Genomic DNA, 120,552 nt, shown 5'->3' with positions numbered 1-120,552 from the left:
CCGGCACCGGCTCCTCCGAGTCCCACTGCTGCACGCGGCACCTGCGGCACGGCACCGTCACACACCGGCATCGGGACCGGCACCGGGACCGGCACCGGGACCGGGACCCGCACCAGCATCGGGACCGGCACCGGCACACACCGGCACCGGCACCGGCACCGGGACCGGCACCGGGACCGGGACCCGCACCAGCATCGGGACCGGCACCGGCACACACCGGCACCGGGACCGTCACACACCGGCACCGGCACTGACACCAGGACCGACTGGCACCGGGACCCGCACCGGTACCGGTACTGGTACCGGCACCGGGAGCGGCACCGGGCGGCACCGGCACCGTCACCGAGAGCCGCCGGCCGTGCCGCCGCAGCGGGACCGGCCGCGCCCCGCGCTCACCCGCTGGCCTGGGACAGCACCCGCAGCCCCTCGGCCGGGATCCGCCGCGTCACGAACACCGACATGGCCATGGCCGCTGCCACCGCGCCCGCCGCCGCCACCGCCGGGACGGCCCCGAGCCGCCGGAGCAGCGCGGGCACACCGGAACAGCCGCCAACAGCCCGGCACACCGGAACCGCCCCGCACACCGGAACCGCCCCGCACACCGGAACCGCCCGCCCGCCGCGCCGGGGCCGCTCCGCCCCGGGCCCGCCTCCCGCGGGGCCGCTCCGTGCGTGCGGCCGCCCGTAGGGGCAGGGGCGGTGTGTCCGTGCACGGGCTGGTGTGGCCGTCCGCGGGCGTGGGGACATCCCTGCCGGGGACATGGGGACATCCCTGCACAGGAAAAGGAGGCTCGGGGGGCCCTTGTGGCTCTGCACAGCTCCTGACAGGAAGGGACAGCCGGGGGGTCGGGCTGTGCTCCAGGGAACAGGGACAGGAGCAGAGGGAACGGCTCAGGCTGGGCCAGGGCAGGCTCAGGGTGGGCACAGCAGGAGTTCCCCCATGGAAAGGGGGCTCAGGAACTGCCCTGGCACTGCCCAGGGGGGTTTGGAGTGCCCAGCCCTGCAGGTGTCCCCTGGAGGTGGCACTGAGAGCTCTGGGCTGGGCACAGGCTGGGGGTCCGTGCTGTCAGAGTTCTTGTGCAGCCTGATGGATCCGTGGTGCTGGGACACCCAGGTGCACGCACACACACCTGTGCCCACGCTCTCACTCACCAGTGCCCACCTGCACATACAGGTGTGGGCATTCTCACACACACACACACAGATCCTCGGGAGCTCCTTTGGCCTGAATTCCCCCCACAGGCTCTGGTGGCAGCTCTGGGGCATCCCGCAGGGGTCACCTGCCCCCTCTCGCTGGGCTGTGAGACTCTGCTCGTTAATTAACCCAGATTTAAACTGCCTGGAGAGCTGATTCCAGCACGCTGTGTGACTGCAGGGCAGGGCAGCCCGCAGTGGATATTTTCACCCCCGACGAGGGGGAGAGATCGATGCACCTGACTCCATCTTATCAGAAGGCTAATTAATTACTTCATTATACTTTATTATTCTATACTATATTACACTGTGTTACATTGCATTTAAACTGAATCTGCCAAGCACTCAACTCAACTGCTCTGAACCTTGTGACTGTCCCCTGACAGTCCCAACACACACACACACACACACACAGAGCCCTGGCCCTGAGAGCCAAGGAGCCAAACCCCATCCCTGGGGGAACAATCTCCACATTGCATTCTGCTGGGGCACAGCACAGGCACAGCACGTGAGACCAGAACGGTGTTTGCTTTCTCTGAGGGTCAGGGAATGTGACACCCAGAAATGTTCCTGGGCAGAGCTGTGCCTTGCTTTTCCCTGTGAGCAGAGATGTGGCGGTCACAGGAGCCCCAGGGCGCGGTGATTCAGCAGCTGGCAGAGCTGTGCTGTCCCTTGGAACCAGCAGAGGCAGAGAGGGAAACACGACACATTTGTGGGCAGAGGGAACCTGCAGTTTGAGGAACGTGGCTCCATGTGGGATTCCTCCTGCTGCTCCAGGTGGGATTTCCCTTACCATGATGTACCAGCAGCACGCTCTCAGATTATGCCGGCAGAATTGGTTTTATTTTTTAATAATTGCTTGAAAGTTTGTTTTATGCTGCTGAGCTGGGTATCATTCGAGCTGACACCTTATCTGCCCCCTGATCAGCCGGATTAGTGAGGGGAGTACCTGCTCTCCAGGGTGACAGCTCCAGGCTCACCCTGCTGGGCTTTTCCAGTTCCCCCGTGGAGTCACCCCAGACCCCTCAGCAGCCTCCAAGCTCTGGGCCAGTGGCACCAGAGAGACAGAGACCCCGCAGAGGGCTCATTTACAAAACAGAGGGCACAACTGTGGCCTCAATCTGGTTTCATCCCTTACAAGCACCTGTAAATGGTCTCCTTCACCATGGTGTGGAGTCCCCCAGCCCTCCCTGGTCCCTGGGGAAGGGAGGTTGTGGTGCTGCACTGCATCCCTCAGGGTCATCCTGGCTCTGGAAAACCATCCTTGTTTCCCATTTTGGGGGTTTCTGGGCAAACCCCACACACATGTGTAAATGCCAAATTCTGTTTGCAGTTTGTGGCTTGTTGCAGGCAGACCTGACTGTCCCAGCTCTGGGAAACTGAAAACCTTTCAAAGAGGGCTGGAAGAGGGAGAGGAATGGGTGGTGGGACACTGCCACACCTCTCTGCCACCCAGGTGTGGCTGCCACTCCTCCCCACTCCCCTGCGTCCCTCCTGCTGCCAGGTGGGAAGGACTCGGGCAGAGCTGGGAGTGCCACCCCCTCTGGTACTGCTGGGGTTTGACTGATGTCAGCCTGGGACAGAAGGAACCACCAGTGTCCCTGTCTGGAGGGAAACCCCAGCCACTCCAGGCACAGAGGGCAGCTCTCCAGAGGATTCAGGAGCCTCCACAGGTGTGGCAGCCCCTTGCAAAAAGCCAGAGAATGGCTGGGTGTCCGCCCATCCCATCCCATCCCATCCCATCCCATCCCATCCCATCCCATCCCATCCCATCCCATCCCATCCCATCCCATCCCATCCCATCCCATCCCATCCCGTCCCGTCCCGTCCCGTCCCGTCCCGTCCCGTCCCGTCCTGTCCCAGTCTGTGGGAACCCACAGAACCAGAGGGGTTTGGGGAAGCTGCAGAAGGCAGCAGAGCTGAGACTGGAGCTGAGCAGCAGCCGTGAGATTGCTCAGCAGAAAAGTCATGGGAGAAGTGGAAAAGGACAAAGAGAGCAATGGTCTGTGTGTCAGTGCTTGTCTGGAATGACTCCCCAGGCTGTAGGAAAGTCTGTCCAGTGAGATATCAGGGAGTTCTAAGTTCATAAAGGAGCTCTGAGCCTGTGTCTGAGGCTCACAAGCAGGTGAGATAATTTGAAATAAGGCAGCACTGTTTGAGCAGAGGTACCTGTGCCTGCAGGGGTGGGATGGAACCACTGCCAGTGCAGAATATATCCTGTGCAGATACAAGCACTGTCAGTGTGCTTCTGCTGGGTGGGATTGGCCAGAAAACTTCCAAAGGGAGCTGGAACACTGAGTTCTGTGCCTGCTGCCTGGGCTGTGAGCTGCTGGCACCTTCCCATTGCCACAGCCACGGAATGAGAGTGGGGCTGGAAAATCCAGCAGCTCAAGGCACCTTCCCGGCAGGGCTGTCCTGTTGGGGATTTGGGCATGGACCCCTGTTGGTGACACCAGTCCCTGTGCTGCCCCCTGTCCCACCCCCTCTGGGCTCTGAGAGGGGCTGTGGCTCCCTGGGTGTGCAGGGATGGAGTTTGGCTCCCTGGGGATTCCTGCAGATGGGACAGGAGGAGCCCTGGGGGAGCGCTGGTGATGGGGCCAGTTCAGCAGGGCGGGTGCCCAGTCTGTCCAGAGCCTGTTTGCTGGGACACCCCTGGTGAATGGACAGCTCCTGCTCCAGAGCAGGCAGGCCAGGGCAGGGGTGTGCCAGGGCAGGGGTGTGCCAGGGCAGGGGTGTGCCAGGGCAGGTGTCCCGTGTGTGCCCCGTGTGCCAGCAGGGCCGTGCCCTCCTGGGTGTGCCCTCCCCCAGCAGCTGGGGGGGTGGGTGGGTGTCCCCCCAGGCCCTCCAGCCATCCCCCAGGCCCCGGGCTGGTTGTGCTGCTGCTCCTGCAGCACCTTTCCCAGCCCAAATGCAGGTGTCTGTGTCCCTCCTGCCCACCTGCTGCCAGGTGGGGCTCCTGCTGCTGGGAGAGGCCTGGCAGAGCTCTGGCTGGGCAGGGGTGTCACCCTGGGGTTATTCCTGACAAAAGCAGCAGTCTTGGGCTGGAAGGGGCTGCTCTGAGCTGAGCCTGGCAGCACATCCCAGCAGCATGGGGCATTCCCCAGCCTGGCAGTGCCTCACCCTCCTGTCCTGGCCCAGCCCCATTCCCTGGCAGACTTTCCCTCCTTGTCCCTGAGGCTGCAGAGCCCCGGGGCCAGCGGGTCCCACTCGTGCCACAGAGCTGCCACTGGCAGGGCTGGGGGAGTCCTGCCACCCCACCAGTCCCACCACACACCACAGACTGCGTGGGGTTTGCTGGGTCCCCAGGACGTAGGGAGGAAATGAGGACTCTGACTCCATGTTCTTAGAAGGCTAATTTATTATTCTATTCTATTCTATTCTATTCTATTCTATTCTATTCTATTCTATTCTATTCTATTCTATTCTATTCTATTCTATTCTATTCTATTCTATTCTATTCATTGCTGTACTAAAACTACAGTAAAGAATAGAGAGAGCCTACATCAGAAGGCTTTACAAGAATGATAATGAAAACTCGTGGCTCCTTCCAGAGCTGTGACACAGCTGATGGTGATTGGTCATTAGGTAAAAACAATTCACAAGCTGGATAAACAATCTCCACTCCAAAGCAGCAAAACACAGGAGAAGCAAATCAATTATTTTCTTTTTTCTCTGAGGCTTCTCAGCTTTGCAGGTGAAGAATCCTGGGCAAGGGGACTTTTCCAGAAAATATGGCAGTGACAAAAGTGGGCAGGGGGACGCAGAGCAGCCGGGGGAGCACGCTGCCCACCTGGGCCCCAAAGCCCGGGAGCCTGGCTCTTCCCACCCTGTCCCAGCTGCAGCTTCCTGCTGGCCCTGCTGTGCCCACAGCCCCACTGTCCCCGTGTCCCCGTGTTTCTGCTGTCCCTGTGTCCCTGCTGTCCCTGTGTCCCCACTGTCCCCGTGTCCCTGCTGTCCCCACTGTCCCCACTGTCCCCACTGTCCCCACTGTCCCCGTGTCCCTGCTGTCCCTGTGTCTCTGCTGTCCCCACTGTCCCCACTGTCCCCACTGTCCCTGTGTCCCCACTGTCCCCACTGTCCCCACTGTCCCCACTGTCCCCGTGTCCCCGTGTCTCTGCTGTCCCCACTGTCCCCGTGTCCCTGTGTCCCCACTGTCCCCGTGTCCCTGTGTCTCTGCTGTCCCCACTGTCCCCACTGTCCCCGTGTCCCCGTGTGCCTCGCTGCCCCCGCAGGCTCTGCAGTGCTCAGGGTGCCATCAGCAGGTGACATTCCCCTTTCCCTCGGGGCCAGGAGTGTGCTCGGGCTGTCATTCTGCTGCTACCAGGCTGCATTTGAACATCTCCAGGTGTCCTGCAGACAGGCAGAGCCCGCTGCTCCCTCTGGGGATTTCAGCCACTCTGGTTTCTGCAGCCCTCCCCCAGGCACAGCTGGGAGCAGCTGAAATGGGGCTGCTCTAGGAGGGAAATTTAATTCTGTCCTACAAGAGGCCCTTGGAGGAAGGCTCAGAGCCCTGCCTGGGGTGAATTCACAGCGGCCACGTCGCCCTCGGTGCCCACAGCCTGTGGGGTGGGAGCCTGTCCAGGACCTCTGCTGAATCCTGAAATGGGAATGAGCCCACAGCCTGTGCCTGCAGGGTGACAGCTTTCCAGCTGCCCCAACACAGCTTCCTCCTGGAATGCTCCCAGGGAAGCACCTGGGCCAGGGGAGAGGGACAGGCGCAGCAAAGGAGAGCAGGGTGAGGATAAGGCTGAGTATTTAGAGAAATGCAGGAGAAAGGCAGGCAGATGGCATGAATATTAGTGCATGAAAATGACGAGCACTCTGAGAATTTCCCAGTGTACTTCTGACTGGTTTGGGCTCGCTTTTATAATTAATTTATGGAAAGCACTTAAATTGGGAATAAACACAATCTCACAAATCCCTGCTAATCTCTGCCTGTATTTCTGAAATGATACCCTGAAGGTATAGTTCCTCACAATGATTAAACTGCTTTTCTTTTAAGAATTAAAAGGACCTTTTCCACATGGCCATGTGCTGTGTGAGCACCAGGCCCAGGCTCTGACCTGCTCTGGGTGCAGTGCACTGGTGCAGGTGCCAGGGTCGGGCATTTCCCCACTGCTCTGCTGCGTGCCAAATCTGCCAGTATTTTCATTTTGGATTCATGTATTTTAATGCAAAATATGACCTGGTGTGTTGTCAGCCTACGACTCAGAGGCACTCAGCTATTAGCATAAACTGGGAAAGCTCCTTGAAAATGAAAAGAAATGTATTTAATTAAGTGTCTGCTGTTCCCTGCTGGTGGGAGCCGGGCTCCCTCCGTGGCTGGGGAGTGGGGAGGGTGCTCGGGGCTCAGCACGAGGGGTTTGGGTCTCTGGGTGCAGCAGCAGTGAGGAGCAGCTCTGCACAGCTGGGCAAGCCTGGGGAGATCCAGGCTGCCCTGCTGGGCTCTGGCCCTGCTGGCTGTGCCCTGTGCCCGGGCAGGAGGGAGGGCAGTGACACTGGGACTGGGTCCCAGGTGCTCTGGGGAGGGTCCAGGAGTGACAGCATCGAGGTGTGGGAAGCAATCAAAGATCTTATTACATATTAAACAAAGATATTATTATTATTTGATTATTTATTATATTCCTGTGGTTCAGCGTGCAAATGCAGGCAGGAACCCCCCAGGGCACAGGCTGTCCCTGTGGCTTGGCCTGGCAGCTCAGTGATGCACAGAAGGAGCACTGTCCCTGTCCCCTGCAGAGCCCCTCCGTGTCACAGCTCATGGAAGGAAGGAGCTGTGGGGCAGGGCAGCCCCTCCACCCGCACAGCTGGGCACGGGGGAGCTGGGGGTGCCAGCTGGCAGCAAGGACCTGGCACAGGGACACGTGGGCGCTGCAGAGGAGGCTGAAGGGCACAGCCGTGGTGCCCCCCAAGGCCTGGGGCTGGGACCTCCCACTGCCTGGCATGGCCAGCAGCCTGGCCAGGAGGGCACCACGTGGCAGGGGCCACCCCTGCCAACTCCCTGTGGCAGCACTGGGCAGAGTCCTTGTGGCACTGCCACCCCTGGCACTGCTTTTGGCACTGCTCCTGGCACTAGTCCTGTGGCACTGCTGCCCTGGCACTGCTCTCCTGGCACTGCCACCCCTGGCACTGCTCTCCACTGCAATCCCTGCACATCCCTCAGGAGCAGCTCCAGCTCTCCGGAGACAGTATAGAACCTGGGGTTGGTTTTTACAAATTCTGTCTAATATATATATAAAATATAATATAATACAATACAATATATATAACATATGTAAGATCTATTCTGTAGAGTTATTTATTGCTCTCCTGCTGCAGTAATTTGTTCCATCACAACCTTCCCAGGGCTCTGCATGCTTATTTTTTGGCTTAGCATTTCCCTCCTACACACAGGAGTGATAGGTTCTAACAGTTTTTTTGTTCTTTAGGGAAAAAGAGGGAGAGTGTGAAAGACTGAATGCTATCTTTGTTTTCAAAATAATGCTGCAGTAATTAAAATGCTTGGAAAGTTGTTCTGTTCCCAGAAGAAATAAATAGTTTTGACTGTCTTGCCCCATTAATTGCACGTGACTTAAGTAGGTGTATTTTATAACATGCGTGTTCACTCACCTGCTTGCTCAGAAAGTCAAATGCATGTTTGAATATGCATTACAGCCTTTAATGCACAGTAATTACTGGGTACATCACTGCAGGCTGTTCCTGAGCCGCCCCTTCGTGGGGAGCAGGCTGCTGTGGTGGCTGCAGGCTGCTTGGTTGTTGGAATGCTGGGGGACACGAGACAGATCAGGGACTCTGGACCTGGTTAACATCAGAGATTTGATACCAGGACACCTTGGCAAAAGCAAATGGAACTTTGAAAATTAGACCTAGACTGCAAGAAGGTTCAATCAGACAGGGTCACTGGAAGGAGAGAATCCCATCAAACTCTGCCAGCAGGAGATGTTGTTGTGTGCATAAGTTTGTGTCTGTGGTTGTAACCCAGTCACTGCAGGGCACATTGCTGGTCTCCCTGAAATGGGATACAAGTGTTTGTCCCCCACAATAAAATCGGATTCTGATCTCCGAGTCAGTGTCCCCGTCTCTCCATGGCCAGCACCTGGTGCCAGCTCTGGGCCTGGGAGCAGCCCTGCCCTGCTCCAGCGACCCTGTGCCCAGCTGGGAAGGGCCCAGCAGCTCCTCCAGCTCCCCTCTCCCAGCAGGTCCCCGTTCCAGCTGCCCAGGGTCAGGCGGGCTCCAGGCTCTGCCACCAAGGGCTCAGCTCCTGCCACCTCCGCCAGGCTCTGCGCTCTCGGGCTCTTCAGGAGACACCCAGGAATCATTGTCTCAGCCGTAACAGCTGAAGCCTGCCCAGCTGAGGGGAGCAGAGCACCAGGGTTTGGGGCAGAGCCATGAGGGTGTGGGGCAGGACGGGCCAGGCCATTGCTCTGGGGACTGTCACCTCCTAGGGTCACCTGGTTCTGCCTTTGGGCTGTGGCACATGACACTGAGGGACCAACAGGGAGAGAGGAACCAACTTTGCCAGGTCTCTTGATAACTGAGGGACATCCAGAGTGTCCGAAAGCTCACCAGCCATGGTCAGAACACCCAGTGAATCTGATCTCCCTGATCTCCCTGATCCCCCTGATCCCCCTCCCCTGCCGTGTGGAAAACAGCCAGCAGCTCCCACCAGCTGAACTGGGGCTGGGTTAAAGATGAAATAACGACCAGGCACAGGGCTGATGTTTCTCTGGTGTATCCCTTCCTCCTGCTGCTGCTCCCAGCTGCTTCTGGAGCCTCACCTGAACGGAGAGCACTCACCTGGGATGTGCAGGCCAGCACCCCACAGCTGCAGATGGGAGATCTTCCCATGTGCCCACGCCTGTGAGGCTGGAGCAGCCCCCAGGACGGCCCCTGTCGGGATCCCCTGCCCTTGAGAGGGGCGCTGAGCTCCCCACAGGAGCAGCCCACAGCACACAGCTCTGGTGCAGCTCAGGTGGGGCAAACCCAGGGCAGGGCTGGGAAAGGGGACAGGGATCCACATCGCCTGCCTGGTCCCAAAGCAGAGGAGGCACAGCCCCACGTATGCATCCTCATCCTCCCAGCAGAGCCACATCTCTGCGGCTGCCTCCCTCAGGCGGCTCTGGGGGTGGCAGGGAGGGGCGGGGAGCTGTCCCCAGCCCGCTGTCCCTCGGCAGGGCCGGGCTCTGCCCTGTCCCCAGGAGCCACGGCTGGTGGCCGTGCTGCCAGCGACGGGTCCGGCTGAGCTGCTGAGGAACAATGTGCTCCTACTGTATGGTACCAGATTGTACATCAAAACTATTATTTCCAACATCTCTGGCTTAATTGTAAAACTATAATACAAATGACATTGGGGGTTTGCTGGAGTTAAATTTTAATAGCAAGCCAGCGCCCTTTTAATGACATTTTATACATTTAAATTGGGCATGATCCCTTTGGGAACAGTAATTTTATTCATGGAGATTATGTCTAATTTGAATATAAAAACACCACTAAAAAGATATTGGATTTGCTATTTTTCTCTTGCAGGAGCTCCGGAGTCCAGTCTTCCCAACTGGCTGTGCTGTGGCGGGTCGAAAACTCCGGGAAGTGCAGGATGAGACCCACGCGGACCCTGCCGGCCCCACTGCTGGCCCGGGCTGGCTCCCCGGGCACGGCTGCGGGGGCGAGGGGCGGCCGGCGGGGCAGCCCCGGGGCGGGCCGTGCTGGAGGAGCCCAGGGCTCTGCTGCAGCCCGCACTGCTCCTGCTGCAGCTGCAGCCTGCAAGGGGACAGCTGCCTCTCGCACTGCTCCTCTCTCTTGTGCTGGAGCTGGCAGAGGCTCCCAGTTCCAGCGCCAGACCGCCGTGGGTCCCGGCAGATGGGCAGGGGGTGCTGTCCCCCCTGGGGGCACAGGAGGGTCTGGCTGGCCGGGATGTGCAGCGGCAGTCACGGACTGAGGGCTGGCAGCACAGGCTGCGGGCACTGCCGCCAGCCCACGCTCACCCTGCCTGGGCACGGGGACCCTCCGCGGCCGGCGGCGCTTTGGCACGGCCCGCACGGGCTCGGCACCGAGCGGCCGGGCCGGGGGATGCCCGCGGGCACCGGGGGCTCCTGCAGCGGCCGGGTCCCCGCCAGCAGGATGCGGAGCAGAGGGGCCACCCTGCCGTGTCTCCCGGGCGGGGGCTGGCAGGAGAGGGGCCAGTGCCCGCTGCTCCCGTGCCCGTGCCCGTGCGGGACTGCGGGGCACGGGGACCGGGCGGGACTGCGGGGCCGTGCGGGACTGCAGGGCGCGGGGACCGGGCGGGACTGCGGGGCACGGGGACCGGGCGGGCTGAGCCCCCGCACCGGAGCGGCTCCTTACCCCGGCAGCGCCTCCCGGCTCCCCAGGGCCCCCTCCCCGGCGGAGAGCAGGACCCGCGGGGAGCGGGGCCGCAGCCGGCCCGGCGGGGCCGCCCTGGCCGCCGGCGGAGCCCCGCACCCGCGGCGATAACGGCGCTGCCGGGCCCCGCACGGAGCGGCAGCCTCATCTCCGAGACCGGATAAACTGTTTGGCCTTTGGACAAGATTATTTCTGTTCAGAACACGATTGTTATCACTTAATTGAAAATAATTATCCAATGCAAATTGGCTCCAAGTTGGCAGCTGAGTTGAGGAGATGGCGCATTTCCAAGCTGTCCTGAGGAGAGCCGGGTGCGGTGGGAGGGCGAGAGGCTGGGACCGTCCGCAGGGCTGAAGGGGGAGGACACTCCGGGGGCAATGTCCCCTTTGCGACACCCGCACCCTCCAGGAAAACAGCCGGGGCCGTCCTGCCCAGGGCGTCCATCAGCCGGGGCGCTCTGGTTTGCCCTCCGCAGCAGGGGACGGCAGGTGCTGGAGCTGCCCCAGAGCCCTCGGCTCGGCCGTGAAGTGCCCGCCAGCCCCTGCCCCGCCGGGCTCCGTCTGCACCCCGCACCTCGGCACACGGAGGGCGCGGGGCTGCTGCTGCTGGCGGCCGGGAGAGCGGCAGCCTGTCCACACCAGGGGACAGCGGGGGCCATGGAGGGGCTGGGGACACCTCTGCAGAGCCCAGCAGGAACAGCCCCTGCAGCTCTGACCCAGCCAGGCACCAAAGCCCCACCTGGGCTTGCCCCTCTTGCTCTGGACTCGCCCTGGCCACGTGCAATCAGCCCATGGCTCCAAAGGTTACCTGTGCCTGTGTGTTCTGGCCCGTGGAGAGAGGAGAACACGTGTCCCTGCAGCCTCCCCCACCCCAAAGCCCCTGGTGCCTGCCGAGCCCTCCTCTCCTGGCCGAGGGCAGCCCTGCCAGCAGGCTGCGCGGCGTGGGCAGCCCCAGCTCCTCCTGCCTGGCTGCGGCCACTCTGCCCTGCCTCTGCTCCCTCTTCCTTGTTTCCTTTCTGAATGGATTTGGATTAGACAGGACCTTCCCAAAGGCACACAATGCCCCTGCCAGTGCACAAATACACCAGAGAATACCAGCTTTCCACAACAGTATTTCTGTGATTTGACCAGACTGGCACAAGGTTAATAAAAAAAAAAAAAAAACAAACAAACCAATGTTTAAATGCAGTTTCATCAGAAGTGCAAAATGCTGCTGCAAGAATTTCTGCCAGGACTTTTCAAACGTTTCAAAGCACAATTAGACACAGTCAAATATTGCCCTGGTTAAAGACTATTAGTTTTCCTTACATTTGTCATGAATTAATTTTTTCCGGCTGTATCAACAGTGTTTCCTTTATAAATACAACTGGCTCCTTTACATTGAAAAATTAAATTTGCTCTGATAATGAACTGAGGCACTAATAATCATTTTGCAATGGAAAAAAAGTGCAATTACTGGCTGCTGTGCCCCGTGGTGCCATCATGGGCTGCCACTGACCCTCTCTGCCTTTGTCCCCCCCATGCCACCTGGAAGGTGCCGCGCGGCAGTGCCCACCCTTGCTGGCAGCCCCCAGGTCAGGGCCCACCTGCTGGGGGGATGAGCCCAGGTTTGCTCAGGTACACGAGGGGTGGAACAAGGTCTGCAGGGGCTGAGCCAGCCTGGCACCGTGGGCTGCTGGTGCTGGCTGGGGCCTGGCCCTGGACACCTGTGGTTAACAGCGGTGCCTGCAGACTGAACAGCAGCAGCTGGACAGAGAGACTGATGTTTTGAGACAGACTTTGGGGAAAGGAGCACTTCCAGGAAGAGCCAGACCTGAGCTATGTCACAAAGACACATCCGGCTCCCCCCCCTCCCCAGGTGTGCCATGGACACAGACACCTCAAATCACAGCACTCCTTCTTTCCTCAACCTCTCTGTGTAGTGGCTGCAACAAATGATGGACCCAATACTCCCTTCTCCCCTCTTCACTCCTGGGACACCTGCCCCCATTACCCAACAAGACTCTGACCTCCTGATCCTCCCATCTTGTCTCCTCTGCAGGGCTGGGTCTGAGCTGCAGCCCTTTATTTATTCACGCAATGTAGGTTTCCTCTTGCTGCCTCACCAGTGCACATCAGCTGTGACCTCGAGACACCGTCCTCTCCTGGGATGAGCATGTTTTCCAGTCCCAGGCATCTCTGGAGTAAGGACTGACAGTTCTCTGAAGGAGGGGGGCGAGCAGGCGGGAGCAGTGACAGGCTGAGGAGCACTCTGGTTTAATGGAATAAAGCCGAGCTCCATGGCAGCAGCTCAGTCTGCCAGTTGCCAGGCCCGGTGCAGGACTCCAGCACAGCACTGTCCTTTCACAGCACCTGACGTGCTGATATTGATGATGCTGGGAAATCCACCCCTTTTTGCCATTTTCCTTGTCCTCTCCTCCTCACTGAATGTAAACAATCTCCTGCTGCTTTATTCTCGTGCTGAACTCTCTGAGATCCATCAGCTGCCCACAGAAGCCTTACAGGGCGTGCTGGGTGGCACTGGCTGCTGCTGACAGCTGGGGCTGGACACAGCCTGCTTTGCTCCACGTGGCCAGCCAGAGCCACAGGCACCACTTTACGTCACACCTGATTCACCCAGGTGCTTTCCAGCAACAAGCCAGCCTTGTCCCTGTCCTTCTCTCCTCGCTGGTGGCACTATCCAGCCCTGCCAGTTCTCCCGAGTGCCCTGCTGGGTGCAGATTTCTGCAAAGCCTGACACTGGTCAGTCCTGGAGCTGACGTCGTTCCCTGCCAGGACCCAGACTCCCCCCTGGTCCACGCCCCAGGCTGCATGTGCCACTGCAGGACGTTGTTGCTTTTCCCACAGTGCCAACGCTGCTGCCTGCCAGCTGGATCCTGGCCTGGGGCCTGCAGGATGCTCCCTCACCCAGATGCCCTCTGCTTCCAGAGTGCTGCTTCCCTTTTTTCCCCTCCCATCTCCTGAAGATGATGCTTCCCCCGCCTTTTGCTCACTGTCCTGTGATCACAAGCAGCAGCAGGCATCTCCCAGAGCACAGCTCTGCGGGGCTGGCTGCCTGCAGGACTGCAGAGGCAGTTCCAGCTCCAGGCCACTGCAGGTGCTGACAGAGGTGTGCTGGCAGGCAGGAGCCTCAGGAGCTGGCAGCCGTGGGTCTCTCTGAGCTCTGTGGGAGTCCCTGTGCCTCAGCTCCCTGCCCTCACCCTCCCAAGGCAGGCAGGCTGTGCCCAGCAGTGCCCAGCAGCCTTTGAACAGCAGCAAAGGTAAAATGCTCCTGCCTGAGCCCCCTGAGCAGCAGGGAAAGGCCAGGGCTCCCCCTGCTCTGGCTCCTGCCACGCTGGCAGGCACCTGGTGCTCGGGGTGGGGCAGTCCGGATGAACTCTGACCCGCTGCAGGCACCGCTCTGAGGTGCAGGAAATGCACCCAGCTCCAGAGGAGCCAGCTGGCCAGATGAGCAAAGCAACCACCAGGAACAACCCTCCTCCCTGTCTGCCAGGTTTGTGCTGGTTTGGCTACAGGCTCAAAGTGACTATTGCTCAGAACACAGAATTCAAAACTGAAAAGGGATGCACAACACAGCATCTGGGAAAGAGCTGTTTCCATGTTATAAACAAGTCTTTTCAGGGGTGGAATTAACTTAGTATTTTTTCAATAAGGCTAAAACTGATTTTCTTTTCAGTATCATCAGGAATTTTTCAATCAAGCAATAAATGAAGTTAAGCAAAACCTAATTTTTGTTGCCAAGGACGTGCTGAAGCAAAGCTAGACATCAGATTTGCAAATACTATGCAGGTGTATATCCCAAATACCTTTGAAACAGGATGACACGGTCTCCTGAACACCTGTGTTCCCACTGTTGAGTTTGCTAAACAAAATCTGGTGAATTTAGGGAGTACTGGCATGGGATAACACTGCCATAATGAGACTCCTCATTTTTTTCTTGGGTCCCATGTCCCTTTCCAGATACCCTTGCAGGGTGTACAGTCTCTGATTTACAGGACTGCTGCAGGAGGAGAGGAGCTGCACCTCAGTGACACTGTGCTGTCACCCTCAGCTGCTCACTGGGGACTGGTTCAGCACAGAGCACACAGCAGCAGGGCACAGATAATTTCCTTTTCACAACATTGGAGTATGAATGCAGTTTTTACTTTACTCTTGCCAGTGGTGATGCAGTTTCAGCTCATGAAAGAGAACATGATACCGTTAACAATTATGTTTGGAATGAAAGGAAATGAGGAACAAACCCATTCTCTTCATATTTCTCATGTAAAGTTTTATTTGTGTTAGTCCTTTGATAAAGCATTCTACTCTTACAAACCTTAAAACAACATGCTGAATTCCAGTGTACAAAAATAACTGTCTTTAAAAAAAATTAAATTTTAGCACAGTGTGACTGGAACCAAGTATGTTCTTCATACTCCACTCCTTTTTTCCTCCAGCACATTACAAGGAACAAGGACAGATTTAGGGGGAGATGTAAACTGTTCCAGGCCCAGCTGCTCATCCCTGTTCTGCTGACCAGCTGGTTAGCACAGGATGGATCCCCAAAAGCTGAGCCCTGAGGGTAAGGGATGGATGGCACTGCTCTGGAGAGGGAGGTGGGGAGGTGGGGGGCTGCTGCATGCCAGAGCATCAAGCAGAGTCTTGGCTGTCCCTTCCAGGGGGAGGGAAGTGCCCAATGCCCTCCTGCTCTCTGAAGGGGACAGGTGGCTGAGGGGATGTGCTTTATACCCACATTCCTGCTTTCCACCCTGTCCACCCCTGACCCAAATCCCCCTGGCACTGGCCCCAAAGGTGCTGTGCTCCAAGAGCACAGCCACACTTCCCTGCTGAACAAACCAACCCTGCCAAGCCCCACACCCCCCAGCAAAGACAATAAACATACAGCATATTCTAGACCACCCCTGGCAGGAGCTCTGGGTGCTGCTGGCCGTGGGGTGGCTGACAGAGATGGAGTGGTCCCCTCTGCTGTGGAGATGGACAGGGTGGGTGGTGGTGCCCAGCATGCTGGGTCAGGGACAGACTCCAGTTCATGTGCTAAGAGAGGGACAGGAGTAAAGAGAAGGCAGAGCCAGAGCAGGGAATGCCAGTGCTACCTGCCATCACCAGGATTTCTGTTTGGACTTCTTCTTCCGCTGCTTTATAAGGAATAGATTGTCCCTGCTGTCAGGACTGGCAATTTTCTGCTTTTTCCATTTCTTCTTCCTCTTGGCACCTTCTGGAGGCTGGTGCAGGCTCAGGGCCTTGCTGGCTGGGGGTGCCTGGAGCAGGGCCTTGCGGCGTGCCCTGCTGCCCTTGCAGCCCTGCAGCTTGTTCCCCCGAGGGAAGTCCTCGGGGTCGCCGTGGATCCCAGCACCCCTCCTCTGCTTCTCCTCCTGGCCTTTCTTTGCCCGCTTCACCCTCATCTTCTTCTGCTGCTCTCTGTTCCTGCTGTGCTTCCCCTGCTGTTCTTTCCAAAGTTGGCTCTTTTTCTTGTGGCTGGGCACCTCGAGCTGTTCCTCCTGCAGCGGTGTTTCAGACTGTTCTGGCAGAAGGCCAGCTTCCTGCAGGTCTGGAAAGCAGAGCGGATTATTTCAATACCTAAAAACCCTAGAACTGGGCACCTGAGCCATCACGCCTCTCCTCTGTTATGTATGAAGTTAGACAACAATTTATCTCTGGCAGATTTCTTCACTGTGTGTTATTCCTGTCATCAGGCTAGAATCTTCACAAATCGTGATTTAATCCCCTTCCTTCTATTTCATGGCATTTTTAATGTCAGCAGATTTTTCAGAATTAAAACATCTGACAATGCTCCCTGAGTGACTTTGACACAGTCAATTTCCATGATAGACACGGATGAGTAAAGTCACAAATCTTTTACTACCACCAGGCTACCTGTTCAAATCCACACAGCTTTTCCCAACACATGAAAGTAATCCCACAATGTTTCTAAAAAGCACAAACAGAGGACTGGAAGGTGGGAGGGATCTCCCAAACCACTCTGTACCTGCCACCTTTCTTTTTAACCTGTTGGCTCTCCTCTTGATGTCGCACTCATCATCGTAGTAGTAGACAAAGGGAGAAGTGGGGAACATGTTCCCCTGCATCCTCTTCTCCGAGCACTCCTGCAAAACACATTCCAGGTCACTAGAGCTGCCTGAGTGGGGACTTCCTGGAGTGAAACGGGCCAGGTCCTGCAGGTCCTGGTCTGTCCTTGTGACATTTTCATGACCAGCTTGTAATCCCTCCTGCACACACTGGTGCTGTCTGAGCACAGAGGGAATTACCCGCAGTTAGCACACACCTGTAACACCCACACAACAGACCATGGTCTGTCAGAGGACCAGGGGCACACGGGTACACACCAGGTGAGTTGCTGACAGAGCTGCTGGGCACAGGGACACGGCAGTCCTGCTGCCAGGCTGGGCACACCCCCAGCCCCTCAGAGGCAGGCAGTCCCTGGCAGGGCAGCCCTGGCACCTGGGCTCCTTGGGATGAGGCTCCCTGCAGAGGGGGGCAGCCCAAAGGGGAGAGGGGAGCAGCCATGGGGAGCCACAGCCTGCCAACAGCCAGGGTGGGTGTCACCGTGTCACTGTCACTGTGTGCCACTCCCTCACAGGGACAAACCACAGGCAAATCCTGCAGCAGGCTGCTGGGAACACATCAGAGCGCAGGGAACAGGAAGAGGAAAAAGAAGAGCAGGAGAGCCCTGAACAGACAGCTGAGGCGAGGAAGGGGCTGACTCTGGCACCATGTGCATGCCAGCCTATTTCCCAAATACCTGAACAGGAATGTAAGTTTTTTCACTGCTGTGCACACAGTTTTATTTATCCACGTCTTGAGACAGGCTAACAGGAGCACTTGCTACGATTCTGCCTTTTATCTGGTACCATGATATTGACAGGTGCTTTATTCTCCTTTATCCTCCTTGCAAATTGCCTGTTACCTGCTGTGCTTTGCTTCATCATCTTTCTCTTCTTAGATACTGCTGAGATCATAGAAATCCCACAATGGCTTGGCTTGGTAGGGACCTTAAAGATCATCCCATCCCACCCCTGCCATGGCAGGGACACCTTCCACTGCCCCAGGTGCTCCAAGCCCTGTCCAGCCTGGCCTTGGGCACTGCCAGGGGCAGCCACAGCTGCTCGGGGCACCTGTGCCAGGGCCTGCACACCCTCACAGGGAACAATTCCTTCCTGACAGCTAATCTAACTCTGCTCTCTGTCACTTTGAAGCCATTCTAGGGGCACCTGGGCCTCACCAATCTCCAGGAGCTTTCACTCACCTGATGTCTGCACCATGGGCCCAGCAGCTTTCCTGCATGTGCTGCTGCTGCCACTCAGTGCCACCCTGGCAGCCCCTGTCCCTGCCTGCTCCTCTGTCCCTTCCAGAGGCACAGCAGATCACAGGTGCAGTTTCGATGTATTTTGCATTTCTCAGCTTCTTTTGGGCATTTGTTTGGCTGAAATATAGGAGGAATCAGTTTTCCTGCCAGTGTTTTGCCTGTTTCTGGGAATGGTGTGCACATCTGGTCTCTCAGTCTCCTCGTGTTGCTATTGGCTTATCCCCTTTCATTCAGTCCTTGCTCAGGCTGGTCCTGCTCCTTTCTTATCTTAACTTTCTTATCTTCCTTAACTTTGAGAGACAGAAAATGTTCATAAATTGCTTTCCTCCCTTTCTGATTTTGTACAGTTTCTACCAGTTTCAATCTAAGTATTTACTATCAGCTCCTCAGATATAATTTCTAATTCTTTTTACATCAGCCTTAATAATGACTTAAAAAATTGATTTACAGCATCTCTAATAACTACTCATTACTTTTACAGCAGCCTTACTTGTATCCATGTGTGTCTGTCTTCCTCCAGTGCCATTTTTTGGACAGTTTAATAAAAGTAAACTAAACTAAAGGCCCAAGCTTTTGACAAAACGTACTGGATAGTTGAATGGGCTGACACACAAGAGCAGGCAGAAGGGAAGAGAGGAATTTGCTGGCAATTTGCTGTTTCTAAGCCACAGGAAAAAATAAGCTAAACCCATCCAATGCATGATTAACGTTCATTTTGCTCCTGCATTTATTCCATACAAGAAAAAAACTGCTATTATTTGGTCTATGTTGGTAATTGCAGATACAGAGCTGAACTTGCGATGATAGGCACTGAAAAAGGTGATAAATATCACCAAAACACCCTGGAAGGTGCAGCCACATCTCCTGGTTTTACTGAAGCCACTTAAGGCTCATGATGTCTCCTTTACCAGGGAGCACCTTACAGAAGAACAATGCCAAACTTAGGTCAGAATTTGACCTAAACCAGGTAGCCACAACTAAGGATCAACACAAGCAGGCAGAAATGGAAGATTCCCAAAACAGCACTCAAATAGTTGGGCTGAGTGTGGTGAAAAACCTGAAATGATGTTGAATGTGGGAAAAAAAGAAAGGGGGGAAAAAAAGCTGTATCCAGCAACTGTTTTCCAATGAATATTCTCTCTGCCGGGCACTCTCAAATCAATGAACCTCCCAAGGAGAAATAGCAACTGTTACCTCCCTCCCTATCAATAAATTAGATGGGTGGGATCCCTTTACACACAGGCCTCCACCGAGGTGTGGACACACTCCTCCTGTGTCACACACACCAGTGTGGCTTTCCAGCTCTTCCCTCCAGCCCCACAGAGACAGTGTGTGTTACAGATGGATAATGAGATGATTGGCTCTCGCAATTGAAAGGTAACTGTTGTGTGAATATTAAGAAAAGCTTTAGTGATGTATATTATGTTATTGCAGTTTAGATGCCCTCTGTTCTCCCCACAGTTTTTTTTCCCCCCTGTACTGTTGCCATCAGACAGCCTGGGCTGTCCAGGACAGGTACAAAGAAGCTGCACAGGTGTGCCTTACCTGGGGCAGCTGGGAATGGCAAAGCTTGGGGGTGCTCAGGGGGTGGGCATGGCAACACCTGACCTGCATTCCAGTTACAAGGAAGCAGTTGGCACCGATAAATGGCAAAGAAGAGCTGCCTGACAGACCTTGGGAGGGGCCAGGGCTGGCTGATGCAGCCCCAGGGGTATCAAAGCCTGAGCACCCATCTTGCAGACGAACCAGTCCTGGTGTGCACACGAGCAGCTCCCAGCACTGCAGCTCTTTCCTCATGTACTCCTTTGCTGTGTTTTTGTCCAGGTTTAATAATGCTGTTTAACGTTTCAGAGTGAGCAGCTGTGTCTCACAGGTGGCAGGGATGGATCTGCAGCCCGGGGGTGCAGCCCAGACTTACGTATCCGAGGTGTCCCTTGCGGGAGCAGTTGTAGCAGTAGAGGGACACCGCGCGCTCCGAGGGCGAGCCGGCCGCCTTGATGGGTCCTGGCTTGGTCTGAGGATGGAAATGGCCAACAGTTATGTCTGGCAGTACACTGAATGCTGAAATAAAAGTAAATGAAAATTACATAAATATTATTTTATTAAGCCTAGATCAATACGCTCCTGCTTGCTGTTGGAACGTTAAGTTTGAAAAAGCAGCAACAGGCTGGCACTACTGTAATTTTGTAGAGCGAGGTTCAGCCTGAGCATCACAAATGAGGTGGGAAGAGGCATCGCTGGCATCTTGTCCACCAGGCCGTGTTATTTCGGCTCTGAATGCAAACTGCTGATTTATCTGTCCCCTCCTCCTTGTGCCAGCCCCTCGTCTCACAGGGGCTGTCAGATACACAGTGCTGGGGAGGCACAATGCCATGGCCACAGAGGGAATGGGACACCAGTCCCATACCAGCACGTCATGATGCCACAGCCCATGGCACGGGCAGGCAGCAGGACTAACAAGGGGTGCAGGAATCCTGGCCCAAAAGCTGTGGGACTTGGGAGCCGCCTTATTGAACTCTGTGTGTTTCCTTCTCTTTGGGGCTAAAGGAGCATGGAAAAGTGGTCCTGATTTCACAGAAAATTGTAGTATTTGGCAAAGCTCATTGCAGGAATGGCTTCTTTCTTTAAATGTGTGTTGCCATGCTCTTCTGCTGTGGGAGCCACTGTGCTCTCAGCCAGAGCCTCCAGAAGAATGACAGCAGTGTTTGTAAAATAGGCAGGAACAAGAGGAACCTTCCAGTGCTGTTCTTTGTGAATCTGATCACACTTGCAGTGTCACCGTATTGTGAACTCCCCAGCCCTGGGTTTAAATGTGTGTTTCAGAGTCATGTTCCTTAGCTCCCACCCACGCACCAGGAGGGGCCTGAAGGAAGACTAAGAAGAGTGACACATCCAACAGTGATTTATGACAAAAGGTGGGGAAACAGGGAAAGGGAAAAACGACCACCTATAAAGCAATCTGTGTATTTCTTATCCATGTCTCACAGCAAGAGCTCTCCAGCTAACAGCAGTGTGTAAGTGACACACTAAGCTGGCTCAGTTTTTCAGGTATTCTTTTTTCATAAGTATGTAGAAGAGACAAGGAAATAAAAAAACAACAAACCAAAATGCAAGCCCTTGTGTAGTCCCCTTGGGGAAAAATCTGTCTGGTGTGTTTAGTGGATCAATCACCATTATTGTGGTCAGATTTCAGCATGTCGAGTGTCCCCAGAAATCCCCTCTGCCTTGCACAGGGCTCCTGAAGAGCAGCAGTGACCCTGTGAAGACACCTTCCTTTGCCCTCCCAGCGAGCAGAGCCTTGCCTGCATCTCATTTGTCTCCAAGGGTGATGCCCCTGGAGAGCACACGGGGACCCTGCTGGAGAGCTCTGCCAGCGGAATGTGAGCGCGGCCCCGAGCAGGACGGCGTGGCTCTGCTCTGCCTCCTGCCACCTGGGCAGCATGGGCAGCACGAGACCTTCTGAGAACCAGCCAGCACACTGCTCGGGGGCTGCCAAGTGCAGGATGGTGGCAGCATGTAGGTACAAATCCCAGGAATTATTTCAGACACACCATCCTTCACATTCCAAGATGTTGTGTGCCGAAATCAAAGAGCCTGACACTTCCACCCACAGAATGACATCCTCCAATGAAAGGAATTATGGTTTTGGCCATCATTACTGTTCTAAAGCCGAAAATTTTTCATTTCTGGGTGCAAAATTTGCACTCAGGTCTCAACACTTTACAGGAAAGATAAGCTCCTTGAGGAGCAGCTCTGCAGTGGTCTTGAGCTCCTGTGGGCCCCCACACCAAAGCCTGGGCACGAGCAGACGTGGGGGGTTCCTCCAGCATGGGGTCCTTTGGGCTTACACACATCCTCCCCCCATCCTCCCCTCCCAGGGCAGCTTCCCTGCCCCTCGTGCTTTTATTTACTTAACGCCAAAGGTTACATCTAAGGAAAAAATAAACTGAGCACTTGCAGGTCAGATTACAACTCTACATAACTTTACTCTTCTCCCACGCCAACCAAAAAGGAAACCTGCATGTTATAAACCCTCTGTTTTCTTATTATTAAAGACTTAAAAAAAGCATCTAAGGATTCAGCCATATGGGTACCAAATAAACTATTCATCAACACAGCTTCTTTATGTTATAGGGGTTTTTTTTGGTTAAAAACATTTAAATAATCTATATTTGTAGGGTGATATCTTGGAGATTACTTTACTATCAATATATAGAAGTAATAACCTGGTAGATAGCATTACCTATGAAAGGTCCATCCCATCTGCTATTCTTGCTGAAAGCTTTTCATGCACCAGTAAACTCAGTAAATATCAGAAGATAAAGCATAAGCCTACCACGCCATGGATTTACTCCTAATGTCTCCTCAAAGTGCAGCCTGATGCAACGATTACAAATGATTTTTCTTCTAATGTCATTTTACATAACCCTTTTTTCTGCATGAGTAGTTAGTGCAGAATGAATGAATGAATGCCATTAAAACAGTTAATCATTATCTGGGACAGTGGCCTTCCTCCCTTCTGAACCAGGAATCTCCATGACAAAGGCCAAGAGATCAAAATGCCAGGGCTGCCTCTCTGGCCTATTTCTGACAGTAATTTTTTATGCAAATGGCCCTGCTGGGCAGCTCCCTCGGTGACCTTGAGCTCCCCTTATCTGCACTGACTTTGATCCGACCAGGGCTCCCTTTTACAAAGCTCACTGCTACTTAGGAACTGCAATCTGGCTAAATCTCACTAATTAAGGAAAATCGTCTGACCTCTATTTTTGCGTGTTTCCCTGCTCTCACTGCATTGCTGGTGGGGGGGACGAGAGGCCAGACCCCCTTGTGCAACCCCGAGTGCCCCTGCTGGGCCAAGGCACCTCTGCAGGCTGTGCCAGAACCAGCGCGGGACAGTGTGATGTGTGCTGTGACATGGGCTGTGACATGGGCTGTGACATGGGCTGTGACATGTGGTGTGACATGGGCTGCGACACGCAGCACGTGCAGAGTGTGACGTGTGCTGTGTCCAGGCTGTCACACGTGGTGTGACACGCAGTGTGTGTGCGATGGCAGCCTGGCCCCACCTGTGCAGGGTGAGCTCTTGCACACGCTGGACCCCAAACCTGCCACGAGGAAAGCCTTCCACCCTACTCCTGCACCAGTGGAGCCCACTCTGACAAACAAATCAGTGCAGATGAGCTCCCAGGGCCATGGAACCGGCTGGACAGAACCAAGGTCACTGCCCATGACTCCACCAGCTACCCCCCGCTGGATGAAGCCTTGCTCTGAGCTGTTCTTCGCTGTTGGTTACATCCAACTTCAGTTTGGACACCTCTGAGAATGGGAGGCAATAATTTTACTCTTTCCAGCACTTTGTCCACCACGGTGAAGCGCTAGCGTTGCAAACCGCCAAAGCTTGTGTTTGCAACTCAACAAGGCCAACGTGGCCTGACTCTGGGAGTAAAACCCGTTATCAGCAAGGCTTCACCACTTCCTTGAGCCACTGCAAGACAGCCATTGAGTGAACCATCACATGCTGTGGCCGCAGGCTGGAGCTGGGCAGAGAAAAGGTCACAGCAGCTCCATCATGGGAAAACATACATTTACTTTCCCCTACAAATTATCATAATCTGCTGGCGTGCCAGCTGAAACAATGGCAGGTTAGCATCATTCCCTTATATTCCAAATTGCCAATATAAGGTATCATGTAATATTGTAATTATACCCGGGGTTTTTGTTGTTGTTATTTTCTTTAACCGTGTCATGCACCCAGTAGACTTGCATTCCATTGGGTAATTCCTTAATTAGGCAGATTTTTGAAACAAGTATTATGTACACAACAGACCGGAACGTCTCCTTTGGAGTCTTCCCAGTCTATCAGGTGATTGCATCATTAAGCCACACATGCTACGTAGTAAAAATCCTTATGAAAATTCATGAAAGAAACACACTGAGCTTGGTGCATGCTAATAAACAAGAAACATACAAATTTAGTATTTTGACTTTTAATCCCCCTAAACTCCAAACAATTACAAATTAAATAATTTCTTCACTGAATTTTATTTCTTTTTTTCAGCTATCTAATAAAACCTTTCTCTTCCCACACGAGTTGTGGAGGTCCAACCTGAGCATCGTCCCACAAATTACACTTTACTAAATGACATTTGGACATCACCAAAACACAGTGAAATAGCCAAGAAAAATGTGATCTCACTTATCTTTTAGGGCTTTTTTTTCTTTTCTTCTTCTTTTTTTTTTTCTTTTGTTAAGCCATGATACACATTAAATTACAAGTTAATTAATCAAATTTTAATTTTTGATTGTACAGTCTGGGAAACCACAACCTTTCCCAGACGAAGAAATTTAACTCGCTCGGTCCACAGTACGAGCACTGTGAAGTGATCTCTTTCTACAGAAATAAGACATTTCTACAATGCATTTTAAAGAGATGCAAATAGCATCTACAATTGACTGTGTGAAAACGCTAAAGGAAGAGACAAAACGTACAGTATTATATATTTAAAATAAATGAATGCAATCTTTTAATACTCTCACAAGCAGAAGAGAAAACCCTAAAATATTAATTCAAAAAGTCTTCTCTAAGAAACGGACAAAAACCCTTCTAGTTCACAGAGAAAATGAATGTATGCAAGATAGTGAGGATAACAACAATACAATCCCTGAATGCCTCAAAATCTTCATGGTTTAAAAGGCATCCCAATTTTCTCCAAAGGTGGTGGCATCTCTCTAGCCGTCCATGGCTAATTTTACAGGGAATGCAAAACGTTATTTAAAAACGATGGCGCATTAAACTCTAACTGTTCCTGATGTGGCTCTCGAACTACAAACCTATCTCCCCTTCTATTTTAATTTTAAAGTAAGTTAGCAAACACTTTCGTTCCTAATCCCTGGGGACTATCTGTATGGTGACACAAACGCACAAATTTATGACAGTAACATAAATGCTCCTCCGAAGTAATGTGCAACATTAAGTGAAATCGTTTCCTGGAAAGATATTATAGGTATCTAGATTTTATTTGCCATCTTAAACATATCTGGGTCTTTATGACCTTATTTTTAAAATGTATTTCCTTTTTACATTTCCTGGTGCAAATGGACTGCATAAATAAGCAATGTGCTATGAGGCTTCAGACTAGCCGATAAACCCTTTCAATTTTCATGCCAGCTTCTTCTTTTGTAATTCAAATCTGGCTGAAAACTGGCAGCTCTGAAAACTGAAACAAGCACTGCCACAAATACCTTGTAATGCTATCGACCTTGTCTGCCCATGCAGTGAGAAAGGGGGATGCATATGTGTCTGCAGTCATCCAGATAACACAACTCATTTTTTTGGGGGGATAACAGAAGCTGGACCCGAACCGCGCACCCAAAGCAGTCATTACCAGGCAGGCTGGAGAATAAGTCTCTTCAAAATACACAGCGCATTTAAAAACCATATACAGGGCTCAGCCACTGCTTTCATTACCAATTTTAATTTAGCTCCTTCAGTTTGCTAGCCAGATAAACTCTTTAGTGCTGTTTTTTAATCTATTTGCCACATTTTATGTTTAAGATTATAGTAATATGGGACAGGAGAAGGAATCACTTTTGGAGGAAATAAAGAAATAGATCCGCTTATCGGCGCCCATCAGAAAGTTCATTAATCAGCCGGGCTTTGTGCCCCCTAAATTGAAAGGTTAAATAATCCTCTCAGGAATATTTCTCGGTACCGCCGCCAATTGTCCGGAGAGAAGCTGCCATTCACCGTGCTCCAGATCGGTGACAGGGTATTTTACCACCGTTTGGGCCCCAAACAATGACGGACAAATGGCCTGGCTCACAAAGAAACCTTTTAGTACACGGATGGAGAAAGGACCACAAGCTTTGAAGTGGGGTGGGGGAGGTGGGGAGAGACTGTGCGGAGAAGGAGGAGGAGGAGGAGAAGGAAAAGGAGGTGCAGGAGGAAGAGGAGGAGAAGGAGGAGGAGGAGACTCATGCACTGGGACATGTACATTTTATTTGAGTGTTTGTTAGGGGATTGGCCAAATGTTTATATACATCGCTATATATCTGTGTATCTGCCCGGGCACGGCACCGGCTGCCCCCACGCTAAGCATATGCATAGTTACACATACATTTATACATTAATCTGAAAACAAACATTTGCAAAGCCGGTAAAATCAGAAGATGAACAGAACTAAAGCACAGTTATATTTATTAGCTAATGCACGGGGGAGCCTGACAAACCCGAAGGTTTTAATTTTTACTGTCATTCTGGATGAGTTACAGCTTCCTTTCTCTGACTTTAATCTTTATGTTATCTACTGATCGTCCCTCACCACTGCACCCAAAAGGAGGAAGTACCACGTCTGAATAAGTTTCTGAGGGGAGCACTCCTAATAGGTATTTCTTGATAAATAGACTCTTTATAAATATTTTTTTGGAAGTGGTTTCTAATCACAGCTAAAAGGGAAGTAAACATGGGAAAGCTTTAAGTTCTACTGAAGAATATGAGATGCCAAGTGAGCAGTCATCAGTTTGCTAGAAGTGAGTTTTGGGGTACATTTGAAATAGATTATAACTGAACTTCTTCCCTTTAAACTCCCCAGCAGCTGGGCTTCAGCATGCAGCATCCTTTACTAACAACAAGCACTTTCACAGACGCACTTTCCTTACATTACCAACATGCCAACTGCACGTGTTAAGGTTTATCCATTTTCTCATAATTTTTTCATCTGCTCTCCATTAAAGAGCATCATATATATTCAGGAGCAGCAGTTATTTACACCTAGATTCATAACGAGTGACATGCATCCCAAATATGTCCTTGTGGAAATGTGTGGCAGCTTGTATACAACCACTGACAAACAAAAGCTTCTCCATCTCCTTTTTGCACACCTGTTTTTAAAAATTGTTTTCAATTCCATGCAGTTTTTACTTTAATGTGACTTGGGACTTCCTGAATAGCATACAGCTTCTAAAAATGGATCAGAGCATATCAGGTTTCTGCACTCTCACACCACGCAAATATGCTGCTGACCAAAACAGTTTCCTCCAGACCAACTTTTGAGTATCTCAGTGCTATCGGTTTTCCTCTCTTTCCTTCCTGAGGCCACCCTCAGAAAATCAGAATGAATATAACCAGCTCTCATCTGGCATGAAAACAGACAGAAACTGGGTATCTCATTCAAATCCAGGGCAATTAATGTTAAAGGAGGAGATATTTCAGGGTTATAGCACAGTCCACAGAAACCCTCCAGTGATTGTACTCCTGCACAGGTGCTCATCACCCTATTTTTAAGTGCCAAAAGAAGTTACAAAAATTCATTAGAATCAGAATTAACTGCATAGTCAAGAAACAACACAAAAATACTTTCTGTTGGCTACAAGGTGAGCAGAGACTACAGGTGAAGAAACTGCAAGTTTGAGGGCAGCAAAAAAGAAAAAAGGGGAAAAAAAAAAAGACAAGCCACTTTTGGACACAGGTGTAAGAAAAACTGGACCTGGCAGTGACTGTCCTTCCCTTGCGAATTCCTCACCTGCTGTGGTGTAAAACCAGCCCAGCTGCCCACCCCAGGCGGGGCAGCACTGCCCTGTGGAGACACCAGGAGCAGGGAAAGGGCCCTGTCAGCCGGACACAGGCTGGAGTGCCGTTCCTCCAGGGGGGCTGCCCCTGCAGCCCACTGCAGAGTCGCTCTCACGGCCCTTGGGGTACGTCTGTCAGACGGTAATTTAACCCAATTCCACATTAAAAAATGAGTCAAAACCAAAGGCCCAGCTTCACTCCCCTGTAGCCAAAAATTCCGTGGGATGCCTCCTTCTGTGGCCCTGGGTGGGTGGCACAGCGTGTGTGCACACGCAGTGCCCCTCACGCACACTTCTGAGGCTGCTTTGCCACTGCCTGCTCGTAGCTCTGTGCTCCTCACCACTCTGTGCGGGCCCTCGGCTCCTTTAATTCCCTTTATACTTGGTTCTTCAAGACTTGAAATCAAAATCAGGATAATTCTGTCACGGGGATAGAAACTTTTCTATACACATGACAGGACCTAACAAGATGTATTAATATCATTGACATGATAGACCCTCTTGGAATTAAATCAGTGAATATTTTTAGGGAACCCTAATCCGTAGATTATTAACATGATCCAGCATAACTTGAGGAAGTTACTGTCTAACCAGCACGAGCTCTGGGCTGCTGCAACACACGAATCACCAGCAAGATGAACCACGCAGTGCAAACAGATTTGCTGACTTTTTATACTGTTTCCACTTTGCAATACGAAAATGCACAAAAATCCATTTTATGCGTATTATGTGCAACTGATTTTTTTCACATTTTAAAACGTCTGTTAAATTTGCAGATGATTTTTGGCTTCCTACAGAATTTTGAGACTGCTTCAAAGGTCTAATAAAACTTAAGAAAGACACCTTCATATCAAGTTTGGAGAAATTCTGGAGAAATTCTCAGGATGTAAGAACTTTAATATGAATATTCATGCATAGCACTGACAGCAGAAGGAAGGCACAGAATTTTTTTTTCCTCAAATATTTTTAAAACTCATTGGAAACCTCATTTTAGCTTGAAAATTCTATCTTCCTCATTTAGAGAGTTAATAGTTGAAATAATAAAAATAATGTAAATGCTTCTGTAAGTTTGCCTTTTCAGATGAAAGGAAAGAGGTGAAATTTTTAAACTGAATTTGTAAGCATTAAAGAAAAAAATAATCTTAATCCTTTCCCTTAAGAGAGCTGAGGTTGAGTATATGAAGGAGAAATATTTCAGCAGCAAACCCTCCCTGCTTATTCTCTTTGATTAATTACCCACTCACCCAGCAGCTTTGGTGCATCACAAAAATAACCCAAACCTCTCTGGTTCTGGGTGTGCAGGGCTGGAGGGACACACGCCCCCAAATGTGGTGGACTGCAGAAAGAACGCCCGAGGCATGCGGGAGTGAGCTACCCAGAGATTTACAACAGTAAAACACATGAATGTCCATCCTCTGCCCCTCTCCAGTTCCCTTTCACAGGGAAAGACGCTGCTTTGGCAGCAAACAGGGCCCCTGACACCACCTCAAACCCGTGACGGAGCTGGGGCTCTCTGAGCAGTGCTGCTCTCCAAGACAAGCACCACAGCAACATCATCTGGAACCCCAAAATCACAGACATGGTCAGCCAGCCCAGCCCTCCATTCCACTCTCTCCCCATCTCCAGAACTGCTTCCAGAGATATACAGAAATACAATTTTTGGTCAAGATGTAATCTCTCTTTAACCCTCAATTTTAAAGCACCTTTTATTTTGTTTTCTGGGGAGCAGGTGCAGAAGAGCATGAGACAGATAAAAATCAGAGAAGCAGGACACTTCCTACCATGGTTACTACATGATGAAGGTGAGTGGCAGGTGGTACCCATGCTGCTGGAAGGTTCTGCATCCCACCCAAAACATCCTTGCAGAAAATTCATACAGGGTTACTAAACTAACTTCTTTTCCCCATCAATCTAAATACATCTTTCAAATAAAAATTGGGAAAGAACTTTTAGCTAGCCTTTGTACTGAAAAGCTATAGCATGTGCTTTGAATTCATAAACCTAACAGTTATTTCAGGACCTGAAACTGTCTTTGTTTTCTGAAAAAAAAAAAAAAAAAAAAAAAAAAAAGCTTCCAGACAGAATATCTTTTGTGAAATGTGATTGCTTTGCAATAGAAAAATATTTGGGGTTTAGGTTTCTGATAGCCTCAAAAAATATCTGAAACTTGAAAGAGAGTGGCAACACAGCAAAACCAAATCAGCAGGGCAAAATAAGCTGTAAAATCGCTTTGCCCAGCACACCGATCTCCTCTGACCTGCTGGCTTTCTCCAGGAGAGCTGTGCAGGGCTGGCAGCATGTCAGCAGCACCCCTGACACTGAAAACCACTTGCAAGACGGGTCAGGTTTGGACAAGGGAGAGTTTAAAACCAAAACACCTGCCTGTTGCTGGCCAAGCTCTGCCCCAGCTCCTCCTCTGGCTATCAGAGCAAGCAGCCTCTCAAAGGGCAGGAAATCTTCATGAACCCAAGCACTTCCCAAGCAGGTATGTGGACACCGTCATGCTCCAGGTGTTCATGTGCCCCGAAACCCACAAGAGCCAGAGTCATCTTTACCCTAAATCCATAACTTGGGAATTTTGAGCTGCCTTCCCTGTAAAAGATCCTGCTGAATGGATACTGAAGCAATGGCACGAGGCCCCACTCCGAGATTCCAAAATATGGGAAAAACATTGCCTATTTCACAAATGGCCTTTTTTTTTTTTTTCCCTAGAGCTGCTAGAAATAGCCTTGACACACCTGGAAAGAAACTGGCCAGGTGATGAAGCATTCCAGAGGAGCACTGACCCCACGGCCTGTGGCTTTGTGTCACGGCCAGTGGAGCCAGCCCTGCGGCCATGTCACAGACACAGCTGCAAGGAAACCAGGGATTAACCTCCTCCCCAGAATGCTCCTAAACCCATCCCTTCCCTCAGCGCTCAACACCTAAAAAAATCTCTGGAAACCAAATGTCCCCTCTCTCTCTCTCTCTCAGGCTTAAATATTTTTTGCCAGGGTTATATTATTTTTTATTTTTCCTTTCTGGAAGTCACAGTGTAACCAGAGAGAAATTGACTTCCAGACATATAGCTTATATTTTCACTTCAGAAAAAAGGTAGCAGGCCACGAGGAATTTTAATCATGCACACAAAGAAACCTGAGCGCAACATTTAAACACAAAAGACGCACGTCCCTTCGTGTCCTTCGTACACGGTGCCAAATCAGCCAGTTCCTGGTTCACCTTCCTTCATGTAAGAGGATTAAAAGTAAGATTAACAAACTGTCAAAAAGTGTGTTAAATGGTAGCTTCTGCTAATTAAAGATTCAGCTGTCTGTAAAGCTCTGCTGGTGGCCATCTTGCTGTGTGAGGTTTCACACAGACCAGGCTGGTGAAGGCAGGGCACAGGGGACGGAGCCAGCGCGGCTGGCTGGAGCGGCACCAGGGCAGGAGGGCATCTTTAAAAATGAAACAAAACACTCCCTCCCAGTGACATTTATGTTTTAACACACACATCAGCCGCAACAAACAGCTCAGGGAAAACAAAAAACTTGCTCTGCCCATTTTAGGGACAGAATTTCTTTACTCAGTTGTTATTTACTGAAGAAGACTCTAACACTTGCACAGTTCATTCCTGTTTGACTGTGGTGCCCTGATCCTGGTGCTGGGCCGAACCGGCCACATCCCTTCCTGCATGGCACGAACCACTCTGACCATAAGATGTGGTGAGATCTGGAGCCGGCCCATTTCCATCTGACACCAAAACACGCCGAGCACCGCGCCCGTGGCTGGCTGCCCCAGCGGCGCTGCCACGCGCACCCTGGGGCCTCACGGCACAAGTGCAACCTCACACCCAGGGCAAAATATGGTCTCTGGGCACTGAAAAGAAATGAATTTCCTCTTTTTCTCCAGTGATGTCACCTGCTGGGTGGATGCTACCACTAGCAGCAGCTTCAGCAGGCCGCTGAGGCCACAAAGGCCCCGCAGGCCGTGGGACGCGGGTGAGGCCGCGGCCGCTGGGCAGCGCGGGCAGCCCGGCCCACGGCGCTCCCCGGCCGGCCAGCACGGAGCCCCGGGCTGCCCACAGCAGCAGCAGCAGCAGCAGCAGCAGCAGCAGAGGGGACAAGGGCTGTCCTTGCAGAGTGTGCCCTCCGGCGCTGCCCCTCCGCAGCCCGGGCCCACTGAGGACAGCAGCTGCCACAGGCCGCACGGCGAGGTGCGCAGGCAGCAGGTCACACTTGAAGGGAAATATTGCATTTTTAAAGAATCAACTGCACAACTGAAAAAAACAAAAGACAATCATTGGGTGCCTTCTCACAAGTTTTTCCAGTGATATTCTAGTGTGATTTAAGGTTTATCTTTTTTGTTGGTTAGACGGCTATAACCTGGCCTCCACTTAAAATGCATAATAAATATCACTACATTTATAGCTCAAATTTGAAGTGACGGGAGAAAGGGAATGAGAAAGAGCCAAGTGCTCTGAAGGTGAAATAACAGTGCAGTGTGCAGCCCTGTACCCACAGGGTGCACAGGGGATGATGTGACAGCATGTCTTGTGGAACATGGGCCGTGCCTCCCGGGGTTGGTGGAGTACCTGGAATTTAGGAAGCCACAGCTGGAAGCAAAGCTTCCTCATAAACCCAGAACAAAGAGCTCAACAAGGCCTCCAAATGCCTTGTGCCAAAAAAAAATTGCATGTATCATCACTGACACTCCAGCAAGCTATGATCAAAATTGTTTATCCTGACTCTGTCACAGAAGTCTTTGTCCTGTTATTTAATTGACAATAACCCTTTTGATAGACCTTAGTGGGTATGAACCAATTCACAAAATATACGAATAACACTTGAAATATATTTTGACAAATATAATTGCCCTTCTCTGATACAGGAGAAATACGGAGTGTAGTTGTGATGAAAATGATCTGTAGAAGTTTCAAATCACTGCCTTAAAGAAGTTATTAAAGAGTATTTTAAACCACAGTGGGAGCTGGATTTTTCTGCTGACTTTGATTGGCTTTTTTTTTTTCCGAGTAATTTTAGTTAAAAGAGTTGAAAGAATAAGTTCAAAGAAAGCACTTTCAGCCACTTATAAAGCTTTGATTATCACACAGCTCTTAGATTTAAGCTTCACTGCATGCCTTATGATAATCTTTCCTTCCATGAAAAGGCAAATTAAAATATTCCACTTACAATCCTTTTTTGCCATTTCTTCATAAGATTCCTTGCACTGGCAGTCTGTTTTGGCCGGAATAAGACGTTTCTGCCCATACAACAAATTATTTGCAATGTGCTCAAATTTGTCACCATGGCCAACGTCAACAAACGCCAGGACCGTGCCCAAGAGCAGAGTGGGTTTGTTATTGAGTCATTGTTCCGGCGGCCCTGCACGCCGTGCAGGGGCTCCGAGGAGTCAATAGATGGCAGTCCATCTCCTAGGAAAGTGACCCAAAATGAATGAAATAACCAACTGCCTCATAAAGGACAGGCGTGGAAGGCCGGGTGGTTCTTCACCAGCGTTCACAGAAATTCACCAAGAATACTTCACAGAAGGCAAAACACTCGGACAAACTCTGTGACAGCCCTCTGCGAACGGTGCCAAAATCTGGTGAATTATCACCAAACTGAGCGCCCCAGTTCCTCTGCACGTACGCAGACCTGCACACGTGGGACACTCGCCATCAAGTTACCAAAACCAGTTTAACTCCAGTGCTTGTGTCCCTGGCTGAAGGGCAGGAAAAGCTCTTTGGTGGCCCCCAACAGCTGGGCAGCCTCTGTGGGCCATGACAGCCACAACACCACTTTTCTGTTAAACGTGTGGTACTTGTCTTAATGCTGCTCTTCTTTTTGTACCAAAATATTTAATTTTCCTACAACAGGAAAAATGTACCATAATTTCTATGGTGAATACTACAGTGCTGATATGAGAGTAAAAAAACCTGGCTTTTTGTTACAATCCTACAGAGATATATATATATATATAGATATAGATATATATATATATATATATATATATAGATATAGATATAGATATAGATATAGATATATAGATATATAGATATATAGATCTATATACATAGAGAGAGAGAGAGAGAGAGAGAGATTTAAACATTAAATATCATTCTAATTCTAATTTAGAAGTTTTGTTTCTTGCCAGAACATTATTTCCTTCTGCTCTGCTTCGGGTGCAAAAGACAATATTTAAAGGGAATAATAAAACACAGATTGTAAACAATTCAGAAAATGCAGTTTCTTTTCATTTACTTATTGCAAATATCAGCCATGTCTTTTACCATGCAAAGTTTTAAATTCCAGGCTTATCCAACGGCTAATGTAACTTTGAGCCAAAGGTCCTCTTCACATGCAAGAAATGAAGGCGTGCAGAACATTTCCCACATGCCAGAAATGAGTATATTTTGCAGATAAACTGCAATCCACTGCAAAGTAAAAATCTTACTGGAAGTAAGAATCTATCGGAAGGTAGGGCCTGATGCAATACCAATTAATCTGTGATTGTGCCTATTTGACCACATTTCAAAATGTCCCTAAAATGCACCGTAAATTTCCAAAGGGGTACTTTTAAAAATATGCCCATATTTGTAACCACTACATTTTCTAACAAGGGCTTGTTTTGATACCTTTTCTGAGCTTTACTTTACATTAAGTGTAAACCCTGAATGCTTTCTACAAAATACACAGAAATAATTTCCTGCCTCAAAATACCTCAAATTTTGTCCTAGTATGGCACTTGGTCAAGTTTAAGCTACCCCCTGCTTTTTTTTTTACAGACATAAATATTTTATAAGTGTTGATGGCCACACACTTTTGGAGGAATTTTCAATTCAGGCAGGTAGGACTAAAATTAAATTACATCTTTTATCTCAGTAAGAACCCAGGATGTTACTGCACCAAATATTTTAATCTGTTTAATAAGTTCTAAGTGTTATAAACATTTCAAAAATTGTTTTTACATGCACCCTTAGGGATTATAATCAAAGACAGCATTTACCTTTTTCCTTCATCCATTTTAAAACCAAACCAAGTGAATGAACCATTTTTTTTGGCTTATAATGTTTATAAAAAATAAAAACCAAAACCAACCAAACCAACACAAAATCTTTAGCAAATCTGTTTAAAAGTAAATTCTCAGGAAGGGTGGAGGATTTCCAGGGCAGATCTTTGTGTTAGAATCATTATGCACAAAACACAAATGAGAGGTTTAAAGTGCAGATTTCTTCTATTCATTGAATTTTGAAGAAAAAAGCAGAAAAAAGAGCATTCCACTGCCATGCAGAGGTGGAGGCACAAATTATAAAGCACATCCCATCTACTGCTTCAGAGAAAAAACCCAAAGATCCAAAAAGAAAAGTAGTGGAGAAACTTTTCTACTTTGTTGAGAGCAGAGAACAGGGGTTAATTATCTGTAACAGTGAAATCCGTGTGAGGCCGATCTGGGGAGCAATGAAAAGTTCAGAGTAACAACAAACCCCTGATTTTTTAAGGTTGTTTTTAAGTTTGACAATTTTAGAAATTAATACATTTAAGAACCGTGACACCAATGCAAGAATTTGTTTTTACTGGGTAAATACTGTCCGAGGTTTCAATATTAACCAAATTTGTATGCATTTTGTTCTATTTTTATATCTACTTTACACACAAGGAAAAATCCTAAGAAATAAACTGGTACAGTTTCACAAAGTTTTATTCTCTTCTTTCAGGGATTAACGATCAACGAACGCAGGCCAAATAAGCAGTCACAGCTATATCCTGACTCATGATAAATTATCTGCAAAAGTTTAAGAGGTGTTTTTCCTCAAATTCATGTCTCCACTCTAACTGAGATTTATTTCACTCATCTAAGAAGAAAGCTTTGTCACACAGAGTGACTAATTACCAGCATCTGGGATATCTGAGATGGGATTACTGCTTCTGCTGTGCACCCCAACTTAAAATTTAACACTCTTTCCATGTGTAAATGTGGTCACTGAGAGAAGAGAGGCAAAGCACTAATTTAATTATTACAGTATTAAAATGAAAACAGAAGTTTTAAGGATGCTTAAAAAATAGTGACAGTGTTTCATCGCCTTCTTCAGTTCAAAAACTCTTGAGATGTTTATTATCTTCTCAGAGAAGATGCTTATCTATATTTTATGGTCAGCAGTTCACAGAGGAGTAAATAGGTTGGGTGTAGAAGAAAATAAAAAAGGTGTTTCTACTTACTGTTAGGTGATACTGCCTCCATATTTCTGGGCAAGCCTGGAAAATAAAAATATTGATCAGCTAGGAGCATGAAACAAGGTGCTTTACAGCCTGTTGGTTTTGGCATAACACAGTATCCACTGGTGTCGGTCACAGGAAAATAAGAAGCTTAACTGAAAGGGTCTGCATTTCAGCTTCAAAAACCCGGCTAGACAGTTTAATTGAATTTTACACTGGTTTAACACACTCCCTGCCATTGTCAGAAAGCCAGTAACAGTTTTCTCTCTGCCCTTTTTCTCCGAGGGGCAGAAGTTTGGGAGAGCAGTGTGTTCGTGACTGTAGGAAGCATTAATGCTGCAAAACAAACAGGGGTGGATTTAAATTCTACATTTTCTGACATTTTAAATTTACATAATGCTCTAGAAATTAAATCACAAGGTGCCTTCCTTTCTTGTACTAACAGAAATATTTTATCTTTTTTGTGCGTATCTCTTTCCTAATCAAAATATAATTGTTACATGTAATAATCCTCAGCAGCCTCATGTCAGATGAGTTGTAAACAAGAACCATAACAGATTGCTTTAATGTTGCTATTTTTACAATGACCTGCTCGCTTTTTTTTTACTTTTAATTTCTTTAAATTGCCAGACTTTTATACCAAGTCCTAAGTGCAGCCCTTGGAAAAAAAAAAAATTTCCGAGCAGGTTTTTGAGTCACAAAAGTGACACAATTGACCTGAGGGACACACGAGAGATAGTAAAAAGGAAAATGTGGATCTTTAACACAAAATCAGAATATGTTGGTGGTCATTAAAGCTCAGATCACTCTCTCAGAGGTTCTTAATGCTTTTACAAAATGCACAATATTTCTGACAGCCCCTGAGCCACAGACAGACACGGAAACTGTGGCACTTTTTGTCATTTTGGTACACAGCTACTGCAGCGGAGGACTTTCACTTCTCTTTAGAAATTTACCTTCTTATAAGAACAGCACAGTACTCATTTAACAATGAGCAACTTGGTTTGCCAACCTTCATTTTAAGAAAAGAGAAAGAAATGTAGTATTCCACGGCCTCTTCATAATATGCTGCAGCTGCAAATTCAAACACTGAAGCCTCATGACTACTTGCAAATGAGTACTATTAACACTTCTTTAGATTTCGAATAAATTTTTCACCCGTGCCAAAATTTTTGCCTTCTTTTACTTAGATGGAGTGTGTTAATTAAAAAAACACCACAACCAGTATCTCTCAAAATAAAATCCAAGTTTTTGCCAGTCACCCTGTGGCAAATCCAGTGTGTTTTTCCCAGATGTGATGGAAATGATATTATTTATTATTCATTCCACCAGTAACATAATTGTCTGCAGAAAAATCTACAGTCTGTTCTGTGTAATGGTTCAACATTTCTCCTCTTACTCAAATGCAGTGTGTAAATATTTGAGTTTTATATTAATATTTCTATAAAGAAATGTGTGAAGGACATCACATTCCTCACCGAGGATCTGTCAGATTGAACACCTTCAAGCTGTCTTTGAGCGAAAACAAAAGGATTTTCCTCCTTCCCTAACTTAGCCAGGGTTCAGAGAGCAACATATAAACACTCTGTAGCCTGTAAAAATATTGTACCAGAGCTCTTAGCATCTCCCTCAGAGCTGAGGAGGTTTCAGCTGTGCAGGACAGCTGTGCTGGTCCAGCTCAGGGGTAGCAGGCAGTTATTTATACATTAGTTCTGGATACTTTTCGATTACCACAGTGTGCCCGGGCTAATATGGTTGAACAATTGCAATCAGTGAGTTGTCCTATCCTGGCAAAATGCCACTCTGTGCTATGACCTTTACTCACACGACTGCTATTTAATCATCATCATCATCATCATCAAAATTACTTCATTTTGGAATAATTGTTTGGTTGGGTATTTTTTCTGCTCTGGACACAAAGACATCACTTTGAGCAAAAATCTGTAGCTCTGAGTGGGAACCACAGCTGGCAGAGCTCTTGTCAAAACGCTGGGAGAGGCACAGCCCCAGCCCCTTCGTGGTGCTGTCCAGAGGTAGGTTTTATCCTCAAGGACATAGTAAAGCTGAGGGAAAACCAGAAGAAGGAAAGGATGAATGTGGTGAGGGAAGGCTAAGCGTATTCCTTCATTCAGGCGCTGTCTTGGGGAAATACTTCTCAAGTGGGGTACAACAGCTTTTGTTATTGAGTCATTGGGGTCACTGTTAAACAACAGCTCTTTAGAGATGATGCTTTTAACCAGGAACCTCGTTACTTTGCATCCGCTCAGGGCTGGTGTCTGCATCTTATATTGTGGAATGACAAATAGTATGATTAACAGTTACTACCAAATACTGGATTCTCAAATGAGGCAGAGAGGTTTGCTATGGAAGACAGCATAGCCAGACAGAACTGCTGCCAAACCCACCATTTTCCTTATTTATTTAAAAGAACTTAACCATGAATGGCCCTCCTTTAGAGAAAAGCCCCTGTGGTACCCAGCTACTATAGCAGTGTGATGAACTACATTAAAATAAAATTGCATTTATTTCCTGCCCCAGTGGTCTGACCTTACTTGCATTTAGATGTACCAGCACAAAAGGTGCCCACTCCAGAGGGCAGAGCAACTGCCATGGCGTACGGCTAGGGCAGCGGGCCCACACCGGCCAACACCTTGGGCCATCGCTGTCCCCAGAGCTGCGCCACCGCTGTCCCCAAAGCCACTGCTGTCCCCAGAGCCACCCGTGTTCCCAGAGCCATGCCACCGCTGCCATGGCCCTGTGCAAGGGCGGCCACCGGTGCCTGAGGCTGACCCGCTGCACGGCGCCATAATGGGAGAGTCGAGACTGGGTGCTGCACGTTTTGACCCATATTGAATTTTATCAGGTGCTAATTATTGTTTTACCAGAACAACGGCTTAATGCATCTGTTGTTTAATTCCCACTTCCCTATTCTCCAATGTGAACATCAAAGAAAATAAAACACTCAATCTCAAACAGCCCCTGACAGCAGACCGGGACTCGAGAGCTCAATAGACGAGGCCCTTGCCACCAGTTCTCATATTTCCACAACAATGAGCAAACACAAAACCGGCACTAAGCGGCCTTTCCTGCTTTCCGCTCCCCTCGGCCGGGCGTCTGCCTCGCGCCGAGGGCCCTCGACGGCGGCGCGGCGGGGCGCGGGCGCGGGCGGCGGATTAGCCCCGCTAACATGCGAGCGCCGGCCAAAGGCGAGCAAAAACCCACTACTGTATTTGGCGTATGAATAACCAAAATGCACGCGCTGACAGGAGACCAGGACGGGCCCGCGGCTCCCCGGGAGAAAATGTAGCTGTGATGAGTGACAGGGCTTTCAGGAAATATGTTCACAATCACAGACAGTGAAGGCCATGACCTAGATCGTTTAAGAGCTTGTCTTGTCAAATTATCAAAAGCTTCTTCGTCTCTGAATAAAGAGTGACATAAGTGAGTGTCAGAAAGCTGCAGGCTGACAAGCCAAGCATACAATAACAGCATGCACGTCACATACTTGCCGAACACCGCCACGGCTAGCGGCAAATCTTAATGAGAGCGCGGCTGGCCCAGGAGACTTGGGTCCCTGCTGGCATAGCTACTCATCTCGCAAAAATCCTTCAGCTCCGAGTCAGTTATGGTCTGACACGACGACTACAATTACTAAACACAACTTTTTAACAGAATCCTCTGGTGCTTTGTCAAAGAGGCAGCGGCTGCTTGGAGCTGCCCCGCTGCAAGCCACCACAATAAAACAAAAGATTTGCCAAAACACACACTTTTCATCACCTCCGCATGGGAACTGCCGCGGAAAACACACAATGCTTCCCTTCAAAGGCACTCCTGCACGAGCAGATGTCGAGACCTCTCGCCACGCCGGCAGTGCAGACAGCCGCCGGTGCCGGGCGGGCAGGGCTGGGTGACTGCCGGTGTCACCCTGGCCTCGGGGGCACGGCCGTGTGCTCACCCTCGGGTGCATGTGGACAGCCAGAGGTGTGAAGAGTGGGGAAGGACACTGGGGAACTCAGGAGACGCAGCAAACGTCGTGCTCTCTGCCCAGGGAAAACGGGCCACATGGATGCCAGCTGCCCCCGTGGAATGATCCCAGCACCTCCAGCTCCACACCAGCCCAGCGCAGTGTGCCAGAAACAACAAAGGCTGAAGAAACCTGCCCGGAGAGGAGAGGCCAGTGGCGGCTTGCATGCCCAGAACGTTCTCAGAATATGCAGAGAAGATGCCAGTCGAAGCACCCAGCTGATTTACGGGAAGGAGTGCTGACAATACAGTATCTGGGCATTGGGATGGGGCCATCACACACAGCGTGGCTATAGGGCACCAAGCACCTGGGCACTGCTGTCTGCCAGCTCCTGGAGAGCCCATCCAGCTCACCAAGCATCTGCATACTGGTTTCCCCAGGTATACACGGAGACATTGCCCCTCTGCCTGCTTCCTGCAGATTTATAGAGCCCTTCTCCCACCCCTGCTGCTGGCAGGTGAGGCTGCAAGACAACCACAAGGCTCATCACATCCACCAAACTGCCACTGAATCAGTCAAAAGCAGCTCTATGACCCTCCCAAGGAAACCATGCGAGGCCAGGCTGCTTCCAGAACACCTCCAGCTAAGAGGACTCTGTATGTTCTCAGCACTGTCTCAGGAGAAGAGACTGATGTAGCAGATCATAAATGTATGATCTTAAAGTGGTTTAAGTAACTGCAAATGTTTCCTAGGCAAACTAGGTGAAGTACCATGAACTGCCTCACATTCACTTCTGGACCAAAGGGGAAGGTCTGACTGTCAGACTGTGCACAAGAGCCTGTTCTGCACCCTCTGTGTTACAGTAAAGGGGAGTAAACTTTCTGAGAAGGACAAATTACAACTTCCTTTGAGCATCCAAAACATTTCATAGCATACGTTTGATAACACGAAGATGGAGATTTTCTTTTTTAAACTGAGTCACATGGGAAAGACAAGGGGTGACAGCTCCAAGTTACTCCTGGGGAGATCTCAGGTGGATACAGGAGAAAACTTCTCACGATGAGAACAATCATCTCTTGAGGGAAGTGGTGGATTCCCCAGAGGTGGACACTCTTAGGACTTGGTTGGGCTGTTCTGTGTAAACCATGGTTTGCCAAGAAATGTTGGCAATGATGATCAGATGATGTTGTAGGATTCTGTGATCTCTCTCCCATGAACTAACTGCTCCCATTTCCTCTGGAGGCAGGGCAGATCTGCATCCCTCAGAAAGGAGGCTCCAGGTCTGCTGCTGCCTGCACAGAGTCCCCTTGGACTGCCTCTTCTCAACCTGGCTTCTATTGCCTTCGTCAGGTGTACAGGAAGAAATGATGACCCCTCACCACTGTCTCCCATGACAGATGATTCTGAGGCTCTTCACAGGTCCTTCCTTCTGTCACCTCCCTTGCAGGCTGAGGAGCTGTGGCCATGCTGAGGGATACAGAAGACAGGGACCAAAGCTATGCCCAGGTGCTCCTGCTTTCCTGATGATTCCTAACATTTCACCAGTTTGGTTTTCTTTTTTACAGCTTGTGAAGACTAAACTGATTTTGGTGGAATCATATCTCATAACTAGGATTGGAGTGCTGAACAGTAATATGCAGAACCTGTTATTCCATATACCAAGATGGGATTGTTTTACTTTACATTTATTGCCACTCAATGTCAATTGCCATCTTATTGTGTTCTCCCCCTGACTCTTACAGTTCTTGGGCAGCTCTGCACAGCTGGCTCACAGCACTGACTCTGTAAGTAATTCTGTCTTCTCAGCCACTCCTGTTGCTCCATTGTTGACCCTTTTCCATGTCACACTAGCATTTCCCACCTTTATCCTCCTACTCCATGTCTGTTTAGTTTGCCTGAAAGCTTTTGGTCAGGAATTTTGGTCAGGCCTTTTGGAATTTGTAGACATGTCAACTGGGTCATGCTTATGCACATCCTTGTCAACCTGCTCCTTTGAAGAAATCCAGAGATCCCTGAGAAGTGGGATTTCCTTTACAAAAGCAGCCTTGAGTCACCCCACATACAAGATGTTTATACACCCATTCCAACATGCCAGCACCATGGTTCCTGCCCCCTGGTTTGATGGCAGCTGGCAGTCTGGGACCCCAGCTCTCCCTGGGACATCCCCTGCATGCTGTCCTTGCATTAAAAACTCAGTTACACTCATGCACCAAGCACGAGGTGTCTGTGCCATCGCTGGCTGGGCCGTTTCACCCTCATGCTCCTCTGCAGCTTTTGGGCAGCTAGCCAGGTACTGGCTGTTACCTGGTTTTGGTAACGGGCTAGCACTCACAGATTCGTAGGAACACTCACTTTCTCTTCCATTTGACAACTTCTCTGGTGCTCCCCTCCACAAAGGAAGGTTCCAGTATGGGAACACCCCATATGAATATCCCAGATGCAAAACCACCTCAAGGCCATGAGCAGCAACCTTGTCCTGTTCAAGTGTTCCTGTTGTGTCTTGACAACCTGTTGGTTTCACAGGTTTTCTGCTCTGATCTCAGGAAAGATTTACTGTTGGTTTGGATTCCTCTGCCTCTGCTCGGCCATGCCATCTCTCCCTCTGAGAAATGGGCAGGTGAGCTCCTGCTCTGACGCCCCAGTATTCACCCAGGTGAATGACACAGGCAGCTTCACACCTCCCATGCAGGAGTGCACAAGAGCTGCCCAAAGTTTCAAAGAAAAATCTTTCTGATTAAAGGTGGACCCAAATGAGCAGAAAAAATGCATGCTGTGATGTTCCTGATAACCTGCACAGCTCAGGTAGGATTTCAATGCCCGTATGATAGAGCCCTCATGGTTCTTCAAAGAAAAGGACATCAGTTTATGAAACTGGTGTCATAAAATGTGGAAAAGAGAAAAGATGGCAAAGATGCTTCCTTACAGCTTGCAGTTTTGTCTCACTGCCTATCAGAATGAGGGTGCAGAAATGTACAATTCACATTCTTTAAAGGTATTGTGGGCACATTAGCTATAAGCAAAAGTGCATCTGGCACACATTCAAATGTTGTAAGAAATAGCAACTCCCAAATATGCCGGCTGACCTTTGCACACCTCATGTACTACTGTGACATGCTCTTTGACCAAACAGAAAAAATAAAGGCAGGAAGGAGACATTTAGAAAGAAATTCAAAAAATCCAGTGTTTACAGAATCCCACAGGTGTATTTGAAAATCAAACATATAGGCCATATCTATAGTTAGAAACTGAAGTGTGAATGTACGCTGAAATTATCAAATTTGCCTTTTATGCTTGTTTCTGTTTAATTCAAGAGGAAAAAATATCATGAAAGCTTGACTGCTTCATATAGGACTGGATTTTGGGGATGTATAAGACCATAATAGCGTAATATAAGGTGAAAGAAAGAGACACCTATGCTTGTTCTCCCTTTAACTTTCCTCTATGTTTTACTTCAGTAGTTCTTGTCAAACGCAAAGCCTTCAAACTACTTCTCTCTAATAATATTTTCACTGATTAGTATCTGATCATAGTGAAAGAACCATAGATCTGGAACTCCTGATGCATCAGAGTTACTCTTTACTCCTTCCAGGTATGCTGGCAGCACTGCGTCTCCTGATTTCAACCTCCCTACCCCTTTCCTTCCCCAGGAAAAAGGACCTTTGTGTCCACCACTGCTGAACTGACCAAACTAAAGACCAGGTGTTGACAATGCTGTTGTTTGTTTTCTTTGGACCATTTTCCACAAAAACTCTGACAGTGTAAAGCAATGACTAAACACAACACTTTCATTTGCTTCTACAAATAGGCACTGTGTAAAATCAAAGTATCACGAAGAGATTGTAGCCATTGTAAATTCAGTTTCTGACAGACACACACCAAACCAGGCCCTGTCTCTGTGCCAAGGGCCATACTCACATCAGCATAGTGGCCCTTCATGTCACAGCGGTTGCAGTGTTTGTTCCAGTAGGCTCTCTCCAGGCATTCCCTGAAATAGTGCCCGGGCAAGCAGCAGTTCAGGCAGAAACGTGCTGGGCAGCTGTGCTGCAGATGGTCTCTTCCTGCACACAGACAGCACGGGGGAACTTTCTGCGGAGAAACAAAAGTAGAAGCATGTAAAGTGAGAGTGTTCCAGTCCTGCAGCCCCTGCAGGAGCTGTGCTGGGGGGAGCTGGGGGGCACTCGCTGCCATCCGGACTCAGCAGCACAGCCTCACACAATTCAGCTCGGGGAGTGACAAATGTAACACACAGCCAGCTATTCTGAGCCCAAACCTGTACCTCTGTGAAGCCATTTTTCCCAGGGAGTGAGTGTTTCCCCCTGAGGGTCATGTGGGATGTGGTCATTCTGAGTGCCCTCGTGGGTAACAGCCCCAAGGACCGAGGGTTTCACAGATTCTGTTGTGGGGTTTGCTAAATCCAGGCTGTCATGCAATGGCTCCCACTTCTTGACAGTGTACTGACTGACTTTCAAACCCCTAACCACGGGACAGACTTTTGGAATATATGGCATCTATCTGAGCTTCCTAAAGTTAGCTCCAGTTTTGTCTTGTCCATGGTTTTTAATACCGTTCATATCATGGCTCATTATACTTCCCGCTTTCATTTATTTACTAAGGCTGTAATTCTGATTCAATAGCATCTCCTTGCTCAAAGTACAATTAAGAAATATTTTACACTTGCCAACTGCTTGACCACATGAAGAAAAAGGATGTTTCTGTATGGCATTTTTTTTTTTTTTTCCCCAGTATAAAGCCACATGGTTTAGTGGAAGTTGTTGCTGCCCAAGGCAGGGGGTGGAAAATCTTTAAGGTCCCTTCCAACACAAACCATTTAATATGATTCTATATGATCTAATTCTGCACATTTTTATTTTATGAAAACAATCAAAGCAATGACATTGCTAAACAGAGGGATACTTTCACACAGTAAACTGACTTTGTGCAAGCCATCCTGCAACTCAGAGCACTGCTTCAAAGAAAGGATAAACCACTGAAACAACGCTTCTAACAGCAAGCACAAAGGTAGATTAGGAAAACTGCTGAATGTTCAAGTGATTTAAGCATTGCATTTACCTTTGGAGTGGGACAGTTCTTGGACAAATGTCCTGGTCTGTGGCAGTTCCTACAAGTAACATTTTTGTCAGCTCTGTAGTACCGCATGCTGCTGTGCCTCACGCCCGCGTAGTTGGAGATCTGTGCCTGGTGAAACAGAGAGAAATGCACTTACCACTTGAGATTCTTTGCTTTGGGAACTGGGAAGTATAAAGGTCACTGCTGGCAGTGATCCAGCAGAAATCTGATGTTTCCCATGCACAATTTACACACCCAGGTTTGGAATGGGTAATTCTGCTACAGAGAAACCTGCATTGTCTGGAAGGAAAGCTCTCATTCGAAGTTCTGCCTCAGGACATTCTTTTTTGCTATTTAAAACTGCAGTTGTGAAGCTTTCCCTCAATTAGCCGAGATTTACTCGCTGTGCTGTGTCTCAACAAGCTGGAATTTTCTCCAGAACACAAATAAAATGAACATCAATTGCAAATGCAAGTTACATATTCCCTTGCACACATTAAGGCAAAGTGCTTGGACAAAGTACAATGCTATACAAGTCTGGATGAAATCTGCAATTTGCAATTGTAAAGAAAGACTTTAAAAGGAAAAAAAAAAAAAAAGAAAAAGAAAAAAAAGAGAAGCTGGAAACAACTGTCTCTCTCCCAGTGACCTCACACATACTTTCTGTGTAGGCAGCCAGAACTGAAAATCCTATCTACAACTGTCATTGCCTAGTAAACATTGCAAGTTTAAAAAAAATACATGAAATTTTGGATGAGTGAACAGGAGAGGTATAAAAATACCATTTCTCCTAAGGGAGAGAATTTGTGAATGTCACTCAATTGCATCAGCTGTACTGGACACTGGAAGGAAAAAGGGAAGGAGCTGGACAGAGCAGCTGAAGCTCACTCCTGCTGGATGCTGCAGCAGCTCGCCTGGGAACTCCGGGCTGCGGTGTCCCCACGCTGCCCCTGACAAGCCCAGGCAGGCTCCACACTCTGCTGGCTCCCACTGCTGCCTGGAGGGGGACCAGGCTGCCCTCACACAGCTCTGGGGCTCCAGAGACACCAGGAAGGAAGAGCTGATGTCACCTTGCACAGTCTGTGGAAGCACTCCAGCTCTTCACACCCCTGTCCCTTCCTGCCTCTGTGCCAGCCCCAACTCAAGAACTCCTTTCTCCTGTGAGAGGACACTGTTAATTGTCCCACAAAAACACCACAGAGAGGTTTTTCAATCCCATTTACTTTATTCTTCTTGTTAATTAACAACAAAATAAAGAATTATAGGAAAACCTGGTTGTATTTACCTCTAAGTCTTTATGAGAGATGGACCAGTTCACATCAATTTTTCCTGAAAAACAAAATAAAATTAATTATATTTATTTTATATGAATAATTTTCTACAATGTATCCAACATGATGATTACTGCAGTTATTGGACTTGCTAACAGGTTTTGACGTACTAAAGCAGACAAATTATTTCCATCTTTGGTAAAGGAAAGCTACTGACCCACTGGGCACCAAATCTGCCTCACTTGAGCATCAGCACAGGCGTGGCTATTGAGAGAAGTTTTTCTGTCACCATCCTCTTGTCCTGAGCCCTGGGGTTTAAATTCAGGTGGGGATTTAATTCTTCCAGAGGCATGGGCTCCTTAGATCCTGATTGCAGCCCTTGGAGCTGTCCCTGCCTGCATTCCTGGGGATGCCCAGCTCCCCGAGGCTGCAAGCGTGGGAGCACACAGAACAAGAAGTTTCTGCAGAGCATACACCTTTCCTCCGTACCAGTTCAGCAGCCCTGCATCCTGACTGCTGCATGCCAACACGGCTGAGCACAACCTCAGACACCCAGACTGTAAGCTGAGCAAATCTATTTCAAACAGCATTTGGTAATGTGCAATAAATCAGGAGGACACACTGAATTATCGACTGTCACGCCATCACCTTCTCACATGCAGCCTTTGGGCTGGCAGGAGGGAAAAGAAACAAACCAGGAAAGGAATGGAAGGGCAGAAAGCTAAAGGAGCAGGGATGCAGCCAGAAATCCTGCATGTGCACACAGCTCAGCGCTCGGGCTGCACACACAGCTGTGCTCCCACAGCAGCTCCTCACCACTGCAGGGAGATCCACCCCAGCACAGGGCTCACCTCTCTGGACTTTACAGCAAGCACTACAACCTGTGTGCACATTAATCCTGCATGTTTGCACACTTTTAAATGCAGACTGTCCCATCCTGATCCTGCATCTCCATCTGAGGCATCCGCGTCACTAACAAAAATCACAGCACCATCACCATTTACCAACAGCAAACATGTCTCCAATTTTGATTGTACTATGCATTTCCATTAGAAGGTGGATGACTGCAAATTAAAACTGTATCATCTTCCATTTTATGTCTTCCCCTTCATTTACTGAAGAAGTCAGTAATTTTGGCTGAGGTGTGTGATGTAGTGTGGGGATACAAGGTGTGTCCCTCAGGAGCTCTGGGGCACAGCCCCTGGTTACTGCTGCTCTTCATCCAACAGTCAGAGCCCACAGCACACGTTCGCACCTCAGCAACACCCTCAGGTATTTCTATTTTCAACACTGGCTCGTGCTGCCACCACGAGCAGCATTGAAAATGCACGAGCTGGGCAGTTACTGAAGTGCTGTGAATGAGGGGTGACCCTGAGTGAGTGCCAGTGCCAGGCCTGCAGCCGCACCGGCAGGGTCAGCCCAGCGCCGCTCGGGTCACGGGCTGGCACAGACGCGTCCCTGCCCCAGCCCGGGGCACACTCCAGGGAAAATCAAACCTTCTGAGGCCTGATCAAAAAAAGGAAAGAAACACTGTCATATTTGAGTGCATTATTTATGGCTTAAATGCCTGTTAAGGAAATTAATTCATAAAGAGAAAGGTATTTGTAATTCAAAGTTCTGCCTTGGCAGTCAGCACTGCAAGTGCCGTGTTGCACAGAAATGCACATGCAGAATGGTCACAGATCAAAATTACCAGCGAATTAACTCCTGTTAATCACTAGGCATGTCCTTCCTGAGGGCAAACCAACCAAGTTTCTCTTCTTCACTGTCAAAATCCCCAGCTTCACAAGGGAAAACCACGATACAATGATTCAAATACTCCTAATACAAGAAGCTAAAACTGCTCCACTCAGAAAATAAATATAAGAGCTTTAATGCTGAATAAAATATTACAAGAAAATCTCCCTTTACTAAATCTGTTTGGTGATATAAAAGTTAATTCTAATTCACAAGAGATTGCATAAGGCTTTGTTTTCACACACAATAAGTTCTTCAGACTGAAACACCTAGGGAGAGTTTTGCTTCTGCAACCAAGTAGAAATCCGGCTGTAGAGACACACAGAAAAATCTGCAACAATATTTCTCGCTGACCACAGTGTTCTGTCTGGCTCTAGATCACGAAATAAATCACAAAATTCTTCTCAGATTGACAGATCCTTCCCCTTCCTTCTGATTTTGTTGGCTCATCAGGGTGAATTGACGCTCCTGCAGGCAATCCCAGCGCCCTGTGGGTGGTTCCCGGCCACTCCCGCACCGTCCTGGCTGCTCCCCTGGCTTGCCCAGCCCCACCTCGGGGTGCTGGGGTTCCCTGACGCCACGCTCTCTGCAGCCTGCAGCCCTCGTCACCTCTTTTGTCACCCAGGTGGGAGCAGCCTCCCCATGGCTTTGCCCGGGGCAGGTGGGCAGCTGGCACCCAAAATCCACCCAGAATGGCTCGGGGACCACAGCTGGTTCACCAGCCCCTCGGGTTGCCCGAGGATGATCTCTCCCACCCTGCAGACCACGACCTGGGGCAGAGAGGGCAGTTCTGGGCAGGCACACCCTGCGTGCTGGGAGCTCCATCGCTCACACAGCCCGCACCACACCTGCACCTGGGGTCCTCCAGGGCCACTGCCAGCACCACGTCTGAGCACTCTGTGCTTTCTTCAGGTGGGCATGGATGTCTGCCTGAAGGAAGGGCTGTGATTGCATTGTTTCTGCATTTGCTTTAGTTTTATTTTTACTCTGCAGAATACAGCAGTTCAAAGACAGATTCAAGATTTCCTCCTTTTTCTGTGGAGAAGCTGCACATATGAAACTTACTTAAAGCTTTCTGTAAGTTAAATTAAACCAAGAACATCTTTGATATATTTGTGCTTGTAATCTTCCTCCTCTTCATTTGTGAAATGCTATCTCCTTTATAAGATTATATTAATTTCTACGTTAAGTTTAATATTAAGATTAAGATGAATTCCTGTAATATGATTACATATATTTCTGTACTAAGCAATTAATACAGCCTTTACTGTATAAACTTCTTGTATTTATACTTTAGAAAATGGTGTTGTCAAACTGCAGATCAGGGAAGACGAGGATGTAAAATATACACCATTTATATGAAAATGGAAGCCCTGCACAAGGTTCTCCCTTTATCAAGTACCACATTTTGGCTGTCCTCTGCCCCCGCACAATGGGGTGAATGGCGAGCAACAGCTTTGCTTTTATTTAAAGAAAAATTTTGAAAGATCATTGAGATTCACATGTATCCTTCCACCAGCATGAAAATGTAAATGTCTGAGCAGCGCTCGGGGTGAAGCCAGATTTAGGACCACTGTTCAATGTGCATTCAAACCTCCCCTCTTTCATCCCAGACAGGGAGAGGAGGGGAGGAGGGAGAAGGAGGACCAGCAGTCAAAACCTGAAATTGCCCGGGGGAACAATCTGCTTCCACGGAACAAAACACTGACTCAGAAGAAACAATGAAGGGTTCACAAAATTTCCTTATCTGCCGTGGTGCTCCAGCAGGGACCCGGCAGCTGATCAGGCTGCCCCGGCCAGGCGGGGCAGCGCTGCTGGGCACGGCTGTGACCCCCAAAAGCACACTCCTGTTCCACTCAGCAGGGCTGGGACAAAACCCACCCTTGCACCGGCTCTGCCTGCCCCGCGAGGGTTTGTGTCATCACCTTCCTCAGCAACAGAGAAGCTGCAGAGGTGGACATCCAACTCTGAAAATAAAGCACTACGTTTCCCAAAAGAAGAAGGCAAGTGGTTATGGCCCCCTTCCTTTTAATTGGAAAATGCATGACGAGATGTATTTTATTTATTTTATGTTGTGATCAGCCCCGTAACACAGGACACTTCAAGCTGTGGCACAATGATACATGGGCCTGAAGGGCAAATACATTTCAAAGCTGGGCTTTAAAAATTGGATTTTGACTGCTAATTAATGTAGCATATTACAGAATAGAGAACTCTAATTATATTCCACTGTAAGATCTCTGTAGCAAGGACTGTTTCAGAATATCTCTGAACAATATTTACCATACCACGAGACAGCTTCTGCTGCTAGTGGAAGAGCATTTTAAAATTATAAGCTTTAAAACCCCTAAAAATCACTGCATCTGTAAGAATTTTGCAACGTGACATATTACATACATGTGAAAATTCCTGATTATGTGTGACCCGAAGTGATTCAAGTGCTGGAGCACTGGAGCTGGCCACGATGAGTTTCACATTTCCTGTGCCCAAGGATCCCCTCTCCCCAAAGGAGAAGGAAGGGCAGAGTGCCAGGGCACAGCCAGGCATGTCTGGAGCAGCCCCCGAGGTGCCCGTGCCACCCCAGCTGCTGTGAGGCACAGAAGGTGGGTGTGTGTGTGCGGGGCACACCTGGTGACACACCTGCACCTGGGCACAGGCGCTCCGGGCGCCATAAACGGGTCTGTGTGTCCGCAGGGCAATGTCCGTGTGTCCGTGTGTCTGTGTGTCTGCAGGGGGCTGTCTGTGTGTCTGTGTGTCTGCAGGGCGCTGTCCGTGGCTCTGGCCATGTCTGTGTGTCTGCAGGGGGCTGTCCGTGGCTCTGGCCATGTCTGTGTGTCTGCAGGGGGCTGTCCGTGGCTCTGGCCATGTCTGTGTGTCTGCCCAGGTGTGCAGCACGCCCCCAGCCCAGCTCCCTGCACACCTGCCCAGGACAAGAGGCTGTTCCTGCTCGCGCTGGCTCTGGCTCCCGGCGCAGCAGCTCCAGGTCCATCCCAGCAGGGACCCCTCCCCCAGGGGGTGCTCGGTGGGCAGGGGGCTGCAGCCCCTCCTGCACACCCCAGCTGCTTGCACAGCCCCTTGGAGGGGAACAGCATCAACCCTGGTGTGCTTTTCTTGGGCATTTCTCGGGATTTCTCAACTTCTCCTTGATAACAAAGAGATGGTTTACTTACAAACAAAACACCTGCTGCTTCATGGAATACCTGTCAATATCTCTTTAAGACAGCATTAAAAGAGATCCAAATCTCCCTCAGGGAAATCAGGCGATGGAACTGTTGACAGAAGTTCAATTTGAGACATTTTCTCCTGGCAAACGGAGGCTCTCCTGCCTTTCCCCTTCATACCTAAAGTTATTTATGTGCCAGTAATGTGCACATGTTCTGGCAGTAGGGAAATCCCTGCAATGCTTTATTTTTAGCAACATTTATCTGCCATTTTTGAAAAGCATCACAAAATCCAACTAACAATACTCAACCCACTTTGAAATTAATTAAAATGTAAGCAGTTGACTGAAGCGGAGGCAGAGTTGGCCAAAAGCAAACCGGAGCTCAAACAGGAAAAGAGACTCAAACACTTCTGAGCAGCCCTGCAAAAGTGGGGAACCCCCCCAAGGAGCTGTAAAAGTTACTTTAAACAAACTTCAGCAGCCCACGGGGGAAGAGTTACCCATCCTACCCTGCCGGAGAGGAAAGGGCTGGCAGCTGGGGCAGGGCTGGTGCTCCATCCCCAGCAGCTGCTGGGGGCCGGGGTGGCCGCTGCAGGGACACCACAGAGCACAGCACAGAGGAGGTCAGAGCACCCAGGCAGGCAGAGATGTCCTTCTGGTGTTCAGGCAGACACTAATAACTACAGAAACCACTGCAGGGCTGGTGCATCCTGCTGCAGGCTGCAGACACCACGTTCTGGCCCTGCTCCCCATTTCTGTGTCAAACAGCCTCTCCAACGACCCCTCCTGCACGCCCTCCACACGTGTGCCCTCCTGTGTCTCCCCCAGATCCACATATTCAGCAGCTCTCTGAGGGTAAAGGCCTCCGGTACCAAGTGGGAATAAAAATGTGCAGCGAACAAAGCAAAGGACAATTCTGTAAATCATATTTTTGTGCAATATTTGTACCACCAAACTGCTGAAACGCAGGGCCACATGCTAAACATGAACACGTAGGGTGCCCTTTCCATTCTGTAAGGATGCATAATTTCCTGTCTGTTTTCTGTCTGTGCTGTAACACTGCTTCCTTCAGCACTGGCCAATGCTGGCCACGTTAATTCACAAAACTCAGCGGCTCATGATTTTCAAAGCTTAGCGCAACATTTGCAGAACAAAGTAGGTTTTTCTCTCTTTTTGGTGGGTACAAGTATGGGGACCACAGGAACAGTTAAATTCATGGCATGGTTGGTCTACCACACAGTCGGGGGAATTCTTTAAATAGAGCCTGTCACTCTCTTTGCCCATCAATGGGATTTCCTTCTCAAACTGCTGATTCGTTCAGGTACACAACAGAGGAAATTTCAGTTAACCTTTGTTTCACCCCGGGGAAAAATCTGTCTGAAAAGTATAAAGTGAATAGATTAAAAAAAAAAAAAAAAAAGAAAAAAAGAAAGAAAAGCTGCAGGGTTATTCTTCCTAGTGTTCACAGCAGTCAAAGTTAAACAGAGAAAAGGAGGCAAACATGAACATTTTATTCCCACCAGAGAATAAGGTATAATATATGATTTAGAAATCCCATTGTCTATACTGTGATTTCTAATTTAGAGAAGGAAAGGCTGAACACAAATCTATTGTTCTCATTGGGTGCATCAAGATTTCACTTTTTGACTATTTTCTATATGACTGAAAAGTGAATAATACTTTACTTTGTAGAGAAACCCTTTTTAGCTATTTGATTGAGTTGTCTGAAATAACCTTTAGATTCCAGCAATCCTCGATGAAGAGAAAATAATAATACTAACTCAGAATTACCTGTGAGAAAACGAAACAGGGATAAAACCAAAAGTACAGTAAAAAAATGAAAGGAATTTCAGAGTATGTTACTGCCAAAAAAGGTCTTAGAGTGGCCTAAGTTATCGCAGTCCTGTAGGAGGAGAATAATGAATAATGCTGACATATATATTGCCTAAACTATCCTGAATTCCCTTATATATATTAACCCTTAAATCCCTCGATTCACCATTTTGAGATGCAATTACAATTTCCAAGCAGTAATAATGATTTGTGTTCTCTAGTGTCAAGGTGTCTGCAGCCCTGGCTGTGCTAACAGCCCGAGTGACTGCAGACCTGTGCCCAGCGAGCCCCTGCAGGACGGGCAGACGGACAGACGGACGGACGGACAGGGGTCGCGGGGGCACTGCAGGGCCGTGGGGTCTGTGGGGCCTGAGCTGCAGTGTCACAGGTGTTCTGAGCAGCCCTGTGGCAGCAGCAGGCTGCCAGGAGCCCGCTCGGTGTGGCCGCGCTGCTCCTGTGCCGGGGTACCTGTTACTGATTCCCGACTCCTGGGACTCAGGCTGGGCCCTCCCAGGGGGCTCCCCTGCCTGGGACCCTCCTGGAGGGGTTCTGTGTCAGGAGAGACACACTGGATCTTTTCGGTCTTCAGGTTCTTGTTTATTGTTATCTGATCTGGAGTCTTGCACGCTGCCCACACCAGGCTCAGTGCACTGGAAAAGCACCACAAAATGCCCAACAATCCCTTGGTACAAGGGCTTTTACAGCTAAACTGTCCCATTAAGGGCTGACACCTGGATTATTGCCCTTTTAGCCCAATAACTGATCCCACAGAGCCCCAGTGCAGACTTTTCTGCCCAATTACAAAACTCCACCCAAACCCAAGGAGGAAGAAGAAGAAGGTGAAGAAGAAGCCCAGGATGACACCCTGTGCCTTCCACCTTGCTTCCATCCCCAGCACACTAAAAACCCCAAACCCTCAATTTCTCACCCAGTGACACACCCACACTGCTCTCTACAATCTGTTTCACACTTTTGTGGGTTCCAGTCCATCTGTAAGTCTGGGAAACGTTCTCCATGGATGAGGGTCAGAGTCAGAGCTGCCCTGGGGTCAGGGCACCCAGAGCAGACACAGAAATATTCCCTGGGTGCCCTGGGCTTGCACACTCCTGTGCTCAGCAGAGGCTCTGTCAGGGTGCACGCCCTCCTGGGGGCCAGGGGAGCCCCTGCACAGGGCAGAGTGTGCCATGCCAGCTGCTGCAGCCCCAGCCCAGCGGGGCACAGCGCTGCTGCGCCCAGTGCAGTGCTGCAGGGCATGCAGGGGGCACAGCGCTGCTGCGCCGAGTGCAGCGCTGCAGGGCATGCAGGGGGGCACAGTGCTGCTGCACCGAGTGCAGCCTGCAGGGCATGCAGGGGGGCCTGCTGAGCCCGGGGAACAGCAGAACAGCACCCTGAGCCTGGGGAACCCCCTCGCTGCACTCCTACCCTCTACAGAGGATCAACAGTTGTGGCTCCTTGGCCAGCATATTGCACCTTTTTTCACCAATACAAAATGTATTAAATATAAATATAAATAATATAAAATATATATAAATAAAAAAGAGACAACAAAGTCCCTAGAACCTTGCTCTTGTGGGTGTCTGACGTGCCAAAGGCCCTGTGGCTAAAAGAAGCCGTGTAAGGTATGTGCCAACAATGTGACACGTCTCCCTGCAATGAAATCCAGATTTAAAGCTTCTTGGAAATTAATTGCTTCTTGGAAATTCAATGCTTCAGTTGAATCACCAACCTAAAACCATTCACCAGTAGCTGCATCCTGGAGAAACAGCACGGCTCTCCTGATGCTGCCATAAACAATAAAATAGGGAAATAATCCCTGAGTTGGAATTATATTGATGTAGATGAATATCTGAAATTCATCAAGCTTAATTTGGGATCCTAACTTTTTCTCTGAAATTCCCAAAATCTTTAACCCAGGAAGAAATAAATCACATTTTAATGCAGGCTGAGTGCCAGTCTCTGGGTATGGGCCAGAATGTTGGTTCAGCTTTCTTTCGTGCTGATAAACGGCCCATTGGGCAAAGGCAAACTAAATCACCCAGCTCTGGTGATTCCTCCCCACTCTCAGGCTCAGACCAGGCTCCCACAGGCAGCTCTTGGAACACAAGGACCACCACAGCATGCCTGGGAGGAGACTGACCCAAAACAGCCCTGAAGGTGGCAGGTCTCAGCACGTCCATCTTTTCCTGGGAGCACTGGAATGAGCTCCAGACAAAAGGGCTCCCAAAGAGCCTGGTCAGGGTCAGGATGTGGGAAAGTGCATTACTCTGAGAGCAGAACTGCAGTTTGGAGACACAGAGCGCGTGAAGTTCCTAGTTTTCCATTTTGATCCTCCTGATAATGACAGCAATAGGAATGATAAGCAGGAGGTTCCTCAGAAATATTCCTACTGAACAGAATACTTCTCCAATTCGAGTAACAGAAATCAACACCACTTCACAGGTTTGCTGTCCATCTGTCTGAGGAAATCTCCCCATCTGCCAGGCACCCTGGGTGCCCACACATTAGGGCTTCTCCAAATTGGTGTTTCCAAGGAAAGCGAGGAGTGATGCAGTGACACAGCTCTCCTGGCAGCTCTCTCTGGAAACAAGACACTGGTGCACCTGGGGATGTGCAGAGCACAGCTGCTCTGGAGGAGAAGGCTCCAGGGCAAGCACTCTGCTCCACTTGCTCTTCCTGGGCTCTCATGGCCTCAGCACCACAGGCAGATCCTTCAGGCCATCCCTGATCACTCCTACAGCAGGAAAGATCCTCTCAGCACCTCGGTCATGGCTGGCACAGCACGTACCGAGATGCTGCAGCTGCTGTTTGGAGTCACTGCCACAGAGACCTGGTGGGTCCCTGCACAGAGGGGCCCTGCTCTCCGAGGGCCACCAGGGACTGCACAGGTCTGGAACGTAAAAGCACCAAGCAGCACCAGCCCCCAGAGCCTGAGGGGCACGTCTGGAGACTGCTCTTCTGCTGGGCTCCGTGGGGTGGAGATTGTCACGCTGCAACGACTGAGGAACAACACAACCTCCTTTTCCAGGGCAAGGACAATTTTTTGGTGTTGCCTTGTTTCACATGTAAAAGACATCCTTATCTTGGGAACAGAAACCAAAATTCTGCTCACAGTAGAAAACTGTTTTGCAGAAACATATCATTCTGTACTTAGGGGCACAATTTTGAGATGATGAGAAATGAAGTGGCCTTGCCAAAGAGCTGCTAAATCTCGCTGGCTACAACAGTCCTGCCCTTGCAACAAGGACCACAGCAGAAAATATGTCACCCTGTTTCCTTCTTTCTCTTTCCCAAGAAAAATGGGGAAACGTTCTCTGTACAATCAGCAAATAATTCTCAGTGAGAGAATTCAGGTTTTGCTTGTTTAAGAATTTCTCAGTGCTACAAGGAGATAAAATGAACCTGAGACCCTGATTCAATCTCTGTGTCCCATGGATAGTGGGACAGCCATCTCAAGAGGGGTGTGCAGACACCCAGGAGCAGGGAGGGCACCCCACTGCAGCATGGGAAGAAAATGCTCTTTCTACCATTAATAAATAAAAACAAAACAGTTTTTGCAAGTAGTGTATACTTGATTTCTCTCTCATTATTTTCTACTTTCTATTTTGTGCGTGCTGTATAGCCGCAATTGACACTTCAGTGGTGGGGTAAAAAGCACCTCCTACAATGCTAAATACATAGTTATTTATACTTTGATCATTTGTCTCTGTGGTTTTGGTTTCTTTTCTCTTTGTTTGGTAAGCATTTTTTCTTTTTCTTTTCCCTTGCACAGATACCACAGCAACAGGAAAATCCTCCTCACTGCTCCTGAAAACCATATTTTAGGTACGCTGCTGCAAAGAACAAGGCTCTCTTCCATATCTACTAAATTTAGGTTCTCTAAGAATATGAGCTGTTCATACACCTGAGGAGCTTGGTCTCTGCACCTCTTGCCCAGGTGCTGCCAGGCAGGAGGCCAGGAGGGGTGACCAGCACCACATCAACCCCAGTGGGGGCTGCCCAAGTTTCCATTTTTCCAAGTTTTCCATTTTTTCACAGCCTGAGACACCGAACAGAACACAGGGACTAGGAGAACTCACACACCTATACTTGATTTTAAGCATCTGAATTCTAAAAATCTAACAAGCCTTTACTGAAAATGAATCAGCCAACAGCAGTACTGAATAGGTAACCTGCATATGATTAGTTTTAAAACACAACTTAGGACATTTAATATCACTTCCCCTGACATCAGTATAAATGGAAGGCTTATTATATGCTAGCTCTTCCTACCTAAATTCAAATTCTGTGAGTCTTAACTTTTTGCTGTTCTAAGAAAACGTTATGCACTTCATGCTTTTATTTTTTTAATTTAATTTATAATGTTTGCTTGATTAAAGCATCTTTTTTTTTGTTTCAACGTTGATTTTTAAACAGCAGTATTCTTTAAAATATGCAGTTATCTAATGGTCAATTACTTCATGTGACTGAGCTGAAGTGAATGCGAAAGGTTTGTATTAGTCCAAGACAGCTGATGCACATCAGAAGTTGGGATTTAAGTCACTCCTTTCTGATAAGGACCCGATCACCTGAACAGCTTTGCCCGTGCCCCTCAGGTGAAAGTCCCTAGTGCTGCAGCAGAGTCATGGTTCTACTGTGCACTTGACTAAATACAGTTTCTGTGTCACAGACCTGGGCAATAACCCCTGAGACCTCTGATGCAGGTTTTCCCCCTTTTTCTGGACAAGAGGAACCCGTGACTGAGGGCTGGTTGCAATGCAGATCCTGCTTCTACCTAGCAACACTGGGAAAAACCAACCAGTCCTAGCCCTGAAAAAAATCACCAAGGCCTCATTTAAAATGTGCAATCAACCAAATTTCCTGAGCAGGGTGGTAGCTCGTCAGTGCTTTAAACAAACAGTGCAGACACTCCCTCCAGCTCGCACCATCTTTCTCCGGGCTGTGGCAGGGAGGAGGAGACAAGAGCAGCCGTGGAGCGCAGGATCCACGCTCCCAGCCTGAGCCAGGGCACAGAAGCCACCACAGCTGACAGGGATCTGTCCTGTTCCCAGAGCCTGGGGGGGCTGGAAGGGGAACTCAGGTGGGGAGAGACAGCCCCAGGAGCTGGCACCACCCCAGAGCACAGCAGAACCCACAGGCGAGGAGGAGCAGTGGGCTGGAGCACCCCACGGCCACCCCGCTGCTGCCCGCCCTGGGCAGGAGGGGGGACAGGGCTGCCACCGGGGGGGCCCTGCTGGGGCTCCCCAAGGCTGCCCACAGACAAGTTCTGAACTGCCTGGCAAGCCTCTACCGAAACAGGACAGCCCCCGTGGCAGGGAGAAATGATGGGGAGGACTCCATCTTATCAGAAGGCTAAATAATTCCTTTATTACACTATATTATTCTATATTACATCACACCATGTTACACTGCATCTAAACTGAATCTGCCAAGCACCCAAGTGCACACCACTGCTCTGAACCTGTGACTGTCCCCCGACAGTCCCAACACACACACACACACACACACACACAGAGCCCTGGCCCTGAGAGCCAAGGAGCCAAACCCCATCCCTGGGGGAACAATCTCCACATTGCATTCTGCTGGGGCACAGCACAGGCACAGCACGTGAGACCAGAACGGTGTTTGCTTTCTCTGAGGGTCAGGGAATGTGACACCCAGAGATGTTCCTGGGCAGAGCTGTGCCTTGCTTTTCCCTGTGAGCAGAGATGTGGTGACAAGTGTCCCCAGTGGGGTGACCCCAAATGGGGACAATGGCACAGCCGTGGGCTCAGCCAACACTGCTGCCACAGGCTGCGCCAGCTCTGGTGGCTGCGTGCCACATCCAGCCCAGGTCAGTTCACCTGAGCCTGAAGGAAGCCACATCTGCTGGAGGCTGGCCACTGGGGCTGGGCCAGCACTGGCCATCCTGGGAGGGAAAGCCTTTCAGCCTGTGGCTCTCAGGACTGCCCCAGCCAGCACGGAGATGGGCACGCAGTAAAGCCACCACACACCTACTTCTGTCAGCTCTGAGCTGCCACCAGGGCTGCCTTGGTGACAGGAGCATGTGGCTTAGGGAAAACAATCCGAATCTTAACTGCCAGCTGAAAACCAGGGGTACAGATTTCTTCCCAGACACTCACCTCCTTAATTCAGGACAAGACCAGAGGCAGGAAACTCCTCTGGTCATAAAATGTTATGAAATCTGGGTGGCAGTAAGGACCTCTGCTGAGTACAACCTCAAACAATTTTATTTCAAGTGCCTGATGTATGAGCAACAAAGAAATGCTGGGATGCTCAAGTTTGCATTTCCTTTTGCCATTAGTTAGTGATTCAGATGATTCAGGCATGACTGAAATCAGACATGTATTTTGCACCTACTACACAAGTCTGAAAATCAGACGTTACTTAAAAAAAAATTGTGAATAAAGTACATTTGAGATGCGTTGTTTCTACACTTGCTTTCATTTACATCTGTGTTTGTAAAAGATCAACAAACTCGATGATGCACTAGGAAAGACGTGATTACATTATTATTATTATTACTATTACTTCTTAACTGCAGAGCTGCAGAGGGAAGCATAAGGGAAAGGTAATCTGCAATTTGTTACCCAGCAGATCTCCAAATAGTTATAAACAATGAAAATGAGTCAATGAAATAAAAAGTCACCTACTCAATGTAAATGCAGGCAAGTAACCACACTATTTAAAGCAAACAGAGTACATCACTCAGCAACATTCAAAATCTGGAAACCAAGTGGGCCAACTATTTAATCTGAGAAAGGAATGCACAGCTAGCCTCCCTCTTTTGGAAATGTAAGAATGATAAATTTGCTGGTTGCCTGAAAAGAACATATCTCAGGAGCTGTGGAAACACTGATTTCGTTTTAGCCATTGTCTCTGGCAACACGCTCTTTGAATTACACACCTGCCTTCAGCCTTCATTATTTCTGTTTCATTATAATGAAGATTATACTTCTGACTTCCAAGGCTGCTTGCATTGACACAGCCCAGCAAAACCTCCCTTTCCTTTGCAATCTGACAGTGCCATAACAAAACCCACAAACAGGGCGTTCTACCCATAGCACCCCACCCTGCCACCACACAAAAAGGGAGTGCTGTGGAGAGCCCAGGTGTCATCCCTGCAGGTGCCACCACTGTCACTGACACCAACAGGAGTGCTCAGACTGGAACACCTCCGTGGCCTAAGCAGGGAGCAAACAAGGGGAGAATGGGAGCTGCTTAATGGTAGACAAAATCTGCCCTGCTAAAAACGTCCACAAGTGCTGAAGTATCCAAACCAACCACTTCTTAAATCAAATCTTGGAGTCATATGGTAGCCTGTGTGGGGCCTCCCTGTGTGACTGGCACCTCACCAATGGCAGTCCTGTGGCACATGGTGCTCTTGTGGGCACAGAAGGCCAATGGCCAGGGCTGGGCTGTGATCCCAGGGTGTTATCTCTGGCTGTCATCCCTGGATGTGATTCCCCTGGCTGTGATCCCTGGGTGTTGATCCCTGGCTGGCTGTGCCCATCACTCTCTGTCCCACAGCCAGGCCTGGCTGGCACCCACAATCAGTGCAGGTGCTCCGGGTGTGCAGGTGCTGGCAGGTGGCACAGCTGGCTCTGCTCTGGGCACTGGGTGGCACAGCTGGATCTGGGCTGGACCCTGGGCAGCACAGTTGGCTCTGCACCGGACAGCAGGTGGCACAGCTGGCAGTGCAGTGGACACTAGCAGCACAGCTGGCTCTGCCTCTGCCCTGTGCAGACCTGTCCCAAGGTGCCCAGGACTGCACCCAGGGCTCCTCTCCGTGCCCATGGCTGCTGCTGGCACGTGCTGAGGGATGGCTGCTGGGCACCAGGGCACCTTCAGTGCCAGCCTTCTCGTGCTTTTACTCAAGGCTCCTGCTTGTATTTGCTCTTTCCAACAGCATTTCACCTGAGTTACCAGGTGAAATGTCACCTATGCTTTCAACAAAAAATCAGTAGGGCTGCTGCTCAAAAAGAAAAGCAGCATTCAGCTCTCTCACGTTTAACCTGCTACGCTGTGCCACTTGGTTAGACCAAAGGAGGTACCGTGGCAAACTCCTGGGGTCCTTCTGGGCACAGGTTCCAAAGCTTCTGCACATGCCTGCAGTCTTTATTCATCCTGAATTACATAAGCTCTTCCCCCCCCCCCCTTTTTTTTTTGTTTAATTCAGCTATTCATGCACTCAGAGAAATGTTAAAAAATTAAGTTTCTGTAAACACAGTGTTATCTTAATAAGTTCAAATATTATTAGACTATTCCCTGGGGGAAGAAAAGCAATATGTTCCAAAGCAAGTGGCTGTATATTTTGCAGAAGATGGCTACTCTGAAATTAAGAAATGCAAATGACTCTACAGTTTATGTGCCTCAAAGTAAAAACATTGATATTAAATTTTAAAAAGGTAGCATGAGACATCGCTGCTTACGCCAGAGCATCGGGAGGATGCCAAGGGACCCAGAATGATCCCGGGTCTGGGGTTTTCAATGGCACAGACTAGTGATCACAGGATGCTGGTGATACTCTCCAGTTACCCCTGGCAACCCTTCTCAACTGTAACGATGCTGCCCCACAATAGCTTTCACTGGGCAGCTTTCTCTTCACTTAGCTGAATGCTCTGGGACCATCTGTGTCGGAAAGCATAAAAGGCCAGCCTGCCTGTGGGCCCGTCACTCTGAACACCACCTCTCTGACCCCGATTAAATACAACTTTCAATCCCTTTTGTCCTCCCTGTTGACTTCTCCTATTAAGGGAGCCCTTTGACAAAGAAAGCGGAAGAGTGGACTAAGTGCCCCCAAGAAAGGTGATGTCTGATACTGCTCAACACAAGGATTAGCAAGCCAATACATAACAAAAGCAAGTTTGGGGGAGGGGTAAAGAGGAAAAGAAAAAAATGGTTTTATACAGGTCTTTGACTAATTCAGTAGGTACACAGTTCAACAAATAGCTATACAAGAGGCCTGCTCCCAAAGAAACAACTAGCAGGGGACAATAAATGGAGGAGATACCTTTCAGCGTGGCGAGGCGAGGCCGTGACATTGACAGGAGCACTGGACCTGTCATTGGCCACCTATGGCTCACAGGGACAGGTGCCAGGAGCACTCAAGGAGTGACTTTAAGGACAGACCTTCTCCAACAGAAACATCCTGTAAAGCATCCTACCTTGGGTCATCTGAGGTGACTGTGAGGGGAGTGGGCGACACAAACAGGAGCGACAAGAACAGTGGCGGGAGGAAACCCGAATACTTGCACACCAGAGCTGACTGCTCCCAAAGGCATGTACTCAAAACTATCTGCTTTTTGGAATAATTTCTTTCTCCAAGAGAACACATGAAACTTTGCCACGGGGTATCCTGGTGCAGCACAGCCTTCCACGGGCCCCCACACCAGCAGGGAGCACTGGGCTCAGGAGCAGGAGCAGGGCAGGGGGCACACTGCAGCCCCCACGCTTGCCTGACCTCTGCAGAGGGACCAGCCCCTGGCACAGCCACCAGGATGGGAGGGACACAGAGCACAGCACATCTGCCCAGCCTGGACGTGACCATCACAGAGGAAAGGCAGGCAGCACCTGGGTGCACAAGGTATCTGCACTGAAAAACCTGAGCCAGACACAAGGCACTCCCTCAGAGCAAAGCAGCAGGAGGGGGGATTGGGACTTTATTTCCAGGGAAAAAAGATACTGGAAAAGGAGAAGTGGTCAGAAGAGAGAACAATAAATGGCACTCCATATACACAGCAAACCTTAATGGAACCCTAATGAGTCTGGGGTGTTCTTAATGCCAGCAGTGCTTAGGCCAGAGATGCAAGCAGATCAGGCTGTCCTCAAGTCAAAAAAAAAAAAGGCAAATCTACCCAGGCTTCTTGTTGAGAATATGCTGACTGTACCATCACAACACACATGCCCACTTGTAAATAAAGGTTATAATTGTGCTTGTGTGAGGGCAGAGCTGCATGAGACACAAGGGATGACCAGCAGTGCTGACCATCACCCAGCAGGCAGGGCCTGCAGCAGCTCCAGAGATGGCTCTGGACCCCTCCAGGACAGGCTCTGCAATCCTCCTCAGACACCAGGCTTTTACTGACAGCTTTATTACCATGGACCATCTGCCTTTTACATGTTCTTTGCAAATTTAATGTTTTATTCGGCACAGTCAATTTAGACTACAGATGCATTTCCTTCTTCCTCTTTCTGGTTTTTTTGTGTTTTTTTTTTTTTTTTTTTTTTTTTTTTTTTTTTTTTTTTGTTAGGGGGCAAAAGACATCAGTAAAGTTCCCAAATGGGTGCCACTGAAAATTAGTATTTCTCTATGGACTCTGGAAAGTAATAGATGGGAACCTGTTTCTAATAGTTTTACTTTCTGTGTTATCTGGAGAAAAACAGATTCATACATACAAAGTGGACTGTTTCAGAAGATAGTGCTGTGAAAAATGAAAGGCTGTTCCAAAGTAAAAAGTGATTATTTCAGAAGAAATGAGAAGCTCCAATGTCAACCCTACTGCCTGAATCAGCAAAAAATCAAAGCTTTGCATAGAATAGGAAATTGGAGATTTTCCCTAAATTTACATTTCTTTCTGCTGAGCACATTTTTGCTTCAACATGAAAGAACTTCTTAGAGACACTCCTAGTTTCAGACATTGCTTTTTTGCTATGGTGTTGTAAAATGCTGCTGCCTGGGACTGGAATTCCATTAGTACAATTGGAAGAATTTATGTATGAATGCTAGATATGAGCCACAACAGCCATGGATAACATCATGTAAATGAAAATTTTATTTTCTTTAAATGACATCTCCTCAGTCATATTGACAGCTGTCCAACAGAAAACCCAAAGCCATATAAACTAAAAAATAAAAATTGCAGTTTCTCCTGGCAGAATCCATCAGAAACATTGGCAAAATATTCCCATTTCTGTCTTTGATATTTGGTGCACTCCTACAATAAATCAGGAAAACCTGACTCTACAAATATCATCCTAAAGCACTGTACTGTTATTAAACCCTAAGTGATAGATACCATTTGCATTCTATATATGTATTATCATAATTACACAAGCAAAAACCATAGTTCTGATATCACAATGTACCTAAAAGAGGTTTTCCCCCAAGACTGTCCTTACAATCCTAAGTCTCCAAAAACCTAAATTGCAAAAAGCGAAACTGACACACAATTTTCAAAAACAAAGTTCAAGAGCTGAGGCAACGCCAGCTGGCCTTGGGAACCAACCCTTTTTAAAACAAACCTTTTGCTTACAGAAAGTGATTTTTGCTGATAAGCATTCCTGAATGACCTGCTGGCTTCTGGCAGACACAGCAGATGACATGGGACATTGCTGGGGGGGCTAGCTGGCCTCTGACCCACGTGGGACTGCCCTGGCACGGGAGCCACTGCTCCCTGCATCAGCTAGCCCAGCCGTCCCTCAGGGCAGAGAAAATGCTCACAGTGCCCTTGTCTCATGGAAAACACTGCTGTGTGAACTGCTGATCCACACCAAATACCCACAGTGGAACCTTAAACTGCAGGGGTGACACCTCCTAGGTTTGCCAAGACCTTGTAGAAACCCAGTGCATTACCCATTTTTCAGCACAATCAAAATTAATCTGCTCTGTATCTCCCTCTTTACTGTGGCACCATGTATATTAATTGTGTATGATGATCTCCAGGTCATGCATTTTTACCAGACCACAGGTCACCAGAGATGCACATCCCAAAAGGAATGTCCAGGCAAGGAGCAAAGGTGCTACTGCAAGAGATGAGTGGAAGGAACACACATAAAATAGTCAGAGCTGTGAGAAATTAAAAAATACAATAGCACCAAAAATACAGCAGCACTAGAGGTGCTGAAAGGGTTGTTCCTGCCTGCTGCCATCAGAAGTGCTGCATCTGTCAGTGAGTGACCAGGCTGAGGTTTTAACCCTAAATTAACTCCACTTTAGCCCCCCACACAAGCCAATGTATTCCACCATGCCTGACAGATGCCATGAAACTCAGCAGACACTAACAAAATTGCCACCAACACTTTTTCAGGACTACATATCCATCCTTTTGGACACAATTTGTACCCAAACAAGATGAACTCAAGTGGTGTAAAATGCTCCCTTTAGATCCCTCTTTCACAAGTAGCACGGGGGTTCCAGAGCCTCCTCAGGCAGGTTTGGGCGGGCAGGAGGGAAGGGGCAGGTGCAGTGGCACAGGAGGGCAGGGATGTCACCAGCCCCGTGGTGGCTGCGTGGCCACAGCTGGAACACCTCTGTGGCCATGAGGGACACAGAGGAGACAGGACACTGGTCCCCTTGCAGCCTCCCAGGCCATGGAAGTGCAGGCTGGGCCAGGAGCAGGGTGAGGGGCTGGGAGGGACACACAGTGCTGGAACTGCTGCACAGGGAGGGAGCTCACCAAAGCACAGGCTGTACTTAAATATTGAATTTGGAATTGAACTCCATAATTAAACACCTAACTAATTTGCCCAAAGGCAGAGGGGGATGAGCAGCTTGGGAAGAGGCAGCAGCAGGGACCCTTGAGCCCCCGTGCTGCAGGTGACACAGGGGGACACGGCCATCCCTAGGGCTCCTGCAGCACCAGTGGCAGCAGCACAGCCCAGCTCCTCTGTGCATGGAGCCACAGCACACAGCTGAGCTTGGGCAGGGCAAAACGACACGCTGCTTCATGAACAGACAGGAGAGAAAACAAACACCAGCCCCAAAACCCAGTTGTGCCCTCAGCCCACAAGATCTAAATCTGGCTGGTGGGGTCTTCCTCCAGCTTCCTGTCCTCCAGCCTTGGAAACTCCAAGAACTCCTTCCCAACCCGCTCAGCTGAGCTCACTTGTCACCTCCTGCTGCAGAGAAGTCATGCAGGGCCGAGGCACAAACCATGTCCCACAGAGGGGCATGGTGGCTGGAAAAGGGGAGAGGGGGCTCAGAGGAGGCTCCCTCACACAGCCCAGCACAGCTGGACCGACAGCTGGGGCCCAGACTTCCAGGGAACAACCGGCAGAAACGGCACCTTCGTGGGTGGAAACGTCCTTCTTCAGCTGAATGTTCCTACAGGAACATGGAAATGGGTGTCTGACAGGAGTCTGCTTCCACAGCACACGTTCATGTCAGGAGGGAGAGGGACAGCCTGTTCCTGTGACCTGGCTGGGGACACCGACGGACAAGCCAGGCAACCTGAGCAAGGACCTGCAGAGCTCACACTCACTTATGAAATGAATCCGAAGTCTCAATCGGTTATTAAAACTGTTTGAGCGTGGGCTCCTCTGGTTCAGCCTTTCCATACATTTAAATTGGAGCTCTGCTGTAGTACTGGATGTTTTTCTATCCCTCTCTTTTCAAGGTGAGTCTGCACTGCTCAAGAGTGCAGCAAGAGCCAAGGGTGCCACCTGTGCCACCAGCCACACCACCTCTGGAGCTGCAGCCCCACAGCTGCCTGCGTGTGTGTCCCCACTCAGACTCATCTCCATGCCCTTCATTCCCACTCACTCTTATCAGGACACACGCTGCAAAGAAAAGACAGCGGTGTAACATAATTCAGACATTTTAAACTTTTCTCTCAGCTGTTTCTGAAACATATCAGTTCCATTCAGGCTTAGAAAAGGAGCTCCAGTACGGGGTGAGGCGTGTCTTTTGTCAGCACCCCGTCTGCTCCCTGTGGCCTCGTAAACAAGCTGCTTTCTTTAGAAATACAGCAGACCTCCAATTTAAATTTATGGAAAGGCTGAACCAGAGGAGCCCACACTCAAATAATTTTAATAACCTATTAAGTTGCGACTTCAGATTCATTTTATAACTGTGTTCCTCAGGGAACTGCACTATCAGGATAAAGATAGAGTTTTTTTTCTTTTAAAGATAAATAGCATCATTAATCTGCAACATTTCTTTTCTATTATCTTTCAAAATGAGGAGTTATTTTGTTCTGATCTTGAGGTAATTAGCCTTCATTCACTAGCCAGAAAATGTCTGTGTTCTGAAAATTAAAAATGTGTCATTAAGTGGAATTTACCATAATGTCATTTATCTTTATATAGTTCATCAGTGACAGCAATGGGCCTGGGAATCCATCAGCTTTTACCGAGGAAGCATTAAAACAAATTGAAAAACAGAATAATCCCAGGCACTCTTTAACACAGTCAAAGCCATTTGGGTAATTAAATAGTGGTATTTAAAGTTTTAATTTAGATTTTCCCCTCTGTTCATCAGCAGTCAAATGAGATGTTCATATTCATAACTGTTTGTAATAAAGGGTTTCATAAAGCAAACAGAATATCAATGCTGTTAAAATTAAAGAGAACACAGGGAAACCTTTCAAGTACAAACAGGGCAGTTCATTCCTGCTGCACCTTATTTTCTGTGGTGACATTGTGCACAAAGCCTGGCTGTACCTGGCCTGCTCCTCACACCAGCAATGCCCAAAATCTGGATGTCTGTGCTCCTGGGGGCCACAGCCCCCCTCTCCCACCCGCTTTGTCTTTGGCTCTTCTGTTACTCAGGAAAGCCAACTTCCATTCCCATTGTTTTCCAAATGTTTGCATATTAATCTCAAACATCTTTTATCTTGTATATTCAGCTCTGGAGAGTGGATTGTTCTGCTGTGTTCCTAGAGCTGCTGCAATGAGACGACGTGTGCCCGGGAAACCCGCACGCGGTATAAATAATGCTAAAAATAATTATTTAGGGATGCAAACTGAATGTATAAAAGCTTTCCAGCACCGCTCCTGCCAGGAAATATTAGGCCCTCCACCAGCTTTAGCCAAAATTAAACTAGAGAGAAAAAATTGAGTAGTTCTTTCTGAAACAGTTTCAACTGAAGTCTGAATAATGACACCTTCAGCACATGTACATCCTCCCCAAAACACTATTGGCTGGGATGCAGTTATTTAAAATAGGGAAAAACATTTATCTGTGCTCTATTCTGAGTGCAGCTACATTAGACTAAAACTGTCAGTCACTTACTGTGTGACTTTTGTTCTCTTGTTTAATGCGACAAAAAATGCCACAGGACTTTAAAGTCTTTTCAAATAAAAAGTCAAATAATTTTTGTTTGCTTTCTTTTAAGTAAAGCATAAACCCCCCAAATTATGACTCCAGGTGCAAGGTTACAGAGACTTAGACAGACATTTTCCACAGAAGTGCCTGAGATATTTTATTTTTTGATTCCAGAGCAGCGGGCTATCTATTAGGCAATAAAAGAGGCTTTTATACAGCACCAGAAGGAGCTACCAGGAACCTGAGTGCCTTTGTAATTTTTCAGGTATGGGGTGGAACAATTCAGCATAGTATAAATCAGGTACAATGTGAAATCAGCGCAGGCGTTACAGCTCAGTAAAAAACAAGACACTGATGATAAACTGACAATAATCTGTCATTATGAACACGATTCCAGCAATGTTTAGGGTTTGGGTTTTTTCAAATATATTTTTATTTTAATTTGTTTTGAAATTTAACCAAATGCTTTTGAATCACTGCTACACCTTGGCCTCCCCTGAAGCATGTTCATAACTGCTGTGGAGATCAAAACGGACCCTGGAGGTGACAAAAATCACACATGAACACAACCTGCACTACTTGCCAGGATTAACTGATTCAGACTGCTTTCTACAATTAAAATCGGGTCATCAAAAGCCTAACATGGACGATTTTTAAAGGCACATGTGGAAGGAAATAGAGAAGGGGGTGCAAAGTTATGCCCACTATGTAGCACCAAAATAATGCTATATAAGCAACAAGGGATGGCTGGAGATATTCCCCCTCAGCGCGTGGGAGCCCCTGGGCACAGGGAAGGAGCAGAGCCTGTCTGTGCTGCACCTGCCAGGACAGCCAGCCAGGACACACTTCCAGAGGGAAACTGAGGAACCTGAGCATTTCCAAGAGCTGCAGCAGAGCAGCGTCTGCAGCGTCACCCAGGTGAGCTCAGGGCAGCTGGCAGCACAGACAAAACAAATGCAAAGATGTTCTTGACAACGGTTCTACACCGCAATTCTCAGCGGCACAATCCCCCTGGCAGGTTCAGGGGTGCCCCTTGCCCCCCAAACCACCAGCACCTTACAGGGCAGCAAAAATAGCTCTGCTTTCGGTAATGTGAGCCCTGTTCTTGTAATGCTGAACTTCACTTCCTGTGTCTTTGTGCTGCTCGAGGAAGTGAAACTCAGGCGCTGCATGTCTGCATTATTCCCCGTTGTGGCAGACTTGCAGACAATGTCTGCAGTGGTCTGGAGCGATAAGAGCTGCCTCCCGGACACGCATTCTCCTGGGGATTAGGCAGCACCATCTGGGGCCTGGGCTGATCTGCAGCAGCTGCAGCCCAAACCCGGGCAGGGTGGAAATGGGTGCTGCTCCTGGACTGCTAAACCAGGCGCTGCACCTCCCTTTCCATGACAGTTTGCTGCCTTTTGAGAAAAACGGGGGGAATAAATACCAGCGAGTCCCGCTCTGGTGAGAGGAGAGGCAGAGGGTGCTGGCTGCAGCTCTGTACCCTCTGCACCCTCCTGCCCAAAGACAGCCCCACGTCCTGAGGCACAGGTGAGCCAGACCTGCAGGGACAGCAGGCACCACCAGCACAGCTGCTGCCCTCGGCGCTCTCACCTCCCGGCTCTCGCTGGAAAGGAAACCATCCCGGCCTCTGAGCCGGGTGAAACAATCCTCCCGAGGGGCTGCAAGTTTAGGGACCCCAAGGCAGCGTTTCCCTGCAGGGCAGGAGCCAAGGGGAGCTGCCAAAGGCACCCAGCTCAAGGCACATCTCGGCCCTGTAAGGACTCCTTCCTTGGCTCCAGGAGGGAGTGAGGGAGCTGGCAGACAACGAGCACGTTGGTATCTGCTGTGCTGGCCAGGACAGCCCTCGCCCAGAGACTTTTGGCATTTTTCCTTTACCCACTCTTTTCTTCTGTCACTGACACTCTGCTGCAGCTGCACCTTGCCTTGTAATTATATGAAGCAAACCACAGGGCACTCCCTAAAAACAATAAATCTCATTAAAACAATTAAATTGATTTTTTAACACATGTGCGTCTAATGAAAAATCCATTTAAAAGATGTGGACAAAACAACGAGCAGGAAAAAAGAAAAAATTTTGGTGTGATCTCCAGGCATGTGTTTTGAAGCTGATACTTCAGCAATGCTAAGACAGCTTTGAATTTGGGTCAAAAGTATCCATTATTAATGTTTTCCTGAACTCACCCGCAAATCTTCACCATGTCCTGTACTGAGGACCAGAGATGGGATGGCAAAGCCACCAAGATAAATTGGACAAAGCCAGGAAACACCCAATCACCAGAAGATTATTAAATACGCATTCTGACCCCAAAACCAAGCATGCAGCCACCCACAGATGTCCTGTGCAGAAGCCAGACATTTTAGGGCTGGCCCTGAATACCCAAGCAGTGCTGAGGAGATTATTTTAGACCTTATTTCTTCCTTTTTTAAATTAGAACAAACAACGGATTTTTGACATTACAGCTGCTGACAGGACCATCCCATATCCTGTTTTCCTACCCAAAGCACGGGTACCAGGTGTTGCCCAGTAAATCTGACTGGAGGAAATGTGAATGAGGGCTGCCACAAAGTGTCACCTCTATCCTCTTTGAATGCATTGGCAATGTTTAAGTTTTGTGTAATGACAGCATTTAACAGCACAAATACAGACACAGTTTTAAGTGCCTGAAAATCAGGTTCCCAATCCAAGAAATACTGACGTGCACAAGACGCTCTGCTGATGGCAAAATATAAATAATTGCATTTCTGCAACCAAGAACCCATGTCTTAATTTTTTACCTGTTCTATTCTTGCCAGATAATCTGCTAACATTCCAAGTTACACACACTTCTGATTTACAAGTATAGCTCAAAAAGATCTGCTACTTCAGCACCGCTACAATGAAGATATTGTATTTGACAGGTATAAAGTAACAACTGAGTCGAAATTCTCTAGTGCCAGGGATACGCAAGGTTTGGGAGAATAAGAACCAGCCATCCAGGGGCAGCTCCCAGTCCAAATGCTGCTCTGCTCCGGCCCAAACAGACTAATTTTGAAAGCATCTTCACTTTTTTTCTGGATGGACTACAATTTTTGAGGCAAACAGCTGACTGTGTCACCTTTTTCCTATTGGTAAACACTTTCGTTGGTTCATTTTCCACAGTTTCCTCCCTACCCTTTGACAGGAATAAAAGGAAAAGAGGTAGAGCTGAAGAGCTGGCCGTTGGGTTCCAGCACTCCAAACATGCTGCCCTTTCTAATGTGTCACCACAGAATCCCAGAATATTCCCAGCTGGAGGGACCCCCATGGGCTCCAGTCCTTGCCCAGGAGCCCCAGCAGTGGCTGAGAGCACTGCCCAGACGCTCCTGGAGCTCTTTCTGCAGCGTGTGTGACTTGAGGCATTTTCCTAAAGCCACGACACAGGAAGCAGGAGGCACCCAGGCTGCCGCTCTGCAGGCAAGGGGACTGTCCCTTCTTGGGTGAATTCATTCTCCAGTGAACACACTAATCATCACCAGGAATTTCCTATCTTTAACTGCAGACATTTCAGCCTCTCCTTCCACCTCTCCTCCCTTCTTGGTCGTGGCTGATACCAAAGTGTTTAAAACGAAGCCACAGCCCCGCGGGGAGCAGGGCTTTGCCCCCAGGGCCCTGGCATCCCCTGCCACAGGTGCCTCCCTCTGCCACAGGCACGGGCAGCAGGCTCCTGGCCCCGGGGAGCAGCACTCGGGGTGCACCCTGCCCTGCTGGGGGGCCCTGGATGCTGCCAGGCCGATGAAGACGTGCTGGAATCCTGCTGGAAAGGGTTTGAGCAGCTGGGAACAAACGGATCCCCGCTGTGCCCCTAAGAGAGTCAGCAGCACGTACAGTGAGATCAAGAATATGCTTGGGGAGGTGAAAAAAACCAAACCAACAGAAAAACCCCCAAGCATGACAGCTTTAACGGGACTGAAAGGCAAGACGCAGGAGGTACAGGAAGCTTTGGACATTATTTTACCAGTCTAGGGCTCTAAGTAGACAATTATATGCTTAAATGTTAAGATTCCCTAAGCTGGCTTAGCAGCCTCCATAAAACAGTTAGAAGGACTTGTTTTACAAGAACATTGTCCATTTGGAAATTGAGGAATAAAGGCAACGGGAGCGCAAAAATAGAGTTCTACAGAAAGTGATGATTCTTCTTAAAATAAGAAAATACAAGGAGTTTCCTTTTTTCCCATATGAAAACAAGTTTATCAAAATGGTTATTAAAATAAAATTTCTAAATAAAGTTGTAATGCCTTAAAATTGCCTGTTATGCTAAAAAAAAAGAAAAAAAGGGATAGAGGAAAAAAGGCTAAGTAGGGCTTCCCATGACTAAATGGATTAATTCTTTAGTACCACACAATTCCTGCTCTCTACACAGTTTCAGTGAACATCTAAATAAACAGCCAAAGCTTATTTCACACAAAGAAAAGATCCATTCTAAGGAATAACCCAATTGCTAAAAAGTTGACATTTTGTATAAAAAATAAAGAAAAGCTGTACAGGAAGACGGGAGAAAGAAAAGGACATTTCAGTTGTGTTTGTGGGGTGACAGTCACTTTGTCGGAGCTGCACGCTCACACGCCAGCCGTGCGTGGATGTCTCTCTCCCAGAGGTTTCCCCAGAGGGGCAGGAGCTGGGCTCAGCCCCTGGGGGCCAGCAGGGGCCACGGCTGGGGCAGGGAGGCAGCCCAGCAGCACAGTGGCCACGCCGTGGGTGCCAAGCCCCGGGCAGGGCACGGTGCCAAGCCCCGGGCAGGGCACGGAGGCAGCCAGAGCCACGTCCTGCTGAGGGGTGACACCTTGTCCCTGCTCCCGCCACTGCAAACGGGAGCACTCTGCATCACCTTCTGGGGCAGAAATGGCCCTGGCTTGGTTCCTGCCAAGGCAGGCATTTCACATCTGGTGCTTTTCACAAATATATTATATTATTAGTGGCTTTTTTACCAAAGGAAAAACTCAGGAGCTACAAACCATACTGGTTATAAGTTATCCCCGGCTTCTGAATTTCTCTAATTTCTTCTGCTTCACACAAAGGCCTGGTTCTGCTTCTTTTCTCGGTTTGAAGAGCAGCAACCAGCTCTTGGGGCAGGCCAAGCCCAGGGGATCACTACCTCCTGGCTCATCATAACTTACACTGGATTAATGTTGAAACTCTGTCTTCCCTTTCACAAAACACAGCTTGTCATCAACACAGAAATTCTAGTCTCTCATCCCTCCTTCTAAAACATTCTGTACTTCAGAAGACCAGCAGCTCTTTCATGATTGCTCAATGTAGACTTAAACAGGGGGAAAATCAGCACTGTCTCTCACAATTGGTGTACAATTACAGCCTTTGAGGGTGTAATGCCTGATCAATTTTAATGAAAATAACTGATGACAGGATGTGGACACATTTCTCCTGTTACCAAGGAATTTTTAACAGTTTAACAGCCAGGTTCAGCCCAGCACACAGTTGTTACCAGCTCAAGGTGTGTCACTACAACCTATGCCCTATGCTGAGCTCGACAGAGCAGAGCCACCAGGAGGGTGGAAGTTTCCCTCTTGTTACCCAACACAGCACTGACAGATGAAGCATCACCTCCTCCTCCTCACCTGCTGCCAGTGGCTACAGCTCATCACAAAGTGAATGTCCTCAGGATTCCGTGAAGGACAAGAAATGCCTGGCAAGAGCACCTGGCGTGCTGGACATCCCTAACCAGGCACAGGAAGCAGGGGCACAGCCTCCTGCATCCAGCCAGAAACAAGGGAGACCCACGTTAGATCTACTGGGAAGTGCCTTTTTTGGGTGGTGAATGTCACCTGACATTCTGAGTCCCAGGCACAGTTAGGCTCTGCAGAAGCTTCTCTTTGTGTGAGACTGTAGGGTTAAACAGCAAAGTAGAAGGATGTATTTCAGAAAGCATGGGATGAGAAAGGGAAGCCCAGAAGCATTTTGCACTGAGGAAGGGTGCAAAGTCCAAGTCCTCTCGACTGGGACTAAGGCTTTAACACCCATTAAAAGCACTGCAGTGTCTCTCACAGCACCCTCTGCCTCCAGTGGTTGTTCTGACATTTCTGGGCATTTGCCTTTCTTGAACCTCCAGACTGTAAAGGAGAAATTACCTATTACCCAAACCATTTAGCTTAGAGCTTTGTATACCACAAGATGGTTGAAGAATTTTAACTCCTCAGGTTCAAGAAAATCACCATTTTTTCTCTGGCTAATGTGGCACTTTCTAGGTCGCTTTTCAAAACACATCGTCAAGCACAGCATTTTTCTGACAGGGAAATACAAACACCCTCCACATCTAAAAGAAATTTTCCTCAAACCAGCAACACCCCATCCTCCAAAGTAAGACGGTGAGTCCACTGGATTCATGATGTGCAGTGCTTACAGCTCTTTATTACCATTAATGCTGATAAAAGAAGCAAAAGTCCTGCAGATCAGCACGTGTAGCTTGTTGTATGTTGAAGGCAAGCTCTGGATCCTGCTAGCTGTACTTAACGTGTGTGCAGCACCATAAAGATTAAACAGCATAATGTTATAAATCCTATTACACTATATAATCTCTAAATTACATGCAAGTGGATAAAAAATACACAGCTTGCTAATGAACTTTACATTTTCATAGCACCATTTATGCTGCGCAGAAGAATTCCAGCAGTTTGGCTAGAAAGTTGATGACAATCCAGTTCCTGCAGCTGTTACACACATCATATGCTCTTTGTCCTGGGAGTCCATTCCCTGGAAACGCTGATCTCAGATAAGGTGAGTTCTCCTCACCTCCTTTTCAGTGCCTCAGGCTCTCACACACGCCTGGACCTGGCACAGCAGCAAGGAGTGCAGAGGAGGTGGCTGCTCTGACGGGCACAAAGCCCAGGGCTGCTCCTGTGCTCCTTCCCCACCCATTTGAGGGGGTTCTGGCCACAGCAGGCACCCCTAGGGTGGCAAGGGGCAGCCGAGTGCCCACCACCACCAGGACTGCCTGCCTGGCCCCATCCTGGCTGGCTGCAGCCCGCCCCAGGGACCCTGGTGTGGACCAGCCGATGTGAGGGCTGAGCACAGCACTAAGGTGTGAAATGGGAATAAAAAAAACAACTTTGTCATGGTCACTCAACATGGGGGAAGCTGGAGTTTCAGGAATATCCTTTTTTGCTACAGATGACTGAGTTTTCCCAATGTCACAAATAAAATGGAAACTAAGGAAAATCTGTGGAGCCACAAAGCCCCACTGGCATCTCCTGGGCAGGTTTTTAGGGTAGCAGGTTGTAACGCTGCAGCTTTCTGACAAACAGCAGAAAAAGTGTCATTTTGTCTGAAGAACCATGTTTACCAAACCCCATCAATTTTTCAGAATAATTTTGCCCTAACTGTGCAAACAAACCTTAGGCAGTAAAAATCAGGAACTCTGAACATAGTATATCTGTAGGGGATCTTATGCTGCTTCATGACCAATGGATTGTTAAATTCTAGTAAAGTTACTTTTACTGGTAAAATTGTTTAAACAAGCAAATAAACTTGCTTTCAAGCAGACGGTAAGACTGCCATCACTTTTCTAGTTGCCAACATGCATTTGTGTTGGTAAAAACAGGAGTATATAATGCCAACTGCAAGAGGAAAACATCCCATTGCCATACCCAAACTGCAAAACAACAAAAGGGCATACACAGCAATCTACAGCTACCTGTTATTGCAGTACATCCCTTCTTACCTTGATATTCAGGTAAGCATGCTCAAAGAAATTTAAACCACATAAACATTTACTGTCACACTACTGGCGTGGATTACAAAAAACGGCACCACAAAAACAAATCAGTGGAAAAGCACTTGGTAAGTGACATTTTACCAAGGCTTATCATAACTGAGTTATGCAGCAATGAATTGTGCTCCCCTCGCCCTCTACACCATAATTCAGGGTATAAAATCAGTGTATAAATTCTTAACATCACATCTTTGAAGGGTTTGAAGGACCTGGCATCGTTGTGTCTGCAAGGAGATGACTGCAATGTGAGAATTAACAAATTCGTCTCAAAGTCCTTAACTCCACAGGTTTGAGATTTTTATTTTTCTTCTGAGAGGCCAAGGAACTCAGCGTTTCTCCACAGAGTGCAGTTTTGCTGCTGCCAGACTGTTGTCCTGGCAGCTGCTCCATGCTCCCCAGAGGGAGGATGCTGCGAGTGCCCTGGCAGTCACACACGGAGCTGGCCACCACCACGAGGCACTGACCTGCAGAGCCCAGCCAGCCCCGGGGGCATTCCCAGACCAGCACTGCACGTGGCTGCGGGGCTCTGGCAGCAGGGAGATGAGCAGCCAGCAGCAAAGAGCCTCCCTGACCTGCAGATGGGACCGCCAGGAGCTGGAGCGGGCAGCGGGCACAGCCCCGGCCGCGCCGGTGTCCGGCTGGAGCGCCAGCCCCGGCCCCTGCCCGGCCCACCTGCCCAGCTCCTCTGCAGCAGGACTGGCAGGAGACAGGGCTCAGTGCCACACAGGCTGCAGGGCACCGTCTGCACCCTCTCACCTGCGGGTGGGCTCTGTGCAACACGGCCACGGCACTGTCTGGGCAGCTGGGTGTGATCCTCCGCTGGAGCCAAGGGCTGGCCAGAAGGGCAGGAAGAAGGTGAGGGAAGGACACAGGCATGGGGACAGGGGTGCAGCAGCAAAGCAAAGCTAGTCTGGGATTTCCTGAGAGGCAGGGGATGTAGCCAAAGCAGGCATGAGGCACAGCCACAGGGAGATCTCCAGCAGAATGAAAGCACTGATAGGTCATGGTCCGCCTGCCAGTGCAATGGCTGCAGACCTTGGTGGTATGACTTAGAGATTGGGGGATCAACTTTGACTCTAAATGTTTATATGGTGAACTTCAGCTTCTTAACCTCCAAGTCCTATTTTTTGGTTCTGTGACTGGCCAAATAACTGCATCCCACACATCTCTTGCCTACTAGCTACCCTAACAATAATTGGAGGTAGGACCATGAAAATACTTTCGCAGGTCTGCTTTGCCTGTTTTCTCTTTCACAGTTAACTCTTACTGGCAGCTTTATATAGAACACAGCCAGATTCCAGCTCCTTGAAAAAATTAAAAGCAAGGACCTCTGCAGAGCATTCCTTCTTTGAGGCACAAAGAGGCTAAGGCTTCCAATTACAATGGGTGCTAAAATCATACTTTCTAATTATCCTTAGAGAGAGATGGCATTGCACAGTACCACAGACAACTTCAGCTGCTGGGTGCAGCTGCAATGACAGAATCCACACCTGAAGAACAACCTGGTCCTGCCCAGTCACAGCTGTGACATGGGTCTGGAGGGCTCTGATGTGAGTGGCAGATTCAGGGACCACAGAAACATTGAATCATAGAAGGGATTGGGTTGGGAGGGACCTGAAAGTCCCTGTCTAGGGCATGGACACCTTCCCTAGATCAGACTGCTCCGTGCCCCATCCAACCCAGCCCTGAACACTTCCAGGGCTGGGGCAGAGGCATGAGCACACAAGGAAGGAGATCCCACTCAAAGGCAGTTCCTGCTTTCCTAGCACTGACTCCAAGTACCTGCATTTCAAAATCTGACCCACAGATACTAAACAGAAACACTGGTTATGGACTGCATGAGGCCGCTTTATGCTTTAATGGCACCCTGTAAAATTAAAGCATTATTATAAAAATATAGTCCAATGGCAAATTTTGAAGTTTTTTCCTTTAGTCTTCAGTACACAATGTACAACACAGATGTACTTGTTCAACTTTGACTTTATGACTTATGCAAAGCATCAGCTATTATTCCACTGCAAGTCTCCTTAAATAAACTTTTCTGAGACATGGTGAAAATGGAGGTGGTGGATTAGCAGCCAGCAAAAGATGAGGTCATCTAGGCCCATTGAGGCTGTGTTTTGAGACCAACAATAGCCCAACTCCAGCAAATCCTCTGAAGTACACCCCCTTGTTTTCCACGCAGCCTGGATTAGTCTTGAGCTTCTAGATCTGAAAATACAATAACCCTTTCACTCATATATAATAAAGAGAAATAGACTATACTAAAAACCCCCAAACCTAACAGGTTTATTTACATGCCCAGCACACAGAACTCCTCTGTATTTACAATACAGAGGGCAAAACAATACAAAACAAATGGCAATTCAAAAAGAAAGGGTTTTTCTCCAAAGTGGACGTGATTTGCTATGTTCACAGAGGTGCCCAGTAAAAGACATTCACGTCTCGAGCTGACAAACACGGAAGCCTCTGGTGGTACCAAGGCTGTATGTTAACAAACCACAATATTTAGGGGAATTATATGATTCACATGTGTGATAACACACACCAAAAGTTCCTGAAAACATGCCAAAGGAAAAGCTGAACACAAAGGGCTGCTCTCCAAATTCAGGATTGTATTTGTCTGGAAGTGAGGTGTGTTCCAGGGAGATGCCACAGCTGGGAAGAGAGAATTGGTTTTGCTGCCAGCTTCAGAGACAGGAGAATCAGTCTGGTAATAGACTGATTTTTATATGTGCATTTGACAATTTAAAAACCACCGGAAAAGAAATGAACTTTTGATATGAGTTTTCCAAAAGGTTACAGCAGCAGGAAAACAAAACTGACACCACGGGTAACTTGTGTACCACATCTGGTTTGTGAGGAAGGGAGGTTCCACTTGACCCAGAGAACCGTGTGGGGAGGGCATTGCCAGCCACGCACAGACATTGACATCAGAGTTTTAGTTCCCTCGCCGAGCTGCTATCACTTTATGCTATGGGAACAATGTAATGGGGTCGTGAAAGGCTGGGAATACCCAGGCTCAGGAAGAATAAATGAGAAAAAAAGCATTACTGCTTAGCCTGGGACAAAACCCAGCTGTGAACACGAGGAGAGCGTGGATCACTGCTGTATTTACTTTCTACAGCAGCAGCCTTAGCTGTAAGCTGCACAGCAAAGCCACCATGGTCTGGAATCCAGCCACAGCAAGATGGCAGAGAACTGGGAGCTGCAGGCCCTGTCCTGGATGCTGTGTCAGTGTGACCCAGGTGTGCACAGTTAGGTTTCACTCAAAGACAAGACTTCTACAGCATTTTCCTCAGCCACCTTAATATGAATTGAATTTAAACACTGCTTGATCTCTCACAGAAATAATTATGTTTTCATAGCTTTAGGAGATGAGCGAGATGAAGAGGCTGTAGATCTTTCTGTAACATCTACTTTCTGGATTAAAAAAACCAAACCTGGAGGAAGCAGTAGGAATACAGGGACACAACCCTGTGCAGGGGTGGGCACAGCTCTGCAGAGCAGCTCCCCAGCATCAGTGGTGCTGTCTAACCCTGCTCCCCCCCTGCTCACCCACCAGCTCGACAGGGAGCTGTGACTGCTCCCACCCTGGGGACTCCTACAGCATTCTAGCCTTTATAATAGTAAAATATGCAAATAGTGAAATAATAACAGTAATATTGCTCCACTCATAATAAACATCAAAAACAGAGGTTCTTTCTTAATAAAGAAAATTTTTGACAACTTTTCACCCTCATGACATTAACATCTGTTTTCAAGGTTTACTACCAAGCCCACATCCCATTTCATTTTACAGCTCCATAATTGTTAATAGCTGTATTAATTTCACCTTCGTGCTTCAGATCAAAGGTAAGAAACATCTATTTGGGTAAATATAGGATTATTTGCAGGTTTCCTAAGCTTTTAAGGAATGTGAAAGAAGGAAAGAAAGAAAGAAAGGCTGGTGGACACACTTTCCATGTAAGCCAAAACAGACAGAATGTGTTAACATGACATTGTCAAGGGAAGATAAATACACGGAAATTTCTTCCTAGCTCTTAAAACTGGACTTTTGAGAATTTTTCAACTTCCTTACCCGTAACAGAAACAAATCCCCCCTTACCCATAATGGAAACGAATCCCCTAAATAAACTATTTGTATTTATACTCCTAGGAAAATAAGGGTTTTATTTAAAGCGAGCGAGGAAGAGCAGGACGCGCAGCTCCCTGGGAAGCAGCAGCACCGGGCTGCAGCGGGCTGCAGGGCCGTGGCATCCCCGGGGCTCACAGAGCAGGAGCCTGCAGAGGATGGCTGGCGGCAGGCAGGAGCAGCTGGCATCCTTTGTGCACTGGCTGTGGTGGCCGGGCACCAGCGGCTGTGGGGCTCCCTCCCTCCCAGCAGGGCAGTGCCACCCCCGCGGGTCCAGCCACAGCGGCCGCCCTGGGGATCTCCTGCGCCTTGTGGGAGCCACCAGCTCCGCAGGAGCAGTGCTCCGTGTCTGTCACACAGCCAGCCCCGGCCACAGGCTCCCCTCAGCTCACCCACATAAACACAGGAACCGAAAATCTGGGAATCTGTGCTCCCCGGCAAGGCACTTATCGCTCAGCGCTGGATCCCGCCGTGCCTGCCAGGGAGGAAAGCCTTTCCCTATGTCGCTGGCAAAACTGTCAATCATCTTGATGAGCAGCAAATAAATGAATGCCCAATGATGGGATTCTATATTATCCTTAAAAAAGAAATCCATCAAATAAACATCAACAGGTAAATGTTTATACCCGACAGCCATCAATTTCAGCTATCCATGCAAAGAGACAGGTGAGCTGGACTGGTAAACCTCGAAATTAGAGAGGTATTAATCATCTGCTCCCAGCCAATATAAACAGATGTTATTTTTAAACAGGCAAAATCATCTCTTCCTCTGAAATTTATTTGCAACAGATAATGTTCTGTTACATTTTTAATCAAGCAGATGAAGTTACATTTAAATTGAAAATCTGCTGCACTCAACTAATCAGGCAAGTAAAATTCTGAGATGACTGAACAGCAGCAGCAAGCACACCATTACAGCAGGTAAATTGTGAAATTTACCTGTCACACCACACGGCTCATTGTTCAGCCATTGCGCCTGCAAGTGAGGAGCACAGAAATAAGACAAAAAAAGGAAAGACATGTTCAACATATTCATAAATCCATCATATTTAAGGAACACACCACTAACAGTGACAGGGAAAAAAAATAAGCTCCACCTCTTTCCTCCAAAGATGCCAGAACAGATTTACACAGGTTACTCCTCTCTGCTTCATGCTCATCTAAGTTGCATGTCCAGACACGCTGAGATCAAGGCACAGCATGAAACCCTCTTGTATTTCTCCCATGATAAAATAAAAGGCAAGACCACCAAAAAATCTGAAATATCTTAGGGAATAAGCACTGTGATTTTTCAGGCAGTCCATTTTCCAGCTCCCACAGACATGCTGGGCCCCACCACCCAGCTCTTCCACACCTTGGCTCACCACTAAACCAGTGGTACCCAATGTCCAGACTCAGGGCTTCAATAAAAATACATTTATTTGTGCAAACACTGCCACAGTAAAAGCGAGACTTGTCTAAATAGATGAAACACAGATTTCAGCTCCTACCCTTGACAGAGACACCCTAAAATATTTTTTACACAGAAGAGTCAGAAACAAGAATCTTTCATCTTAATTTTAAAATGAGATCCATATAGTCTTGTGCATGGCATTGATAAATTATGCATATCTGCTTTTTTTTTTACGTCACGACGAACACAAACTGACAGCAGACATCTGGAGGACTGTCAATTATTAGAGCTCTAAGCTCCCATGCCTTTATGCACCCCTGTGCTGTCCTCTGCACCCAAACCCCACGTGCTACATATTAAGATTATTAAGATTAATTTCTCCTTTATTAATTTATCCTTTTTTCCCTCTAGGAATTCAAGACACAACATATATTCGTATATTATTGTATCTGCTAAACAATTATTCCTATAAGAACAAAAAGTTTAATGGTTACTTTAGCATGGTGGGTCTGGGCTGACAGTTAAGGAAAAGCAATGTTGGTTTTAAAAAATGCAGTTGTTTTACATCACTGTGTTTTAAACACAGCTTTTACCAGTCAAAAGCTCTCCAAGCGCAATGGTTCACACCTGGCCGCTGTGCTCTGGTGAGAATGGTGTCAGTGCTGCACTGAGCCCCACCCCTCCCCAGAGCCTGTGCCATGAGCCCAGAACCACACAGACACCCCGGACCTGACCCAGCCCCACCCTTCCACGGCAGGGACACCTTTCACCTTCCAGGCTGCTCCCTGGCAGTGCCCAGCCTGCCCGTGGGCACTGCCAGGGATCCAGGGGCAGCCCCAGCTGCTCTGGGCACCCTGTGCCAGGGCCTGCCCACCCTGCCAGGGAACAATTCCTCAGTGCCAAGATCCCATCCAGCCCTGCCCTCTGGCACTGGGAGCCATTTCCACTTGTACTGCCACTCCAGGTGCTGATACAAAGTGCCTCTCCAGTTCTTCTGGAGCCTCTTTACATACTAATACGGTCAAAGGAGCACAGTATTTACATATCTTTCAACTGCTGCTGAAAAGATGGGAAAAATATTATTTTTCTTAAGTGAGGAAAGCAGCTTTTCACCAGCCAGGTGAAAGGGTTCTGCCCAAATTCTGAAAAGAACTCTGCTTATGTATCATAAGGAGTTAAAGCAGTATATGTCCACCCGTTAGAGAAATTATTTGAAAAAAAAAAAAGAAATACATTACAATACGGATCCTGATTTCACTAATATCACTCTGTATTAAGTATACCAAGCAGCAAGAAGAAGACAAACATTTTCTGTAGCATACCACATCGTGGGCTTTATTCACAATTCAGCAAATGTGGAAAAGGAAGCAATGGTGGCCCAGCCTGCAGTGCTGCCTGGCGTGGAACATTGTGGACAGCCACAATGCCAGCGTGCCTCGCTGTCACCTGGGTGGGAGGGCTTCTTTGGAGGTGTTTGAATCTTTCACTGCACCCCTCCCACAGAGCTTTAAACAAACAATAGGTTACAATTCAGAACAGGACATCAAAAACAGCTTCACGCTGACAGAAGACTGGGTTAGATGGGATTTTGGCAATGAGGAATTGTTCCCTGGCAGGGTGGGCAGGCCCTGGCACAGGGTGCCCAGAGCAGCTGGGGCTGCCCCTGGATCCCTGGCAGTGCCCAAGGCCAGGCTGGGCACTGGGGCTGGAACACGTGGAAGGTGAAAGGTGTCCCTGCCATGGCAGGGAAAGGAGCAGGATGGCCTTTAAGATCCCATCTGATCCAAAGCACTGTGTGATTCTGGGATCCTGTGAAAAATTAAAACCTGCCCAGGCCTGTGCCAACTGCCGTGGCCATCCCAGGTCATCATGCAGAACACCTGGTGGTGCCATTTCCCAGGGTTTGGCAGTACCCACAGCTGGGCTGTGGGGTTGCAGGAGGGTGAGATATGGAGCAAATATTCCCATTTTTAAGAAGTGCCCCGTGGCCATGCAGCTCCTCCACCGAGTGCTGACACTCCCAGTGTGAACTGAAGTGTTCCCTGCTGCAGTGCCACGCCCACCCTCACCCTGCAGGCAGGTGCAGCCAGGTGAGCACAGCCCTGCATCTGGAGCACACAAGTCAGCCATGAGGCCAAGCAGGTGTGAGTGTGCTGCTGATCAAAAACCTCCCTGCCGCTCTCAGTGAGCACCCACTGCACACTGCTCAAATTATTAATTAAATGCCTGGGCAATTTTAACATTGGGTTTGATTGTTCTAAGTACGTTTTTCTTTCTTTAGTGCTAGTTGTCTGTGTGGATTTCGTTTGTTCATCTGTTTTTTTCTCCTCAGGGTTTAACAAACATTAACCTACACAACAACTTCACAGGTCTTAACCACGCCAGACCTATCAATCTCCATCCCACCCAGGCGGCTTTGAGAACCAAGTCCTGAAAAATATCTGAGTTTGAGACAAGGTATACTATATAGTAACATTTATTTTAAAATTCTTTAGGGGCAACTTCCACTGATATATTGTAATATAATCTTCAAAAGTAAAGGAACATTATTAGAGATAAGTGTTCACTATAAAAATCCCCTGCTTAACATCTAAATACTTGATTCTTCAATTTAGTAACTATACTAAATGTTATTCTTGCACATAATTTCTCTCTTAAATGAAACAGAAGTTAGCCAGAATTATTGCAATAGCATTGAAATGCTATCAACTTTAAAATTCAGATGATGAAAAGTCACATATTCCAGAAAATTAAAATCCCCTTAAAAAGACAAGGAATTATTTCCCTGTCTTCAATACATTTGCAAGCATCGAAATACTGCATAAATTAAATTATGTATCTCCCCTACTTTCCTTGGCATTTAACGTGTCTTAAAATTGGTTTCTCCCCAAAATCAGGATATTAATACTGAAAACAACAGCACAGTGCTCAGTGACAGGTTAATGATGGAACAGAACAGAACTTTGAGTAACCTCAAACTGAAGCAACTGCTAGCAAAATTTGTGAGATAGTTAGGAAAAGAACTCTTTTTTTCTTCCTTTTTGGTTTTTCAATTTAAAGAAAATCTTCCATAGTGAAGACAGGAAACTATTAATAATTAAGACTTTTAGCTTCCAGAATCTCTGCTCAATTACAATAATACACCAGGAAATATTTCTCTAAGATTTTGAAGTTTTGTACCATGTTTGTCTGCTTTGACCTCACAGTTTTGCTAGGGCTAAAAGAACATCAGTTCAGCATTATTGTTTCTTTCTGTGAAGAGCAGCACAGTACACATTTACCGCTCAAATCCGATGAATTCATTTGGTTTAAGGGGATCTCTGCAATATAGAAAGAAATAGGAAAAACTTCACTCAATTCACTAATTCAATAGCCTGAGCTACCATTAGACCCAAAAGAACCGTTGTGTTTTGTAACTATACGTGTGTTTATTACTTGTACTGACGCGCCTCAAGCAGGGCAGCCGGGATTCCAGAAATAACAGCCAAAAGGAAAGAAGATGGACACGCACTAAAATCTCCTTCGTGCACTACATTTCCTCTTGCAGCAGTAGCAGAAGCCAAAAGGAGGCTTCAGACCCACGGGACAATGAACACCTGAGGATGACTGCTCCTCAGGTGACCACCTGCACCACACCATGAGCAAATCTGTGTCAGCACACACCTGGTGGGAGCACGACACCACGTCGGGTCACAGAGCTGGTGAGACTGCCAGGAGCACATCCTACTCCAGGCTCTGACTGCGTGGGCCTCATCAGAACCCACCTCAAAGGAGAATTAACTGCCAGAAATTAGGTTTAGCCTTCGTAGTTTCTGTCACTAAAGTTAGTTTCTCATACTAACTTTATGCGAAAACGTACTTGCTATTAAAAGCTTTTCAAAGTTTTACTATTGTTTTCCTGATTTAAAAAAAAAATAAAATAACAGAACCAGGTATTTAGCAGTGCGTGTTACGGATCTTGGCTAGAATTAAGGAAGCCTTGTCACTAAATAAGCGAATTTCCCTTTCCCAGCCATCGGAGGAGCCGCCGCAGTTCCCGCGGGGCGAGCGGAGCGCCGGGGGCCGCGCACGGCCGGGAGCGCCGCCGGCTCCGCGGGCCCGGAGCGGCTCTGCCGGCCCTGCCGCCGCTGCTGCCGGCTGTCCGCCCCGCTCCCGGCCGGAGCAGAGCCTCCGCAGCCGGCCGGGCTGGGCGGGAGCCTGCTGCAGCCCCGGCTCCAGGCTGTGCCTGCTCTCTGTGCCCCGCAGCCCCGCGCAGCATCCATCCCTCCCTCCCTGCCTGCCTCCACAGACACAGACCCTGGCAAACCCTCCGCATCCCCCTCGCTCACACAAATGCACACTAGGTAAAAAAAAATGAACAAAAACCAAGACATTTCTGTCAGAGTTTACTGCCTCGTGGGCAGTGCATTTCCTCTTTGCAGAGGCTGGAGTGCCCCGCAGCCTCGGCAGGAGTCTCTGCTGCACTAGGGATGCCCTGTGCTGGGGGATGCGATTCTCGAGGCACTGCCATCCTCTGGGTCACCTGCCCTGCAGGGATTCCGTACACTGCAGGGTCATCTTTGTTTAGGAACCAGAGATCCCAGCCGAACACCCTGCCTTCCTAAGACCGAGCTGGACTTCTGCTTTTCCATATGTATAACAACGTGAGAAACTTGCCACGTCCAAGACCGCTTGTGTTCAAAACCCGAGGCTGAGCTGGAATGGCTTTTGTCAGGAAACTCAGCAGTTTAGTTTTTCAAAGATGTGAAATTTAGATGTCTTCATATTTACACACTTTTGTCCTTAGGCATGACACTTTAGCAACCCACATATGCAATAAGCCCTAAACATCACAGACCCTCAAATTTGCTGACACTGAACATCCTCAAGCAACATGATTCAGGAGATGCTCTTTAATCAGCCATGGAAAATAACTCATGCCCACAGAATGGCATTTATTAGCTGTTTTCTTTCTTCTCCCTTCTTTGGTGTGTTTTTCGGGTCTTTTTTGTTTTGGTTTAGTTTTTGCTTTTTTTTTTTTTTTTCCTAAATTGTGATAACCACTGTACATTTTAAGGCTACTACACAGCTGGCTGCTTTCTAGTCTTCACCATAGTTTTCAAAAAGCATGAATAATTTAAAAACATGACATTGCCAGTACTCCAATTAAATAATAACCTGACAGTATCTTTCAAACTATCACATGTGCCACCAAAGGTATTACCTGCATAATTCCAAAGATGAGCTCCCTATTATTTGAAACTATGTCAGGGGATTACTTTGGGGACAGAGCAAAAAGGCCAAGGAGTGCAATTTGGACTCTCAAAGGTAGAATTATAGACCTTTTGACAAGGTGGGGAGAGGGCATTTAATGCACTTGGGATGATACTGTAACTCACTGGTAGAACTGAAAAGAGCTGAATAATTTTTTAATCAGAAAAAGTAGAGAGTAAAAGAAGAGCACACTAGAGAAACCCCAGCAATGTTTTTCCTCCTTCAGGGTCAGAAAAAAGCCTCGGGACGGGGCAGCAGGACTGACTCTGTCTCTGTGGACACACACAGAGCCCCAGCACAACTTCTGCCACTCCTTCCTTTCCCGGGGCTGAGCGTTCCTGCTCAAGCCCAAGGATGAAATGGGGCAGCACCAAAGTGAAAAGAGCTCTTATCCTGGGACCACACTTCAGCCATAAAACACATTTCCTAGCACAGACCCTGTCACTGCACTAATAAGACTGAAAAGTTTAATTTCTCCAATAAGATATGTGACATAGCAGTAATTTTTCAGTTTCCAAAGCAACTTGTGCCAAAGTCCATGTGATTTATTATCATTATTACTTGTTGCCAAAACTCCCAAACAGAAGGAAAGTGAGACCCTCCTATTAAAGGAAAAAAAACCATAATTACTGTGCTTTTCCCAACTTCTAGTGAAACAAGTATTTTTCCTGGTTTTCTGTTTCCTTTCAACTTATTTAGTTTTTAAAGTAATCATCAGGTATTTTAAGGAATCTCTCTCCAAAACAAAACAAAACAAAACAAAAAACCCACCAAACAAATAAAAAAACCTAAACCAAACCAACCAAACAAACAAACAAAACACCAACCAAAAAAAAAAAAACCCAATACAACAAAACAAAAAAAAACCAAACAGGAGTGGGAGAGTCAAACCAAAGAAGAAGCAATAAATGTAATTTCAAGCATTTAGCATTTGTACAATTAGAGATATATGCATAAGAGCAAAGACTTTGCTGTAAATAAAGATACAGGGATTAATGTTGTTAAATAAATTTTGAGTGTACAGAGATCAAAGCACACAGGTAGCATAACTATTTCTGGAAAGATATAATTAAGTATTATTTTGAAAATCTGTGTTAAGACTACGATTTGTGTAAATATTAAATATATTGCTCTATTAATTATGTATGAACTACTGACATTGGTCACTAATTAGAACTTATAATTTTTAGTGTGGGGCTGGGTGAAAACAGCTGATACTGAACCCTTGATGTAATTTTGATTTTCTTCCTTTTTGTTTCTTCTTTTCCTGGATAAGAATTGTCTGATGACTCAGATTTTTAATTTGTTTTGTACAGATTTGTGTCTCATTTTGTTTTATTAACAAATTTGGAAATTACAAGAACAAAGCTAAATGTTAGAAAACAAACTGAAAAGAACTCGCTGGCTGTCTAAATCCTCCATTCAGGCTAGAAGAGCATTTTTAAATGCTTTTCTGTGTCCTTGAATGAACTGACATTTGACAGTAGTTTTCATGTTTTCCTTGTGGATGGTAAGTATAATGTTAAAAAATAAAATGACCAACTGGACATATTAAACCTCACCTGCCCATCCCACCTGCCCAGCTGTTCCCTTTGCAGGCTTATACTCTCAGAGCAACTACAGGAGAGAAGAGCAACTCCTGAATGAACTGTTCTTGCATCTGAACATTTTTGGAAGCACTGACCAGGACTCTGGGGTATGTTTTCCATTTAAATCTATTTTTTGTGGGAGTCTCTTCCCTACAAGACAAAACCTGGAGTGGCAATGGAAGAACATTGACTGAGAAATGGTCTCAGTCTTACTGGTGGAAAAGAGATCAGGCATTTGCCAAACTAAAGAGAAATAAAGTCTCAATGAAGTTACCTCTTATAAATTTTCAGCCTTTCCTACAACACTAAAATAAAGAAGGTCCAGAAAAATTTTCTTTTGTGAGGAATACAGCTCCTAAAGAGCCTGCTTTCTCCTTCAAATTCCTGCAGATTTCAAGCTTCACAAAGCCACTCAGGATTAGTCAAGCTTTCAAATTTAAAATTCCATGTGCTCCTTGTAATTATTTAAGTTCACTGGGAAATTATTTTCAAATGTGCATTTCCATAAAAGGGAAAAGTGGTTTTCAGCCTTTGTCTTTTGGAGATTGCATGTGTGTGCAAAAAAAAAAAAAAAAAAAAAAATTACATCACTGACATACGTCACAAACATGTCATTTGTGCTTTAAAAACATAAAATCACATCCCTGACACCTCAAAAAGACGTCATTTGCATTTTCAATGATATTTTTGCTGTTGTTTGGCAAAGGAAGACTTTTTCCTCCCCAGCAGCACTAGCTGGCCAGCAGCAGCTTGGCAGGTCGGTGTGGCGGAAGGCGCCGTGCCCGCCGGGAGATGGGGCAGGATGGTCTGTGGGTCCTGCTGGCCCCAGCAGTGGCCACGGCTCCTGCTGCCTCCAGATGCCCGCAGGGACTGACAGCCCCTGGAGGCAGCAGCCTTTGGGGCCCACTCACCACATCCTGAGAGAGAAACCACAGCACTACACAAAGGACCGTGACCTTCAGCCACCACTAAATATCTCTGTTTTTAGGGAAATGATAACAAGAACGGCCCCGTTTCACCTGCACTAAGCTAATCCTCAAAACGAAATAAACACTATTACAAAAACCACAGGTGAGTGACCAAAGCTCGGCTTCCAGGCTTCCTTTTTAACAAAAGAGTGTGTTTTAAACACAGGCTTGCTATCTGAAAATCTCAGTCACACAAACGCATCCCAAAGTGAGACACACAGACACAGCACCCACGCCAACTGAATGGTCCCTCTGCTCCAACTGCTGACACGGATTTCTTACAGGGATCTCTGCTCTTCGTATTCCAAAAAATAGTTATAATAACTACAACTCCGGTGAGGACATCCCCTCAGCACACGGCCATTCAGCCTGCAGCACAAAGGATGCCAGCTTTGCCTGTGTCCTGAGAGCCAGCCTGGGGCACAGCTGAGATTTGTGCTGGGCTGTCACTGGCTGAAGGGCTCTGACACAGACCCCAGGGCTGGGCACGCTGCTGTCCCTCTCACGGGCAGGCGGTGGGACACCACTGACACTTGTGTTCAAAGCTGGCCACTGTCCCTCTTCGGGCTGCTCTGCCCAGACATGGCATGGCAGCACAGGGCAGGGGAAATGCCCAGCACACTCAGCTGCACACACACCCGCACAGCAGCCATGTGCCCGTGCTCAGAGTGTGTGCATCCCACACGCCCTGCGGCGCCAACCCCGCACCCCCTGGCTCCCGGGGGAGCGAGGCAGGGTCCCCCAGGCTCGGCAGGTAAAGCTGTAAAAGCACCAGCCCCGGCTGCAGTGGTGTCTTACCTTTGGAAGGGCAGTGCAGCAGGAGGCAGGGCCGCCTCACCGCCCCCGCTCCAGCAGGGTACGGCCAGCTCTGGTGCCTCACCATGCACAGAGAGTTTCAAAAAGAGACCGAAAAGAGCATCTGGCAGCTTCCCCCATGCTCCCCCCTCACTGCCTGGCTGCTGAGGTTTTAAAGGAGTTGATGGAGGAAGATTTGTCCTGAGGATGCCTGGCTGTTCCTGGTGCCTCAGGGGCTCAGAGGAAGGACAGGCACGCCACAACCAGCCCCGCAGCACAATGCAGGACAGCAAAGGGCAGAGAGATCTGCCCACTTGGGGCAAAGAGGTGCCTCTGTGACTGTCACTGGAACCTGCTGTCTCCAACGGGCCTACTCAGGCTCTCTGAGGGCAACCCCCTCAGCCCCACTCCAAAAGTGTGAACAAAGGAACACCAATCACCACATCACACCTGAGGCTGTGCCAAGGCAGCAAAGCAACACGCAGAACTCGCACCGAACTGATGGCACAGTACACCAAACCAGTGCCAAACCCCACCAAAGGGGTGACAGAAACACCTCTGCAGCTGGTTCTGTGCACGCGGCTCTCAGCAGGGCATGGGAGACATGTTACCACTGGCAATCCACATCCACCAACAAAAGTCCAGGACTGGACAGAGAGCTTTAATTTTCTTCTTTCCTCACTGCTAATGTCAGTGTCTGACAGGACACATTCTGGATAGCTGGGAATGTCACACATTATGTGAAGTCAGGGACGTCAGCAAAAGCTTTAGAGGAAAAGCAGTCAAACAGCCCCAGCAGGGAGAGGAGAGGCTGTGCCTAGCAGGGGGGAAACCTTGCCACTGCTGAACATTGCCAGGTAAAAAGAAACAGCTCAAACCAAAATCCCGTGATTACAAAACCTGTCATGCTGGTGGGGAACTCTGCAGGGAGCGCTGGGACCCCGAGCAGAGGAGCTGGAGTGTGCACCCACATTCCCCAGCGTGGCTCCTGCAGTCACAATCCCCGCTGGCACAGGCCCTTGGAGCGGGGCTGGTCCGTGTGGGACACAGCCACACACGGCACGCACCAAGACGAGCCCTGGAAATACCAATTACACACATTAACAGGCTGTAAGGCCACCGCTGCCATCACCCCAGGCCTTGCCAGCCTGCGACACAGGCACAAGTGCTGCAGCAGCCTGAGGAGCAGCTTCTGCAAGTCCTGCAGATGTAAAGTGCAAGGAGGGACCACAGAGCCCTGCCTCATGGCCAGCATCACTGCAGAGGTGCTGCAGGGTCAGATCTCTGTCCCCCTACACCTGGCTGCTCACCCCAAACTTTACTTTTTCTCTACGTCCTTTGTATCCAGTATAGTCTCTACTGCACTTTTAAATTGTTTAAACACCAGAGCTTCTCCTTCGGATTAAATCAGTTTCCCCTCAGCGTCCAAAAATTCAGTTGCAGTGTGACAGTTTGTTATCACCTGTAAGAAACCCAAAGAAATAGGGACAAGGAAGAAAGAGCAAACTGATAACAAAAGGATGGGAAATCCCCTTCTAACTATCACCAAAACAGAGGGAAAAAAAGGTGGGAAAAGCAAAAAAAAGTCACACAGAATATATGACCATGTAAGCATGGGCACTCTTGCAGAAAACCTAGTCAGCAATCCCAAGCCAGAGGAAATGTAAATGAGGGCCAGGTCCACAGCAGTGACGGGATCTGAACGGATACAAGGGGCTGCTCAGGTTGCAGGATGTGCTTAGCCTCGATCTCTTTGGATTTGCAAAGGAACTTTATTAGTTTTATTAATTTTTTTTAAATAATCAAGAGATTCGAGTGTATCCACATAACACAGCGAAGAAGATTAAGATTTTTTCTTTAATCAAAATATCCATATGCATGTGTTGTATCTTCCGAGGGGTAGGTGGATTCCCACTGCTGACTCCCTCCCGCTCCGGGGCGCGTTCTGCCGCAGGAATTCATGCACAAACCACTCCCAGCGCATTTCCATGACGGCAGGGCTCCAGCAAACACAAGTGAGGAGAAAACCCCGCAGCCCACAGGAAAGCCCCCCAGACCAGGGCGCAGCTCTGGGAGAGGCACCCCAGAGGGCTCGGCAGCACACGGGAAGGGGCTGTGCTGCCAGCAGCGCTGTGACCCAGCCGTGCCTGCCTCCACGGGCACCCAGCCCAGCCCTGCTCTGCGGGCCGGAGCTCAGCGCTGGCCCCGCCACAGCCGGGCCGGGCAGCGCGGCCTTGCCCTCCTCGCTGTCCCTCTGGGGCAGCCCACGGCGGCAGGCCCCGCCGCACGGCACCCAGCACAGCCTGCTGCCACCAACGCGGATTTTAGAGACACACGCCCTTCCTGCGTGCCTCTCCATCACTGGGCACTCCTGGAGCCCACACGGCCCCAGGCAGTGTCACGGGGGCTGTTCCCTGGAGCGGGGACATGAGCACAGCCAGCGCGTGTGGCCTCCAGAACAGCCACCTGCCACAGCCCAGGGCCCCCACACAGCCACCAGGGCACAAACCCCTGCCTGCCACAGCCCAGGGCACAAACCCCTGCCTGCCACAGCCCGGGGCCACCAGGGCACAAACCCCTGCCTGCCACAGCCCAGGGCACAAACCCCTGCCTGCCACAGCCCAGGGCCACCAGGGCACAAACCCCTGCCTGTCAGGGCCACCAGGGCACAAACCCCTGCCTGCCACAGCCCAGGGCCACCAGGGCACAAACCCCTGCCTGCCACAGCCCAGGGCCCCCACACAGCCACCAGGGCACAAACCCCTGCCCGTCAGAGCCCAGGGCACAAACCCCTGCCTGCCACAGCCCAGGGCCCCCACACAGCCACCAGGGCACAAACCCCTGCCTGTCAGAGCCACCAGGGCACAAAACCCTGCCTGCCACAGCCCAGGGCCACCAGGGCACAAACCCCTGCCTGTCAGAGCCACCAGGGCACAAAACCCTGCCTGCCACAGCCCAGGGCCACCAGGGCACAAACCCCTGCCTGTCAGGGCCACCAGGGCACAAAACCCTGCCTGTCAGGGCCACCAGGGCACAAAACCCTGCCTGCCACAGCCCAGGGCCCCCACACAGCCACCAGGGCACAAACCCCTGCCTGTCAGAGCCACCAGGGCACAAAACCCTGCCTGCCACAGCCCCGGGCCACCAGGGCACAAAGCCCTGCCTGCCACAGCCCAGGGCCACCAGGGCACAAACCCCTGCCTGTCAGGGCCACCAGGGCACAAACCCCTGCCTGTCAGAGCCACCAGGGCACAAACCCCTGCCTGTCAGAGCCACCAGGGCCACCAGGACACAAACCCCTGCCTGCCACAGCCCAGGGCCCCCACACAGCCACCAGGGCACAAACCCCTGCCTGTCAGGGCCACCAGGGCACAAACCCCTGCCTGTCAGAGCCACCAGGGCCACCAGGACACAAACCCCTGCCTGTCAGGGCCACCAGGGCACAAACCCCTGCCTGCCACAGCCCACGGCCCCCACACAGCCACCAGGGCACAAAGCCCTGCCTGCCACAGCCCAGGGCCACCAGGGCACAAAGCCCTGCGCTGGGGGGTGCTGACACTGCAGATGGTACATGCATCACACCAGCAGGAGCCCTGCTGCCTTTAAGAAAGGAGCACACACCTCTACATATCAGTGGTAATACGTCTAGGTATCAGCAACAAAAATATTTTGATTGTGGAAGAAATTTCCACCTGGAACTCTTGTTACTTCTGAAAGCAACTTTGTTTGAGATTGAACCCAGTGATTCCACAACTTGGGTACCCAATAAGCAGAGGGAAGTGTGACTCTATTCAGAGCACTTATCTGGCCTAGAAAAATGAAAAATTTATGGCAGTCATTTTTGTAGGAAAAAAATAAGTTGTTGCTATAAATCACAAGACCCCAGAACAAAAACATACTGTATGATGCAAAGGTCACATTCAAAAGCAGCTGTCAGGGAAAAGAGGCAAAGCACAACTCACTGTATTTTGCTGTAAGCTTACACCTTTTCCATTTGGAAACAAACGGAGGGATTTGAATAACAGAACAGAGAAAAGAAATACAGACGTGGTCAGATTTTTTGGTAGTTTTTGCAGTGCCCCACAGTTAAGATAACTTTAAGGTCAATGTCTAGAGGAAGCCACTTCAAACACTGATAGTTCACAAAGAGCATTTTCTTTCTGATAGAGATGAAAATTAAGTCAGATTTATTGGAGACTGCTATTTCCATTCTGACTCCGTAAGCTGCAGTTACTGCCACTATATAGAGAACTCCTTCCTATATAATTTTGTAGGGAAGAGACAAAAATTAAATGATTTCAAATTAATTTTCTTTTCCATTTTAGGCATCTTTTTCTGTGTTCATTCACTAAATGTTCCAACATGCTTCTTTTTTTCTCCTTTTCATTTTACAAGTGTTCTTTGGAGTCAGAAGCAGCCACACACCACAAACTTGCCAAGCCCAGAGTGCAATCACACTCACACCCAGTCTCTGAGAAAGGGGCCAGGCAGGCAAAGGACATAACAGAGAGAAGATAAATTGCTTTTTGGACCCCTTAGTGGCCGGACATCAATGCTGCAGCTCTGAAAGCTGTCTTTCCCCAGAAAAAAAAAAAAAAAAAAAAAAAGAAAAAAAAAGAGAGAGAGATTAGGATTGCAGCCACTCATGGAAGAAGAAATATGTTAAAAGGAAGGTTTTAATGAAGAAATGGATGAAAGACTTCCAACTACAGGAGATTAACGCTCTTATCATATAAACTCTTACTGCAAAGCAGAGAGAGGGGTGGGAGGGGAGAGCACTCCTCTAAAGACACGGAAACTCTGGCACTGGAAATGAAATCTCTGCCATAGCGCACGGCACAGTTTGGAATGGTTTCTTTTGCACCCTTTATTATGGACTCCTAAACTTTAAATAAAAAAGAGTGTAGATTACACCACAGACCTAGATTTGCTGGTTCACCCATTTTTGAAACACCCTATGAGGAAGGCAGGACCCTGTAAGCACAGCAGCCAGCAGCATCAGCAGGCAGTTTTCTGACAGTCACACCAGGAAAACCACCACTGACAGGTGGGGACACACAGGCACCTGGTCCTGCCTTTTGGCAGGGAAAGCAGGAATTTTACAGAAATAGAGGCAACAGTATGCTGTGGCTTAGTGTGGTGTTATACAAGCAAAACCAAAACCTGAAAGGCACCTAAAACCATGGGGAAGGAAGCAGGGCAGAGGGGAGGGAAGACTCCCATCTGTGCATGGAACCCTGGTCCTCGTGGGCCAGCCACAAGCCTGTCAGATGACAGGTGAGCACCAGCAGGTAAACCTTGATCTGCCACCAGCACCCAGAGCTCATGCCCCACAGCCTTTCCTTCACAGCTGATGCTGGAAACTGGAGCTGGAGAACTGCAGAGGGGAAAGACTCTGAGCACTAGAGGCACCAGGACAGCATTATCTGTTTACAGGGAGTATTAAAATAATAAGGTTGTTAGACAAGAGCAGGCTGGGCGAGTGAGGTGAGTGAGCAGAATAAGAAGATATGCTCCATTCCTTCCCCTCAGGAGCTGTTTCTGACTCAGTGGAAGCTCAGCATCTCTGTTCAGGGACTCAGACGTGAAGACAGACTCATCAAATGACTGACACAACCCGCTGCTCCCAATGCCAGAGGACTGCTCACGTTCCACTCCCTTTTCCACGGGAAGCAAACTGGACACTAAACAACACAGCACTGCCACAGGAGGTCAGTCCAGTGTCCAGTCACAGGCAGCTCCAGGGCAGAAGGCAAAGGCAAGGCCTCCTGAGCTCTTACATGCCAGACCATCCCTACTGATACCACAGGCCCTAAAGCTGTAATTTATATATAGAGTGATGTCACCAAAACCACCTCTCTCATTCCCTAGAAACCCTGAAAACAGAACTGTGCATGTCCCAAAATATTTCAAATGAATGAGCAGAGAATATCTCTGAGAGTAATTTGCCAATACACTTATTTTTAAAATACATGTCTTTGAACAAAAAATTTTTATATTCATGTTTCAGCAGAGTCATTTACAGAATCACAAAATCCCAGAATGGTTTTGGTTCCTTAAAAATCACCTTGTTCCAAACCCCTGCCATGGGCAAGGACACCATATTATTGTCCATAGGATGAGAGACACAAGCTCAGTAAACAAATTACAGTTACTGCACACTAGGAACTTTTATGGCTTCTCTTCCCTACAACTATTTTGATGCTATCTTGGTTTTTCATTACACACTCATACCTACAACACAATTTATCCTAAGCCTATGTCTTTGCATGGGGATCACAGTGTGTGTTAGAAAAGGAGTAGCTAAACCAGACTTTTGTGCATCAGAGCTACTTGAATTCCATCCACCAGAATCTGGAGGAGTTTGGAGAAGGTTCTGCCTACTGTTGAGAACAAACCAGAGCAGGAGAAGAGCAGGTGTATTTATGACCTTGTATGACTGCCTTTGACTGCCCACTAAAACATCTCAAAAACTGTTCATATTCCCTACACTCTACAGGGCAATTGCACTTCTGACCAGTGTGACCCACTCACACAGTGCAGGGAAATTCTAGCCCTGCTGTCTGCTCCGTATGCGGCTTGCTTATTGCCAACATTCACTATGAACCAGAAACATTACAATGTTTGTCACAAAAACGTGGCGTAACTTAGCTAAAACTGCCCCCTCGTATCAAACATCCATTTGATTTTTAACAGCCCCCTCAGTCAGCACTGGCACACCTGCAAAGCAATTCTTAGAAACTTTTAAAAGATTTGTAAGGAGGGAAAACTACCAAACATGAATTCCAAAGATGGTGAGCTTATTAGGGCCTCTGATGCAGTGACAGAGTGCTTTACATAGAAGTCTGTGCAGCCACAAACTGTGCTAAGCTATGCAAAAACACACACAACTCCAGCAGAAGGTTATCAATTTATGGCCCTAAAATATGTGTTTCACCAAAGAAGGCAAAGCCTATTCCTCAGCTCTTCCCTCCCAAACAGTGCAGAACAGCAGCACAGTTTATAGACACTGACAAAAATCCCCACTGAAGTCAGCCTGCAGGTCAGTGTCACAGAATGCTCCATGCCATGCAAAACCTCCTCACTCACATGTGCACCAAATACAGTTTGGCAAACATAGTTCTTTACCTTCTTTCAAAGTACAGTCTATTTTACTTTATTTATAAACTTATCTCCTTTATTTCTTTCTCCAGCCTTTGTCTGGGTCACAATTTCCATCAACCTGGCAGGGGGGAAGCTGTTCCCAGCAATGGCCTTGGTGCCCCAGGAGAGCAGTGAGCAAGAGGAAATCGTGGCTGATCATGCAGCAGAGTTTGCAGCTGCTGGTGGCAGTGTGCATGTCACACACAATGGTCACTACAGACACCTGCTGAAACTCTGTGGCACTGACCATCACCTTCACGGACCTTCTTTGCTGCAACGGGAAGAACGTTACTCAAAACACCACCATGCCAGACTTCAGGAGCTGGGGAGAAACCTCTCTGAATTCAGGGCAGAATCCACATGAGAAGAGTCAGACAACTTCAGATGAACAGCCCAAACTGTCAAGGGTGCTGAGGGGCAGTCACCTGCTGAATTCAGGCAGGGGAAATGCTCAGGTGTCCCCTCTGCCCCTCGCCTCCTTCCTGTTACAGCTCATCCCTGTCCTGAGCTGAAAGTCTCTGGTGTGGCACTCAGCAACTTCTTATACACTCTCAGAAACACTAAGTACATGGCAAGGTTGAAAAGCTCACAGTATAAACCACTCTGATATTACTTTTAAATTCCTACCAGGAAAAATGCTGTTTTTCCTTCTGCATGCCATGCTGCTGAAATAAGGGTATTGAAATGGTACAAATAATGACCATTTCATTTACCACAGCTTTGCCATGAACTCGTTTGCTTTCTGTTCATCTTTCAAGTACTGGCATCAGTGTCCTTGCAGACAAATTGCTGTCTCCATATAAGCCAACAAAAAGCACTAACCTTTCCTGACAGGAGTGGAACAACCCTCGAGGTTCAGCATGATGTCTCCATCCGTGTCATCAGCACCAGCTCCCAGGAGCATCCAGCTCTCGATGTTCTCACTGTCAGAGATCAAGCTCTCCTCCTCCGAGCTGTTGTCTCCCACCAAAACCTCGTGGATGGCTTGAGGTCCAGCAGAAAGGGCTGGGGCAGGCCTCCCACTAGGTCTGCTTCTCTTCCTTGGTGTGCCCACACCAGATCCAGGGGGGGACAGGGCATTACATCCAGCAGCTTTGGTGTGATTTGGCGTGGAAGATACCGGGCGTGGGTGTGTTTCACCTGGAGCTGAGGAGCATCTTGGCCTCTTTGCCTTGCTTTTGTAGATGCTGTCTTCCTCTGGGGTATCAGACAGGACAATGACCTCGGGCTCATCCGAAAGCTGAGTGCCACCATCAGCGAGCTCAGTGAGGTTCTCATCTTCATCCTGTTTCTCAGTTAGACCTGAACTTTGACCCATGACTTCTCCAGCATCAGCTTCCTCATCCATTTCCAGTGTGCTGATTTCTCCGAGATCCTGGGAATAGTGGATCTGGCTATAAAGATGAAACTCCACCTCACTATCAACACTCTGCTCACTGGATGACTCCTCGGGATAAAGCTCATCTTCGTACATTTCAGTATTCTCAGCATCATCATACCCAGTAAATATTCTGGAAAGTGAAGAGTCTGAGTCTACAAAAAATCAAACAGTAATATCAGAATGGTCATATGTCCAAAATAAGCCTTCAAGTGATACCTTTGGTCTTCTGGAAATTGCTCAGGTGAGTTGCGGAGCTCTGCACACAGAATATCTGTGCAGATTTAACAGCCACCTGTGCTCTAACGCAGAACAGCAAAAGATAATTAAGGATGCATTTGCATTAACCATACCTCAACTGCTTTGGCCTCCAAAAGGGGCAATTACTGAGTTCTACCCTCCCACACCCTGCTCATCAGGCCGCTCACTGACCACACCCAGAGTGCTGTGAACTCCTCAGGCTCTCCAGACGGGAGTGAGTGCAACAAGGAGCCACTAAAACCATTAAGGGATTGGAACATGTGTCCTAGAAGGTCAAGCTGGGACAGCTGCTGCACAGGGAGGGGAAGCTCAGAAGGACTTATCCTGCTCACAAACACCGGGGGCACGGGGAATAAACAAGACAGAACCACCACAGCACTGCCCAGCAAGAACTTGAGAGGGAATGGCCACAAAATAACAAAATACAGATAATTCCACTTAAATGTAACTCTGTAGCCCAAAAAGGCTGCGGGGCCTCCATTCTTGAAGACCTTCAAACCTCAGCTAGGCAAAGCCCTGAGCAAGTGACTCCAGGTCACTCTGCTTTAAATCAGGGCTGAAACTGCCAGAGGCTCCTTCCCACCTCAGCTGTGCTGGGATGCCATCCCAAGGGAGAGTGTGTTCAGAGCTTACAGCCTGCTCCTTTGCAAGACTGGTAATACAGGGACGTTCTAAAGTCACCCCGCCACTTTGAGAGACTAGCTTTGTGTTCATGACCACACATAGCACTGAACATAGGACATGGGACACTTCCTCTAGAAGTCTGTCTGTATTTCTGCATTAATTACTCCCATGGAAGTCATCCAGCTTTTCTAGACATGAAAACTGCCAGATGAAGTTCAGTTTTTTGGCTGGTGAAGAAGAGTTGCACGGTACTGTTTGAATCCACTCAGTTGCACACACATACAAAAATTCAGATTTGTGAGCTTTGTACAGAAGTAGCTTGTGTGATTATGGTATTTAAAAAACCCAAGGGTTCCCATTAAGAAGGCTCTCTGCTCTTACCCAGGTTCCTAAGTAAACACAACACCTAATATGCTAAATATGTGACAGAACAAGGTGCTAAGTAGAGACAATAAACCTACTTTGCACCACTACCTAGTTTTAGAAGCTGTAGAAAGGAAGAAAAGTACAACAGTACCTGAATGGCTGTAGTTAGAAAAACATTTAACAGACCAAATGAAGACCCCAAACTTCAACATTTTTGTCAGCTTTACACGGGGTCCCTGTTTCAAACAGGCTGGAACACACATGCTGGAACTCCTACCCACACAGCGAGACCAGAGCTCCAATCAAGCACATTCACAATATTAACATCTGGTTATGAGGTGTGAGAAGAGGCCTTCAGCAACGTAGGAAAGTCACAAGTCCTCCTGAAAATGCTGTGTTTTTAGTGAGCTCCAAAACAGAATCCAAGTACTCCTTCCTCCCGTTCTGTCCCCAGTGGATAAAGTCACACACAGTAAGCAGTGCCCACTGCTAAAACCTTGCAGCTGAACAGCACTGGTGTCTCCCAAGCATCCAGGGGCTGACTCACAGACACTTCACAGCACAGGCATGAGCACAAACAGGCAGCAAGCACTGCACTCACTTTGATCCATCCTGCTCAGAAGGTCAAAGCACAGCTCCTCCTGCTCTCAGGTCCACAGGTGACTGGGATAACAAAGGGCTCTTCCTCTTGCTCAGCATGTACACCTGGGAAACAAGGAACACCCAACATCAGCGCCAGCACACAGCCTGAGCACCTGCTGCTCACCACTCTCACACTCAGGCCACAGCCATGCCCCTCCTCTTCAGGAAAGGGAAACAGCCATGCCAGGCATCCCACACCAGAGCAGACACACACAGCCTCAAGGACAGGGAAGAGAAGCTCACCAAAGCCCTGCTGTATTCCAGATGGTCAAGCTGAAGCAGTCTTTCACTGAGTTCATACAGGTAACCCAGAGAAAGACCTAACTGCAACTTCAGATTTCCTTTTGCCAGTGAAAAATTTAGAGTATGGGCAAACATTCCTTTCCACAGAACCACAGCAGGGTTTTGCCTGGAAAGGACCCCAGGGTCCTTGTTCTCTCAGCTGTGTTCACCTTCAAGTGCCACACCTATCCTGCTCCCAGCTGCACTATCATAAAGATACTCCTCACACCTGAGTGTGAAGAACACATTAAAAACATTGATCCTGCAAAGACTACCTGATTTGATAGGCTGCTGGGAGCAACAGCACACTGACGCATCCTACTTTGGAACTAGATTACCTTAATTAAAAAAAAAACAAAACAAAACAAAAAACCCAAACTTTAAACCCCTGGCAACAGGAGAACCCCATCCCTCTATCAAGAAGAACTGCTCTCCAACCTGAACCCAGAGCACAACCTCCCTCAAAAGCACCTGACTGCCTGTCAGCCAGTAAGGACTGCCTTCAAGCTCAAGTCAAGGGCTACCAATGTTAAACTTAAAAAATCACAGACATCTTAGCTCCTCCTAACCATTAACAAAACTGCAAATGGCTGCACCTGGCAACAACAGGGATAATTTTCAAACACTGCCTGCCAGCATGTCTCATCTGAGCCACAGAAACCTGACATCCCACATGTGATGCAGCAGCAGGAGTGGCAGCAGCACCAGACAGTCACAAGGGAGGTGCCACTGGCCACTCAGAGCAGGGAGGAAGAGCAAGGCCAACAAACAAGGTAATTAGAGCCCTCAGCCAAAATCCCAAAGCGGGTTTGGGGTGCTCAGAGCTCACCCATCTGCAGAAAGGACTCTGAGGTAAGAGGCTCAGGGCAGTCCTTCTCATGCCATTCCTGCTCACCTGCCTCGACTCCCCCTGTCACCCGCTCCCTCCCACTGCTGCCCTCCAGCACTTCTGCTACTCCTGCTTTCCCAGCTTCTAACAGCTTCCAGAGCTCCTCGTGCTCAACTTCAAACACTGACATTTCTTAAAAACTTCTAAATTAAAACTAAATTCAAAAACAAAACACCGAGATTACTTCTTCCACTGCACGTGGCTTTTTGGACAAGTGCACTGCTCCCATCACACCCCATCAGCGAGTCCCAAACATCTCCTTATTTATCATTCTCTGCTTGATCACCACTGTCAAATCTAACCCTTTTTGATAACTGAGATCAGAGCAGCAGACATGCTCCCTACAGCCTTGGAAGGCAAAACACACCCCTGCTGTCAGGCTCCTACAGATTGCAACAAAACAAAAGCAAAAATGGGAAAGAAAGTTCTTCCAAGGAAATCACCATGTTGCCTACCTAAACACGGGGTCAGACACCACGAGAGTAGGAGCCAGCTTTAAGGTAGCTCTGTTTGTGGTACACAGACTGCCTGATGCTTCAGACTGCTCAGACACTGCAGGGGCACCGACAGTGCAAAACTGACAAAGAATTTAAACCTTCCAGAGCATGTGAATGAAACCTTTCCCTTCAGCTGCTGTAGCTGCTTGTACACCCTGCATTTCATGAGAAAATTATCACCATGGAGCTCATGACTGCAAAGAAGATCACACCTGGGAAGGTATGAAAACGTCAAACCTAAATGTATTTATAAAGTATACACAAAGATATATTTATTAACAGAGGCCAGTGTCAGGAGACTGTTTTGCTTCCCCTGCTCTCTTTCTGTGCCTGATGTGATTCTAAACTGGCTGTGCCTCACAGGGGGCACCACGTGGCTCTCAGAGCAGGTGAGAAAGGCACAATCCTCCCCTGCTGCCCAGGCGAGACTGCAGCTGCAGTCACCTGTGGCTGCCCCACCGCAGTGGAGAAGCCCTCGCAGAAGAACATGGAAAAGTGTCAGGAGGTGGGCTGGGAGCAGCCTCTGCCCGCATTTTCTGTGATCTAACAGCGATTTTTGGCTAAATACTGAGATGCAAACCCTGTCCTTGTCCCATTTGCTGTTTGAGGAGACACAACAGCTCTGGACTTTCTTTAAATGAGATGCAAAGAGAGAAGCAAGGCTTTGGAGAAGGAGACAGCACTTTTCTAGCGGCAGCTATACCTTCAAGACACCACGGGAATATCTCTTCCACACTCGAACCCTGGAAAACAGCAAAACATTTCACATTCACTTCCGGCCTTTCTGAAGACTTTCTTCTTCCCACAGGCACTTTGCAGATCATGTTTAAGAGCAACATGCTTTTCCTGGGGTCCTAGGTCTGCATGTTTCTGGTGAGTGGAAACAACTGGGGACTGGAGATCCTGGGAAGGGGAGGAACATCCCGGGGAAGAGATGTACACCCCAGCACCGGCGGCGGAGCGCGGGTCGGGCACAGCAGAGCCCTCCTCCGGAACTCCAGGGTCGCCGGGACCGGGGCTTGCTCCCGGAGGGGATCGGGACACGCCGCAGCCGGAGGCTGGGCCAGGATCACGGGCACCGGCGCCGGACTCGGGGCGATCCTGGTTGCGCTGCTGCAGCCACGGGCCGGGGGAACAGGACGCGGGGGAACCGGGCCGGGGCCTCGGGGAGTGGGGCCCGCGTGGAGGAGGGGTCGCTGTCGGGCTGGGAGGTGCCGGAGCCGGGTGGGGCCGGGTGCCGGTAGTCACGGACGATACTCACTCACTGCCGATACCGGAGTACAGTCGGTATCAGCACTCGGTACCGGGACGGACCGACTGACCGACCGACCGACAGACCCACCCACTCACTCACTCACCCACTGAGCGACGGTGCCCAGGACTCCCCGGTGCCGCCGTTCCGTGCCGGCCGCGCCGGGACCGGCCGAACAGGAAGTGGCGCCGGCCTGGCTCCGCCGTCCGGCCACGTGCTTCCGGCCCCGCGCCAGGCCCCGCCCAGCGCCAGGCCCCGCCCAGCGCCCCACAGCCCCGCCCCCTAGAGCCCCGGGCCGTGCGGCTCTCGGGAGCGCTTACCGAAAATCGGGGGCGCGGGGATGCGGGTTTACAGAGCCCCGCGCCCTGCCCGCTGGCACGGTCCTGTGACAGGACCGCATCTCCCTGTGCCGAGCGGACAGAGCCCGCGCCGGCGCCGCGGGAAGCGTGACCCGAGAAGAGACGGGCTGGGAAAGGGCCTTAAAGTTCATCCAGGCCCTCGCCATGATGGGGGAACAGGGACAGCGAGAGGGACAGGGACAGCTGCCACTAGAGTGAGCTGCTCCCAGCCCTGCCCAGCCTGGCCTTGGGCACTGCCAGGGATCCAGGGGCAGCCCCAGCTGCTCTGGGCAGCCTGTGCCAGGGCCTGCCCACCCTGCCAGGGAACAGTTCCTTCCCAGTGTCCCATCTAACCCTGCCCCTGTCAGTGAGAATCCCTTCCTCTTGTTCTGACGCTCCCACCCTGTCCGAAGGCCCTCTCCAGGTCTCCTGGAGCCCCTGTGAACGTGTGAAGGGGCGCTAGAGTCTCCCCAGTGCCAGCTTTTCCCCAGGGGACATCCCCAGCTGTCAGTCCATCTCCAGAGCAGAGCTGCTGCAGCCCTGAGGGCCACGCAGGCCATGTGTCTGAGGGTGCAGGTACTGACACCCCCCAGTGCTGCTCTCCGTGCTGCGCCAGGCTGTCCTTGCTGCCCGCTGTCCCCCGCAGCCCCTCGGGGACAGGTGTGCTGGGGGCACCCAGCCGGGCCAGCCTCGCTGTCTCACCAGCGGCCTCGCAGGGGTCCCAGTGTCCCCACATCCCCTCGGTGGTGCCGGGCCCGCGCTCCCTCCCTGACGCCCCTGCTGACCAGCACGGCCTCGCAGCAGGCGCTGGCTGCCCTCGCTGGTGCTGCCCGTTTGTCAGGGACCCTGCCTCCCTGCGGGGGCTGCCCCTCCACGCACACACGGATCCTCTGAGCGGCGAGCAGCTCCCCCGGCAAGCTCTGGGATCGGCACACTCAGGGCAGAGATGAGCCCTCGCCCGTGAGAGTGTTACATCCCGTGTAACGCTGCCAAGCGGAGCCGTGCAGGGGTGTGTGTGCTGCGCTTCTGCTTCTGCCAGCACAGCAGCTGGGCTGGCCTGCAGCAAGGGCTCAGGCAGAGCCTCCCAGGGGCAGGACAACCACGGGGGATAGGGGAGAAGATGCAAGGAGTTGGGGGAGATTCCAGCTGCATCTGCTGCGCTGGGGACCGTGCTGTGCCGTTACACAGAGCTGCCCCTCCGTGCTGCCCACTGCACTGGGGCTAGCAGGGCTGTCTGTCGGTCTGTGCAGACAGACATGCATGTGCTGCCACATCCACTGAGCCCAGAGCTTTCATTTTCCATTTCACTGTCTGTAGGGCTTTCAGATTTTGGGGGTTTCCTTAATGCAGTCCTAGTACTCTATTTTCAGCATTGCTGGCATGCAATTTCGACCTGTAATCTACCTCTGTGAACACTAGCACGGGCAGGTATGTGTGGGCTGCAAAACTGCCTCTTAAAAGGCTCAATAATGTGTTTCTCTGATCCTCCAGGCTCTAGGTCTGGGAAGGAGTGAACAAATCCAACCCACTAGTAGAAAGGTTTTATCCTCTGGCAGAGAGCGAATGGAACCTTACATAGCTGTGACACCTGGCACTGGCTTCAGGTACTTTGCTCTGATCTTATCATGGCACCTTTCAAAACAAAAATGCTTTTAATGCTTCTGGATGTTATGAAACCTAATCAAATATACTGGGTAATTAATTGCTGTAAAATATATGCTGTTAAGATGATTAAAAGATGAGCTGAAACTGCAGAATGTTATGCAACTGTCAGGACCCTGAGGATAACCCCTGGAACCTGTGCTGTGTGTGACCTCAGTTTCCCAAATTCCTGACCCTGACCCCTCTCTGCAGGGTCCCACCCTGCCATGGCCTTGGCTTGTCCCCGTCCCCAGGCAGGTGCCTGATGCTGGGGGTGGGACTGCCTGCTCCTGGCTGGGGTGCTGGGCTGAGCAGTGGCCACCAGGCCGTGCTCCATCAGCCTCCCCTGCACAGCTACTGAAGTGGTGTGAAACACACCTTTGGAAAAAGGTGTAATGGTGAAATGGTGTAAAACCATGAAACGGTGTAAAACACACCTTTGGAGAAACATACCTGCAGGTCAGGTATGTTTCCCCAGAGCATATTTATAGAAACAGCAGGACAAAGATTAGAGCATTTGGATTTAGCACTGACTATGGTGGGATTTTTTGCTCGCAATGACCCATTCTTGCTGGATTTGCCCCTGAAAGGAAGTTCTTTTGGGTGACATCCTAGCAAACAGCAACTGCCTCTGAGCCATCCATTGACAGTCACCAGTCCTAATGGACTCTGTCTCACATTGCCCCAGGGCCACCACAGCTCAGGGGACATCATTCACCCTGGGTGGCAGCGCCACAGCTCCAGTCCATTCTTGCTGCAGGGCACTTGGCTGCTGGAGAGAAGCAGACAAAGGTGCCTACATTCAATCCAGCGGGACTCAAGAGTGATCCTCAAGGCCTGGCACTTTCACCCTTGCACCCTTTGTCTGTCAAGGCACTTGGGTTGGGTTGCTGCCTTTTGCTTCTGAGCACTGTTTCTTGGTAGGAGTGACAAACTTCACCTGCTGCACGCCTGAGCCCAGCCCAAACTGTTCCCCTGCTCCCCTGAACAGGCTGCCTTTGGTGAGCCAGTGATTCACCCGTGGGGGGAGAGAAGCTTGGCAGAGAGCCTGAGGTCGAGATGCTCACAAATGGCCAGGAGACGAGGAGGTGTCACTGCCTGGCACCCCGCTGGAAGTGCAGAGCCCGGAGAATGTCCCCTCTTCCCTCACAGCTCTCAGCTTTCTGAGCTGTTCAGGGTGGCAGGAGGCATCTCCGGGCCGCAAGGCTGCAGGGAGCAGTCGGCTTCGGAGCAGCTTTCTCCGCCGCCGGCCTGCCAGCGTGCGCTGCGAGCTGGAGGTCTCGTCCGGGCTGCGCGGCTGCGGCAGCGGCGCCCTCCGCACCCGGCTCTGCACCCCGGGAGGGACGGGGGCCGGGGGGTTGTGGCCGCTGGATGTGCTCGGACCCACCAGGAGCCCGTCAGCGGAGGGAAAGGAGCCTCCATCCTCACGGAACCCTTGTCCGTGCCCTGCCCTGCGCAGCACGCCGCGGCCGCACAAAGCCCGCAGGAAGGAGCGGCCCGCCGCCGCCTGCGGGCAAGCCCATGCGTGCTGCAGGGACAGGTGGCTTTGCAGCAGCCTCAGTGCTTGGGGACAGAGCTGTGTCTTCTGCAGCCTTCCAGATTGCAGCAGACGGGTGGAGACCGTCGTTCTTTCCACCGAAACCTGTATGTGCTCAAAAAAGGAAAAGGAAGGAAGAAGGGCATTTCCCTGGGGTGTAACCTGTCAGCTCGCGGTCTAGGTGCCGGCAGGTGGCACCCCAGAATGCGCGGCCTTTCTGCCAGCCTGCTGCTGCTCCCCGCGGCATCTTCAGCCGTGCTCGGCTCCCAGCATCGGGGGATCCTCGGTGGCTCTGAATCTGGGGCAAACAGCCATCAGAAAGGACCCCGAAATTATATTTTCGAGTAAATTCTTTCCAAAATGTTTTTCTAAATGCTGAGGGAGACAGCATGAAAGTTCTGAGGGTCACAGCACAAAAAGCACCCAGAATGTGCCTCGGTGGTATTACATATTAATAAAGTCAGGGTGCTGGCTCCTGTTCCTCTAACTTTGCTAGACACCAACCCTATGAGATGAAAAGGCTTATGAGAGATGCATCTTCACCTGGAATTCCTAGTGGAGTTCACAACTGGAAGGTGATGCCCTGTCCAAGGGGGGTGCTGAGGAAAATCTCAGTGCCCTTGGCCATGGTGGAAATATAGGGTGATGTTTCTTCCACTCTGGAGCAACATGAAGACGTGATTGCTAATTGTAGGCATGCAAGGAGTTAACTGAATCTATTTGGGCAACGATTTTCTTTTTAAGAGCCTAATTTTGCAGTCTTGTCAAACACACTTTTTACCTGGCCTTGTTGAATCGAGCGGGCTGTACTTGCTTCTGGTCACCTGTGCCCAGGGGAGTTGTCTTTGACTTGCATAGTCTGTTTCCTCACAATCCTGTTGTTTTCATCTGGAAGCTGCAACTGATGGGGTGTTGTGTGTCTGGGCACATGAACTCCCTTTTCATCTCTCCTGATCCAGTAAAAGAGGTGAGCTTTGAGGTGATGAACCACTCATCCTCCTTGAAGATCAAAGATAGACCTGCCCTCTCTGCCAGGTAGGAGCAGGCAGGATTCTCTGGAGTGGCCTCTTATGGAACCAATACTGAGTAGGTGGCAGGTGCAGGAGGGCTGAAACTGTTCAGGAAACACCAGGCAAGAAGGCAGGGAGAGGCAGGCAGAGCCCCAGGCCATGAGGGGAGGAAATGAACCAGGACAGGCTGACATTTGCCTCTGCAGATAACATTTCCCCACCTTGCCTCCCACTTCATCAGCAGCAAATTGCTTTGCCCATGTCACAGGAATGACACTTTAAACGACCTTACAGTGAAATGGCTTGAAAATTATCAGTGTGGTACCCTGGCAGACCTCAGGTGCTGTGCCCTGACAGGGTCTCCCTTCATCATGGTGTGGAAGTGGAAATGATGTGCGGCTCCCAAAGCCACTGGGTCTGGGCACAAGCCATAGGGACATCAGTCACCACATGGTGTTTGGACCTATGCAACCTCCTGAGCCACAGCCCATCATCATCCTCAGCTGTCTGCAGCAGGAACAGGAGCACTTCAGAAGTTAATTAAATTCCCACCCCCCACCTGATCTGCTCCTCCTCTTCCCAGTGCTCCACTTTGCTGCTTCAAACCGAGCAGCGGGAGAGAGGAGGGAGTGTAATTATTCAGCTCCTTAGAGCCAGCTCTACAGTGCTTCAAAGCTTGTTAATTACAGTTTCAGCTGCGTGAGTCAGCGGAGGACCAGAGGAGCATGTGGGGAGTGGGGGGCACGGGTTGAGGGAGGGGAAGGACTCTGTGAAGTCAAAGCCACCAAAGCTGACAGTCAGGAGAACCAGGGTGAAACTGGGCAGAGAGCCAAAGGCTTGGGTGTATAGGAACCTGGGAAAGAGCCACAGGGAGTGGGGGGCAGCTGGAATGCAGAGGGAGGTGGAGAGAAGAGGGTAAAGATGGACCTGTGTAGGGGAGTAGCACGGAGTGACTCTGCAGGGTGACAGGGACACAGATTAGGCACCAAGGGATGTTTGCTGTGCACAGCGTGTCCTTTATGCCCACCTGCTTTCTCTGGCAGAGCAGGTAACTGCCCGGGCACTGGCTCAAAGCACTGACAGTGCCATTGGGTAGGGCATGGTTGCTGGAGGACAGATGAATTTTACAACATATTGACCCTTGTCAGAGAAAATATTTCCTTTCCTCAATCACTTTAATTTTCTCACTAAATGAGCAAAATAATTGCAACAGTGTTCTGCCTGTCCCAATTCCATTTGATAAGGATCTCCAGCATTTTAGGGGCAAAACCTGTAACATCATTCCTCTGATGAAAAGAGCAGATAATTGTCATGAGCTTTTCTGACTCCTAAGCCAGCCTCTGCTAGAGAACAACACTTCTGTTGCCCCTGGGCTGAGGGTCCTGGAATTAAGGGGAGAGGCTACCTTTCAGAACATCCACAATTTCTGAAGAAAAGTTATTGGAAAGAGGGTGCTGGTGGTAAGAATGTTCAGACCTCCATGGGAAACCATTAAGGGCTTATCTGCAGCTTCTGAAATGAATGTATGTGTATTTCATCTTTGACACAAGTGAAAAGACAATTCAAAGCCAGAAAAGATTCTGTGCTTGAAGATGTGGTGCTGCACTGCCAGTATTTCTTAGCTTTGGCTTCATGATTTTGATTTTCTTTTGGCTGGGCCCAGTCTCTGTTTCTCTCTTTTACTGGAAAATTTCCCTTAAGGAACCACCGGTGATGGCCCAAGAGACAATGTGTGAATGCTTTACATTATGTACTGCTTTGACATTTGGCACTCCCATGGCATTTTCCCCATTATCCCCCATCAATGCGAAATAAGCTGTCAGAGCATGAAATTGGTACTTTTACATATTCTTAATGTACAGATGTCAGTCTGAAAGCCATGCACAAGCATTATGATTAAATTCTCTGTTTCATCTCTTCGCTTATGCACGGATCTCTTTGGAAGACTTCATTCCTTTTGGGGGGTTATTGCAAAAAGGCACAACCTTAAAAAGTAATAATCCCGCTTAGTAGCACTATCAGAAGGTGAAAGATAAGTTTAAGACATTGTGCACTGAATGCACTATAGATATATAAATCCAGAGCAGTAGTATTCAAATTTTAGCACCTGTGTTCCTGGCATGGCAGCAGAAAGTGAACAACAGGTACCAGATGCATAGAGGGAATATAATCAGTGACCCACTTTCTGGTGCCAAATGCATCAACATGTTCCAAATCAAATCTGCTCAGAGTTTACAAGTTTGTTATTGTGTGTTAATTAAAATGTAAGAATGGCAGTGCCTTATGGGAGGATGATTATGCCTAAACATAATGTACATGGAGAGAGAAGAAGAAGGGCATGACAGGATCCACCCAGGACTCCAGATTGCTTGATTTCATTGGTCTGATCACAAATACAAAAGGAAGAGGAGGAAAGTCACCTGCCTGCAAGGAAATCAGGAGCAACACCCTCTGCTCTCAGCTGGTCTCAAGGATTTGCTCTGCAGCAGCAGCAGTGAATATTGGTGCTAAATGAGACCAGAATGGTGGAGTTCCCCATCGTTAGGAGCTCCCAATAACAGGATGGGTAAAGAGCAGAGCATGCTGATCTAGTCTAATAGCTAGCCCTTCTGTGAGCAGAGGATTATTTAGAGAGTTCTTGAGGTCCCTTGCACCTGGATTGTCCTGTGACCCCATTCTCTGCTAGGCAGAAGGTTGGAGCAGGAGGATGTTGGCTTCTGTGTAATAGACCTTTCTGCTGGAGTTCTGAGAGTTTGTCCAAACAGTCCTTAAGGCTGTGTGGAGCTGTATCCTGGATCTCTGCTCACCATGCCTGGAGGTGTGGCAGGACTCCACAAGCATCCGCAGGGTAACGTGCTGCTCCCCCAGATTTCTGGTTTGCAGTCAAATCAGGAGAGAGGCCAAAAGTCTGGTTTTTCTTCATGTAAACCCAAATCCAGCCCATGGACTGTTTTTAGCTGAATTTCCCTAAACAATGAGTTATGCAACTGCGTCATCAGTCCTTGCTCCTCTTCCCCGTCTTACTTTCCACCCTACCAGAAGCTTGTGGTGTACAAGCCACCAGCTCTAGTCAGGTGCAGCCAAATGGCTGGTGACAGTGTGTGCAACTGCTGCAAGGGCTGGCTACATGGCCACTGCAGAGGCTCCAGTTCCTGGGCTCTGACACTGTCTGCAGTCACCGTGCAAAATCTGTCGCAGTCAGTGGAAAGTCTGCTGTGGTCTCTTGTGCTGACAGACAAGAACTTTCAGTATGGGATGTTCACCCCTCCCAGGTGCATAGCACCTTCCACAGCTCACCCTTTCACTTGGAAGATGATGGATGAAGATTTTTTACTTTCTGTAGGAATTTCTTAACCCTAAATTTCTGAAATTGAGGGTTGAGCAGGGACTTCATGGAAGCATGAAGAGGAGTTGTCCCAGGAAAGTCACTTCTTCCCCCAGAATGAATATTTCTCCTCGGCTCAGCTGCCAGCCTGAGCATCAGTCTGACTGGGTAATGCAGCAACCAGTTTTCCAGCTGGAAGACTTCCATCAGGTCTGTGTGGCCCAGCGGGCTGCATCCAGCTGCAGAGTCCTTTGGGCAGGCACTGTGCCTGTGGGGGATCCTGCCCTCGAGGGCATCAGGAGCAGAGCAGGATGATCTGCAGGCAGTACCTCTGTTCTGCTCCTAAAGACAGCCTAACACCATGTCTGTCAATAAGTCTCTGCTGGGAAATGAACCAAAGCCAAGCACTTTCAGTGATGCTTAGGCAGTGCCCCGGGACTGTAGCAAAATCTCTCCCTTGCACATTTTGTCCAGAAAACAACAGGAAGTACAGCCTTTCACTGTGAGCATAAGAGACAGTGATCCACTACACAACCACAGGCTACCCTCCAGTGCACTTCACTGGACTGCAGGTCTCCTTCACCAGAACAAGATGTAGATATGAGCATATTTTATTTTCTATGGAAAAAAAGGCAGTCTGGACCCAATGCATGCAGAAGTCTGTCACTTCCAGGACCCTGGGGCATTGTGACCCAAGGGGTTGCTGGTCCAGCTACAAAAATGTGTATTGTCAGGAATAGGCCAGCAGAGGACAAAGTAATCTAGCAGTGATGGTAAAAGGCTATCCTGAGCTGGAGGACCACTTTCATTTACTGCAGAAAATGTTTGTTTTTCTAAACAGGGGCATGAAGTTAATCCTCATAAGGAGAAATCTAAGTCCTGTGCTACTCTCTGCAGGATTTCTCCTACTTCATTAAACTCTGACATCTCAAAGGGCAAATCCACATTGTCATGTGCCACTTGTGCTTGAATAAAATGTGCGTATCAGTGCTTAATACGAGCTTATTTTTCCTTCTTATTTTGCAAGTGTAATTGCATAGTAAATCGAGCCACAGGCTTCTATTTACTTGTTAACATTAAGAGTGTGTCAGGCCGTATGTAAACAAGGGTATTAGCACAGATCTGGAGCAGAGTCAGTCTGTGCCAGCTGGAGACATGGTGCCTGTCTCTCCTTTTACTGTGAGCATTTGAGGCACTGGGAAGGAGTGATGACTTTAGGCTAGTAAATACCCTCACTAGCAAACACAGCTGGAGGATATTCCTGTCTGGTTATTTTACCACCAAGATTTTGGTGTTTTCTAACATTGCTTTGCCTACAAGTTTTCTGTCTCAGGTGATGAAGTGTTAGGTGCCTGCAGAATAAATATTCCAGGAACTCTTGGAGCACAGCTCTTTGATGTGAGGTGTGCAGAGGTGTGCACAGCCAACCTGAGATATGTGCAGCTTTTGGTAAGAAATGGACTGTTCCTGCTGGGTGTGGAAGAGATTTCTGCTTCAGACTGACTTAGCCATGGCCTGAAATGCTGCAAATTTTGGGTCATGCTTTAAGGGTGTCTGCTACACTGAACAGCCCCCTCTGTGAAATTTCTTCTCTCCAAGAAGGTGCCTATAGATAGTGCTTTCATTCTCTTGGACAGATCCAGCAGCCCATGCAGGCTGTGCCCACAAGGTTTCCAGACCCTTACACCCTGTGTGGCTCCTCCCTGAGTGCCTTCCCCTGGTCCCTGTCTGGCCTGGGCAGGAGGGCAGGATGGGACCCGGTAAGGTGACACAGAGCCAGTGCCACCCCTCTGCTTCCAAGGCACTGCCAGAGCTCTGTGCTCCCTCAGCAGGACACGAGGTGTCTGCATGGCCTCAGTGCAGAAGACCCCTCCACCCAATTATCCCCTCTTCTCCTTGCTGTGTGCCCCCTGTTGGGAGAGGGTCTGGGCTTCCAGCCCCAGGGTCACTGGCTGTGTCTCACCTTTGTTTCTCACTCTCAGGTGATTCACCAAGCTCTTCCACTGCCTGTCTTCTAGGGATTCACAATTGTGCACGTCGCTCTCACCTTGCAAGAGCATCAGCAGAGATTTTGCCCTGTCAAAAATCTGGAACATACATCATCAATACATCTGCAGGAATGAATCCTAGAGGTCTCACTCCTGGTAAGTGTAGGTCTACTTTTTGTAGTCCAGGTGACCTTCCTTTGGTGCATGAGAATTTCCAGTTTAATCCAGCCCGGCTAGTTTTTCACCTTACCCCATGGTTGCTTCAGCAGCAAGGTGAGCCCCTGTTCTGTTTCCTGAGCCCCACCTGAGCCCTCAGTTTGGCCCTGGGCCCCAGCTAGCCAGGAGCTGTGGCTGTAGGAGGACAGACCCTGGCAGCCCTCCCAGCCTTGGTGGGTGCCACAGCCTCTGCCACGAGCTGGCAGCAAGCAGAGCAGTGCTGAGGTAGGGCTGAAGGTGGGGGAACTCCAGAAGGCCGGATCAGGCAGCACCCAGGGAGTGAAACACACTCTGCTCAGGCTGGGGATGTAAGCCACATGCCCCATTCCATGCCACTCCAGAACCTGCTCCCACACCGTGTTTCTTCTTGGCAGTCTTTGCAGCGCTTGTGTAGGGGAAGAAGGTCCCAGCAGAGGCTGCTCCTCTCACTCCAGCCATGGGTAGGCCAGGTAGGCCAGGAGAGTGGTGCTGGGAGTTCAGGAAGGCAAAGTGAGCTCTCTGGTTCTGCTCTCTCCTGATACCGTTCCTGTGGACGTTCAGGACTGATGACCTCCAGGGGCTATGTGGTGTGCAACCCCAGGTGGAACAACAGGACAGAGACACCTGCACAGCCCCTCTTGCCTCTGGTGTACCACAGCTCATGGCACGTGAAGCCTCACCCCTGCAGCACCCTGAAGAGCTTGGTCACTGTTCCCCTGGGCATTTGTGAAGCCATGGATGATCTGAAGGGCTTCGGGGGCGGCTGGCTGGGCACAGGGACAAGCCCTAGATGTCTCCTGCAAGGCTTGCAGTAGGGAAGGGTAACACAGACTGTGCAGCCAGTGCAGGAGAAAAAACACCAAAAGCAGCCCAAGGTGAGGTGCCTGCAAGTGTGATAGCTGGAGCCAGCAGTTGTTAGGACGGATGCAGCAACATTAGCCATGAGGCTACCACACATCCCACTGCCTCTTTTTCACTTTTCCCTTCTGGAGGAAAACCAGAAAAGGAATTGGATGGTTAACAGTGTCCAGTTAGCCTCATCCTGGTTTCACTCCTCCTGCCTCAGTCTGTGCATATGCCTTCCAGGAGAGCTCCTGCCCATCACCACAGAGCTGTGGGAGGGGCAGCCCATGGTGGCATGTCTGGACACCACTATTTGGGCACAGCCTCTGGCCCTTGTCACTGGAGATCTCTGGATTCACAGGGTCTATGCTTTTTTGGTTGTGAACCAAAAAAGCTGCCATGCAAGTGTGTTTGCTGGGCAGAGAGGAGCCTTTGAGGTGGTGAGGCATCCACGTGAGAGCTGCTCTGTGAGGTGTCCACTGGGACTGCCTTGGGGTATTTGGTCCCTCTCTCAGAGGCTGGAGAAGCCCATCCCTGGGGACCCTGCAGGAGCAGAACACCGTGTCTCCTGTAGAAGGACATATTAAGCCTAGGCAAAGCAGGCTCAGGGCAGCACATCTCTGGGGAGGCAAAGCTCTGTGCCCTCTGCCAGGGCAATGGAAAGCCAGCCTGTGATGGCTGCTGACCTGGCAGGAGGCACTGGGGTCACAGGGCTGCCACCCCTCTTGAGCTGACAGGAAGCAAGGTGGCAAAGACCTCTGCCAGCACAGGAATGTCGTGGTCATGATGATCTACATGGAACAATTTTTAAATATTGCAATTTCAGCTATTTCCATTGCAAACATAAGTAGTAGATAATTAGCTCAACATCCTGTTGAGCATCCAGTTGAGCTGCTCCTTATTTCAGGATGGGAATTAGCAAAAATTGCTGATCTCTGCGTGGTGACTGGGGCTGTCCAGGTATTGCACACAACGGGAGCAGAGTGGACCAGAAGAACACAAGTGGCAGGGTTTCATATGGCAGTGCTGGAGTAAGGAGAGGAGTTTTCTCTACTCAGTGCTATTAAGGGTCTTTTCCAACCTAAATGATTCCATGAGTCTAGGAGAAGGTGGAGGAAGCAAATAGTAGTTCTGTTTAGTTGAATTCCCCTCACATAGCAGATGAGAAATGTCTCTGAAAGCCTCTTAGGCTGCTCCTGTGGTGGAGGGAGGCAGACTGGTTGCTTGTCAGTGGGCTTGTCAGACAGGCTGCACTATATGCTCAGAATATGACAGTCCCATGTTTGGGGAAGGATCTAAATTCTCTAAATTCTCTGCTGAGCCTTGTTTCCTTCCCTGGGAGGCCAAAGCCTAGGCTGAAGGGTTCCCCATTCAGACCAGGGTGAAACACACTCCTCACCGGCCTCATGAAGCCAACACAGCTGGGCTGGCGAGAAGTAGGAGGTGGAATGTAAGATGCTGCTCAACACGTGTGAGAATCTGGGGGTTTGAACACGCAGTGATCTGATGTCCACAGGTCACACAGGAACCAGCAATTCACAGTGTCCTCAAGCATGTACAGCTCTCTGTGGGGAAAGGTGGATGTGTCACCTGGAGGAGTCCCCACACCCAAAAATGTGATGTTCTCATGGCAAAAATGGTCACAGCAGTGTTCTGAAACAAACCTACTGTGAAAAATAATTTGTGTTAGGATTGCACCAGTGACTGTCAGGAGTTAGACTTGCTGAGCCTTGCAGGTCTGTTCCAACTTAGGATAATCTATGATTCTGTGATTGTTATATCACTAAGAAATTACTAGTTATAATCAAAGGTTTTCTAAAACAAACAGACAAGCAAACAGGAGCCCCAAGAGGTAAGCCATAGTCTGCGTCACATACACGATGTGGAAAACCTCAGCCCAGACTTTGAAAACCTGGTGAAGGCGTCAGCAGCTGAAGATCTTGTGGGAAGTGATGGCCGTGCAGTTGGGCAGTGAACCTTGAGTCACCTAGAATTAGGCAAGGAAACAAGTGTACCGGAAACGATACAAACAAGTTATTAATAGCTGCTTCATTTTCACCACTCTCCATCTGCAGGCTGGGCTGGGCTGTCCTCGGGGCTGGGCTCACGGGGGGCCGCTTGCCCCGGGAAGAGGTGCGGGCTTTGCCTGGTGACAGGGACTGCCATCTGTGCAGGAGGCTTCCAGGTACCTGCTGGAATAGCTCCCTGCCAGGTACCCCCACTGCAGCGGGCAGAGCTCAGCTGCCTTGGCTGTGAAACCAGAGGCTCCTTCCCTCACTTTCAGTACATAAATACTCGGAGAATGACTCATTCCTGCGTTTTGTCACCTTGTTACTGAGGTGTCTGGGAGATGAGAGCTTAGCTGGGAGTCCTGGAAAAAGGGCTGTTAGGACAAATCCTGGAGGTTTAGTTTGACAGGCGCTGCAGAGTATTGGAGCACTAGCTCTTCCATGAATATCCATCTCTAGAAAAAAGCTACAAATCTCCTCAGTGTTTGTCCTGCTTAGTTAGAATTCACTAGTTTCAGCTACTGTTTCAATATTTTACTGATAGGAAAGCAAATTTCCCAGCTTGATTGACAAAAACAAGATACTTTGAGAGATGCATGTTATATGGGCAGGTCTTTTAAAATAAAGCATTTAAGAATTAGTTTGAAATCATGCCGTGGGGGTGTCACCTTTCTCTCTGTGGGGAGTTCACACAGTGAGGCCTCCTATTTAGCATACTGTCTGTTGAATCACCATATAGCTTCCAGGATGTTTTCTGAGGTATTTAGATTTATTCCAATCTTTACAATGTATTTGTTGTTCATTAAACATATTTACCCAGGCTAACCCAACATGAAAGAAATTATCTTGTTTACAGTGGAACTTTGACAAAAATCATGCAGGAAAGATAGACAAACACACACAAACTTGGATTGCTGAGTGGAACATTGATTTGCTGCCACTTCCAATTTTTCTCATTAGAACTTATTTTATTTGAACATAACTCAGTACCCCGTGTAAATGCGAAGTTGTTAATCTTATTACTATACAGAAAACAAATTAATTATTATGCATGATATTGGAAATGGGTTGTTAGGTTGGCAATGCGAAAATTAGAAAAATACACTCATTACTTCAAATGATATCTGATATACATGTACAACTCTGTTTTTAAAATCATTTGCAATATTCAGATAGCAAATACAGCAAGTAGGAAAGTCCTTATTTTTTTTTTTTTTCTGTGTGGTTTTAAAATTTCAGGCCTCTGTCCTGAAGGTTGGATTAAAGACTGCAGTACACAGTTGGAATTTTATATTTTAAAATGCTGGTATTGAACCGGAGAAAATGAAGTTGTTAGATTGAATTTCATCCAGCTGCAAGGCAGGATTCACCATGTTCATATAACTAATTAGTATGAGAGCCGGGTGGCTTACCTGTACAGGACAAGGATCTGCATTTCAGGTGTGCTGTCTCACCATGGCTGCTTCTTGAGAATGCTTTGATAGGTGGAGAAAGCCTGCTAGGGGTATTCTTTGGGGAAAAAACCAAGCCACAGTGTTTGGAGCAGGAGAAGAAGTGTCTCTGTTGGCACAGCTGGCACGGCTGTCAGAGTGCCAGGAAGACAGGCTGTGGCCAAGCCCTCTCTGTAAGCCAGGGTGGATGTGAGGAGGGCTGGGAGGAAAGGGGGCCAAGCTGCCCCCCTTGTGCCCTGTCTCTCTGAGCACATGATGTCCCTGCTGTTGAGGCAATGACAGTGCACACGGTGGGTCTGCTCCCCTCACCCTGGCACAGGCACTGCCACACTGATGCCAGGGACAGGCACAGATGGGCTGGCCTCGCTCTGCCCTCTAGGATGCCCGTGCTCCCTCTTGATGTCCCTAGCCATGGCAGTCATCAAAACTCCTGCCATGCCTAAGTGCCACTTCTACAGATAAGAGGAACCCGAGCAGTCAGAACTGTGGGGTCACCAGTCACAGGATGTCAATGTAGTTAGCAAAAGTCAGTTTTCTCTCCTAAAATGGAGCCCCCTTACTTACTGTGAGCTTGGCATACCCAGAAGCTGCCACTTGAATCTTTTCTCTGCAGTCCTGCCCATGTGGAATGCCTCGGTCTCTCTGCAGAGAGCTGGCAGCCTGAGGAGCCTCACAGGAGCCAAAGTGGCAGGGCTTTCAGGAAAAGTCTCTCCAAACCTGAGGCAAAAGGCTAAAATAACAGCAGTGGAAGGTTTCTGATCTTTACCTTGCTCATCACCTAGTTCATCCTGGAGTCTTTTTGCCCTGATCACAAACAAGCACCTGGCAGACCTTAGCACATGTATAACCCTGCCCTGTATCCCAAGTGCCCACCAACACTCTCTTCCATGCTAGAGCCTATTTTTCCAGGCTGAACCCATTATTCTCTTTGTAATTTCCCTCACTGTCCATCTGGTACAAACACACTTCCCTTCTCAGGCTGAGAGCTACTCTTGAGGAGTGCCACTGTGGTAGCTTGCTGCTGTCCTCTCTGCTGGACCAGGCAGTGGGACAGAGAGATGGGAAAGCACCCACTGGTCACCCGTGCCAAGCTGCTCTGCACACTCCAGCGGGACCCACAGACCTCTGACCAGATCAGAACACCTTCCTTCACCAAGGTGACAAGTTCCACCTGTCCTGTGCTATGGGAGCAGTTCGGACTGTGGTTTCTGTGTGTGATTTCTTTGGAAACTCCTACAGGCAGGGAGGGAAAGACAAAAAGGCAGCCCTATAAAAAAATCAAGATCTTTGTCACAACTGGAGCCTCCAGAGGGGACTTCAAGCAAGGCAACTGGCATTGTCCTTCGGGAAACAAGTGTTTAATGACATCCCATGTGCATTGCTGCAAAACTTCTGAAAAAATTTCCCCCAAATTGGTCGCAATACTCAAAATAATGCATACCCCACAGGGCAAGAAATAGAGACAGAACTAAAATAGCAGCACTAATGAGTGAAGTAAATATCAGAGCAGAGCTGCAAAAGCAGTGAGGAAATTCCCCTAAAGAATGTTTTGTTCTGCTTTAGTGATGCTAAATACGAGGGTTTATCTTCAGTCTCTCTCATGCCATGAGGCTGCCACGAGCCATGGACAGGAACACACCTGGGCATTTTTCGGACACTGTTTCATCCCTGGAGCCACACTTCAAACAAATCTCTGAGACTGAGAAACAGAGGTGGTGGAAAGTGAGTCTTTTCTTCCAGTTTGAGCAGCTGAGTGGGCAGTGATACAGCACTCTCCAGAGAGCAGTGTGGAATGACTGAACAGTTTTGCTTGGGAGTGAGTTTAAGAACCACCCAGCCCCACCCCTGCCATGGCAGGGACACCTCCCTCTGCCCCAGTGTCCAGCCTGGCCTTGGGCACTGCCAGGGGACAGTTCCTCATTGCCAAGATCCCATCCAGCCCTGCCCTCTGGCAGTGGGAAGCCTCTCCCTGCAGTCCTGTTGTATCAGATCCTTGTCTAAAGTGCCTCTTCAGATCTGTTCAGCATTCTTTCCTGCAGAACATATCATGAAGCAAATGGCTTTTCATGGTGGTTATAGATATATATTGAGCAAACAGGGTAAGTGTTATCAAACCACTCCTTTTTAATTTTCTTCTTATTGATTTCAAAATTTGCCTAAAAAAAGGTTTCAATTACAAGAAAACATTTTTATATTTCACACTTGGTAATTTTCATAGAGCTGTATAATTGGAGGTAAGCAGAATCTGTAGTTAATGAAATAGATTTCTGCATTGTTCTTAAAGTCCCCAGCTAATGACCATTTACAGTATGATGAGAAAGAGCAGAGCTCTTTGTCATCTGCTCCAAACACAGCCCCCACCCCTGCAGAATCAAAGTGAATGCAAATAAAGAAAGAGAAATTACACCAAAAATACCTAAGGAGAAGAGAAAAACAATCTCGTGTGGTGATTATTCTCAAAGGAATGCAAGAACTGAAAGCACCCTGACCTGTTGCTGTATGCAGCAGGACCAATAAGAATGACTCCCTCCCTGCACACCCTGCATCTACCACCATCTTGCAGGCCCCTTGTGGGATGAATTCCATGGAGAAATTCCATGTGTAGTTCCATGCACACGTGGCTCCCCTGCTCGTGTTGAGGGAGCTGCTGCTTTGTGTACCACGGGAGGGGTGGGACCCCCGGCTTTGCAAGCAATGAAGGTGAAGGGATGGGAGATGCCGGGACAGATCCCAGCAGGATTTGGGCCCTCTGGAAGCTGTTGCTGCCACTTCAGACATTAGTCAAGGCCCAGGGCATTGAAATAGTACCCAGAAGCATTTCCAGGGGAAGAAAGTGCTTTGTTCTATCGCATGGCAATGTGTAAGATGCTAATAGCTTTGGAACAGGTGAGAGAAATGCTGCAAAAGCAAAAAGGGGGAACCTTCCCAATCTGTTAAAGTAAAATCACTGATAAAGCCTCTTTCCCTTTTTTTTTCCCCCCTATTTCTGTGTAACAGGTATTTTCTGACCCTGGTGGCAGGCAGAGCAGCGCCCTGCCGAGCAGTGCTGTGCGACAGAACAGCCTGATGGGCAAGCAGCAGAGTTCAACAGGGGTCAGAGAGGACCAGCGAGGGGAGAGGTCTAGCCTGGACTGTGAGGATCTTGGCAGAATGCAAAACAGAGGAAATGGCTCCCAGAAACATGCTGGTGCTGAGCAGATGTAGTGTTGCTGTGGAAAAGGTTGCCAGGCTGGCACTGACCAGTACTGTGAGTGCTGTGTCCAGTTCTGGGTCCCCAGTTTAGGAAGGCCATGGAGGGGCTGGAGGTGTCCAGAGAAGGGCAGCAAGGCTGGGGAGGGTCTGGAGCACAG

At 49.0% G+C, this 120,552-nt stretch overlaps 1 protein-coding gene across 1 annotated transcript; it reads right to left on the bottom strand.

Moving 5' to 3' along the window:
• Positions 1–14,793: 14,793 nt before the first annotated feature.
• ZCCHC7 (zinc finger CCHC-type containing 7) lies at positions 14,794–103,079 on the bottom strand. The gene is made up of 11 exons (XM_050987457.1): positions 102,972–103,079; positions 102,317–102,356; positions 99,905–100,008; positions 97,497–98,207; positions 45,949–45,992; positions 44,667–44,792; positions 43,512–43,682; positions 35,636–35,671; positions 19,792–19,887; positions 16,536–16,653; positions 14,794–16,097 (listed from the first exon to the last, which is right to left on the bottom strand). The coding sequence occupies exons 3-11, from the start codon at positions 99,912–99,914 to the stop codon at positions 15,649–15,651; spliced, it is 1,761 nt and encodes a 586-aa protein (XP_050843414.1). The 5' UTR covers positions 99,915–100,008; positions 102,317–102,356; positions 102,972–103,079; the 3' UTR covers positions 14,794–15,648.
• Between the last annotated feature and the right edge of the window lie 17,473 nt (positions 103,080–120,552).

The sequence above is a fragment of the Serinus canaria genome, chromosome Z, assembly GCF_022539315.1.
Source record: "Serinus canaria isolate serCan28SL12 chromosome Z, serCan2020, whole genome shotgun sequence".
NCBI classification, from domain to species: domain Eukaryota; kingdom Metazoa; phylum Chordata; class Aves; order Passeriformes; family Fringillidae; genus Serinus; species Serinus canaria.
This window is presented reverse-complemented; position numbering and strand designations above follow the sequence as displayed.

Coding starts and splice junctions, on each gene's coding strand:
- ZCCHC7 (XM_050987457.1), bottom strand. Junction 45,993..97,496: donor TTCCACTCCTGTCAGGAAAG/GTTAGTGCTTTT, acceptor TTTGTTTTTCAG/GAAAAATTGATGTGAACTGG. Junction 19,888..35,635: donor GGAGGCAGTATCACCTAACA/GTAAGTAGAAAC, acceptor TTCCATCCTCAG/ACCAAGCCAGGACCCATCAA.